We start from the raw sequence: 114437 nt of genomic DNA on the forward strand, positions 1-114437 counted from the left end.
AGGAAAAATGCCTTGGCCAGTTGGGTCCCCAACCCCAAGCAGGCAGATTGTCCATCCCAGGAGTTTCAGATACTTTAGAGTTGAAGGTGCCACACAGGGATTGTAGGGTCTCACAAAATATCCTACACGTTTGGGGCATTTGTGCCTCCCAGTATGCCAAGAAACCAGTTAGGGTTCTTTTACATGTGACCCTACAAGAGTGACCCCACACCGTAAAAGCCTGGGCTGTGGGAAGTCCATGTTCCCCTTGGAGTAAGTGAAAGCAGTATTCAATTATCATTAATGTTATTGCCGTGCAACCCGCCACTTAGAGTAGTATCATTTCAAAAGCATCTTCACATACTTCTCCCTAAGCAGGCCAAGGCCTTTTCAATATCTCAGCCTCCTTCAGTTTCCAATCCTGGCACCTGCTTGAACAACCCTGTGATTAAGGAATCCCAGAGAAAGAGACTCCCAGCCTCTGTTCCTCACTTGTTTGGGAATTTTTGCTCCTCCCTGATGAAAACTATTTCCTGAGACCTAATCTCACCCCTTTTGATGGTTCATTCTAACCTGTCCAAAGATGAGGACAGAACCAACTATGCTGCATTGTTCAAAGATGCAGAACAGTAAAACACACTTCCTTTCTCCTTTGCCCAAACTCTGTCTTTCCTCATCCCCTCCTCCAGTAGTATGGGTAAGCAGGTGACTCAGCATCAAGACTACATGAAATATGCAGAATCATCATTTCAGGTACCCAAGTCCCTGCATGCGTCCAGGCACTCATTCACCTTGTGCCTATCATGTGCAGGCACTGGGCTGCACTGGGGCTCCTGGCAGTGACCACGACCAGGTGTATGAGGGAGTGGCAGGAGAGCTGGGGAAGGGTTAAGGGAAGTAGGGAGGACATGGGTGTCCCCAGCCCTGCCCCAAAGCACACCCCAGTGCTAGGCAGCTAGTGTGTAATTTGACACAGAGTCGGGGCTGCCATGGCACTGTCTTGACTCTCAGGCAGATTTAGTGTGAATTATCTTCACATGCTGCTAGCCTGTTTCACAGACCCCAAAAGGGCCCAAAGAACTGGAAAAAGGGCTTCTGATGCCATAATTACAGATAATTCCATAGTCTGGCCCCACTGAAAGCTTGAAACCTAAGTCAGGATGTTAACAGACAAGGCTTCCCAATTAACAGGTATCAGGCATCAGGCTAGAATAAGCTTAGTCCCTCCTTTCTCTGATGGTGAGGTTGGGGGCTTTCAATTACATCTCTGCAATGAAAACACTGGATTACAGAGTCCAACAAAAAATTTTATTGGTGTGGTCTGTCCCATTCAGCAATTCTCTGTATTACCTTCTACCTTCACCCCAGGATAGAATCCCATCTGGATTTCACACGTCCCCAAGTCACTGAGTAAGCAAACAGAGACCCAGCTGGAAGGCCCATGTGCCCTATGGCCTAAGGGACCTAGCTGAATTCTTTAGAAGGAAGGAGAGCACTGAAATGACATTCAACTGAGATTTTCCTAAAGGGGCCAACCTACAATAACAGAGGGAGGCCAAGAGCCTGAGGGACAATAGAATGGAACAGATTGGATTTTGTACAGCTCCTGTCCTTGAGGACATAGTCGAGTTTCTTAATTTCTTCAAGCCTCAATTTCTGCTTATATAAAAAGGGTCTAATGAGGTAACAGAAGGAACACCCTCCATATACTCATAGTGCCACAGTCAATTCCCAATCGAGTTTCCCCTCTCTGTTCTGTGCCTAGGATACTTCTCTTAGGAGAGAACACTTCTCTAGGACACTTCTTTCAGTACTCTTCCTCGGGGAAGGAGGCCCCTAGCTAAAAGCCAGGGCCCTCCATTAAAGCCCTTTCAACACCTCACCAGCTCACTAGGTGGAGGTGGGGCTGGTGGGGTCAGATCAGAGGCTTCCCAGGAGCCCTGGGAGTTGGACCCTCCTGGGGAAGATTCAAGGAACTCAAGAAGTGACAGTAGACTGTCTCTGAGGGAAGGTCCAGACTATAGAGAAGCACCTACCTACTTCCTGTGTGGATGAAGCTGTCCCTGGAGGTCAGGCCCAGACCACAGTAGCAAAAGTTAGGTTTTCTGCTCTGATGAAAAGTAGGGCCTTTTTACAATGCTGCTCAGAGAAAGGGAATCCTTGGTACCTTACTCATAGAAGCTTCACACTATAGCAGAATGGCCATCAAAGTGTTTCCATGTAAGCAATTAGCAATTTTAGCCACCTCCCAGGTAAAGGTGACTGCAGTAATGTACCCACATGCAGGGCCACAATCACCATCTACTTCCAGCCCTGCTGATGAGCCTGGGTACAAGTTGATCTCCCGGAATAGTTAGAGATCTTTCCCCAGCACCCACCTTCCCAGAAAGGCTACTCTCAATGCTCACAAAAGGATTTCCAGACCCAGTCTATATTGGGAAATACCTGGGTTCTGGGGGTGAGGGGTTTCCCTCTTCACTTTTAGTAAAAAAAAAAAAAAAAAGAAAGAAAAAGAATAAAAGTAGCTCACACACAAAAAAACTTAACCGGTCAAGAACTGAATTATGTCATAGGCTTGTGGTGAAGTGTCTGTCATGTGAGATCCTGATCTCTAAGAAGAAGGACCATGCCTCATTCATTTCTATATCTCTGGCACATAAAATTCAATAAGTTAGCATTAGCCTGCCTTCCCTTCTAGCTTCCTTCTCTTTCTCCCTTCCTCATCTATGAAACCTTGACCACTCCCTATTCATCCAACCTTTATTAAGTGTGAGTTTCCTCAAATCCAATCCCATTATCATTAATCTAAAATGTTACCTGCAATTAAACCAGTGGTTGTGAACTTTGACTGCAGATTTTAATCACCTGGGAAGCTTTGAAAACACATCAATGCCCGGGACCATCCCAGACTAATTAAACCAGAAACTTCTGAGGTGTGACCCAGCTATTGGCATTTTTTTTAAGATACCTCAGTGATTTTAATGTGAGAACCACTGAATGAAACTTTCTGATTTCCTTCCTCCTTCTTGGGAAGAATAGACACTCTCCAGCTCCCTTGGCTGGGACTAGGCCCTGCAGGTGTGCGTTATATCCTGTCCTTTCCCACCTCCATCCATTATTCGCAATCTCTCCTGTAACTAACTTTGGCCTCTTCACTGATCTTTGCACAGCAGACATAATAAAATGAAATACCTTCCTCCACTCAGCAGCCTCCTCTTGCTTTAGCCTTCGCTTTTATTTCTTTCTCATCCAACCTTCTTAAAAGAGTAGATTCTTAGGCCGGGCCTGGTGGCTCACTCCTGTAATCCCAGCACTTTGGGAGGCTGAGGCGGGTGGATCACCTGAGGTCGAGAATTAGAGACCAGCCTGACCAACATGGAGAAACCCCGTCTCTACTGAAAATACAAAATTAACCGGTCATGGTGGCAGGTGCTTGTAATCCCAGCTACTCGGGAGGCTGAGGCAGGAGAATCACTTGAACCCAGGAGGAGGAGGTTGCGGTGAGCCGAGTTCGTGCCATTGCACTCCAGCCTGGGCAACAAGAGTGAAACTCCATCTCAAAAAAAAAAAAAAAAAGAACAGATTCTTTACTATCTCTCTTCCTCCCTTCACTCCTCAGCTCCTTGCACCCCAGCCATCCTTCCAATGTGTTTTCTACTCCTGACTTCAAATACTATTATTTCCCAGAATTCAGCCTTTGGCCCCCTTACTCCCCACTCCACATGCTTTTCCAAAGCAATGTCATTCACTCCTGTGGCTTCAGTCAGTGCTCACTTATGAGTGCTGCTAAATCCAGGTCTAACTTGTGAGCATAAGACTCAAATTTTCAACTTCCTACCATACATTTTAACTTGGATATTCCTTGGGTATCTTAAATGTAATAGGTTTAAAAGGAACAACATTATCTTCCTTCCACCTCTATCCCCTTGGCTTATTCAGACCTTTATCATTTCCAAACATGTCTCATTCCCTTCCAATCCGTCTTCCTACCATGTTGCCAATGTGATTTTTATGAAAGGGAAATCAGCCTGTCACTCTCTTACCTAAAACAATCCATGGCTTCCCACTGTCTACAAGATAAAGTCAAAACTTTTTGGCACCATACATAAGAAACTTCAGGCCCCAACTCATTCCCCTTCTCCAGGCTTATCTCCTAGTGCTCCCTGTGCATTTAAAGCCCAAACTTTCAACACACATACATCCAAACTATACCCATCTACTCATTGTTCTGCCAATTTGAGGCTCTATTACTTCTCTGCCTTCTCACAAAGTTTCCTTTGCCTAAAATGCCTTCCTCCTTCTTTCTGCCTGGAAAGTTTTGTTCATCCTTCAAGACTGAACTGTGGCCTCCTCTGCAACTCTTTACCGACTTTCCCAAGCAAAGCTAGATGACCCCACACCCAGAGAACCTCCTTTGTGCTCTCAAAGCTCTGCATACCTTTGTTTTAGCATTTATGACATTGTATGGTAATTTCTTAATAATAATTGTATGGTAATTTCTCAATAATAGCATTTTGAGGTTAGAAGAGACTTTCTGAATTTTACAGATGAGGAAACAGGTACAAAGCAAGTGCCTCATTGCCCAAAATCATACGGCTAATTAGTGGCAGCACCAGAACTAAAACCCAGGTCTCCTGACTTACTGTTCAGTAGTCTGTCAACTGCACCACATTAACTGAGCACGGTTTCATCTGAAATAAAGATCAGGGTAGTGACTCCTAGCCTTTTGTGGACTTTTGAGACTTTGATGAAAGCTACAAGCGCTCAGCAGAACAATGTACACATGTACACACACAGAATTCACATCCATTCTCAGGGCATGCAGGGGGGTATGTGTGGCATTGGTTTAAAGAGAGAAAAATCTAGAAGTAGCAAAACCAGTAAGAAGGCTAATTAAATAGTTTGGGGGCAGGGTGGGGGAGGTGAGTTGAGCCTGGCTCCAAGGCTGTGGGGATAGATAAGGATAGAAAAGAAAGCTCATTGCCGGGCACCGTGGCTCAGGCCTGTAATCCCAATACTTTGGGAGGCTGAGGCGGGTGATCACGAGGTCAGGTGTTCGAGACCACCTGGCCAACATGGTGAAACTCCGTCTTTACTAAAAATACGAAATTAGCTGGGCATGGTGGTACATGCCTATAATCCTAGCTACTTGGGAGGCTGAGGCAGGAGAATTGCTTGAACCTGGGAGGCAGAGGTTGCAGTGAGCCAAGATCATGCCATTGCACTCCAGCCTGGGCAACAAGAGCGAAACTCCATCTCAAAAAAAAAAAAAAAAGCTGAAATTTGGAAGAGATGACCTGCAGGTGGGATGAATAGGGTTGAGGAACAAAGAGGCATTTAAAATAACTCAGAGGCTTCTGGTATGTATATTAAAGAAGCTGGTCATGCCATACATAAAATTAGGGGCTATTGAGAGAGCAGGTTTAAAGGGTAGATCATATGTGGGATTTGACAGGTATCTCAGGTATCTGTGGACTATCACGGTAGGGACATCCGTAGGAAGCTGTTAATAACATAAGCACTTTCCACATCTCTCCTGCCACTCTTTCTCAGGCTATCTGAACAATCTATTATTCCCTAGCCCAAACACATGCTTTACCGCCTCCAATCCCATTGTTCATCCTATTGCCTCTATATGGAGCACCTTCCTTACACCATCACTCATATGCAAAATATTTCAAGGTTCAATTTGAATATTTTCTTGAGTAAGTCATTCCTGACATCATCAATTTGACTTAATATCTCTCTACTATAAAGTCCCAAATCTTTCTCTGAATCTCTCCCACCATATTCACTATTTTGTCTTTTTTTTTTTTTTTTGAGACAGGGTCTTGCTGTGTTGCCCAGGCTGGAGGGCAGTGGCATGATCTTGGCTCACTGCAGCCTCAACCTCCCCAGGCTCAGCTGATCATCCCACCTCAGTCTCCCAAGTAGTTGGGACCTGCCACCATGCCCAGCTAACTTTTGTATTTTTTGGAGAGACAGGGTTTTGCCATGTTGCCCAGGCTGGCCTCCAACTCCTGACCTCAACTGATCCACCTGCCTTGGCCTCCCCAAGTATTAGTATTACAGGTATGAACCACCATGCTCGGCCATATTCACTATTTTGAATTTCAGTTATTTATGTTCCTGAGAAAAAGAGGCAAGAAGAAACAAAGGATAGATGGTACAGATAGATAACAAATAACAAGACAAAAAGTTAAACCAGGCTATATCCGTAATCACATTAAATATAAATGGTCTAAATACTCCAATTAAAGGCCAGGCATAGTGGCTCATGCCTGTAATCCCAGCACTCTGGGAGGCCAAGGAGGGCAGATCAGTTGAGGTCAGGAGTTCGAGATCAGCCTGGCCAACACGGTGAAACCCTCTCTCTACTAAAAATACAAAAATTAGTCAGGCGTGGTGGGGTGCACCTGTAATCCCAGCTACTTGGGATGCTGAGGCAGGAGACTCACTTGAACCCAGGAGGCGGGGGTTGCAGTAAGCCAAGATCGTACCACTGCACTCCAGCCTGGGTGACGGAGTGAGACTCAGTCTCAAAATACATACATACATACATACATACATACATACATACTCCAATTAAAAAGCATAATTTGTCAGATTAGATTATAAAAGCAATATCTAACTGTATACTGCCTAAAAGAAATCCTTTTAAATATAGACAAAAATAGGTTAAAGCTAAAGGGATAGAAAAAATGTACCATGTTAATGCTAATCAAAATAAAGTTGGAATGGCTATACTAATACTAATAATGTAGATTTCAGAGCAAAGAATATTGCCCGGGATAAAAAAGAATCATTTCATAATGATAAAGAGGTCAATTCATCAAGAAGACATAATAACTCTAAACACTTATGTACCCAATAACAGAGATTCAAAGTACGTGAAGAAGCTTTGCACAATGGCAAGTATCATAGCCAATGAGGTTTATCTGAGGCATGACTATAGCTAATTGAAAAATTTTCCCAATACCCCACTGTGATGACTTGCAACATAGTCAGCACTGACAATTTTTGACAGTCTATACAAAGACTGAATTTGGGGAAAAAAAAAAAAAACAGCTGGGCTAGTCATAGTGGCTCACACCTATAATCTCAGCACTTTTGGGAGGCCAAGGTGGGTGGATCACTTGAGCCCAGCAGTGCAAGACCAGCCTGGGCAACATGGTGAAACCCTGTCTCTACTAAAAATACAAAAATTAGGCGTAGTGGCATGTACCTGCAGTTGCAACTACTCAGGAGGTGGAGGCTGAGGCATGAGAATCGCTTGAACCCAGGAGGTGGAAGTTGTGGTGAGCTGAGATCATGCCACTGCACTCCAGCTTGGGCAACAGAGTGAGACTCAGTTTCAGAAAAAAATAAAAATACAAATACAAAAAATTAGCTGGGCATGGTGGCTCACACCTGTAGTCCCAGCTACCTGGGAGGATCACCTGAGCCTGGGGAGGTGAAAGCTGCAGTAAGCCATGATTGCGCCACTGCACTCCAGCCTGGGTGACAGAGTAAGACTCTCTCTTTATCTCTCTCTCTCTGTGTATGTATATATGTTTGTGTGTATATATGTGTGTGTGTGTGTGTGTGTGTACATATATATATATATCATGAAGCAAAAACCAATAGAACTACAAGGATAAATTGACAAATCCACAATGATAATCAGTAATATCCATACCCATACCTTAATAATTGATAGAACAAATAGAAAATCAGTAAAGATATAAAAGATTTGACCGACAGTATCAACTAATTTGACTAATTGATTATAGAACATTCCATCCAACAGCAGAATTTTTTTCAAGAACATTGCACATGGAACATTTGCCAAGATAGCCATAAAATAAGTAGTGATCAATTTTAAAAGAATCAGATTATATAAAATATATTCCCTGGCTGCAATGGTATTAAAGTAAATATCAATAATAGAAAGATATCTAGAAAATCTCCAAATAAAATACCAGAGACTGGAAAGGGTGGAGGGGAAGGAAAGGATGAAGACAGGTTGATTATGTATACAAACATATAGTTAGATAGAAGAAATAAGTTCTAATGTTTGATAGCAGACTTGGGTGACTATACTTAGCAACAATATTATGTATATTTCAAAGTAACTAGAGGAGAGGACTTGAAATGATACCAGAACTTAAAAATGATAAACACTCATTACCAAGGTGATGGGGGATAGAAATCTGACATCAAGGTGTTGGCAGGGCCATGCTTTCTCTGAAGGATCTAGGAGAGAGTCCTTCCTTGCTTCTTCTAGCTCCTGGTGTTTTCTGACAGTCCAGGGCATTCCTTGGTTTGTAAATTAATCACTCCTTTCTCTGCCTCCATTGTCATTTGGCTGGATTCTCTCTCTGGATCTCTGCGTCATCTTCCCACCCTGTGTGTCTATGTCCAAATTTCCCTCTTCTTAAAAGACACCAACCATATTGGATTAAGGGCCCATCTCACTCCATTACCTCATCTTAATGAATTGCATCTGCAAAGACCTCTATTTCCAAACAAAGTCACAGTCACAGGTACCAGGGGTTAGGACTTCAATGTATCTCTTGGAAGGAGGGGTCAATTCAATCCATAACACTAGCAATGAACACTCAAAAGATTAAATTTAAAACACCATTTACAGTGACACCAAAAAGTGTAAAATACTGAGAGATAAATCCAGCCAAAGATGTGCAAGTCCTATGCACTGAAAACTATAAAATATTGCTCAAAAAAATTAAAGAAGGTTGGAGTCCATTCCAAGATGGCCAAATAGGAAGAGCTCCAGTCTGCAGCTCCCAGGGTGATCGATGAAGAAGATGGCTGATTTCTGCATTTCCAACTGAGGTACCTGGTTCATCTCATTGGGACTGGTTGTACAGTGGGTGCCACGCACGGAGGGCAAGCCAAAGCAGGGAGGGGCATCGCCTCACCTGGGAGTGCAAGGGGTTTGGGGATTTCCCTTTCCTTGCCAAGGGAAGCTGTGACAGACTGTACCTGGAAAAATGGGACACTCCTGCCCAAATACTGCACTTTTCCCAAGGTCTTAGCAACCGGCAGACCAGAAAATTCTCGGCTGTGCCTGGCTCAGCGAGTCCCATGCCCACAGAACCTTGCTCACTGCTAGCGCAGCAGTCTGAGATTGACCTGCAAGGCAGCAGCCTGGAGGAGGGAGGGGTGTCTGCCATTGCTGAGGCTTCAGTAGGTAAACAAAGTGGCCTGGAAGCTTGAAATGGGCAGAGCCCAACACAGCTCAGCAAGGCCTACTGCCTCTACAGACCTCACCTCTGTAGGCAGGGCATACCTGAACAAAAGGCAGCAGAAACTTCTGCAGACTTAGATGTCCCTGTCTGACAGCTCTGAAGAGAGTAGTGGTTCTCCCAGTACAGCATTTGAGCTCCAAGAACAGACAGACTGGCTCCTCAAGTGGGTCCCTGACCCCTGTGTAGCCTAACTGGGAGACACCTCCCAGTTGGGGCCAACAGACACCTTATACAGGCAGGTGCCCCTCTGGGATGAAGCTTCCAGAGGAAGGATCAGGCAGCAATATTTGCTGTTCTGCAATATTTGCTGTTCTGCAGCCTCCGCTGGTGATACCTAGGCAAACAGGGTCTAGAGTGGATCTCCAGCAAACTCCAACACACCTGCAGCTGAGGAACCTGAATGTTAGAAAGAAAACTAACAAACAGAAAGGAATGGCATCAACATCAACAAAAAGAACATCCACACCAAAACCCCATTTGTCGGTCACCAACATCAAAGACCAAAGGTAGATAAAACCACAAAGATGGGGAGAAATCAGAGCAGAAAAGCTGAAAATTCTAAAAACTAGAGTGCCTCTTCTCCTCCAAAGGATCACAGCTCCTCACCAGCAATGGAACAAAGCTGGATGGAAAATGACTTTGACGAGTTGACAGAAGTAGGCTTCAGAAGGTCAGTAATAACAAACTTCTCCGAGCTAAGGGAGCATGTTCTAACCCATTGCAAGGAAGCTAAAAACCTTGAAAAAAGGTTAGGCGAATGGCTAACTAGAATAAACTGTGTAGAGAAGACCTTAAATGACCTGATGGAGCTGAAAACAATGGCACGAGAACTTTGCGATGCATGCACAAGCTTCAGTAGCCAATTTGATCAAGTGGAAGAAAGGGTATCAGTGATTGAAGATCAAATTAATGAAATAAAGCGAGAAGACAAAGTTAGAGAAAAAAGAGTAAAAAGAAATGACCAAACCCTCCAAGAAATATGGGACTATGTGAAAAACCAAATCTAAGTTTGATTGCTATACCTGAAAGTGACGGGGAGAGTGGAACCAAGGTGCAAAACACTCTTCAGGATATTATCCAGGAGAACTTCCCCAACCTAGCAAGGCAGGCCAACATCCAAATTCAGGAAATACAGAGAACACCACAAAGATACTCCTCAAGAAGAGCAACACCAAGACACGTAATTGTCGTATTCACAAAGGTTGAAAATAAAGGAAAAAATGTTAAGGGCAGCCAGAGAGAAAGTTCGGGTTACCCACTAAGGGAAGCCCATCGGACTACAGCAGATCTTTTGGCAGAAACCATACAAACCAGAAGACAGTGCGGGCCAATATTCAACATCCTTAAAGAAAAGAATTTTCAACCCAGAATTTCATATCCAGCCAAACTAAGCTTCACAAGTGAAGGAGAAATAAAATCCTTTACAGGGCCAGGTGCGGTGGCTCACGCCTGTAATCCTAGCACTTTTGGAGGCTGAGGCGGGCGGATCACGAGGTCTGGAGATCAAGACTATCCCAGCTAACACGGTGAAACCCCGTCTCTACTAAAAATACAAAAAATTAACCAGGCATGGTGGTGGGCACCTGTAGTCCCAGCTACTCGGGAGGCTGAGGCAGGAGAATGGCGTGAACCCAGGAGGCAGAGCTTGCAGTGAGCCCAGATCATGCCACTGCATTCCAGCCTGGGCAACAGAGCGAGACTCCATCTCAAAAAAAAAAAAAAAATCCTCTACGGACAAGCAAATGCTGAGAGATTCTGTCACCACAAGGGCTCCTGAAGGAAGCACTAAACATGGAAAGGAACAACCAGTACCAGCCACTACAAAAACATGCCAAATTGTAAAGACCATCAACGCTATGAAGAAACTGCATCAATTAACAGGCAAAATAACCAGCTAACATCATAATGACAGGATCAAATTCACACATAACAATATTAACCTTAAATGTAAATGGGCTAAATACCCGAATTAAAAGACACAGACTGTCAAATTGGATAAAGAGTCAAGACCCATCAATGTGCTGTATTCAGGAAACCCATCTCACGTGCAGAGACACACATAGGCTCAAAATAAAGGGATGGAGTAAGATTCACCAAGCAAATGGAAAGAAAAAAAAAAACAGGGGTTGCAATCCTCGTCTTTGATAAAACAAACTTTAAACCAACAAAGATCAAAAGAGACAAAGAAGGCCATTATATAATGGTAAAGAATCAATTCAACAAGAAGAGCTAACTATCCTAAATATATATGCACCAATACAGGAGCACCCAGATTCATAAAGCAAGTCCTTAAAGACCTACAATGAGACTTAAACTCCAACACTATAATAGTGGGAGAATTTAACACCCCACTGTCAATATTAGACAGATCAACCAGACAGAAGGTTAACAAGGATATCCAGGACTTGAACTCAGCTCTGCACCAAGTGGACCTAATACACATCTACAGAACTCTCCACCCCAAATCAAAAGAATGTACATTTTTTTCAGCACCACATCACACTTATTCTAAAATTGACCACATAATTGGAAGTAAAGCACTCCTCAACAAATGTAAAAGAACAGAAATCACAACAACCTGTCTCTCAGACCACAGTGCAATCAAATTAGAACTCAGGATTAAGAAACTCACTCAAAACCACGCAATGACATGGAAACTGAACAACCTGCTCCTGAATGACTACTGGGTAAATAATGAAATGAAGGCAGAAATAAAGATGTTCTTTGAAACCAATGAGAACAAAGACACAATGTAACAGAATCTCTGGGACACATGTAAAGCAGTGTGTAGAGGGAAATTTATAGCACTAAATGCCCACAAGAGAAAGCAGGAAAGATCTAAAATCGACACCCTAACATCACAATTAAAAGAACTAGAGAAGCAAGAGCAAACAAATTCAAAAGCTAGCAGAAGGCAAGAAATAACTAAGATCAGAGCAGAACTGAAGGAGATAGAGACACAAAAAACCCTTCAAAAAATAAATGAATCCAGGAGCTGGTTTTTTTAATAGATCAACAAAATACATGGACCACTAGCAAGACTACTAAAGAAGAAAAGAGAGAAGAATCAAATAGATGCAATAAAAAATGTTAAAGGGGATATGACCACTGATCCCACAGAAATACAAACTACCATCAGAGAATACTATAAACACTTCCATGCAAATAAACTAGAAAATCTAGAAGAAATGGATACATTCCTGGACACATACACCCTCCCAAGACTAAACCAGGAAGAAGTTGAATATCTGAATAGGCCAATAACAGGCTCTGAAATTGAGGCAATAATTAATAGCCTACCAACAAAAAAGTCCAGGACCAGATGGATTCACAGCCAAATTCTACCAGAGATACAAAGAGGAACTGGTACCATTCCTTCTGAAACTATTCCAATCAATAGAAAAAGAGGGAATCCTCCCTAACTCATTTTATGAGGCCAACATTATCCTGATACCAAAGCCTGGCAGACACACAACCAAAAAAGATAATTTTAGACCAATATCCCTGATGAACATGGATGCAAAAATACTCAGTAAAATACTGGCAAACCGAATCCAGCAGCACATCAAAAAGCTTATCCACCACGATCAAGTCGGCTTCATCCCTGGGATGAAAGGCGGGTTCAACATATGCAAGTCAATAAATGTAATCCATCACATAAACAGAACCAATGACAAAAATCACATGATTATCTCAATAGATGCAGAAAAGGCCTTCAACAAAATTCAATAGCCCTTCATGCTAAAAGCTCTCAATAAACTAGGTATTGATGGAATATATCTCAAAATAATAAGAGCTATTTATGATAAACCCACAGCCAATATCATACTGAATGGGCAAAAACTTGAAGCATTCCCTTTGAAAACCCGCACAAGACAAGGATGCCCTCTCTCTCCACTCCTATTCAACATAGTGTTGGAAGTTCTGGCCCGGGCAATCAGGCAAGAGAAAGAAATAAAGATATTCAATTAGGGAAAGAGAAAGTCAAATTGCCTCTGTTTGCAGATGACATGATTGTATATTTAGAAAACCCCATCGTCTCAGCCCAAAATCTCCTTAAGCTGATAAGCAACTTCAGCAAAGTCTCAGGATACAAAATCAATGTGCAAAAATCACAAGCATTCCTATACACCAATAACAGACAAACAAGAGAGCCAAATCATGAGTGAACTTCCATTCACAATTGCTTCAAAGAGAATAAAATACCCAGGAATCCAACTTACAAGGGATGTGAGGGACCTCTTCAAAGAGAACTACAAAGCACTGCTTAATGAAATAAAAGAGGACACAAACAAATAGAAGAACATTCCATGCTCATGGATAGGAAGAATCAATATCGTGAAAATGGCCATACTGCCCAAGGTAATTTATAGAATCAATGCCATCCCCATCAAGCTACAGATTACTTTCTTCACAGAATTGGAAAAAACTACTTTAAAGTTCATATGGAACCAAAAAAGAGCCCGTATTGCCAAGGCAATCCTAAGCAAAAAGAACAAAGCTGGAGGCATCATACTACCTGACTTCAAACTATACTACAAGGCTATAGTAACCAAAACAGCATGGTACTGGCACCAAAACAGAGATCTAGACCAATGGAACAGAACAGAGGCCTCAGAAATAACACCACACATCTACAGCCATCTGATCTTTAACAAACCTGACAAAAACAAGAAATGGCGTAAGGATTCCCTATTTAGTAAATGGTGCTGGGAAAACTGGCTAGCCATATGTAGAATGCTGAAATTGGGTCCCTTCCTTACACCTTATACAAAAATTAATTCAAGGTGGATTAAAGACTTAAATGTTAGACCTAAAACCATAAAAACCCCGGAAGAAAACCTAGGCAATACCATTCAGGACATAGGCATGGGCAAAGACTTCATGACTAAAACATCAAAAGCAATGGCAACGAAAGCCAAAATAGACAAATGGGATCTAATTAAACTAAAGAGCTCCTGCACAGCAAAAGAAACTACCATCAGAGTGAACAGGAGTGAATGGGAGAAAATTTTTGCAATCTACGCATCTGACAAAAGGCTAATATCCAGAATCTACAATAAATTAAATTTATAAGAAAAAAAGAACCCCATCAAAAAGTGGGCAAAGGATATGAACAGACATTTCTCAAAAGACATTTATGCCGCCAACAGACACATGAAAAAATGCTCATCATTACTGGTCATCAGAGAAATGCAAATCAAAACCACAATGAGATACCATCAACAGATGATAGAGTGGATATGGAGAAATAGGAACACTTTTACACTGTTGGTGGAAGTGTAAATTAGTTCAATCATTGTGGAAGATAGTGTGGTGATTCCTCAAGGATCTAGAACTAGAAATACCATTTGACCCAGCCATCCCATTACTGGGTATATACCGAAAGGATTATAAATCGTGCTACTATAAAGACACATGCACATGTATGTTTATTGTGGCACTATTCACAATAGCAACGACTTGGAATCAACCCAAATGTCCATCAATGATAGACATAGAAAATGTGGCACATAAACACCATGGAATACTATGCAGCCATAAAAAAGGATGAGTTCATGTCCTTTGCAGGGACATGGATGAAGCTGGAAACCACCATTCTCAGAAAACTATCGCAAGGACAGAAAACCAAACACCACATGTTCTCACTTATAGGTGGGAATTGAACAATGAGAACACTTGGACACAGGGGCCTGTTGGGGGGTGAGGGCTGGGGGAGGGACAGCATTAGGAGAAATACCTAATGTAAACGACGAGTTGATGGGCGCAGCAAACCAATATGGCACATGTATACCTATGTAACAAACCTGCACGTTGTGCACATGTACCCTAGTATAATGCCCATGTACCCTAGTATAATAAAAAATAAAATAAAATAAGAAATTAAAGAAGGTCTAAATAAATGGGGCAATATACTATACATTGTTTATGGGTTAGAAGATTTCATATTGTTAAGATTTTACTTCTCTAAAAGTTGATCGGCCGGGCATGGTGGCTCACACCTATAATCCCAGCACTTTGGGAGGCTGAGGCGGGCGGATCAGGAGGTCAGGAGATCGAGACCATCCCGGCTAACATGGTGAAACCCCATATCTACTGAAAATACAAAAACATTAGCCAGGAGTGGTGGCGGGCGCCTGTAGTCCCAGCTACTCGGTAGGCTGAGGCAAGAGAATGGCGGGAACCTGGGAGGTGGAGCTTGCAGCAAGCCAAGATCGTGCCACTGCACTCCAGCCTGGGCGACAGAGCGAGACTTCTTCTCAAAAAAAAAAAGTTTGGTCTATAGATTCAATGCAACCCAAACAAAATCACAGCCACCTTTTCTATAAAAATTGACATCATATGAAAATGCAAAAGACCTAGAATAGCCAAAACAACTTTGAAAAAGAATACATTTGAAAAACATATTACATAAGTTCAAGATTTATGATAATGCTACAGTAATCAAGGCAGTATAGTAGTATAGTACAGGCATCAAGACAGAGAAATAGATCCATTGAACAGATTGAGGAGTTCATAAGTAGACCCACATATATATGATCAATTGATTTTTCATAAAGGTACAAAAGCAATGCAGTAGAGGAAGGATAGTCTTTTCAATAAAGAACAGTTGAATACCCACGTGCAAATTTTAAAAAAGAACTTCAATCCATACTTCCCATCATACACAAAAATTAACTCAAAATTGATCATAAAACTACATATAAAACCTAAAACTAGGCTGGGCGCGATGGCTCACGCCTGTAATCCCAGCACTTTGGGAGGCCGAGGCGGGCGGATCACGAGGTCAGGAGATCGAGACTATCCTGGTTAACACGGTGAAACCCCGTCTCTACTAAAAACACAAAAAAATTAGCCGGGTGTGATGGCGAGCGCCTGTAGTCCCAGCTACTCGGGAGGCTGAGGCAGGAGAATGGCGTGAACCCAGGAGGCGGTGCTTGCAGTGAGCCGAGATCGCGCCACTGCACTCCAGCCTGGGCGACAGAGGGAGACTCCGTCTCAAAAAAAAACAAAAACAAAAAACCCAAAACTATAAAACTTCCTGACAAAAACAGGGAGAAATCCTTGTGACCCTGGGTGAGGCAAAGATTTCTTACACCAAGAGCATGATCCATAAAAGAAATAAATTGATAAGTGGGACTTCACTAAAAATTAAGAACTTCCACTTTCAAAAGACACTTTTAAGAGGTGAAAAAGACAAGTCAAGGACTAGAGGAAAACATTGCAAATCACGTATTTGATTTTTTAAAAACTTGTATTCAGATTACGTAAATAACTCTCAAAACTAAAGAAAGAAAAAAGAAAATAATATATAAAAGTATTGCAAAGGGAGAATAAAACTATTCTTTTAATAAAGAAAAGATGGATTGTTCAATAAATGGTGTTGGAACAACTGGATAGCCATTTGGAAAAAGTAAAGCTGGATTCCTACCTCATTTCTTAATCTAATAACATGCAGATACATTAAAGTGTTAAAGGTAAAATACTACCCACAAAAAATTAATAATGTAAGTATGAAAAGAGAACAAAGGATTTTTTTTTTCTTTTATGATTTTGGAGCAGGGAAAGCCAAGGCCCAAAATACAGAAGTCATAGAAGACAAGATTATACATTTGACTAAATAAAAATTTTCTGCATGGCAAGTGTTACTGTCTATAAACCTATGGATCCTCAGTTTAATAATTCTAGAGATCCTAGAATCAATTAAAATTCCAAACAATCAAACAGAAAGTGGAAAAAGAATACCTCTCACTTTACATCACTTTACCTAAGCAGCAAGATTTACAGTTTGGATAATATCAAGTGCTAGTGGCTGGGTGCGGTGGCTCATGCCTGCAATCCCACCATTTTGGGAGGCTGAGGGAGGTGGATCACCTGAGGTCAGGAGTTCCAGACCAGCCTCACCAACATGGTGAAACCCCATCTCTACTAAAAATACAAAAATTAGCCGGGCATGGTGGTGGGCACCTGTAATCCCAGCTACTTGGGAGGCTGAGGCAGGAGAATTGCTTGAACCCAGGAGGTGGAGGTTGCAGTGAGCAGAGATCATGCCATTGCACTCCAGTCTGGGGAACAGAGCAAGACTCCATCTCAATTAAAAAAAAAAAAAAAGTCAACCACTAGTGAAGTGGTAGGAAATGAAGAGCATCATGAGCTGCTGGTGTGAATATAAATTGGTACCTTTTGTAGGGTGATTTAGAAGTGTCTAGTAAAATTGAATATGTGTGTAACCGGTGATCTAGTTCAATACCTAGGAGTATATTACAAAAATAATTCTGCAAAGGACATGTAAAATGACATACTCAAGGCTATTCATTGCAGCAAACAATTAGGAAAAATATCTTCTATGATAAATATATTGTGGAATGTACATATAGTAAATGTAGATACAAAGAATGAACTAAGTCACCATATATTGTTTTAAATTCCAACTCATATAAAAGCAGAATAGAATTTAATAACAAATGTTTGGTAAGAAGGAAAAGTAAAAGAAGCAGAGTGAGATGTACACTACAATACTGTTCTGAAATGTAAAATATGCAAAATAATCTAATGTATTGATCATGGATTCATAAAGAAAGAAAATAAAAGAATAAAAGGTAGATTCAAAGACACACACTAAATAAATGAGTCAACGCCTATGGGGGGTGATAAAGAGAATTAGGTGGCTAGGCACAGTGCCTCATACCTGTAATCCCAGCACTTTGGGAGGCCGAGGTAGGTGGATCACTTGAGGTCAGGGGTTTAAGACCAGCCTGGCCAACATGGTGAAACCACATCTCTACTAAAAATACAAAAATTACCCAGGTGTGGTGACACACACTTATAATCTCAGCTACTTGGTGGGCTGTGGTAGGAGAATCACTTGAATCTGGGAGGCAGAGCTTGCAGTGAGCTGAGATGGCACCACTGCACTCCAGCTTGGGTGACGGAGCAAGACTCCATCTAAAATAAAATAAATAAATAAAAATAAGGAGAATAAGGTTAGGGATGGGAAAAGAGGATGCAACAAAAAGGGATACATGAACCAATTATCTAGTGTGCCACCAAAAAAAAGAAAAAAAAAACCAATAAAACACTGAGGTTACTCAGGAGGCTGTAGCAGGAAGATCACTTGAACCCAGGAGTTTGAGGCTGCAGTGAGCTAGGATAGGACCACTGCACTCCAGCCTGGACAACAGAGTGAGATACCATCTCTGAAAAAAAAGGGGGAATAAAAACATTTTTATTTTACCTAAAATAAATTGCATTTAAATATATATATATATAGCTTTAATTTTAAAAAGAATTAAAATAAATTTTAAATAGGCCCAGGATATGAACAGGAAATTCACAGAAGAAAAACAAATATCTAATAAGTACATGAAATTATCATCAACTTCAAATAATAGGAAAAATTCTAATTAAAGAAAAATTTGATATTTCCTTTTGCCCATCATACTGGCAAAAAAAAATGATGATATTCATTGTTATAAAGGGTAGGAGAAATGTAGACTCCTACATGTGGTTGGAAATAGTGTGGATTGATAAAGCCTTACTGGAGGGGAACTGGAAGTATCTATCAAAATGTAAAATGTACATTCTCTTTAATCCAGCAGTTTTATTTCTAGAAATCTACCTTCACAAAATGTTCATATAGGCCGGGCGCGGTGGCTCACACCTGTAAACCCAGCACTTTGGGAGGCTGAGGCCAGCAGATCACTTGAGGTCAGGAGTTCGAGACCAGCCTAGCCAACATGGTGAAACCAACGCCTCTACTAAAAATACAAAAATTAGCTGGGTGTTGTGGCACACGCCTGTAATCCCAGCTACTCAGAAGACTGAGGCAGGAGAATGCCTTGAACCCAGGAAGCAGAGGTTGCACTGAGCCGAGATTGTGCCACTGCACTCCAGCCTGGGTTACAGAGTGAGACTCTGTCTCAAAAAAAAAAAAAATGCTCATATAAATGCACAAATATATGCATGAGATCATGTGCACTGCAGCATTGTTAATAATGAAAGATTGAAGCCATCAGCAGGAGGAAAGCTCAATGAATTACATACATATGTCCTATGCAGAAGTCTAAAAAGTGAAGCTAGGGCCGGGTGTGGTGGCTCATGCCTGTAATCCCAGCACTTTGGGAGGCCGAGGTGGGTGAATTACTTGAGGTCAGGCATTTGAGACCAGCCTGGCCAACATAGTGAAACCCCACCTCTACTAAAAATATGAAAATTAGCCAGGCGTGATGTCGCACGCCTGTAATCCCAGCTACTCGGGAGGCTGAGGCACGAGAATTGCTTGGACCTGGGAGGCAGAGGTTGCAGTAAGCTGAGATTGGGCCACTGCACTCCAGCCTGAGTGACAGAGGGAGACTCTGTCTCAAAACAACAAACAAAGAAACAAACAAACAAAAAAAAGAAAACATGTTCAGAGATTTGAAGTAACTCACCCCAGGTCACACTGAAATCCATGTGCTAGCAGATAGATGATTTCAGTAAACTTCAATGTGGTGAGTGCAATGATAGAGATATGCATAGAAAGACCAGGGAGCACACCAGGAGCCAAGCTGGGGCTATAGGAGAGACACACCAAGTTGGGGTACTTTTCTGAAGGCAAGGACATCTGCATTGTCTTGAAGGATGAATAGGACTCATATAGGTGAAGTACAGGAGGAGGAACCACGGGAGCAAAGGAACGGCAGTCAGGAGTAACACAGACTGTGCCAGAGAGCTTTGAGTGCCTTCGAATTGTTAGAGCAAAAAGTACAAAGGACAGAATGGCCGATGGGGCTGGACAAACTGGCAGGAGCTGCACTGTGAAGGGACTTTCATACCATGTTGAAGAACTTGGGTTTTATCCTGGGGAAATAATGGGGAATCATTAAAAGGATAGTGTAGAAGTGTCCTGGTTCAGTTTGCATTTTGGGTAGCTAAGTCTAAGGGCAGCCTGAAGGGTGGACCTACGGGGAGGAAGCCGAAAGGCAGGGAGACTAGCTAGGCCACCGCAATAGTCCAGGTGAAGAAAAGCATTGGTAGAACTGGTAGAAAAACAGAAGTCATGTTTAGGAGGTAAAATGAATAGCTACTGATGATGGATTGGAGGTGAGACTAGAGGGAAAAACATGTAGCAATAGTCAGGGCAACTGAATGTTGATGATACCATGTTTTGCCATGGGGATACCAGGAGAGGAGGAGGGTTGAAGAGGGGAGAAGATAAGGTGGCCAGTTTGCAACATGTGGAGTTGGACATTCCTGGGAGATATCCTAGTAAAGAGGTACAACTTTTCAGCTACAAACCCAGAAAGCCAACTTCCTTCTGGGCAGCTCCACGGGAAGGCTCCTGGGGGGCTTTCATTCAGTTTGTCCTTATTACACCACCTTACTGCCACCATCTCCACCACAATTCTCCACAACGTTCCTCTTCCTACGTGTGCTACTGTGGAAAGTAGCACCACTGTGCACCCAGGCTCCCAGGCCAGAAACCTGGGAGTTCTCCTCTAGCCTGCCACATTTAATGAATCACGACATCCTGTTGAATCTACCATTTAAATAGCTTCCTAAATCTGTCCTCCCTTCCCCATTCCTACTGCCACTACCTAAATACAGACCCTCAGCTTCTTGCAGCTGACTTTGCGATAGCCTCCTAAAACTGTTCCCTGCACAGAGCTTACCTTTAAGCAGCTATGTTCAGAAATGTCCTAAAAGTGGCCAGGCGTGGTGGCTGTCACCTCTAATCCCAGCACTTTGGGAGGCCGAGGCAGGCAGATCATTTGAGGTCAGGAGATCGAGACCAGCCTGGCCCAACAGGGTGAAACCCCGTCTCTACTAAAGTACAAAAAATTAGTCGGGCGTGGTGGTGCCCGCCTGTGCTCCCAGCTACTTGGGAGGCTGAGGCAGGGGAATTGCTTGAACCCAGGAGACGGTGATTGCAGTGAGCCAAGATCACCCCACTGTACTTCAGCCTGGCGACAGAGCAAGACTCCATCTCAAAAAATAAATAAATAAAAAATTAGCCGGGTGTGTTGGTGCACACCTATAATCCCAGCTACTTAGGAGGCTGAAGCAGGAGAATGACTTGAACCCAGAGGCAGAGGTTACAGTGAACCGAGATTGCACCACTGCACTCCAGCCTGGGTGACAGAGCAAGACTCTCTCTTAAAAAAAAAAGAAAGAAAGAAAGAAAGAAAGAAATGTTCTGAAAGTGATATTTCTAAAGTGTACATCTGATGATAGTGTTTATCTACCCCACTAGAGAATGTTCATTGGTTTCCCATCACTGTGTGGCCAAGCACACACTCCCTATTATGCTTCTCCTGACCTGGCCCCTGCTTACCTCTCCAGACCATTCTGTCACTTTCCTGTCCCACCAGCCCCTTGCACTTAATGTCCCAACAATACCACACTGCTTATAGTGTGCTCTTGCTCACCAGAGCTTCTCAGGGTTCCATGCCTTCATACCTACAGTGCCTTTCCTTTGTAGGTGGGGTTCCCTGGGAAGTGGATTCCTGAACTCTGAGATCGTATACAGGAGAGTGCCAGCAGGAGAGTTCTTGAGAACACCTGTCAGGTGTGAGGGAAGCTGCAATAAGCCGAGAGAGAAACTGAAAAGCAATGCAATGGCAACAGAGGCTTCTGTCCATCCCATGGGGGCTCTCAAGCTGGGATAACTTTGTAACCCCACATCAACCAGTCATTGCCCTAGGGAAAGAGCAACACCTCAGGCAAGGCGGCTTTCTTCCTCCAAAGGCAATTCCTGGAGAGGGACTCAGCTGTGAGTCAACACTTCCACAGCTGGAGAAGTGCGTGGAGCACACCACAGAATTCACTGTACGCATCTCATGGTCTTCAAAACCCAGCTCAGAGTTTACCGGCTGCCTTCCTCACCAACACCCTCTCTCAGGTAATCACTCGCTTCCTTGCAGATGCCTCTCACTGTTGGGAAATTGATATGTTTACATGCCTGTCTCCCATACTCCCTCCCAAGTAGATGGTGGGGAGGGCCTGATCCTGTATTTCAGAATCCAGAACAGTGCCTGGTATACATTGGCTATTCTATAAAGGCATGCTGCACTGAATAAATTGAAATCAACCAATGAAAGAGGTAGCTACAAGCTTATAAAAGAAGGAGGCTGGAGTTTAATGCTAGAAAGGATAAAAGGGACGTAGACAGTAGAGATTCTCACTTGGGAACCACACTGGAGGCCCTGCTTGGGAGGCCCAAGAGTCCCAGGTTAGAGCAAATCAAGGCTCTGAGCTTGGGATGTCCAAAGAGGGGCAGGAGCCAGAACAAAACCTGTAACCTATAAATAGCCATAGGTTATAGCTCATGGAGCTGGGAGACAAAGGTAAAACTTCAAGGGGAGAACGGGCTTCTAGGAAAGAGGAAATTCGACAGCTCCCTCTCCTTGCTCCATACCTGCCAGCTGTCACTCAGACTCCTACATTAAAAAGAGCACACACACAAAAAAGTACACAGATATACACGTGTTCAAAAACCACAGAATCAGGTAAGCATGCCCAGATACAGAACACACACATAACGCAGACACACAATACATGAAACAGGCACAGACCAGAAAAAAATCAATCTGAAAATTATAGGCCATAATATATGTAAATGAACCACCTATGAATTCTAAACTCTGTTTATCCCTAGTCAGCCTTCAAGCCTCCTTCACCTTCCAGAAATCTCTGACAAGTAGAGAATTCCAGATTGCAGAATTGCAATTCCTTCGTCCTTTGTCCCCAGTCAGGTCATTTCTTCTCTTTTTCAGGCTCTCAGCAGCTCCTAGCTAGGGATAGGGAAGAGGGAAAATGTTTCTGCTAGTAGCCAGCAGGGGACAGTGTTCAACAAGCAATAATCAAATCAGCCTTCAACTTGCTGAAGGGAGGGAATGGAGGACGAGGGAACCAGAAAAGGGTCCTCAGACCAACACATTGCTCTGATCACACCCTCGATCCATGTCTCCCTTTTTTTTTTCTGCTTCTTCAGCCCCCTTCTTCTCAGCTGCAGTTTCTCCATCCTTCGTTTAGTAGATCTCATGGATTGTCTATTTGCTCAGAGAAGACTAAGCTCAGGAATTTCCCCCTCAGGGAGAGGCATCCCCCTTAGCCTCTTGTCCCTTTCCATTCTGTCTTGGTTCCCAAGGTGGTCAGGACTTCGGAGTTTTCATCTGGACTCCTGACCAATGCTCAGGAACCCACATGAGGGGCTCAGTTCCAGGGCCACCTCTCAGGGGATGCTTGCATCCTGGTGCACAGCTGGTCTAGTAGAAGTGGGGTTGGGTGTCAGGCCCCTGCACTGCCCTTAGCCTGGTGCTTTGTAAAGTGCACAAACTGTATGACAGTACAGTTGACCCTGCTACTTACTGCCCCTGAGATAGCATCTGATGAGCGTTTCCGGTGTTGAACACTTTCACGATTATCTCATTTAATCCTCATCACACCCCGGTGGGTCTTGTTGTCTTTCCTGCTTTCCATATGAAAAAGCTGTCACTCAGGGAGGGCATGTGAACGGTTTGCTCACTGTGGCACAAAGGGGAAAGGTGGAGACAGAGCAGGGACACGGGACCTCTGGCTGCCGGGTGTGGGCTTTCTCCCCTCTAGCACAGTGTTGCTGCGCTGCCACCACTGCCTCCCTTCTTCCACTCCCTCTCAGCCTTTCAGGCTCATCTCTTCTTGCTCCCTTCTCCTCCCTGCGCTGACATCCCAGCACTGTGAGCCTCTTTCTTCTGCCCATAATCCTCATCCAATGAGAGGTCAAAATCTCAGGAAAGAACACAAGAAGAAAGCAGAAAGATAAAGGAACTGGGTGGTAGAAAGGGCTTTCCAGAAAGAGGAAGAAGTAAAGGCAAAGAAGACAGGGCCTGCACTGGGGGTGGAGAGGGAAGGGAGGTGGGTGGAATGAGGGAGCGGAGCACCCTCCACACTGTGCCCAGACTTGGGAAAGGGCACAGACAGGGCCTCCATTGTGTGGGCACAAAGAGGCCATATGCCTGGCAGCCTATGACAGTGTGTGTGTGTGTGCGTGTGTGTGTGTGTGTGCGTGTGTGAGAGAGAGAGAGAGAGATATTTTAGGCAACCCCCACCCAGCCCCTGGGGCCTTGCCTTCTGCTCTGTCACTGGTGATGGGTTTGCTGAGTTACAGGACAGGCCGTTGATGAAGACAGGACTGGAGGGTCAGGCACCTGTGGTCACTAGGACTGGAAGAGGGCATGGACAGCTGGGGGAGCTATGGCCATGCATGGGATACTTGGCAAGGGGAGTAAGAAAGCAGGGGTGAAGTGCAAGAGTCCCATTCTGGGGTCCTCCTAACTGCCCCTCCCCCACCCCACCACCCATGAGTTGGGTTTAGAGGGATGTGGAATGAGGGATGCAGAGCAGATCCTCTTCTAACAATCCCTTTTCCCCATCCTCCCTATCTGCTAGCCCCAAAGCTTTCACTTTCCCCTCAGCCCAGGGACTTCCATCTCCCTGCCCTCTCCCTCCTCCCCCAGTGCCTGGTCCCCTGCTCCCTCCTCCTCCCACTCTCCACCTCCTTCTCCTGTCCTTCCCAGAGTGAGAAGAGCAACAAGAGCGACAGCGGCAGCGAGGCCAATTGATTATCTGAAGAAATTCGGAGCTAGCAGTAGAACAGCTGCAGCTTCCCCCTCTCACCACCTCCAGGCCCTCAGGGATCCCTGAGGGGAGGGGCCCCCTAAGCCCTTCTGCTCTCCAGCCCAGGCAAAGAGACAAGAGAGGGAGGCAGGGAGCCCAGAGGACTGTGGCTGCTGAGCACAGAGAAGCACAAAGCTCTCAGGGCCAGGAATGGAAGATTTGGCTTCTAATCCCAGGCCATCATCATGGGTGAGTCACGTCACCTGTCTGGACAGTAGTTTACCTGCCTTTGAAATAAAGTTGTTGGATTCAGTGATTTCTGTGTTCCCGTCCAACTCTGGCCCTTTGGAGTCCTGAAGTTCTCCCTGATCTCAGTTCAGCCTTCCCTTTTGCCAGGCTCTGGGCAGAGCACATGTCATTTAACTCACATGGGAAGGGGAAGATGTCAAGTCCTCCTGTATGGAAGCTCCTCCCTAGGTCTAACTCAAGCCCTTCATGCTGCTTATGTCATTCTTTGTTCATCAAAGATGAAAACCCATAGCCGGGCACGGTGATTCATGCCTGTAATCCCAGTATTTTAGGAGGCCAAGGCAGCAGGATCACTTCAGGCCAGGAGTTAGAGACCAGTCTGACCAACATGGCGAAAACCCATCTCTACTAAAAACACAAAAATTAGCCGGGCATGACAGCGGGCACCTGTAGGCCCAGCTACTCAGGAGGCTGAACCACGAGAATGGCTTGAATGGGGAGGTGGAGGTTGCAGTGGGCCAAGATCCCGCCACTGCACTCCAGCCTGGGCAATAGAGCAAGACTCTGTCTCAAAAAGATAAAAAGAAAAAAGAAAATATTTCAGGGACTGAAAGTTGTCTCTGCATTTCCCTCCTGCTGTTTGCCTTCAGCCTTCTCGTATGACCTTAAGTTTGGAGAGGATCTTCTAATGAACCTAGCCAGTGTTCCATCTGAGGCAGCAATGTGCTCTATGATTTCTCTGCGTGTGGTTGATTCTCCAGCTTCTCTATTTGGAGTTCTCCTCTTGAGGCAGTCAGTGCCATTGCTGGACAGCTCCAGGTGTTGCAAAATTTTTCTTCAAATTAAAATCTGCTTTCTTCTAACTTCTACTCACGGGTTTTGTTCAGCCTACTGGGGCCCCACAGAATATCCATTTTTGATTCTTCTTTCAATATTTAAAGATGGATGTCATATTACCCCCAAGTCTACTCTTATCAAGACACATATCCTCAGTTTTTCAACTATTTCTTCTATAAAGTGGTCTCCAGACCTTTTGGTTTCTTCGCCACACAACTCTAAATCCTCTCTAGTTTATCAATGCACCTATGAAAATATGGGGTCCAAAAGAGGGCTAACTGTCAGCCTGGGTCATTTTAGGGAGGCAGAGGGGAGCTGGCAGCATATGGTAGAAAGAACCTGGATTTGGGCCTTAGTTGTGCCCCCAGTTAGCTGTGTGGCCTTGGGTAAGACCCTACCCTTCTCTGAGCTTTAGTGTCCCCATCTATAAATTCATTTGAGGGTCCCTTCAGCACTCTTTTTTTTTTTTTTTAATCCCTGTCCATATTCTTCTCTGAGTCCCAGGCCTGCCATCTGTTTTCCCCAGTATCCTAAGGCTGGGGAACACAAAATAGGCCAAGAACTGAGATTGCAGGGAATTTTGACCCAGCCTAGAGACAATAAAGGGGAAGGCAATGTCTCAGTTTCATACCATAGCTTTTCCCAGCAGCATGGACCCACAGACACATGTTTAACTTGGGTTCCACCGAAATATTCACCTCCTTCTCAGGCCATAGAGAGCAGGAGCGGAAGCACAACATCAGAGAAGTCAGATAGTGTCACTAAATTAGTGCCAAGAAGGGAGTATCTGGCACCCAGATTTTGGTGAGGAGATCTTGGACCTGTATGTTATACTCTCCCCTGCACCTCTTTTCCCTGTGGCCCCTTTTCTCTGTCTTCATTTGTTCCCCAAACTGAGCTCTCCTGACCCCATCAGAAGAGCCTACGAAGCCTAGGACCCTCAATGCCCACCCTACCATAACCTGCAGGCCAGCTTCCTAACCCAATTGAATGAGCCACAACCATACCTGGTGCTAGAACGAGGTCACTTTTATTTTTCTTTTTGTATGAAATTGGGGATGCAACCAGAAGGAATCACACAGAGATATGTGACACAGACCCCTGGGGCCTGCTCTTGGGAGTATCAGGAAGAGGCAAGGGTCACAGGGCAGGCTGGGGAGAGAAAAGAGGCAGATGGGACCAGGTGGGATTGTCTAGGGGTGGAGGGAGTTGAGGAAAGACATCCAGGAGCCCTGGAGCTGGGGGAGGAGCACTATCCTGGAGGACTAGAGTGTCAGGACAGGTGGATCTGGGGAAAGGATATGGTGTGGCAAGCAAAGGGCATGCTCACACACACCAGGAGTTGAAGAAGGAGCAAGAAAAGGAAAGGCGTAAGCAGGGAGGAAGCAAGAGAGACCCGGCTAGAGCTGCTGGGAGCCCCTCACTCTACCCCAAAGTGCACAACTCGGCAATAAATAGCAATATTTATAAATAAATAAGTAAATAAATAGATGAATGAATGAATAAATAAATAAATAAATAAATATACTTGTAGAGCTAGGAGTTTGGTGCGAGGGAGGAGGGAGCACAGAAATGCAGTGAGTTCATTTCTTCTATGCAGGTTCTAAGGCCCTTCATTCCACTGCTGACCCTGCGCTATAGTGCGCAGGTGGGGATCAGCAGCATGGAGTAGGGGCGCAGAGTTGGGGGTCTCTTCCCTTGCCAAAGGCAGCTCAAGGAAAGAGAAAAAAATGTAATAAGTAGGTCCTAGGGCCAGGAGAACTGTGCATTCCCAGAGGGCAACAATTGGGCATCCTCCTTGCGTTGGGGGGAGGAACCAGTGAGGGTGCTGCACATTTTCAGAGTGGGCTGAGATGAGGAAGCAGAAGTGAGATGTGGCCCACTCGTTGCCTGAGCCTTCTGCAAATACTCCGGGCTGTTTGGGATGTCATCCCCTAATCCGGAATCTAGGTTTTTGTTTTTTTTTTCTCTAGTGACACACAGGGAGGGAGAAAATTGGGACAGTAGGAGTCAGAGGGACAGGGAAGTAGCCAAATAGCTCAAAGAGGGCAAGGCACTCACTACCAAGTAAGATCTGAGGTCTGTATGTGCTAAGCCACAGGAACAAGATGGACAGAAACAGGAAGAGTTTTTCCATAATTCCCAGCTACTGAGATTCCCCTCACAGGAGTCAGGGCACCAACCCCTGCCTCCCCAGGGCCTTACCCCTCTGCCAAGCACTGAGAGACTGAGATCTTGGAGGAAGAAGCCCACTCCCCACTCTAACCCCAGCCTTCCTCCCTTGCAATTCTGACAGCCCATCCCCACCAGGGGCAGGAGAAGCTAGAACAGATAGGATACACAGCTGAGGTCTGTGGTGGCTGAAAATTTGGACATAGGGGTAGAAGAGGCAGCATTCAGTGAGAGAGCTTGGGGGCAGACTCCAAGTGTGGCTGGCTTAGTAAAGCCAGCAAGGATTCCATACTAACCACACTAGCAAACAATTCTGCACAGCTGGGCCTCAGCAATAAACCCCGGAAGGAACCCAGGAGAATAGCCCTCGAGGTGCCTGGGTCAGAGAAAGGAAGATGCCCTCATGACCAGCCGGTGGGCTCTCTGCCTGTGCCCAGGGCCTTTGGGACTCCATGCCAAGGTCTAAGGGCTCGGGGAGGATGCGGCCTTTCTAAGCAGTGAGCGGTGGAAAGGGGCCCCAGAGAGGCCCGGGAGGTGGGAGACAGGCTGAGTTCAGACGTCCAGCACGTGGTTCAGGTAGGAGATATAGCAGATGGCCAGGCGCAGGATCTCAATCTTGGAGAGCTTCTTGTCGGGGGGCAGCGTAGGCAGCAGCTTGCGCAGCTCGGCGAAGGCCAGGTTGAAGGCTTCCACGCGGATGCGTTCTCGCGTGGCGTGGGCCGTGCGGTACTTGGCTGTGGCGCGGCGCCGGCGCCGGCGCTCCTCGCGGCTCAGATGCTGCAGGTCTTTCCGGCCAGGCTCTCCCGGCTCTGGGCCTCGGGCCTGGCCCCCTCCCGGACCCCCAGGCCCGGCACCATCAGGGCCCGCCCCGCCCCCACAGTCACTGAAGCCCGACTCAGTCTCCGAGTGAGTGGGCGGCAGGTCCAGCTCCATGGTGTCTGAGTTGAGCATCATGATGGAAGCCCCCTGCCCTGTGAGATCAGGATCCCCTCCCCACCCCTCCCTCTGGGAGCTTGAAAGCTGGTGGTGGGAGGGGGAGGAAGGGGGAGGAAGGGTCGTGGGGTCTGCCACTGAGCTCTAGAAGTCACTGCCACTTCAGGGTTCCATGGTCAGGGTGCCAGTCTGAAGCCTGAAAAAGAGAAGAGAGAAGTGATAGCAGCGGAGGGAGGAGGGAATGCTCAGCTCAGAGGTGGGAAAGCAGGTTTGAGATGGGCTGGGATGGGTAAGGAACTGTGAATGTGAGGGAAGAACAGCAGAAACTGGTGGGGGTCGGGGTGGGGAGAGGCCGAGAGACAGAGAGGCAGGTGGACAGGGTGAAAGGAAGAGGAGGACGAAAGGTAGTAAGAAGGGAAGAGAAAACGAGTAACAGGAAAGGAACAGAAGTGATGAGAAGGATACACCAGGCAGGTTAAAACTGAGCAAGAGGATTAAAGACTTAAAACCATAAAACTCCTAGAAGAAAACATAGGGAGAGACCTTCATGATGTTGGACTCAGCAGTGATTTCTTGGAAATGACACCAAAAGCACAGGCAACAAAAAGCAAAAATAGAAAAAAACGGGACCACATCAGACTTTAATTTATTGACGAACATAATCAACAGAGTGAAAAGGCAATCTATGGAATGGGAGAAAATATTTGCAAATTATATATCTGATAAGGGGTTAATATCCAGAACATATAAATAAATCCTACAACTCAACAACAGCAAAAAATCAAATAACCCAATTTAAAAATGGGCAAAGGAGGGATTGGGAGGGGGGTGAAATGAGAAATTACAGAATGGGTACCGTGTATGTTATTCAGGTGATGGACATCCTAAGAGCCCTGACTTGACCATTATGCAATCTATGCATGTAACAAAATTGCACTTGTACCCCATAAATTTATATAAATAAACATTTTTTAAGAAAAAAATGGGTAAAGGACTAGAATACACATTTCTCCAAAGATTTTATACAAATGGCCAACAAGCATATGAAAAAATGTTCAACATCACTAATCATTAAAATGCAAATCAAACCCACTATGAAATATCACTTCATACCCATTAGGATGGCTACTATAAAAACAAAAACCAAACAAACAAAAAATAAGTCTTGGCAAGGATGTGGAGAAATTGGAACCCTTATGCCTTGTTGGGATTGCAAAATGATACAACCACTATGGAAAACAGTATAAATGTTCCTCAAAAAATAAAAAATAGAACTACCATATGCTCCAGGAATCCTACCTCTGGGTATATATACAAATAAAGTAGGGTGTCAAAGAGATATTTGCACACTCATGTTCATAGCAGCACTATTCACAATAGCCAAGAGGTAGAAGCAACCCAAATGTCCATCAATAGACAACAGATAAACAAAATGTAGTATATACATACAGTGGAATATTATTCAGCCCTAAAAAGGAAGTTCTGTCACATGCTACAGCATGAATGAACCTTGAGGATATGATGATAAGTGAAATAAACCAGTAACAACACAAATACTGTATAGCTCCACTTATATGAGGTATTTAAAGTAGTCTAATTCATAGAAACAGAAAGTAGAATGGCGGTTGCCAGGGGCTGGAGGGAGGGGGTAAAGGGGAGTTGTTGTTTAGTGGGTATAGAATTATACATTTGCAGGATGAAAAATTGCTAGAGATCTGTTTCACAACAATGTGAATATACTGAACACTACTGAATTGTACACTTAAAAATGGTTAAGATTATAAATTGTATGTTGTTTTTTATCTAAATGAATAAATAAAAGGAGGAAAAAATCTGAGCAAGACTGCAGCCACAGCCCCAAGAGAAGTTAGCTATGACTCTAGATGCTTCCCAGTTGTGAGGGGAGAATACAAGCCTTGGCCCTGTGGTCCCCTCCCTCTCAGGGCCCCTCTCCACCCTTGCTGCCTGAGGTGGAGGAGCAGATAAACACACAGATTGCCCATTGTAGAATAGACTAGGACATATGGAGCTCTGCACAGCTGCCCCAGCTCTGCACAGCTCCCCTCCCAGTTCCCCAAACCTTCCCAGCAGAACCATTGTAGATATGAGATCCTGTCCACTAAAACCAGGGGAAGATATCTCTTCTCACCACCACCCCCCTGTGCACAACCAGCCTCTTCCTCCACCTCTGTCTTCGAAATTTTCAGCCCTTGCCATTCCCTGGCCCTTTTGGAGGCTGGGCAAGGAAGATTGGGGAAAGGGAACATAATCAACCTTCTACCCCCATACTCTCCCATAGCCCAAGGAAGGTTCAGACACGGCCTGCAGAGGACACAGACAGATTTTTGGGGCTACCCTTATGGGACTCAGCTAAGGTTTGCTTGTCCTAGGACCAGAGGAGATCAGGGCAAGGCAGCACAAACATGGCCTGGGAAAAGCTGGGGAAAGGGTTTTGCTTGTGTGCAGTGTTAAAGGGGAACAGTGGGCCACTCACCATCAGCTCAACTAAGAATGATTAGAAACAGAAGCACCAAGGTGCCTGCACCATCACTATCTCCCCTTCCTCCCCAGCCCTGGCTTTCCTGTCTGATAGATACTCTCAAAGGGGTTAGGATCCTCCCAAGCCTTGCCCCACCCCACCACACAGAAGATAGGTTCAAGTCAAGCCAACAAACAGCTATGAAGCTCTGGAGGGATGCAAAGTCATCCACATCTGATGACAAGTACACACACAATCTTAACAGGAAACAGAAGGTGGTTAGTGCTGAAATTGAGAACACATTCCATATTCTGGGGTTCAAATGAACTATGGGGGGATGGCAATAGTGTGGGAGGCCCCAAAGTCAGCACCTCCCAGTACATGTTTAGTGCCCCCAACTCCCCACCCCCCATGCTGGGGCTGGGAGCAGGAGTTCAGCTGCGGAGTTCCCAACACATTTATCACATCTATCACAGGCTAATTCTCTCTGCCCGGTCCCTATGTTCCTTCATCCCTCATCACTTTGCCATGCCCTTCCTTCCCCTCTCCGTGCTCCCCATCTGGCCCCAGTCTCATCTCCACCTGGCCCCACTGTCCTCCCCAGTTCCAGTCCCGGCAGCAGCTTCTATTTACCCATCAAGTCCTCACCCCCAATTCCACTTCTGGTCTCAAAGTTCCAGGGTCCAAGGATCAGGGGAGCAGCAATTCCAAGCCTGCAGGACAGGACTTCCCACCCCACTTCTGCCAGCCCTAACCCAACTGAGGATAGATAGGCACAAAGAGTCGAAGGGGAGGAGTGGAGAAGAGGGACACGCGGAGACAGGGAGAGACACAGCGCACAAGGGAGAGAACTAGAGGGAGGCTCTAGGAAGGGGCTTGAGCCAGAGAATGGGAGGGACACGCCCATCCCTCCCCGCCCATGGTTTCCCCTTTACCTAGAAGGACCCTGTCAGGGGATCCAAGCCGGCAGGACAAGGGGCAGCGTTGACAGCCCCAGTCTCCTCTGGGTGCTCAAGGCTCATCCGTCTGCAAAGTTAGTGACCAGCTTTCTAGACTCTCAGGGGTAGCGTGGCATGGCTGTACAGGCTCCAGGGCAGATAAGAGGGGTACACATTGTGGGGGTGTAGGGCCCAGGTGGAAGTGGTGGGCTTGGCCAGGTACTGGGGCCAGCCACACTCACACACACACCCTCAGACACACACACCTGAGCTGGCCCAGCCCTATGTATATATATGGAGATACACACACACACACACCCAGCTCTCCATTGGCTGGCCCAGGCCCACCCCCCCCTCATCAATATTAAACAGCCAGGCCAGGCAGCCATTGGCAGAGGGATCTGGGAACCCCTCGGGAGCTGGGGGCGGGGGCTGGCCCTGGGGGGGGGCGGGGAGTGGGGGAGCAGGGACATCTGTTCTCCATGCATATTTCATAAGCAAGAAATGGAGAGCTGGGGAAGGGGTGGGGCTGGGGCGAGAGCCAGGGCAGGACCACAGATGAACCCCCTCAGTCTCCCACACCAGAGGCAGCAGGGCAGAGGCTCCCAGCAAGCTATGGTTAAGTGCCATGGCCCCATTCGGAGTCCCAGCGTGACTTGGACAGCCCCTTCCTGGTGTCTCTTTTTTCCTGAGAGGAAGACTCTTCAAGGTACTAACAGGGAAACTGAGAAAAGAGCAAGTGGGTAGCACTAAAATGCAGAAGAGGACCCTAGGGTCCTGGCCCTCAAGCTCTTATCCTTCATAAAGCTGGTACCCACTGCTTGCCAGCCTGCCTGTAGCAACTGTTCAGGCCCCTACCCTCATCACCCTGGGACTCAGTCACCCCCATACCCTCTTACCCCACCCGCTATCTTCCTACCTAACCCATCACCAAGGGGAGGAGCAGGATCAAATTTGGGACACAGACCCCACAGGGAGTTTTTCTAGGCTGGCCAGCCCAACCTGACCCACTGGGAATTAGAGGGCTCTTAGGAAGAAAGAGGTAAAGGCTAAAAGGAGAGGAGTGGAGGAGTGCCAAGACAGGAAGAACCAGGATTGGAAGGACACTGGGAGAGGAGGGCAGGGCAGCCTAGGCAGGCTCTGAGTGTGTTTTGAGGGCATCAAATCAGCAATAAGGAAACCAGACACAAAATTATATGCAAATGGGCACTGATTAAGTTCCCATCAATAGCTCAGCAGCCTCCAGCATGTATATGCAAGTGTGTGTGTATGTGAATGTAAGTGTGAGTGTGTGTGTGTATGTGTGTGTTGCCGAGTGGCAGGATTGAGGAGGGGCAGCACAGGGACCAGAGTGCATAGAGAGACAGCGCATAGAGGGTTTCAGTATCTGAAGTTCTCTCCCCACTCAGCTGTTGGATGTCTTCTCTGAACCTTTGAGAGTATTCAAAAAAACCATGGCTGGAGAGGACTCCAGAGGTAGTGTGGTACAGTGAAAAAGGCTCTGTCAGCTGTGTGACCTTGGACAAATAACAACCTTTTGAGCCTGGACCTCTTTTCCTGTAAAATGGGGTTGCTAATAGCTGCTTCTTAGGTTGCCATGGAAATTAAGGGAGATAATATGTGTAGTGGGCCTAGAGCTTAGTAGGAGCACATCCCACCTTCAGGCTGGAGGGACTTGCCATTTCCCTGTTGCTGGTCAACCTTTTCTGGGCTTTCTCCAGGGTGAAGCATTCCCTAAGGGGGTCCCATAATTCCTCCCCAAGCTCCCCCACCTGCCCCCACCCCTGAGTCTGGGAGGTGCCAACTCCCACCTGGGCAGGCCCAGACAGGTGCCCAGGCGCCAGCAGATGGGCTGAGCTGGAGGGGAAAGGAGGCTTGAGGAGGGGGGCTGGGGGGCAGGGGATCAGGTGGCATCTCAGTTCTTGCATCATCATTGCCATGGTGCTGATTAAAAACCAATCTCCACCTAATGAGCCCCCAGCAACAACAATTCTACCTCCTCCACTCTCCTGCCCTCCACCCCATCCAAGAAATTGGGAGACCAAGAGACTCAGGAGAGAGTGCCATGGGGGAGATGAGAGATACAGAAAGAAGGGGAGATGACCAGAGACAGGGGAAGTGGAGGGAAACGACGAGAAAGACACAGGAAGATACCGAGACTCAGGGAGAGAAAAAAATGAGAAACCAGAGTCATTGGGTAACAGACATGGGAAAGACATAGGGAAATGGGAAGACACAGTCTCATGGGGAGATTGAGACACAAAGGAGGTAAAAAGATTTAAAAAAAAAAAAAAAAAGAATGGAAACAGAATTGCCAGGTTGCCAAGGCTTTGTGGAAGACTTGGAGACCCAAGCTATGGGAGAGATAGAGACTTGGGGAGAGGCTTTAAAAGAGGATGCTGTGGCCGGGCACGGTGGCTCACGCCTGTAATCTCAAGCACTTTGGGAGGCCGAGGCGGGTGGATCACCTAAGGTCAGGAGTTCGAGACCAGCCTGACCGACATGGTGAAACCCTGTCTCTACTAAAAATACAAAAATTAGTTGGGCGTGGTGGTGGGCGCTTGTAATCCCAGCTACTCGAGAGGCTGAGACAGGAGAATCGCTTGAACCCGGGAGGCAGAGGTTGCAGTGAGCCAAAATTGTGCCATTGCACTCCAGCCTGGGTGACAAGAGCAAGACTCCGTCAAAAAAAAAAAAAAAAGGAGGCTGCTAGGGAGACACAGACTTGGATGAATACATATGTGGAGGAAACAGCTATTCAGCGACAGAGAAATACTGACACCATGAGACAGAGTCCTGAGGGAGGCCCCAAGGCAAGGTGGGGCCACATAGGCACGGGGTAAGCAGAGAGCAGACAGTTGGGAGGAAACAAAAAATACCAGAGACAAAGAGAACAAGGTGGGGAAAGGTGATAAACTGAACGATGGAGATGAGGGACTATTACTGAAACAGGGAGGCCAGATCCCAAAAAGTAAGACATTGAGGAAAACAGAAGCAGAATCTAGAGAGACCCCCGAAGCAGAAAGGAACCTTGAGGATGGCATAGAGCATGCAGGAAGAAGCCAAACCCCTTGCAGGGCTCCCTCCTTTCAGGCCATTTTGCTCAGATACTTAAGCTCTGCAACCTCCATCCCTGAAGCACCCCGCCTGAACCCGTCGCAGTTCAAGCTAAGGTTCCACGGGAGAGGAGGGTGAAAGAGTGCTCTGGGGGCTGCTCCTCCTCCTCTGCATCTGGCATCCCAGGATCCTGGACTCTGGGGCCTCCTGCCCCAGTTTTCACTTAGGATTTCAGCTTTTGCTCCTTAGGGGAGTAGCTAAAAAAGAACACAGTTGTGACAAAGAGGACATAAACGCATGAAATGGTGGGAAGAACTACATCTACTAAATTTGGGGGCAGCTACACGTGGGTCTAAGTCCTGGTGACCTTGGATAAGTCACTTAACCTTGACTGAGTTTTATTTTGTTATAGTAGTGACACCCAGGTGAAATAATGCATGGGAAAGTGCTAGGTGAACTGTATGAAGTGCTCATCCCAACCTCCTATGGTGATTTAAAAGTGGCAAGAAGTTTCATACACACATATATCTGAGGCATTATGATTGTGGAGGCTGGGGAGAGCTCTGAGGCCAACCCAGGTTGTCTGGCCTCTGGCCCCAGTGGAAGGGAGAACCCTTGGAGTTGTGTGTGGGTCTTTGCTGCAAGGAGGACAGGAAGACCAGGGCCTGGGGATAAGGAGGATGATTATGGCTTTATAGTTTGTTGTTATTTTACTTTCTTTTTGTTGTTTAAAAATCTCCACTGGCTTTTATTTGCTATAATCCGATAATCAAGCAAAACCTGATACAATAGAATGAGTGTTCCTGCTATTTTACATTTTATAGGCATTCACTTTTTCAGATCATGATTCACAAATCTTTCCCCATAGCCTGAGAGGTAGATCGTTGAGGGAGGGGAGGGAGGTTGGTGTGTAGGGAAGACACAGGGGCCTGGGCCTTGTCCTTGAGGGCGGGGGGAGGGCCTGGAGGAGCTGGGAAGCAGTGGGTTTGGCAGGAGAGGTGGTGACATATGTGGGGAGCCCTGGGGACCCAACCAGGCAAGCGGCTGGCAGGGACAGCAGACGACATTAACCCTCGCTGTGCCACACCGCCTGACCCTTCCCAGGAGTGGCCTATGGCTAGGGTGTTATTTTGTAACAGTGGCAGTGTTTTGGGTCACAGGAGCAAGACAGGCAGAGCTTGCTCCTCCTGGGCAGGAGCTGTTGTTTCTGGGAAGGGACAGCCTGTCTTGGATGTCTTCTGTCTTAGCTTCTTTCCTTGTTTTTCCACATGGTCTCTGTCAGTCTGTCTTTCTCTGTCTCCACCTCTCTGTGCCTCTGGAAGGTGACAGCGGGTCTCCACTCTGGCTCACTACACAATCTGTCACTCTCTCTGCTGCCAGCCCGGCTGGAAGCCCCCCTTCTCAGCACCCAACTGAGCCCTCTCCTCCCAGCCCTCTAGGCTGTATTGCCTTTGTCTCCTAAGGCGGCCTCCCCTCTCTTCTCTCCTCTTCACTCACCTCTCCTCAGCTCATAGTCCATCTCCAATCTCATTATGGCCTCCAACCACTGGGCTCCCCCCTAACCCCCCCAACCTCTTCTCTTCCCTCCCCCATCCATCTGTCTTCCCTGAAGCTCTCTTCTTTGTGTCCACCCATCTGTCACCACCAGCTCTGGGCTTACTCCCCTCCTGGCCACGCCCACCTGGCCTTTCTCCCCTCAGGTTGGGATCCCTCTCAGCACAGCTTTCAGCCTCCCTTTCCGCCTTCAGCCCTTTCAGGAACCCCCTACTTCCTTAGTTTCCTTTCACTAGCTTATCCTTTTCTAGATACCCTCTCATTTCACTTTTTTTCTTTCTTCCCTCAGTTTATCTAACTCCTTCTCAGTTGTGAGTTGGGGGAGATAGTGGGGACTCTAGGGGTCCTAGCCCCCAGCTTCTGAGCATCCAACTAGCCTGAGCCAGAGGCTGTAACATTTACTCACAATTGCATCATCTCCGACTAATGACTTCTCCTTAGGCCTCCTGAGATGACCCCTCCACTCCTGCTCCAAGTTTCCCCTGATTGGGGACAGGGGCAACAGCTGCCCTTTTCCACAGTAGGAGTGGGAGAGCTCCTCTAGCTTTGGAGTTTGAATTCAGGAAGGAATAAAAATCCAATCTGAGGCCCATTGGGACCCCAACCTTCCAGGGGTCCCTGCTTCCCCAGTTTAACTTCAATTCCTGCCAAACTTTTTTTGGGAATGGGATGCTGGGTGACAGGGTCTTTTCTATGGTGTTATGCCACAGTTTCCCCATATTCCTGCTGTCCCTGGGTTATAGGGCAATAGTGCCCCTCAGGCTTTCCTCCCTAGAGTTGATTCTCCGGCTACCTTTGAAAGTTCAGGAATTGATCAACCTCTCCAAACGTTCCCTGTTCCGAGTTTTCAGATGAAGGGAGAAGGAAGAGGCTTCAATTCCAGCTTTCTCTTCAAAGAACAAGACTGACAGAGCCAGGGAGGACCTGAGAGCAGTCCCTTGTCTAACTACACTTTACAGAGGGAGGAAATGCCCTTTCCAAGGTCACAAAGAGCATTAGTGGCAGAATCCTGGTCCTTAGCTTTTCCCACGACGTTCCTCCATACTGGCCTCGCCTGGGAAGGAAAGCTTTCATCCTCTGAACTTCTCTGTAGAACTTGTTTATAGCACTGATTTTGCATGGGGCCTATGCTGCCTTGCCTGTTATTTATCTTATGTCTTGTCCTGCCATCTAGACTCTAGGTCCCAAATCTCCAAGGGAAGTTGCTCTATCTCTTCCCCTTTGTCCATGCTGGGCAGAATGCCCTGCCCAGAGCTATGCTCAATAAATGCTTATTACTGCTGTGGCTGCCCGTGCAGATGTACAGAAGGTTCTAATCCTAGTTCTGTCTCTAATTTGCTGTGTGACCTTGGGCAAGCCACATCACTCCTCTGGGCTGTTTCTCTCTTCAGTCAAATGAGTTAGACTATGCAAATGATTTCTAAGGTCCCTTGAAGAAACAAAAGTCCTACTGAATAATGGTGACACAGAGTACTCTGGGTAAACAGTATCTCATCCCAGTATGTACCTTTGAGAGCAGTGGCCCAGAGATGAAAAAGAAAAAAATAGAAAATCCCTTTACTCAAATAAGCTGGGAAAGAAACACCAGTGGGTAGGAAAGCCTTCGTCTTGAGGGACGAGATATCACAATAGGCAGAGGCAGGCTGGGTCTTGGGGCAGGAGTGGTCAGTTATTCAATTATTGGCATGGGTTGGGAGGAAGAGAAGGTACAGTGTCAGCTAGCAACAAGCAGGAGTAGGTAGGGAGGAAAGCCCTCAGGGAAAGGAAAGGGGCTGGAAAATGAAATATTTCAGAAGGCATGGGTAGGCAAGGCCTAGATCAAGGGAGAGGTGGAGGCTAAGGAACTGAGAAGTACATGGCCCATTAGATGCTTCCAGCCAGTCACACATGGTCTTCAGGGCATAGGAGATACCTGGTAAGAAGCCAGAACCATGGTCTCAGAAAGGGAGGGTGAGAGCCCAGTGGGTCATCTGGATGGCTGTGCTCCTTCTATGGGGCCTGGCCTCTCCATGAGCCATGGAAAAAGCTAAGCTGGTTTTTTAGGAGGTGGAAGGTAAGGGAACATGGAAGGCAGCAGACAAGCTTGTGTTCAGGATGCTTCCCTAGGCAGAGGACATTGAAGTAGTGACAGTCCTACATCTTGTAACTTCTTACTTACCCCTTGATCACGATTCCGCCCAACCTTGTTTCCCTGTTCAGCCCCCTCATTGGTACCCAGCCACTTCTCTGCTTCCTGAAGCTGCCAGCAGGATGAGGGAGTTTACTGCTCTGTCCGCTGGGAGACCTGTTGGCCGAGGGAGGTGTGGAGCCCGGCCCAGTCGATGGTGGCAGCTGTGCTCGACTCCCGCCAGCATCACACAGCCTCTCCAGCTCAAACTGGGAGGGTTGGGGTGGGGGAGAAGTAGCAGGGTGTATTTCATCTCTTGAACTCCAAACATGTCTCCCTTCCCCCCAGGGGAACTTGGAGAGAAACCTGGAGAAAAATCACCTCTTCTCAGCAGGATTTGAAAAGGTAAGTAGTCCAATCAGGGAACTAAGAGGAGTGCTTGAGACCCTGTGAATACTGCCAGCCAGTCCCTTTCCATTGCTGCGAGTATTCAGGCACGTGTCAGAAGCAGCCTCCTGGCCAGCAGTGGAGTGAAGGCTGGGTTTAGGCTTCTGCTCCTGCAGGTTCTCTTTCCCCCTTGGCTGACTCAGCCGCTGCCCACGATTATTTAGCAGTGCTGCTATACTCCAGAATTTTGCCTCCGTGAAGACCCAGGGAATTTGAGGATCTCTACAGAGGTGATGTTCTTTTTCTAAAACAGTCCAAACTTGTTTTGGCCTACAAAAGGCCCACCATTAACAGAAACCCAAACTCCTTAGCAGCATGCCAGCCAAGAACTTCGGGATTTAGCCCAACCTCGCCTCCTGCTGATGCTTATGGCTCAGACACACTGAACTTACCATCTCCCAAACATGACTCACTCCTTTTCTTGACTCTGTGCTTCCACACCTGGTGAACGCTTTAAATCATCACTTGAATGTCACCCCTGACATGGTCCTGAGTTTCACTCTGTGCTACCAGAGCACTTGGGATATGCTGCGATTATGCCTTTTATTACACTGGATTACATGTAGTTGTGAGAATGTCTGTCTCTCTTCTCATCCCAACTGAGCTACTCGAGGGTTAGGGTTATATTCTCTTCATCTCTGGACCCCAGCCAGTGTCTCAGGGTGAATAAAGAAATGCCTGTTCATGGCCGGGCGCGGTGGCTCACGCCTGTAATCCCAGCACTTTGGGAGGCCGAGGTGGGTGGATCACAAGGTCAGGAGGTCGCGACCATCCTGGCTAACATGGTGAAACTCCGTCTCTACTAAAAATACAAAAAAAATTAGCTGGGCGTGGTGGTGGGTGCCTGTAGTCCCAGCTACTTGGGAAGCTGAGGCAGGAGAATGGCGTGAACCCGGGAGGTGGAGCTTGCAGTGAGCCGAGATCGCGCCACTGCACTCCAGCCTGGGTGACAGAGCAAGACTCCATCTCAAAAAAAAAAAAAAAAAAAAAAAAAAAAGAAATGCCCGTTCATTACAAAGTGAGAAGAAACTATGTTAACATTGTTCTTACAAGAGGAGAACCAGGGCTCTGCAATTTGAAAGGACTTCAACTGTTTTTGACAGAGCCTTACTCCTTGGGTCCTCTGGAGCTCAAGATGATAGCATAAAAGATAACTTCATGACTTCCAGTCTAGGCTCGCTGAACAAGGTGGCCTGGGAAGAATAACTAGCAGTACAAGTCGTGTGGGATAATCTATTTTAATGAAACTCATTATATATATATTTACAAAAAGAATAAAGGAAAAAGACAAAAACAAAAATAGATATTACAGCTTAATAAAAAGTACAACTGAGCACTGTGGGCTGGAGGTGGGATACCCACCCGCAGCACGCCCACCCTAATGTGCCATCTGAGGGCCTGGAGAAAGGACAGTGGGAAGGAGACAGTAGGCTCAGCCCAGAGATGCCCCTGTCCTCAGGGGCTCAATGTAGTTTGACCCTGACATTAAACCTTTTATGTCCTTCCCAGTCAGGAAGGTGGCTGGGTACAGGGGTGGGGGTGAGGAGCAGAGAGAGGTACAGGGCAGGAAGGAAAAAGTAGAAGGATCCTGAAGGGCAAATTAGGGTGGGTAACTAGGGAGTTAAACAGGAGCAAGAAGCTTCTATTTGTAATCCCAAAATCTGGCATGAGTAGAGAAGGAAGAGGAAATGGGGAAGGGGTGATAGGAAAGGGGAGCGGAGGAAGGGAGGCAATTTATTTATTTCTCCCTGTCTCTTTTGGATAGTTCCACTCTTTTATGTTAATCCCAGTCTGAGACAGGCCCAGGGAGGTTCCAGTGACAAATTAGTGGTTGTGTCCCAGTGGGACAGATGCTCTAGGAAGTGAACTGCTGAGCTGGCAGGAAAAGCTGGGGTCCTCCTCAGTATGACACAGCTCCTGGCTCCCGGGGAGCAATGAAAAGGACATCAGCTTTGGCATTGATGCAGTAGGTGACGATGAGGGAGAAGATGAGGATGCCGAAGCCCACTGTCAGGGTGATCAACTGCAGGGGGAGGGAGGGCAGGAAAGGACAAAGGCATTCTCAGAACTCAGTGCAGTTTTTTGGATAACTGTTTGGGGTTTGGAGCCATGGGAATTCGGATGCTGGCTCTAAGCACCAAGTATGGAATAATCATGGGCAACATCTCTCCAGCCTACAGACTTTGTCTCCCCATTTGAAAAGAGAAGTAAAGCATCTCTGTTCTTGCTTCCATCTTGTATTACTTAGATTTTAGGCATTTTGAAAGGAGGGCCCATGGCTTTGGTTCCCTTGCGGCACTTACATTACTGACTTGTGACAGGAGCTCAGTACATTAGACTGACTCATCCCAGCTGTGCCAGATGGGGAATGCCAGCCGGGAGTTGAAGCTGTGAAAGAGTTCTGGGATCCACAGGGGCTCTCCAGAATGAACATCTACTCAAACTATCTGTGAAGAAAGGCCTCCTGGCCGGGTGCAGTGGCTCACGCCTATAATCCCAGCACTTTGGGAGGCCAAGAAAGGTGGATCACCTGAGGTCAGGAGTTTAAGACCAGCCTGACCAACATGGTGAAACCCATCTCTACTAAAAATAAAAAAAAATTAGCTGGGTGTGGTGGCACATGCCTGTAATCCCAGCTACTCGAAAGGCTGAGGCAGGAGAACTGCTTAAACCCAGGGGACGGAGGTTGCAGTGAGCTGAGATCGTGCCATTGCACTCCAGCTTGAGCAACAAGAATGAAACTCCATCTCAAAAAAAAAAAAAAAAAAAAAAAAAAAAGGCCTCCTAAGGGAACATGCTGGCTGACCAGGGACAGATTTGCAGTAGGCTTTTGCTACAAATGTGGGGCAAATGGGAGATGGAAAGGGCTATATGACACAAGAAAGCAGAGAAAGAAGTCAAACAGATCCCTGCCACCTACCCCCCTGCCCCATCTCACCTCAAGCTCTTTGCTGGCAATGAGAAATATCCGGGCACGGATATCTTTCCAGCGGCTCTCAGTCCATGTAGAGTATTCAGTAGAGCTCCACTGACTCAGTTCAAAGGCAGGAGACAAGGCCCTGGCTAATCGTGCAGTAGAACGCACACACCGGGGGAGTCGGTCCGTCTCATTAGAATGCAAAGGGCCCTGGACCCATGAGTACTCATACAGCTGCACAGAAGATGCGCCACAACACACGGCTAGGGTGATCCTCTTCTCACTCGTTCCCTCTACCCTCTATCAGTGCCATGCTCTAACCAATTGAGCTAACTGGCTGCTGTCCCTTTACCCTTCAGATGGTCCATTTTCACCCAGGCTTTTCAACACCCAGTTGCTGAGGACTGCCTCTCTCCACCTCTCTATCCCAATCCCCTGGGTCTAACTAGGTCTAGAAGAACCTCCAACTTTCCCAAGGGAAAGGGGCCCCAGGGCACTTCCAACACCCACCACCACTCACATCCTTGTTTTCACTTGGGACTTTACTTGGATCCTGGCACTGCTCTCGGGTGAGGTTGACCACCGTGCCAGTCAAATTTGCCAAGGCATACTGTACAACATAAGTGGTGTTGGTGGGGCTGGAGACAGCGATGTAATGTTGAAGAGGCCCGTCACCTGAGTGCAGACCAAAAGGAAGGGAAGATTTGGTGGGTGGATGGTGGGTGAAATAGGAAAAGCCCAAGATTGGCAGCAGCCAGAAAGAAGGGCAATGGAAAAGGATCCATCAAATATGAGAAGAAAGAAAGGAAAACGGGGTAAGAAAAACAGAGAGGAAAAAGAAAAAAAATAATAAAGGTTAAACCAAAATGACTTTTTCTCTATCCCTTTCCTCAGCTAAGGGTCCCATTCCCACACCAGATGCTTACCCAAGTAGGACCTTAGGTCCTGCCTGAGGATAGACTGGAACCATGAGTTGTTGGCTTTAATCAGGAACCCATAGAGCAGGCGGGTAACCTAGGATTGGAACAGTAAAGAGAGAAAACCCTGTGACTTGAAGGGAGCCCAGGGAAAGAATTATCAATGGAGACCCAGTCATGGGGCAGGAACCAGACTGGCCAGATAGACTGGAGTTGGGAGACAGTGGCTGGCTCATAAGATGCAGATGAGGCCCACCCAAGAGCTCTCTGCGGCATGAGGCATTCTCACCGGCATCAACAGTCATGTGGAATTCCAAGGTTTGGGACACTAGGGCAAGGGAGGATAGGGACAGCTTGCTGTGTAAACAGAAAGAAGGAGCTAGGGCCCATCTGCTTACCGTTTGGGGATCAGCCTGAACTGTGTCGCTGAAGTTGGTTCCTCCTGCAAGCTCATACAGAGCACGTCCCAGCACCGTGGCCACATCTGCCAGGGCCTGTGGTAGGTGAGGAGGGGGCTGAATGGCCCACCTCTCCAATCCTCAAATGCTAGCATCTTCACTGTGTGTCCCAGGCTCCCACCCAGCCTGGCTCAGTGCTACCTTGGCAGTGTCTGTTACAAAGTTCAGGTCCTCTTCAGGGCTCAGCCATTCGGGATAGCTCACATTAATGTTCTCAGCAGTGTCGTAAATACTCTGGTAATATCTGCCAGGAAAGCCGGCATGAGCCTTGGCTACATTTAGCCAGGGCTCTGCCCCTTTCCTCCCTCAAATGCTCCTTATGCAGGGACTCAGTATCTCATTTTCAGCATCAGAAGAAAGGGGTGAGAGACAATCAGGATCCCATATTGCAGAAGGTGTGGAGAACAGGGAGGTAGGAGTAAGGGTGAGGTGGTTAGTGAAAATTAAAGACTTTCCTGACAGACAAGGTAGAAAAGCTGAATGAGCTCAGATCTTCAAACAAAGGAGAGACTCTTCTACATCATTTGGGCTGGAGATATGGGGGATGGCTAAGATGATTTTCAGAGAACTCTGCCATATATCATGAGATCAGTTGTATAACTGTTCCAATGAACATTTATATTTAGGGTGGCTGGGAGCAGGAGGTGATTAGCAGGTCTTAGGATCAGGTCTGCTCACTGATATATAAGAATACACTGATAAAATCACCATGATGATCCTTATGGAGCCCCAAGGAGATAGATCTTAAAAGAGAGGCTGAGCTCCACAGTCTTTACCATCAGTAAATCCCTGTCCCACACAAAGTCAAGTCAGCTACATAATCAAATCCAAAATGTGTTCAAATGATGAATCTTCACTTGCCCCAAAGTGGTACAAGGATAGCTTTAGAGAAGACAGCTGACCGTAAGTGCTAGGACGGTCACTCCCCTAAATGAATGAGAAGGTGCTAGGGTCAGAAATAGAGCTCAAGCATTTTCACTACGAAACTCATTTGGCCCTAGGGAAGCTTGGCAATCCAGCCTGAGTAAGAAGTCCCCTGTTATCCAAGGCCTCAAGTTAGGAGCAGTTAAAGGGTAACCCGGAGTTACCCTTTGTATCTCTGGAGCCCCATCAGCTATAGGAGGCACTTTTACGCTCGCACTGAACCATGGCCATCTACTACATGGCAAGAACATGGTACATTTCACAGAGTATGAATACTGTTTCTGGCACCTCTGGGTGAGTTCCAGAGAAGGACTGCTTTCTGTCTTCTAGCCAAAGGGCCCCCACCATCCTTCCCATGCTTGTGTTTGAGATGATGCCCTCTGCTGGCAGCCCTGAGGAACTCAGGACCCTGGAGAGCTAGGGAGCAGTGGAACCATAACCGAGGATTGTTGACAGTAAAGGGCTAAGGGTGAGGATGAGTTTCTAAGATGAATATCCAGTCAAACAAATAAGGGTTTCAGTTCAGATGTGAAAACGCCACTGAGCAAAGAATACAGATGGACCTGAAGTTCTGGAGGGGGTAGTGTGGGAAAGCGGAGGGCAGTGACCTTCCTCCCAGACTGCAGAATAGACTCTCTTCAAGAATGAAGAGGGTGCAGGGCCAAGTGATTCTTACTTGTTATGGAAGGCACCAGAGTGGTCAGCCAGAACAACGCCAGAGATGTTTCGAGCTCGAAGAAATCGCTGCAGGGAAGATGGTGGGAGAGGCTGGGACTGATTTGTCCTCCTGAGGATGACAGCAGGGACACCAGCACCACTCTTCTCCAATGTGGCCAGGAGATCCTCCACCTGGGGGGTACGAGGGAGATTAACTGATGGGAGGCTGGGGGATGGGAAGCAGGAGGTCTCTTTTAGGCCTGAAATGCTCTATACTTCAAGTCCCCTGCTTGGGGAGCTACCCTATCTCTAGTAGACCTTTATCCCTCAAGCCTTTTGGGACCAAGGCTCTCTGAATTTCCTGTAGCTTCCACCATTCTTTTTAGAGTTAGAAAATTGGGGCATAAAGAAGAGACCTTTTTTTTTCATATTTATAAGTAAATTCTACTGTCTTCAAGACTCTGCTTTATCCTCAGTGGATGCTTCACTTATTATTTATTGTGCAGAATTGAAGGGAGCAAATAATAATAGAAAACTGCGTGCTGAATGCCAAACAGATAACCAATTCTTTAAATGCTACAGGAGTCCAGAGCAGGGATGATGCTGAAGGCTGGAATTGCAGAAAGAGGACCACCTGGAAAAAAGCAGACCTAAAGGTGGACCTAGAGGGAGGGGAAGGTTTTGAACAAGCAATGAGGAAAGTGGAGGACAAGTTGGGCAGCGAGTGTGACACAGCCAGGACTTGGGCAGAGCAGCCTTGACAATTGGATCCATGGGGCAGCAAGGCAAGAAGGGAGCTAGTCACTCACCTATCCTTAATGGGCAGTGGTAGTCTGCTAGGCAACAAATGATCAGAGAACTACCCAGTCCAGGGAACCAATGGAATGTCACTGAGTTCCTGATTCTTCCCAGCAGCAACAACAGCTGTGGTGTTCATCCTTTGGCCAACACCCAATCCAATCCTGTCTCTTACCCTGTCTCACAGGCCCTGGGGGTTGGTGGAAACAGGGCAGGGGTTGGGGTCTGGATTCTGAGCTGTAGGAATAGGAAATGAGGGGAGATGCTCAGGTTACCTGGTTCCGTACAGACTCATTTTTCTGAGAAACAGGATCTGTGTGCATCCAAAGCTCTAATGAAGTTCTTAAGGCCACCTGGGGGGGAGGATGAAGAAACAACACTTAGAATCAGTCTCCTGTTCTGGGCCATGCCTAGGGGATAGAAGTCAAGGGAAGAGGCGGCGGTTCCTGCAGTTAAGACCGCAGAACAACAAAGGAGGAAGATTTAATTAAAAAGGAAGGGGCTGGGGGACATGCCACATACCTGTCCCAGCTCCACAAATGAGTCAACATTCTCTAACTGCACAGGAAACTTGCCCTTCTCCATATCGTAGACCATCCTCGAGCTGCCAATGTAGTCAAAAGTTTCCTGAGAGATGGAGGTAGGTGGGAGGGGGAACAGAGATTCCAAAGGGTTAGGAGAGCCTCGAAGGCGGCCAGATCATCAAAGCTGTAGGCAAGACGACTATCTCAGGTCACCTCAACTGCTAGTCAGCTTACAGTCATGTGACTTTCGGCTTCTCTTGGCCCCACCTCCCAGCTGTGACTATCCCTCATATGTATTACAAGACTTCTCAAGCCCAGAAATGGGGAAAGTAGCCTTAGTAAAGGCCTAAGATGAACATCAGCTATTATGTGTCTGCTTCTTAACGGTCCCCCACCTCCAGTGACTCAGCCACAGATGCTGTTCCCTTATTCTAGGGCTGTGGTCCTAGTGATGAGAGTCAGGAGCCTAAGGGCTCCTGGATGGAGATAGCAGTAAAGGAGTCCAGAGAATAAAAGTAAAAGGCCGCCTCCAATATATCTTATCAGTGGCAGAAAGAGGGGGCTGGTTACATACCAATTCAGCGTGTAAAAGCTTCCTAAAAAGAAGGAATCTAAGCTTCCTAAAATGGAGGAATCTAAAGGGGAGACACATGTAGACACATCCAGAAGCTCTGTGGTGGTTAACAACTTAGGTCAAGTGCTGAGGTCTTCTCCAACCAGTAGCCACTCTCATCTTTACTATCCTCTTTCTTCCCTGCCATTGCACCCCAGCCAAAGAGCCCTTACCCCTTGAAAGAAGACAAACATGACATTGCGGGGCAGGGTGGTCACATCAGGTGCCTTTTGCAAAGCTTCAGCAGCAGCCAGCTGGGTGACAAAGGAAGCCACTGCGCTTTCAGCCCCTGGGGCCACATTCCAGAAAAAGGAACGACTATCCAGCTAGGTACAACAGAAGAAAAGTCAGGGGATATATACTTTAAAACTGGCCCCAAACCTCCTTTCTTGCTCCAGTCAAGAGAATATACCTGTCCTGTGGCAATGGAGACAACCCAGGAGTCCCACAGCCCAGATTCCTCCCCATTTGAGGCTTCCCAATTTAGCAACTTTGAAATCTGATATGCTAGAGCGGGGCCTACCAGCTCTTTTTGTGCCAGCCCTGCCCATCCTGATCAGAAGCCAACACTCACCCGGGTGGCAGCAACCACAACCCTGTCGTCAGGCTTTAATGTCCCAGTTGTATTTATAGGCTTTAGCATGCTCCACACATTGTAATCAGACAGGGGGTCACAGACGATTTCTAAGCAGGACACAAACAATGAGAGATCAACAAGGCTAAAGGAGAGGGTAGCTATAAAGGCAACATTGGAAATCTCTGACCAGTGCCCCACGGACTCTAAGTCGTTTTCTCTACTTCCAACAGTCCGAGGTTGGCTTCTCTGCCACTATCCACTTTAGGAACAAGCTGCCTAAATTTTTCAGAATTGTTTCTAGTTCTCCCATGCAGAGCTCCTTCATGGTGTCTACTCCTTCCCTATTACAGTCTCTCTAACATTCCCTGGCCTGGTTCCACTCTCCCTCTGCCCCTTATTCCATTACCCTCATGGTTCGGATCTGCCCTACCTGGGTTGATGCTGAAGGTGCTTTGGATGGAGCTGCGCCGCATGCAGGTGGCAGTGCTGATGACAGCATGCATGTGTGAAAAGAGCTGCATGGCACACAGTGGGAAGGTTGGTGCTGAGCCATTCTGACTCAGGTTGTGATCTTGATAGCACTGAAAGGGGAGATGGACCCCACTGAGACAGCTAGTTTGTGGAGGCCCTCCCTTACATCCCAGAAGGAGGAGGGCCCAGTTCCATCCTTTTGGGATGGAGCCACACCCTTTTCGGAGACATTTATCCCTGAGCTATAGTTATCCTAGAACCACCATAGGATCTATAAGGTCAAAGAAAAAAACTCATCAAGAGTTACAAAGGGTTGCAGACTCAGTGGTTTAGCTGGAGATGAAATTATCCCATTCCAGATGGCCTGGCCCAATCTGAAGCTTCAGCCACTGAAAAGATTCAGTGTGGTCTGATACAAAGAGCACCAAACTAGAGATAGGAAATCAGATATGACACAGCTTGGAGATCAACTCACCTTGCAACTTTGGACAAATCTCTTAACTACTCTATGAGTCAAAATGGAAATACTAGACCAGAATTAAGGCATATTAGAGCTAAAAAGAAGCTCAGAAATTACCAAATTGAATTTCTCCATCTCTAATCCAATGCTTTTTTTTTTAACGATACTAGTGGTTCTTAACCTGGGCTGTGTACCTTGTTTCATATTACTCTTTCAGATATTATTTATATTTTCTTCTAGTCTAAAAGGCTTTAATGCTGTAATATCAGGTAGGAGCAAAATGTGGGGAAAGAATGTGAGAAAAATAAACGTCTTGGTTCTTTTTGGAGCAACCGTCTTTCAGCAGGTGTACCAGAAGAATGAGCCACCCTCCAAATAGGAGAGCCTATAAAATAATCCTTTTTTTTTTTTTTTTTTTTTTGTGACACAGGGCCTTGCTCTGTCACCCAGGCTGGAGTGCAATGGTGCCATCTCAGCTCACTGAAACCTCTGCCTCCCAGCCTCAAGTGATCCTCCTGTCTCAGCCTCCCGGGTGGCTGGGACTACGTGCACACACCACCACACCTGGCTAGAAAAATAATCTTCTTTCTAACTGGAATTGCTAGGAGCTGGCAGTGTCATTACCTGCTTGATGACTTTGGTTTCATTTTCATCTTCAAGAAGAAAGATGGGGAAACTAAAGTCTTCATAAGCCAAACCATTGCCCAGCGAGTTCCACTGTATTTCTCTGCAGTGAGCAAACTCTGGCCCATAGGAATTGGAGTAAACACCTGAAGGGAAGGATGGGGAATAGGGGGACTGGTTACTGGGACACCAAGTACTTAGGAACCAGGTGACGGCAGAAGAATCTTTCAGTTGAGACTAAGAGTTCAAAAGGAGGTGGTGACTCAAAGAAGTAGGCATGAAGTCTATTACCATCCACACTAAAATAGAAAGACAATGGTATCAGGGAGTCTTAGGCTGTAAGATTAGGGATGTGAACACGTGACAAAAAGAGATAATGCCAGGTAAAGCAAAGGAAGGGGAAGCAGGAGAGGGAAGGGATGAGCAGCAAAGACAAATAAACACTACCCCCTGTTTGGGAGTCAGTTACTGACACTACACACAGACACAAACACATATACATCCCTCACAAAGACGTAAGACCGAAGCAACAGTGAGCCTTAGGTGACAGTAGGCTCTCCTGATCCTTTGGGACACTTACCAAACCCATCATTTGGGCACTGCACACTAGGAGAGAAGCCTGAGGCAGGACTGGGCTTGGTCAAGGACACTGCAAGACCAGCAATTCGGCTGGTTCTCCCTTTCAGCTTCTCCATTAAATCCCTGGAATAGGAAAGGAATTCCATGAAGGAACACAGGAAGGTATCAGACAGCCTGACATCCTGCCTGCAGGATGGAAACAAATGGGGAACTAGGGGAATCAAACTGTTGACTTATTTCTTCCCTTTCAGTCTCTAAATTCTGAGTCTGGACAATGATCTGCTCTAAAAAGTAGAGCTTTAGTGAGTAAGGACCCCAGGGAGGGAGGGGAGGGATGCCCAGGGTTACTCAGGGACAGGTAGGTGAAATTTAGCCCTAAGCTCAAGATCAATTCTTTTGATGGTACACCTTTCCTTCTGAGGACTACCCTGCCCTCTCCCCTGACCAGACCAGGGCAGCCAAGGGAAGTTTTCACTAATAAGTGTGAGGACTGTTCACTGAAACTTTCCCTCTATGGATGTTTTCCCAGCAGATACATCTAGTTCTTACCTGGTAAAATGCTTGCTCTCCAGCAGAACCATGTAAGGGGGGTTGGGGCCATCAGTCAATACCCACTGTAGGTCCTCTTCTTTCTCTACTACGTGGATAACCCCTGTGTCTCCACTAATTGAAGCTGCCAGGACAGAATGAGTCAAATTAAAGCTCCCATAGTTAACAATTCTGACTTTGCCTCACTGATTCTGCGTATCTTTTATCCCCTAAAGATGTCACAACATATTTGGGTGAATACGGGCACCTCTAGATTTGAACTGAAAAGCTGTTGCCCCAGCTCCATCTGAAGGTTATCAGGAGGGAATGGAATATAAAAGAGCACAAGAGGACTCATTATATGCCAGAAAGGTTCTGTGAACTTCATTTTTTTGCCCTCTGCCCTCAACCTTATTTAGCCATATACATAAGATTCTACAACAATAGACACCAAAGTTTTCAAGCCTATATTTTCTCTAGGAAATGCCACTAAATCTCTAGCTCAGGGTTTTAGCTTTGAATCTTCCTTTGTAAAAACACATGCATACATGCCCTTGGCCTCAGGAGCTTTCCTGGATCGTCATTCCTTTTGCCCTTTTTGGGAATGACTTTACTTGCTTCTGGCCGGTTTTAGATGAGGTTAATCAAGAACTCTGAGGTTTCTAAAACAGAGCTTCCCAATTGGTAAGCCTCGAATGGATCAGAGATGTGCTCTCATTGGTTCTCCTCATTCCAGGAAACCTAGGGTTTCCAAAGTCACCTCCAGCCAGGAGCCTACTTATCATTTACCCCAGGATGCCCTGAAAATATCACCCATTTCTCTATGTGCCAGGATGCCATACAAATAACATTTTCTATGTGTCTCATGACATGATAAAGATTGGGAAGCACTGTATTAGAGGATGGATGACCCAGAGTCCAGAATACTTTGAATTCTACATAATTCAAGGCATTAGGTAATACTCCTTAAGTCCCCAGTGATCTGTGTGGAGATATCCTAGGGTCTCCCTGTGAGTCTTCTCCCTACAGAAAATTGGATATGTTATTCATCAATTATTTTAGACCAGTAGTTCTCAGCCCTGGCTGTATATCAGAATCACTTTAGAGTTTTAAATGCCCACTCAGCCTCCCAAAGTGCTAGGGTTACAGGAGTGAGCCACCATGCCCGGCCCTTGCCACAGCATTTAAAACATGGGAAAAGGAACAGGTAGTGTGGCAACTAAAACATATATAACTTCGGCCGGGCACAGTGGCTCATGCCTGTAATCCCAGTACTTTGGGAGGCCGAAGTGGGTGGGTGGATCACTTGAGGTCAGGAGTTCAAGACCAGCCTGGCCAACATGGCGAAACCCCATCTCTACTAAAAATACAAAAATTAGCCAGGTGTGATGGCGCACACCTGTAATGCTAGCTACTCAGAAGGCTGAGGCAGGAGAATTGCTTGAACCTGGGAGGCGGAGGCTGCAGTGAGCTGAGATTGTGCCACAGCACTCCAGCCTGGGTGACATAGTGAGACTCTGACACACACACACACACACACCCCCCAAAACTTCAACTCCAGGGAGGACAGGAAGAAGACAAACTATGATACTGGACTGAAAAAAACCTGGATTCTAATCTGGGTTCCAACTAGTAATGGTGTAGTCTTAAGTAACTTGCTTATTTTCTCTGTGCCTTCAATGAGGTTTTCTACCTCTATTCATCTCATACTGTGGGGACAGACGAAAGAAGGAAGAAAGGATAGAAGGAGGGAGGGAGGGAAAAGAAACCTATTTAAAGCCCCCTTTGAGAACTTTAAAGCATCTAAGAGAAGCAGAGTATTATAATCAGAAATCAAATCTGGGTATCACTTTTTTCTCCTTAGTTTTATCATGTTAGCTACACTAATTAAAAAGGGCGGAGCCTGCTCAGAAAAGACAGATATGATGAAGTAAGATTTGGAAATAAGTAGGTTGAAAAGGAACCAAGATCTTAATGAGGAAGTGGCCACAGTCCCGCTTACCCCCTCTTGTTTCTCTGTACTGGCACGTGGCTTTACCTCTAGAGGCTTTGCTTCCTACAGAGCTGTTTTAAGAACATAGAGTAGAATGACTTATTCCCAAAGGAGTTTTCTTAGAGCCTAGTTACAAGAGGTTGGGGTCCTGGCCTTCTGTACTTTATAGTGAGGTTCCAGCAAGACCAGCAGTCTGATCTCAGCCCACCCTGGACCTAGCTCTCTTCTACCTACAAACCAGTTCAGAAACTAAGTCCAGAGGGCTGGGCATGGTGGCTCATGCCTGTAATCCCAGCACTTTGGGAGGCCAAGGCAGGCAGATCACGAGGTCAGGGGTTCGAGACCAGCCTGGCCAACATGGTGAAGCCCCGCCTCTACTAAAGATACAAAAAATTAGCTGGGCACGGTGGCACGCGCCTGTAATCCCAGCTATTCAAGAAGCTGAGACAGGAGAATTGCTTTAACCTGGGAGGCGGAAGTTGCAGTGAGCTGAGATTGTGCCATTGCACTCCAGCCTGGGCGAGAGGGCGAGACTGCATCTCAAAAAAAAAAAAAAGAAACTAAGTACAACAAAAACTTTATTTGGGGCTGTTTGGAACCAGTCAACCTACTCCCAGTGCTTTGTATAGCAGGGACATGGGACAATTAAGATACTATAGCTCAGGGAAAGATGGCTAAAAAAGTAGTAACTGCTTCCACGAACAAGTCCTTCACTTCTCAGTGTCCCAGTTTTCTCTTATCAAATTGGAAGAAGGCTTCAGGAAATTATACAGCACTTTTGAGACCACCCTATTTACCTAGCATCATCAATAAACAACTATTAAGAGGTATTTGACTTTCAGCTTTATGCAAGTACTCCAACCATTATTCCAGGGGTAAACTGAAATTCAGAGGTGATCAATTTGATGATGAAGAAGCCAGTATCAGACCCCAAGTTTCCTGCTTATCTGCAAAACTACATTCTGACAGAGCTATTGTCCATGGGAAACAAAATCTGAAGACAGCAGGTTAGCCTTTAGATTACTACTTTTCCTGCCCTATGATTTTGATAGTTTTTAAAGCCACAGTGTCATGGCACCTTCTTTTGGAACACACAAAGTGTAAAAATAAACGGCCTGTCAGTTGAATTTAAGGAAAAAAAGTTTTAAAAAAGGATAAATAGAATGCTTCACTAATTCCTCTTGCAATTATTCAGCATTTTCTTTTCTTTTCTTTTTTTTTCAGACAGTGTCTCACTCTGTCACCTATACTGGAGTACGGTGTCACAATCTCAGCTCACTGCAACCTCCGCCTCCTGGGCTCAAGGGATTCTCCTGCTTCTGCCTCCCGAGAAGCTAGGACTACAGGCATGCCACAGCAGCCAGCCGGCTAATTTTTGTATTTTTAGTAGAGATGGGGGGGTTTCACCATGCTGGCAGATTGGTCTCAAACTCCTGACCTCAAGTGATCCACCCGCCTTGGCCTCCTGAAGTGCTGGGATTACAGGCATGTGCCACTGCGCCCAGCCTATTTGGCATTTTCAGTGCCTTCTCTTCAGATAGTTCATTGCCTTTAAGAAGCCCATTTTGGTTCCAAAAAGTTCAGAGTGCAAGTGATGACTGGACACCATAGAATATGAGACTTTTTTCTCCTTAAAAAACAGTATAATAGGGTGGTTAAGAGTGCTGGCTCAGCTGGGTGCGGTGGCTCACGCCTGTAATCCCAGCATTTTGGGAGGCCAAGGTGGGTGGATCACTTGAGGTCAAGAGTTCGAGACCAGCCTGGCCAACATGGTGAAACACCATCTCTACTAAAAATACAAAAATTAGCTGGGCATGGTGGCAGGTGCATGTAATCCCAGCTACTCAAGAGGCTGAGGCAGGAGAATCACTTGAACCTAGAAGGCAGAGGTCACAGTGAGCCGAGATCGTGCCATTGCACTCCAGCCTGGGGGACAAGAGTGAAACTCCGTGTCAAAAAAAAAAAAGGCCTCCTAGCTTAGTGCTCGGGCCACCAGATCCTGGCATCATCACTTATTACCAGTATGATCTTGGGGAAGTTACTCAACTTAAGTTTTAGTTTCATCATTTATAAAGTGACAATAACAGTAAGACCTATTTTGTGGGGTTGTGGTGGGGGTTGTATGAGATGCACATGTAAAAAGCTTGGTATGCAGCATTTACTAAATGTTAGTTCTTATTAATTATCTTGCCTAGCTTGACAGACGGTTATCTGTAACTGCCTACATACAGTCCAATATAAGTGTCAAAACTCCTAAGCAGGACATGGATGTTACTTAGTATCTAGGGCACAGACAAATATCAATGTCCACAAACATGAATCCATCTCAACTCACACTGGCAGCCAATCTGATGAGTGGCGTTGAGCAGGCGAACACAGGGAGCTGTTTTATTTAAGGGGATATATATCTTCCTCTCCACTGAGTTTCCCCTGCACAAACCTGATCGGAAGATAAAAAGTGTTAGAAAAATTTGAGAGACACAGGTACTAGCTTCTATCGTGTCATTAACCTGAAGTATGGCTTGGGTAAATCATTTAATATCATACTTTCTAAAATGAGATTAAAGTCCATTCTTCTTATTTCTTGGGCACACACTTATCGTAACAGATACATGTTCTACATGGCACCCAGCTATGTGCCTCAAAGGGTTATTACAAAGTCCATGTAGCGCCATTGACAGTGACACTAAAAGAGAGAAAACTTGGTCAAAGGAAAGGTGTTTGACCTTAGATTTGCCAGATTCTGGTTGCACAGGTGATCACACTTCTGCTTGTATATCCTGTATGTATATTACTAATCGGTTAATACACAGGTGCTGGGCTAAGAAAACTTTCTGAGGCATTTTTCCAAGAGTGTGAACAGAATTGAGAGAAACCTTATGACATACACGGGTCAGTTAATTTAACATCAGCAGGTCATTTGTGTGCCCACAGTGTGGGGCAGCTGTAGTTTCTCCTTTGAGGATCCTTAAAAACAATGTGAACTGGGGGAAGGCACAGTCATAGTTATACACAGGCATTTGCATTTTAGGGCTTGACCAACTAAAAAGCCATGTATCAGTAAATGAACGCGAATCAGCAAACACTTAAGTACATTATAAATGCCAAAAGTTGCTTGAATCGTTACTTCAGGGTCTTCACAGTTAAGAGTACCCATATCCTACCTTATTCTTGCTTTACTGATTAAAAAAAAAAAAAAAAACCTGAGGCAAGGCAGGGGGACACAGACTTAGGATGTAATCAACAGAGGAAGAAATAAGAAATCCACCTTTTAAGCGCCGCACAGCACCCACAGAACAAGATTGCTTTCGTCTCAAAAAGTCTAAACGCGAGGAAGAAAGCTAACTTTCACACCTGTTCCTTTCGACTGTGGGGTGGGTGGCTGGGGTTGTGGGAAAAACGAGACATCTGGACAAAGTGGGAGAGGGTCAGGCTCGAAGTCCAGGAAGAGGCCTAGAGAAGGGAGTGAAGCGACACGACGTGCTGCGGGGGAGAAGGGACCTTCAGGTCCAGGCAAAGGGGGAACTTCTGTCGTGGGAACGAAAAAGAAAGAGGATTTACAGGGTGGGGGGACAGAGGGGCAGCAGGAACCAGAAGGGAGACAGTGGCGGTCGCGGCGGGGCCGATCCGAGAGTTCCCCTTAGAGAACGGAGCTCACGGGCGGGGAGGCCTCACCTGCTAGTAGGACGCAGAAAGACAGAAGGCGAAGGAGACCCCGACTTCCCGGGTCAGCCACAGAGCCACCCCCTGCCGTAGCCATCTTGCCTCTCTGCTGAGCGGAAGCCCCCGTTCGGCTCCTGTCGGGTAGCGGCCTCTCTAGGCTACCACTGACACCGTCTCTGTGGCCCGGAGCCTAAGAGACCGGAAGTTCGTGTTTCCAGGCGCTTCCGGAAACCGCGGGAGAGGGTCGCTGACGTGGAGGCGTCCGAAGGGCAGCAGGGTGTGTCGGGGCTCGGATTAAGACATCGGAGTCGGAGACCTGAGAGATGCTAACCAAATTCGAGACCAAGAGCGCGCGGGTCAAAGGTAGTGGAGAATAAAAGGGGGAACATGGAGGTTGGATGTCAGGAGCGGCGCTGACACCGGGGAAGAGAAAATGGGTAGAGGTGCTGGTCGAAATGGGCCCACCAGACGGACCCGGAGGAAGACGGAGGGTGGGAGAGAGGTTGGGCCTGGCTAGCAGTTCTCCAGTCCCCTCTTCTTTGGTGTGTCCTTGGGCTTCGATTTACCTATAAAGTGGCTCCCACACTGCAGGGGATTCCTTAGACCCCCTCCCTATTCTTTCTTCTCCCTTTCTCTCTTGGCTGTGCTCCCGATTTGTATTGTTCTGCTCTAAAGGCCCTGTGATCTGTTGGCTTTTTGATGACTGTGTTATATGGAGTGGCCCTGGGAACTGAGTCTCGATCTCTGTTACTCGCACCCGAGTCAGTAGCCTTTTTGGAGACGAGTAGTGGCTACCTCACTTAAGGAGGCCTTGGCTGCAGCATCTCAACATCAGTGCCTCCATTCGGCTTTATTTACTACCCGGAAATAGTACTTGAGGCTTATAACCCCAATAAAGTCTCAACTTGATAGAGTTGCCAGATAAAATGCAGGATACCCAGTTAAATTTGAATTTCAGGTAAACAATGAATAGTTTTTTAGTCTGTCGTTGCTTACCAGAAGTTCAAATTTATCTGGACATCTCGTATTTTTATTTGCTAAGTACGGCAGCTCTAGAGCTCGAGTGTGGGTCGTTGGGGGTGGAGGGCAAATACTGGGATCGCAGTATTAGCCTCAGAATGTTAGAATGTGAAAGTCAGAGAAGTAAGGTCTCCGGAGACCTGGAAAAAATAGTATCTAGAATATTTAGTGAGATGCAGCGTAACAAAGTGGTTAGGAACTTGGTCTTTGAAGTCAGATGGGCTTGCCTTGGAATCCTGAGACATCCACTAACAAGCTGTATGACTTGGATGACTTACTTAATGTCTCTAAGTCTGTATTTCCTCATCTGTAAAATCGTCTTTTATAGAGAGAATTAAAATGAGAAAGTATATGGAGTGTATTTATTACAGCGCCTGGTGTAGACTCAGTAGCTCAAAAACTGGAGGTTGTTATCAATGTGTGAATATATTTTGAGCAGTTTCTAAGTCTCTTGGGAAACTTGACCTTGAAAGATGGGTACCATTAAGAATTTCTGAGACCTGTATAGGTGAAATGTGAAATGGGTCTTCATAATCTTTCAGTTTTCTTTTCTGCTCCTAATTTCTTGCTGGGCAGTACAGAAGGAAAAACAAAGATGTCATAATATTTGAGGGCAAACATCCATTGTTGAGTGTACTTATATATCATAATTAAAAAAAAGAACCTAATGGAAAAATAGACAATTTAGAAGAAAAATTGTAAATGTTCAATAAATAATTAAAATAGTTCCACCTCACTAGTGATGAAAGAAATGCAAGAAAAACAAAGTTAAGTTACTTTTTTGGGGGGAGGGTCTTAGATTTATAAAACAAAACAACAAATAGCTGATAGCAGCCTGTGTGCAAAATGGGCACCTCCATAAACTTCGTGAGACTGTATATTGATACAGTGTTTTTACATTTCAACTATATGTACTAAAATGTTAAGTGCACATATTCTATTCCTGAGCAATCTCACAGGTCTTTAGCCTAGGACAGTAATAATGCAAATAGGCTAGATTATGTGTAGAAGTATCTTCAGTAGGCTCTTCTGATAGCCAAAAATTGGGGGACAAAATGCCTGTTAGAATAATATAAGTGTAGTACATTTGTCCCTTGTAGTTAAAAAGAATGAGGTTATGTTTATATGTACTTTCATGAGATCCATATTATATAGTTAAGTGAGGAAGAAGTTTGCAGAACAACATCATAACGTGATCCCCACTTTCATAAAATACTAAAGCCTATGTCTATATGTAACTGCATTAAAAATCTGAAAGGATACACTTCAAACTGTTAGTAGTTGTTACCTCTGGGGACTTCCATTTCCAGTCATGATAGAATAACAAGGGCCAGATTTACCTTCCCACCTTAACTATACAACTGAACAAAATGTATGAAACAAAGGTTCATATATTGCTCACAGATGTTGGGCAACAGGCAGTGCAGGAAAATAATTCTCCAGAGAAGGCAAATAAACAAGGTGAGTCCTGTGATTGTCGTAGATTACTGCCTAGAGAGTTTTTAGGCTTCAGTGAAGAGGGGAATCCCTTGGTCTTTCTGAGGAGACGTAAATTTAGAGTGTGGGGAAGCAAAGATGGCTAGATTTTGTTGGGCAAAATACCGGAGAAGAGGGGGCTGCAGAGAGAGAGCACTAGAGATCTGCAGGATGTCCTCTCAGGTCTTTGTTTGAGTACTGATCTGCATGTGAGAAAACTATTCAAAACCTGAAAAAGGACCACTGGAAAGGAGAAGGCAGAGCAATCCCCAGAGTTCACACTAGTGAACTGGGACTAGTTTGTGTTCCTACTTGCCAGAAAGGAAAGACTTTCTAATATTACAGGGCTTCAAATAGAGACCTCAGATGGCTATTGCTTTAATAGTGGTTCCAGATTAAGCCTAGAATGAAGGCTGCTGTAGCCCCCCTGTAATAAAACCTAAAAGCAAGCCTTGAAAGGATCAACTGATTCCAAGTAACTTAATTGTATCCTAGAGCAAAGCCCAAGAATATGTAAAGGAATATGACAAAAATCTAGTACCAAACATAAAATTCACGATGTCTGGCATCCAGTAAAAAATCATCAAGCATGTCGAATGAATGAACCTAGGATTAACCTTGATGTTTCTTATCAGAATTGACAGAAGGTGACATCATGGGGCTTAGTTAGCTCATTGTATCATTTTCTATTTTTTTCAGGGCTCAGCTTTCACCCCAAAAGACCTTGGATCCTGACTAGTTTACATAATGGGGTCATCCAGTTATGGGACTATCGGATGTGCACTCTCATTGACAAGTTTGATGAACATGATGGTGAGATATTTCTAGGAGGAAGTTAAAGAGTATAAGTATTTATAATATCCTGGGGTATTTTAAGCCTTGTTTGACATGGATTCCTCTATGATTAAAGAATGTGGAAATGATAGAACTGAAAAATCCTGAATAGGAATCACCTTAGAGATTAGAAAGGATAGCTCTGTCTAACATACATTGCCTGCCTTCTCCACCAGGTCCAGTGCGAGGCATTGACTTCCATAAGCAGCAGCCACTGTTCGTCTCTGGAGGAGATGACTATAAGATTAAGGTACAGAGGGTCTGTCATAACTGAGAATAAAGGACAGAGGATGTGGGAAGGTTTGGGAATCATGAAAGGAACTGAAAGACAGGAAATTTCATTCATACAGAGCTCAGGCCTTTGACAACATTATCCGGAGAACTTACTCAGCAAACATTTATTGAATGCTTACTGTGTACCAGACACTGTTTTCTTTTTTGGGAATTCAAAAATAAATAAGAAATGGCTTCTATTTTCAAGGAGCTTTTATTCTAATAGAGAAGATAAACATATATCCAAGTAATAGCATGTACAGTTTGGTAAGCGATATAATAGAGAGATATTCACAGTGAAATAGGAAAGAGCAGTATAGGTGCAAAGACAAAAGGCATGACACAGCTAGATACAGGGCAGCTGTTATTGGTTTTGTATGGAGAAAACCTGGAGAAATGGTGAGAGAAGGGGCAGAAGATGAGAGGGGCCAGATCATGGAGTACCTGTTTGTGGCGCTCAGGAGTTTAGATGTTATCATGCAGATAACTAGGAGCCATTTGAGGAACTTAAATACAGGAGTGATACCAGATTTATATGTTTTTAAAATGATTACTTGGTGGTAATTAAAGAAAAGATTGGATGATTTGGGCAAGACTGGAGGCAAAAATACCAGTTAGGAAACCTGAGCTTAGGTAGTAGCATTTGAAATGGAGAGAAGGAGATGGATGTGAGAATTTAAGGAAATGAATCAGTGTGTCTGTTGGATGATGGCCAATAAGGAGAAATAAATGAGATGGCCAATAAGGAGAAATAAGGGCCAATAAGGAGAAATAAATGAGATGACTTTCAGGCTTCTAGTTTAGGTCACTGGGTAAAGGGGGTGTCATTAACTAGGAAAGGAAAATCAGGAGGAGATAGTTTTCTGGAGTGGAAGAGAATGGATAATGAATTCCATCTTGTCTGTGGTGATTTTGAGGGACCTAAGGGACAGTCTAGTTGAGGTGTCTGTGCTAGAAATATATTTGTGATTTGTCATCATGAAGGGAGGAGCCAAAGGAGAAGCAGTAGAAGATATTGCTCAAGGAGTACGTTGAATAAGAAGACAGACCATCATTTAAGGGAGAGAGAGGAAGTAGAGTTAGTATGGGAAACAGTGATTCGAGGGGTTCGAGATGAACCAAGAGGGAGAAGAAGCCTCTTGGATGCCAAGGAAGAAGAGAATTTTGGGAAGGAGAAAGCGTTTAGAATAAGATCAAGATTGAGAAATAACCTTTGAATTGCTTAATTTGGAAGGCCTTAGTGTGAAATGAGGAAGCAGACAGAATGTAGGCAATTCTTTAAAGACAACTGACTATCATAATAGCAAAAGTTAGAGCCAGAGACTAGCAACCTATAAAAATAAATCAAAATTTCCTCTGTTTACTTCCTTTAGTTGTTTTCATTAAGTCTATGTATCAAACCGAACCAGTGAAATTTAATTCATAAAAAGGTAAAGTCTTTTCATAAGCAACTTCAAGAAGTTATATATTGTGATTATACCGCAGAACTTAGGTGATGGGAGTAAAGAGTGACAGCTGCCTACAGAGAAAAGAGCTATTAGAATTATAGGAAGGACATTTCTTTCTGTTTTCTGGTTTTTAGGCACCACATCCTGGGGCAATCAAAACTCAAACCACCTGATAGATCTCAAAAGCCCATAAGGATATCACCTCATTATAGTATTTTTGTATTTGTTATTTATAGTGATGAACATTGAGTATCAAGAATGGTTAACTTGGGATTCTTATAATCTGTTTAAAAAGGAAAAACTGGGTGTTAATTAAGAAAAAGTTTTCCCAAAATGACTAATATTTTGGAAAAGAAATTATCTTCCACTTATGAAATGTCCAGAATAGGTAAATCTATAGAGACAGAAAGTAGGTTAGTGATTGTCTAGGGTTGGAGGGGTTGGGAGGAAATGAGAAGTGACAGCTAATGGGTATGAATTTCTTAGGGGAGTGAATAAAAATGTTCTAAAATGGATGGTTGCACAACTGTGAATATATTAAAAGCCATTGAATTTTATACTTTATATGAATAAATTGTATGGTATTTGAACTGTATCTCAATAAAGCTGTTATTAAAACAAAGGAATTCTTTATTAGCTGGTAGGTGTGTAGTGCTATCATTTGGTGGGTTTTTTTGATTCGTTTTTTGTTTGTTTGTTTGTTTGTTTGTTTGTTTTTTGCGATGGAGTCTTGTTCTGTTGCCCAGGCTGGAGTGCAGTGGCGTGATCTCGGCTCACTGCAGCCTCCACCTCCCGGGTTCAAATGGTTCTCCTGCCTCAGCCTCCCGAGTAGCTGGAATTACAGGCATGCGCCACCAAGCCCGGCTAATTTTGTATTTTTAGTAGAGATGGGGTTTCTCCATGTTGGTCAGGCTGGTCTTGAACTCCCGACCTCGGGTCGTCTTCCTGCCTCGGCCTCCCAAAGTGCTGGGATTACAGGCGTGAGCCACCGCACCCGGCCCATTCGGTGGTTTTAATTAATTTTTCTGATGACTAATAAACTTGAACATTTTTTCATAAAAAGGGGGATTATCTAGAAAAGTCATGTCTGTGGACCATCTTATTGCTTGCTATATCCAGATAAATGTAGCATTAGTATAATCCTCATTGACAAAGAGTAAGACAAGGAGCCCAGCAAATGGTCAGAGTATTCGTCTAAAACCCCTATAAGTTTTTAAGGATTTACAGTTTTGGAGCTTGACTTAGGCCATTAAAGGAGTCAAGACATTTTGAAGCTAGAAATATGAAAGTTTAAAACACTGAACTCTATAAGGGGAAAAAAGTCAGTTAAAGAATAGTGTTTATGGTATGGTCTAATTTTTATGTGAAACTCTACTGTGTACATGTGTATTTATATGTAGCTGATTGAATAGATAGAGGCAAAGGTATTGGAATACCTTAACTTTTCATGTTATTCTTATTTCCATACATAATGCTTACTGAGCACTTACCTAATGTCAGGCACTGTGTTAGGTGGTAAGGGTATAGTGTTGAGCATGATGGACAAGAACCCTGCCTTTAAGGAACTCAGCATTCTTGTTTGGAAGATCATACTTTTGGATTGTCTGAACTTGTTATAGGAAACGAAATTTTTATAATTTACTAAAGAAAAGTTAAAAATTAGAAATAGTAACAAGCTGGCCCAGATTGATTATAAACAAATATTAAAAAGAAATTTTAAAAAATTAGAAGAAAAATGCATCTGGTCTCTTATTTTTGTACATTTTAGGGGATTTTCTGAATGAGGAAGATAAGCTATTTTATATTTATGATCCTGGTTTTCATGTCTTCAGTTGTGTTCATTGATGCCTAGTACTTTGGTAGTTGACTCAACTTCACATCTGAATATGATATTGTTTCTCTGCTTAGCTCAGGCTTACTGAGCAATGTAGTATTTTCCATGTAATAAGTTAAAGTCTGTTTGCTTGACAGGTGAGTACAGACCACATATGTATGGGTGTTGTTTGCCATCAAGTTAGGAGTCTAAGAAGCTGATGCCCTATATTATTGTTTCCCTTGGAGTCATGGTATTTATCTGTCCTACTTTTTTTTTTTTTTTTTTTTTTGAGACCGAGCCTCTCTCTGTCGCCCAGGCTGGAGTGCAGTGGAGCGATCTCAACTCACTGCAAACGCCGCCTCCCAGGTTCAAGTGATCCTGCTGCCGCAGCCTCCCAAGTAGCTGGGATCACATCCGGCCAATTTTTTTTTGTATTTTTGTAGAGACAGGGTTTCCCCATGTTGGCCAGGCCGGTCCCAAACTCCTGACCTCAGGTGATCCCCCTGCCTTGACCTCCCAAAGTGCTGGGATTACAGGTATGAGCCATCGTGCCCAGCCTGTCATACTTTTTAAAAGTGATGGGTAAAGCACTTAAGGGGTCTATATTCAAGCCAAGAGCACAATTTTGCAGTAGAAAAAAAAGTTTCAAATCAAGCCCTGGATAAATATCTCCTGCTATTAAATGCAGATGGCTTCTTCCCAAAGAAAGAAAAACTTTTTTTTTTTTTTTTTTTTGAGACTGAGTCTCGCTCTGTTACCCAGGCTGGAGTACAATGGCATGATTTCGGCTCACTGCAACCTCTTGTATCCTGAGTTCAAGCGATTCTCCTGCCTCAGCCTCCCGAGTAGCTGGGACTACAGGCACATGCCACCACGCCCGGCTAATTTTTTGTATTTTTAGTAGAGACAGGGTTTCACTGTGTTAGCCAGGATGGTCTTGATCTCCTGACCTTGTGATCCACCCGCCTCGACCTCCCAAAGTGCTGGGATTACAGGCATGAGTGACCGCGCCCAGCCTGAAAAACTTCAATAATTTTATCTTTAGCTTTTCCCTAATCCTACCCCAACCCCATGTTGTTTATCTGACCTATATTTTCATTCTTGTTCTTTTCCCCTCAAATCTTAAGGCTTTCTACCAAGGTTCCTACCTATTTAGAAATGCCAAAATACAAATAATGTATATAAATCTATATTTATATACATATTTCTATCTCTGTAAAGATATCAATTTCTCTGAGCCTTTTAGAGGCTCAATAACTATTGCTGTTTCTTAGTTTGATTTGTCTTTGCAGGTTTGGAATTACAAGCTTCGGCGCTGTCTTTTCACATTGCTTGGGCACTTAGATTATATTCGCACCACGTTTTTTCATCATGTAAGTAGTCATGGTGGTGCTAGTTTTGGAGCATTCTTAGTTTCCCCATAGTAATCTTTATTTGATCCTTGAGAACCCATGTTTTAATAATAGAGTTGTTTTTGGAGTGGCTCTTCTACAATCTGTGTGGTATTGACCTTTCTGCTTTGTTTCTTTCTGCAAAAGGAAGCACTTGGGATTATACTGAATTTAATTTTATTGGATTCAGTGGATTCTATGGGAAGTCATTGTTTCTCTGTAGGGAAAAGTAGGGATTTGATTTCAGATTTGCTGAACCAAAAAACAAAAGTTTGCCAGCTAATCCCATGTAGGGTATTATTAGTAAGTAGTAGGTGTGGCTGGAAGAAGGTCAGACTAAGATGCCATTTTGATCAGCTAACAAACGTTTTGAAGTATTAACAATCATACCCCTCTATCCTAGGATTTTTGGGTCTGGTGGAGGCTGTTCCCTTAGCCAGGCTTACTACTTTCTTTGATCTGCCAGGTAACATAGTAGATTTAGATAGTGAGGTGCAGATTACAGACTCCCAACCTCAGAATCCAGTTGCAACCTGACAGGATCTCCTTATAGTCCTGTGTATTAGCATTAACTTACACTATTCTTTGATTGCCAGTAAATTAAGTCTCTTTAATTAAGTTAGAAAGAATATGATGAAATAAACAACTTACTGGTTGAGTATATATTATTTCTTTTTTTAATTAAAAAATTCTAGGATGGGAGAGAATGAGAAAATTACAGCTTAAACATTTGAGAATGATAACCACTCAATAAGATAACTTATTAAGTAGGAATTATTTGTCATTGCCATAAAGGACTTCCTGAAGACCCTTGCCTAGAACAAGTTGCCATCTACCTGGAAAGTTACGAAAGACCTTATTTTCTTTCATTTTACCAGCTCACTAAATATGTGTGTGCCTTATACTTGCTAAGCTTTGTGCTAAATACTGAAGGTAGAGATACTATCGCTATTGAAAATAGAAATACCATCTATTTTCAGTGTTTAACACAAAGCTTAGCAAGTGTAGTAAGAAGGAAGTGTAAATAAGAAATACTTCCTTTTCTCAACAATCTTATAGGCTCTAAAAAGGCTAAATTGTCTTTACATGTTACTTTCTGCTTTGGTTGCTGAGACCTGGGAATTTTTTGAAACTGGACAGAAAGAAGTCAGACAATAAAATAATATTCCCATCCTAGAGTTAAAGGTAGAAGAGTGTTTCACAGGATCTTAATTTACATGATTAACTGTATATAAACACACACACACACATATAGAAGTAAATGTAAATGTATGTTTCACTATCTGCCTCTGAGAATGTATTGTGCCTCTAACTGGCTTCCATTCTTAAGTCTTATAGGTGAAAGTGCCGAAGTTGAGAAAAGCTGTTAGAGTGGTAGAGAAAAGGAGACAGCTAACCTGATAGCAAAAGCAGCAGCCCCTTTGCTAATGTAGCTGAGCCGTTAAGCAATGCAGTTCTTTAGAGAAAAATGATTACAAGAACCTGATAGAACAGATTTGTTTAATGTTTAAAGCCTTTGTCTGGAATATCTTTCAGGAATATCCCTGGATTCTGAGTGCCTCCGATGATCAGACCATCCGAGTGTGGAATTGGCAATCTAGAACCTGTGTTTGGTAAAGCAGGAGGCAGAGGGCTCGAAAAGAGTCTTCATTTTTCCTAGTTTTTCATAATGAGCTTCTCTTAGAACAATCTTCTCCCTTCTCAAATGGACTATGTCGGCTGATTAATTACTGATTGTATTTGTAGGATGCTTTTAAGTGCAAAATAATAAATGTAGAGGCAATCCCATATATGAATCTGGATCTTCCAATAATTTCTTACCAGGAAGAGAAGTCATATAGCCTTTTAGAACAAGAACTTTTAGCTGGTTTTCAATTATTTTCCCATAAAACCTGAGTCAAGGTCTAGACCTTTGTCTTATTTTGTGTTTGGAGCTGGAGCTTTACACAGAACTTTCCATGAAGAGTTAGGGACCATTTAAAGTGATGGCCTTGGCCCGGCACCATGGCTCATGGCTGTAATCCCAGCACTTTGGGAGGCCAAGGCAGGCAAATCACCTGAGGTTAGAAGTTCGAGACCAGCCTGGCCAAGATGGTGAAACCCCGTCTCTACTAAAAATACAAAAATAAGCTGGACGCGGTGGCATGTGCCTATAGTCCCAGCTACTCGGGAGGCTGAGGCGGAGAATCGCTTGAACTGGGGAGGCAGAGGTTGCAGTGAGCCAAGATTGCGCCACTGCACTCCAGCCTGGGCAACAGAGTGAAATTCCATCTCAAAAAAATAATAATAATAAAAAATAAAGTGATGGCCTTTAAAAGGGATACTCTACTAAAATCTCACAGATAATTTACAGTATGGATTACTGAGATTACATTTATTTTGATATTTTAAAATATTTTTGAGAGAAAAGCTATGTAATCTTAGTCCTCCTGAAATTAGTAATATTTAAATACTAAAGCATTAGAGGCAAGAAGAGAACTATTGTTAAAATAGCTGACTGGGCTTATTATTATTAGTTCAGAATTGGTAGGATGACCTGCCTTTGTCTCCATAAAAGTAAAATTGGATAAGCATTTATTGAATATGGAGAAAGGTATTTAGTTTAGGAGTCTGTTGACTTCCACCTCTAATTTGGTATTGTCTTTTTTTTTTCTTGCAGTGTGTTAACAGGGCACAACCATTATGTGATGTGTGCTCAGTTCCACCCCGCAGAAGACTTGGTAGTATCAGCCAGCCTGGACCAGACTGTGCGCGTTTGGGATATTTCTGGTGAGCTGCCCAAGTTCAGGGGACAACCTGGTCATGTCTGGTGCAAAACTGCAATTGCTTAAAATAGTGAGGAGAGTTGACTTAGAACTGGAAAATTTAGAATATTCTGTTTTATAATAGCATCTTTGTTTCTGAGGTTGTTGAATTTGCTTTGATGGTTCTTCATATTGGAAGTCTTCTCTAAGAAAAGAGGTAACTCTAGAAAATTCATTTGATTTGAAGAAATTTTAACTTTCTAGTTACATCAGCTTTTGTTAAAATCTATTTACTGTTGCAACATTTGATTAAGAATCATGCTTTCCACTCAAATAAGAAAAAATACATCTATGACAAAAAGAAATTTTGAGAATAGATTAATACAGGGAAACAAGACTCTTGGACCCTATCGCTTTATTTAAAAATAGTAAAATCTCTCTATTACGTTTCTTCTAGTGCAGGGAGCATGGCTGGGTTCTAGGAGTTGGTGACTTTTATGTCCAGAATACCTTTTTTTTTTTTCTGAGAGGGAGTCTTGCTTTGTTGCCCAGGCTGGAGCGCAGTGGTGTGATGATCTTGGCTCACTGCAACCTCCACCTCCCGGGTTCAAGCAATTCTCCCTCAGCCTCCTGAGTAGCTGGGACTACAGATGCATGTGACCACACCTGGCTAATTTTTGTATCTTAATTAGAGATGGGGTTTCACCATATTGGCCAGGCTGGTCTCAAACTCCTGACCTTGTGATCTGCCTGCCTCGGCCTCCCAAAGTACTGGGACTACAGGTGTGAGCCACCGTGGCTGGCCTGTTTTTTTTTTTTTTTTTTTTGAGATGGAGTCTCACTCTGTCTCACCCATGCTGAAATGCAGTGGCGCAATCTCGGCTCGCTACAACCTCTGCCTCCCGGATTCAAGCGTTTCTTGTGCCTCATAAGTAACTGAGATTACAGGTGCACGCCACCACGCACAGCTAATTTTTGTATTTTTAGTAGAGACAGGGTTTCACCACGTTGGCCAGGCTGGTCTCGAACTCCTGACCTCAGGTGATTCGCCTGCCTCAGCCTCCCAAAGTGCTGGAATTACAGACATGAGCCCCTGTGCCTGGCCCAGAATACCTTTTAATGGACAGATTTAGGACTAGAAATTAAATAATTTATAGATTATGGATAGTTGGGATAATTCCTCCTTTTACAGTTTACATATCTTTATTTTGAGACAAGGATTTAAATGTTTAGTCTTATATAGAGGAGATCTAAGAAAGTGCTACCTAGAGAATTTAAATGTAGAGAATGGACTGTACCTGTGAGACCTATGGAAGCGCTTCATGTTGGAATAGGGAAATCAAACACTAAATGCTGTAGTTCTCTGACCAGTTAGTATTTGTTGTTTCTTTCTTTCTTTTTTTTTTAACTTTTATTTATTTTTTTTTGCCATGTGCCACCATGCCCAGCTAATTTTTGTATTTTTAGTAGAGACAGGGTTTCACCATGTTGGCCAGGCTGGTCTCGAGCTCCTGATCTCAGGTGATCCACCCACCTTTGCCTCCCAGAGTGCTGAGATTATAGGCGCCAGCCACCATGCCCAGCCTGTTGTTTCTTTCTATTCATTTCCTTAGAAATTCTTGGAGATTTGAGTTCTTTGAAATGTCAGTGACTGGACTACAAAACATGTTTCATTCTATGAAAGGAAGGCCCCCCTCATAGATCTTTGTTTGGTTCTTTGTAATAAAGGAGTCATCCTCTGCATTGTACAGCTGAGGTGATAACTATTCCCAACTCCATTGTGGCATGGGGGACTGGGGCAATAATGGCACTTGTTCTTATAGACCATTAATGAACAGCAAGCTGAAAATTTGGATTCTGAGATACAGCATTTGGAATACTGCAATAGCAGTTGTTTAGGTTAATGTAGCATAGAAACAAGACAAGAGGAGATGGGGACAATTGTAGAGTAGAACCTCTAGATCATGCTGTCTGTAGTTTTCAAAGGCATAGAATGAAAGGGAGGAGTATAAACAAGAGGTATTGGAGATAGGGCAGTTGTATTCTCTTTCCCTAGGGCTTTGCCATTGCAGTTTTTCATCAGACTGACAAGGTTTTTTGAAGTACACCCAGATGTGACCAGCCATGCCAACAGGAGGAGCTAGACACAGGCACTGTGAACCTGTGTCCTCTCCTCACTGCCAGTACCAGGGAGCTTAGCATGTACTCTCCCAGTAACCTTGCTATGGCTTTCCATGGTTTTTCACTGTGCACACATTCAAAGCACTCTCTCTGTCTCAGGATATAGGAGCCTGATGGGCTTGGATCCCAATTCATGCTATTCCAGCTGATCAGGGGCAATTTTTTTTTGGGGGGGGCGGTGGGGACAGAGTCTCACTGTTACCCAGGCTGGAGTGCAGTGGCATGATCTCAGCTCACTACAACCTCCACCTCCTGGGTTCAAGCAATTATCCTGCCTCAGTCTTCCAAGTAGCTGGGACTACAAGCACATGCCACCATGCCCAGCTAATTTTTGTGTGTTTTTAGTAGAGACAGGGTTTCACTATTTTGGCCAGGCTAGTCTCGAACTCCTGACCTCAAGTGATCCGGCTGCCTCAGCCTCCCAAAGTACTGGGATTACAAGCACGAGCCACTGCCCCTGGCCGGCAATTATTCAGAATAGCCTTTGTCAACCTGGATTCTGTGAGAGAATTAAGTGCTATAGAAAGTACTTTCAGTGGCTGTTTTCGTAGTTCTTCTAAGAATGGTATATAGCTAATGCTATTCTAGGTCATAGAGAATTTGTTACATACCTAAACTGATGCCTTTCGGGCATTAAAACTTAATTCTTTTCCAGAACGCCGGGTTGAGAAGGGCTCCACTGTAAGAGTAATGTTTGTGCCACCTGATGCCAGCCCTGCATGTTCCCTGCAGTCTAGCCAATGCAGTTTGGGGGCAGTCAGGTGGTTGGATTCTTGGTGGTCATGAAATGCTCAAGGCATGAAATACTTTTCTTTACCTTTTGCAGACAGAGAACATTTTTACATCAAAATTAAGGGCCCTAGATCAGAGAAGAGAGGGAGTGTGACCCCATGGGGTTTATACTTGCTCTTGAATGTGTGAAGTGCATGGATTACTATATAATAACCTTGCAATTGCTATACTTTATTTATGTGGTAGTAAGAATTTTGTGCTAGCTTGCTGTACTAATGTTAATGCTCTTTTTACCATTTCTAAGTGTTGTTCTTTACCCACAACTCTTGACTTCCAGTAACCCCTTAACCAGAGTGGAAGGAGATGCTTTGGTATTTAACAAAGTGCAAGAAGCTTTTGGGTTAGACTTTTATACTTTCCTTCTCTAGAAATCAGCATATTCTTTTTCAGCAGGGTTCTTTTTTGCTGTTGGGTTCAAATAAGTCTGAAAACAGGAAGAGGAATTAGCTTTCCGGTCTGTTAAAGACCAGTGCTTATATTTCCGAAAGGGAGAAGTTAGTTCTGAATGAGAGTATGAATACTCCCAAATTTAGAGGACTAGTTCTAATTTTTTTGACTATTTTTTTTTGAAAGGGACACTCTCTGAGTTAGTTAAGCAGTAAGAGAATATAGAGATCTTTAAAGGAAAACCTATCTCTTGGTACCTCTCCCATAGGGATTGAACCCCACAGGGCTTAGCTTAACCTGAATCTTTTGTGTTACCCTGGCAAAAACTATTTGTTTAAAAGGGAATGTATTTACAAACCTACATATAAAAGGTTACTTTCTTAACTTGAGCTTCCAAGTAAACTGACAGTTAAATTATTTTAATATGCTTATACCTTTGCATGTCAAGCCCATGTAATTCAGGCTCAGTCTTTGAAAAGGCTACTAAAAAAGTATTAATTTGCTGCCAAATCCTGTTATCATCCCTCTCTTTTTCCTGCTTTCCCTGGTCCGTATTGGGAGGTGTGCATCAAACTGGTCCATTCTGAGAGTGTCCTCTCCTCCCTCTGGATTTGGGTAGCTGCTGTAGAAATTTTCCATCTGTCGTTCAGTCCTAGCGAGCGGCTTGTTGAAGGCTCAAATATTTCTTCTCTAAGTATCTTTTCACTGCCTGTCACCATTCATCTGTCTGTTTTTGCCCTTCCCCTTTTCCCGGATCATTACACGCAAATGCAACAAAGCCTTCCATTCTGTCATACGGCTTTCCTTTTAATGTGTTTGTTGAAGCTTATTGGAGGTGAAGTTTCTCACAGCTGTCTATCTTTGTATTTTCCTTTGAATCTGTTTCATATACCAGACTCGTTAGAAAAAGTTGACAGATCTTATTAAAGGGACAAGTGAAATAAGTGAAAGGAGGCATCCCAGCGATAAAGTATTTATGAACCTTTGGGAGAGTATATTGTAAAACATCAGCTTTATTTCTCTCTACCTACTGGCTAAATGCTCATCTTGGACACAGGACAAGATAATTAAAATTGTTGTGGCCTTCTAAGCTCTTGCTTCTCCAGTGTTAACATGTAGGTGCCACCATAACAGAAGAGATATATTATAATTTTAAAACAATAAATATAAATGCAGTTATTAAACTTAAGTTCTTATATTTTCCTACAGATGGCAAAGTTTAGGCTTAAAATGACTTAGGTTTTCTTTCCTTTTTTTGAGACGGAGTTTCACTCTGTTGCCCAGGCTGGAGTGCAGTGGCGGGATCTCAGCTCATCGCAGCCTCTGTCTCCCGGGTTCAAGTGATTCTCCTGCCTCAGCCTCCCAGGTAGCTGGGATTACAGGCATGCACCACCACACTCAGCTAATTTTTGTATTTTTAGTAGAGACAGGGTTTCACCATTTGAGCCAGGCTGGTCTCAAACTCCTGACCTCAGTTGTTCCACCTGCCTTGGCCTCCCAAAGTGCTGGGATTACAGGTGTGAGCCACCGTGCCCAGCCTCCTTTTTTTTCAATTTGAGACGGAGTTTCGTTCTTTCGCCCAGGCTGGAGTAAAGTGGTGCAATCTTGGCTCACTGCAACCTCCGCCCTGCGCCCCCCCAGCCCCGCCCCCCGGGTTCAAGCAATTCCCCTGCCTCAGCCTCCCTAGCAGCTGGGATTACAGGCATGCGCCGTCATGCCCGACTAATTTTTGTATGTTTAGTAGAGACGGGGTTTTGCCATGTTGGCCAGGCAGACCTCAAACTCCTGACCTGAGGTGGTTCACCCGTCTCGGCCTCCCAAAGTGCTAGGATTACAGGCGTGAGCCACTGCGCCCAGCCTTTAGGTTTTATTTTCAATGAGAGTTTTTATTTTCCATTACACATAACTGTCTTTTTAAAAAATATTTACAAGTGCTAGGTAATTTCATCTTCCACTATTCCCCCAAAATACTTCAAAATATAGGATTTTAGTCTCAATTCTTTTTTCTCATCTACAAACTGTTATAATTTTACCTGCTTGTTCATTCCAAAGGTTTGTTATCAGAGTCCAGTTACATAACATACTCTCTGAAAACCACAAAGTACTTTCCGAATGTGAGATAGTAGCAGTGCTATCATAATTTTGGTTCTGACTATAGCACAAATAGCTTTTAAAGATAGATTTACTTGAGCCATATATGTGGGTCCTCTACAAATAAGACTATTATTATTCTGGTGTCTTTTTCCATCGTTTTTAAGTTACAGGATAATTCCTCCCAGTAAAACTAGCCTCCAAAGGTTTTAATGGCAAAATCCAAGTATTCAAATCTATAATCAGCCTTTTAAGCAGGAACTTAAAATGACATGACAGTTTTAATTATCTTGTTCTTCGTCCAAGAGTCAAGTAGTAGGCATGAGTACACTTTTTACATGGCTTATGGCTTTACATTATCTTCTACCAAATAGCTGTTTTGTACTTAATAGGCCTAGTTTCTGTAACCCATTTGGAACTTCCCCCATCAGCTGTCGAAAGGCTTCAAGTTGAGAAACACTGCACTGTGGCTTCTTCAAATGGCTTTTCTTTTTTGAGATAGGGTCTCAATGTCACCCAGGCTGGAGTGCAGTGGCGCCATCATGGCTCACTGCAGCCTCGACTTCCTGGGCTCAAGCCATCCCCCTATCTCTCAGTCTCCCAAGTAGCTGGGACTACAGGCTCGCGCCACTGCACCTAGCTAATTTTTATATTTTTTGGAGAGACGGGGTTTTGCCATGTTGCTCAGGCTGATCTTTAACTCTTGGGCTCAAGCGATCCACCTGCCTTAGCCTCCCAAAATGCTAGGATTATAGGCGTGAACCACCACGCCAACCTCAAATGGCTTTCCTTTAAAATTTCTTGAGCCTAGTCCGAAGATAGTGAGTTATCTCAGTTGATTGTTCACAGTCAGTTACAGATTGAACTCCTTGTTCCACTCTTTTCCCCATTCTCACTACTGCACTTGACTATTCTTTAAAAAAAAGAAAAAAATTTCTGAAATGATCGGGGAAAAGCTGCTATAAATTTTATGAAGTTGAGAGTAGAAATTGAATGTTTACCATTTGGGGCCACATTTCAAGAACACTGAAGAATGGAAAGTGGGCATTAACTGAAGCAGACACCTCTTGAGGTAAGATTTGTGGAAGAAGAGGTTAAAGTGTGCCAGAAATTTGGGTTACCCTCCTCTAGAAAGAAATTCCAGTAATGGATCTGTTTAAGTGTTAAGGGAGCAGAAGAGAAGACGGTGAATGTACTTTAATATTTTGAATATTTTTAGAAATAGGAATTCTTGAGTCTCTTTTCTTTCTTCAGTCTTTTCCATTTCTTTTTCTTTTCTTTTTCACTGTAATTTCTGTGTTTCTGATACTGTGCTGTTTTAGATAACATTATGTTTACATCTTTCATCCCACTCCTTATCCCTTCAAAGGTCTGAGGAAAAAAAACCTGTCCCCTGGTGCGGTGGAATCGGATGTGAGAGGAATAACTGGGGTTGATCTATTTGGAACTACAGATGCAGTGGTGAAGCATGTACTAGAGGTACTTATCTTTATAGCCAGGGGCTGAATATGGGCTGTCATCTTGGGAAAGTCACAATATGTTGTTCATTTATTCATTCCTTCAACAAATATTTACAGAGTGCTTATTAAGTGCCAGGCACTGTTTGAGGTACTAGAAATCAAATTGTGCGTGAACCAACAGAGAAATGAAGCTTATGTGCCACCTGAGGGAGAGTCTTATTACCTTATAAACCCAGTGGGAAAGGGAGAAAGCCAGGCGTAGACCTCATCACCATCCCAAAGCAGAGCCCATTCTCAAGCTTTCTGTAAGGCAGGGCAGCAGGAAATTTAATCAGAGTTATCAAGAACCAGCCATGTGTAACTTTTGTGCAGGTCGGAAAACAAAAGCATAAGGGAAAGAAACTAGTTTTTCTTTTAAAAAATTATCTAATCTTCATAGCTACCCACTGAAGTAGATATTATTATCCCTGTTTAGCAGACAAAAAAAAAAAAGAGATTTAGAGAAATTAAGTGGTCTACCAAAATCTACATATATCTAGTAAATAAATGTAAGAAATAAGATTTGAATTTGGATCTGACTCCAAAACCCAGGTGCTTTTTGCTGCATCATGATACATCTCAATAATACTGCTAATTCAAAACTGCCTTATCCAGGATTCTGTCACAATATACCATATAACTGTATAAATAGGGTATACAGTATCTTAAAATCAGCAGTTCTTAAACTTTTTGGTCTGAAGATCTCTTTATACTCTTAAAATTTATTGAGGACCCCAAAGAGTTTTTGTTTATGTGGGTTATATCTGTCCATTTTTTACCACATTTTAGATTAAAACAACTTTTAAAAACATGAAATATATCAGCACACATTCTATTAGCTGTCAGAGCGATGATATCACATATCATGTGCTGGGAAACTCTATTGTATACTTATGAAAGAATAACAATGAAGAAGATAAATAAGCTGGGTGCAGTGGCTCACACCTGTAATCTCAGCACTTTGGGAGACCGAGGCCAGAGGATTACTTGAGGCCAGGAGTTTGAAACCAGCCTAGGCAACATAGCAAGACCTTGTCTCTACCAAAAAAAAAAAAAAAATTAGCTGGGCGTGGTGGTGCTCACTTGTAGTCCTTTGGGAGGCCGAGGTAGGAGAATCACTTGATCCTGGAAGTTTGAGACTTCAGGGAGCAATTAATATGATTGCACCACTACACTCCAGCCTGGGTGACACAGCAAGACCTCATCTTAAAAAAAAAAAAAAAAAAAGAATGAAGAAGACAAAGTCTTAGTAATATTATGAAAATAGTTTTTACCTTGCAAACTTCTTAAAATAATCTTGGAGCTCCTTCAAGACCAGACTGAGATTTCTGCATTAAGTTATAAAATTTTTCGGGCGGGTGCAGTGGCTCACGCCTGTAATCCCAGCACTTTGGGAGGCCGAGGCAAGTGGATCATGAGGCCGGGAGTTCAAGACCAGCCTGGCCAAGATGGTGAAACCCCATCTCTACTAAAAATACAAAAAAATTAGCCGGGTGTGGTGGTGGGTGCCTGTAATCCCAGCTACTTGGGAGGCTGAGGCAGAGAATTACTTGAACCCGGGAGGCAGAGGTTGCAGTGAGCTGAGATCGTGCCACTGCACTCCAGCCTGGGTGACAGAGCGAGACTCCATCTAAAAACAATAAAAAATAAAAAATAAAATTTGTCTGGAGATATTAATAATTATTTGTAGAAATAAGATAAAAATAGGCAAGTAAAAAACAAAGCAGAATATCCTAAATGCAAATGAGGCTGAGTTTAGGGGTTAGAAATATGTATTTGGAAATTCACATGAGAATTTGGGGTAATATTGGAGGACAGACATGGTAATTCTGATGCTCAAAATTTTAGAGCAGCGTAGTCTCTTGAATCTGTTCACATGAAGAATAAATCAGAGACATTTTTTACAACGAGTAGCTTGATTCATTGGTTTGCTTTGAGTAATGACTATAAAGATGTTTTAGAAGAACCACTCTTTTTCTACAGGGTCACGATCGTGGAGTAAACTGGGCTGCCTTCCACCCCACTATGCCCCTTATTGTATCTGGGGCAGATGATCGTCAAGTGAAGATCTGGCGTATGAATGGTGAGTGAACCGGTTACATTATCGCCATATCTGAGAAACTGCCAGCCAGCAAGGTAAAGTAGCTAGGTCTTCTGGACTCTGACCTATTTTTCTACCTTAGGTGATTAATTAATGCTAATCCCAGGAGCATAGAAATTATTTTACAAATAAAATATATCATCTTTACAATTTTTATGTGTACAGTTAAGTGGTAATAAATATATTTATATTCTGTTTTCCTCCATTTCCTCCTTCACCCTCCTTCCCATTCTGCTCTCGATCTTAATAATATCCACTTTTTAGCTTCCACATATGAGTGAGAACATGCCATATTCGTCTCTTTGTTCTTGCCTTAACATAATGGCCTCCAGTTCCATCCATTTTGCTGCAAATAACAGGATTTCATTCTTTTTAATAGCTGAATAATATTCCATTGTGTGTGTGTGTGTGTGTGTGTGCACGTGCGCATATGTAATTTTCTTTATTCATCCCTTGATGAGCACTTAAGTTGATTCCATATTTTGGCTATTGTAAATAGTGCTCCAATAAACAAACATGGGGATGCAGATACCGCTTTGATATATTTATTTCCTTTATTTGGATATATACCCAGTAGTGGAATTGCTGGATAATATGTTAGTTCTATTTTTAGTTTTTTGAGGAAAAAAACTATTCTCCATTGTGACTATACTAATTTACATTCCCACCAACAGTGCAGGAGGGTTCCCCTTTCTCCGTACCCTTGCCAGCATCTGTTATTGCCTGTCTTTTTGATACAAGCCATTTTACCTGTGGTGAAATGATATCTCATTGTGGATTTGATTCGCATGTCTTTTTTTCTATATATATGTATATATATTTCAGCCTCTGTGTTAAGGACACATTGATTTGCATTTCTCTGATAATTAGTGATGAGCATTTTGCCCAGACAATGTCCTGGGACATTTCCCCAATGTTTTCTTCTAGTAGTTTCATAGTTTCTGGTCTTAGATTGAAGTCTTTAATCCTTTTTTGATTTGATTTTTGTGTGTGGTGAGAGATAGGAGTTTCATTCTTCTGCATATAGTTACCCAGTTTTCCCAACACTTTATTGTATGTTCTTGGCACCTTTGTTAAACATGAGTTAGCTATAGATTTGTGGATTTATATCTGGGTCCTCTATTCTGTTCCATTGGTTTATGTGTCTGTTTCTGTGCCAGTACCACAGTGTTTTGGTTACTCTAGCTTTGTAGCAAATTTTGAAGTCAGGTAATGTGATGCCTCCATCTTTGTTCTTTTTGCTCAGAATTGCTTTGGCTATTTGGGGTCTTTTGTGCTGCCATATAAATTTTAGGATTTTTTTTCTGTTTCTGTGAAGAATGTCTTTGATATTTTGATGGGGAATACAATAAATCTGTAAATTACTTTAGGTAGTAATTTACCCTATCATTTTTACAATACTTTCAACCCACAAGCATGGACTATCTTTCCATTTTTGGGGGTCCTCTTCAACTTTTTTCATCAGAGTTTTATAGTTTTCCTTGTATGGCCCTTTCACTTCTTTGGTTAGAGTGATTCCTGGGCATTTTATATTTTTTGTAGTTACTATAAATGGGATTTCTTGATATTTTTTTCAGATTATTCACTATTGGCATATATAAATGCTACTGATATTTTGAGACAGGATCTCGCTCTGTTGCCCAGGCTGGAGTACAGTGGCTCAATCTTGGCTTACTGAAACCTCCCCCTCCCAGGTTCAAGTGATTCTCATACTTCAGCCTCTTGAGTAGCTGGGACTACAGATGCACACCACCACACCTGGCTAATTTTTGTACTTTTTTTAGAGACGAGGTTTCACCATGTTGGCCAAGCTGGTCTCGAACTCTTGACCTCAAGTGATCCGCCCACCTTGGCCTCCCAAAGTGCTGGGTTGATAGGCATGAGCCACTGCACCTGGTCATGCTACTGATTTTTGTATGTTGATTTTGTATCCCGCAGCTGGACTGAATTTATCATTTTGGTTGAGTCTTAGGTTTTTCTAGGTATATGATAATGTCATCTGTGAACAAGGGTAATTTTTCCAATTTGGTTGTCCTTTATTTGTTTCTCATACCTACTTGACCTGGCCAGGACTTCTAGTGTTTTGTCGAATAAAAGTGGTAAAAGTGGGCATCCTTGCCTTCTGGTCCGTAGAGAAAAGGTCTTCAATTTTTTACCATTAAGTATAATATTAGTTGTAAGTTTATCATATATGGCCTTTATTATTTTGAGGTATGCTCTTTCTCTACCCATGTTGATAATAACTTTTGTTATAAAGGGATGTTGAATTTTATCTAGTGTTTTTTCAGCATCTGTTTAACTATCATATGGTTTTTGTTTTTGATTTTGTTAATGTGATATATCATGTTTATTGATGTATATTGAACCATTCTTGCATCCCTGAAATGAATCCCACTTGATCTTAGTAAATGATCTTATCAGTATACCATTGAATTTGGTTTACTAATATTTTGTTGAGAATTTTTGCATCTGTGTTCATCAGTGATATCGGCCTGTAGTTTTCTCTTTTTGTGGTGTCCTTGTCTGGTTTTGTTATCAGAGTAATGCTGGCCTCATAGAATGAGTTTGAAAATATTCCCTCCTCTTCCTTTTTTTTTTTTTTTTTTTTAAGAGTTTGAATAGGATTGGCATTAATTCTTTAAATGTTTGGTAGAATTCAGCAGTAAAGCAGTCAGGTCCTGGGCTTTTCTTTGATGGGAGAATTTTTATTAAGGCTTTGATCTAGGCACTGGTTTTTAGAAGTTTTTCTATTTTATCGTGGTTCAATCTTTTTTTTTTTTTTTTGAGTTGGAGTCTCGCTGTGTTGCCTAGGCTGGAGTGCAGCAGGGCAATCTTAGCTCACTGCAGCCTCCACCTCCTGGGTTCAAACAATTCTCCTGCCTCAGCCTCCCAAGTAGCTGGGACTACAGGCTGTGCCACCATACCCAGCTAATTTTTATGTTTTTAGTAGAGACAGGGTTTTGCCATGTTGTCCAGGCTGGTCTTGAACACCTGACCTCAAGTGATCCACCTGTCTCCACCTCCCAAAGTGCTGGGATTACAGGCGTGGGCCACCATCCCTGGCCTCATGGTTCAATCTTTGTAGGTTGTATGTGTCTAGGAATATATCCATTTCTTGTAAGTTTTCTAGTGTGTTGGCATGTCATTCTCGTAATAGTTTCTAATGATTCTTTGTAATTCTGAGGTCTCAGTTGTTATGTTTCCTTTCTTATTTCTGATTTTATTTATTTGAATCTTCTCTCCTTTTTCCTTAGTTGGTCTAGCTAACGGTTTGTTGATACTATCTTTTCAAAAAGCAAGTGTTTCGTTTCATTGATAGTCTGTATTTTTTTTAGTATCAATTTTATTTCTGCTCTGATCTTTATTGTTTCTTTTCTTCTACTAATTTAGGGTTTGGCTTGTTTTTTATTTTCTAGGTCCTTGAGGTGCATCATTAGATTGTTCATTTGGAGTCTTTCCTTTTTTTTTTTTTTTTTGACATAGGTGTTTATGTTATAAACTTCATTCTTAGTACGGCTTTTGTCATATCCCATAAATTTTGTTACATTGTATTGCCATTTTCATTCGTTTCAAGCAATTTTTAAATTTCCTTCTTAATTTCTTCATTGATCCATTAGTCTTTCAGGAACATGTTGTTTAACTTATATGTGTTTGTATTTTCTGAGGTTCCTCTTGTTATGGATTTCTAGTTCTATTGTGTTCAGAAAAGATACTTAATATAATTTCTATTTTTTACAATTTTTTCAAGCTTGTTTTGTGGCCTAAAGTATAGTTTATTATGGAGAGTGTTCCATGTGCTGATGAAAAGAATATTCTGTAGCCGTTGGGTGAAATGTTCTGTAAATTGCAGTTAGGCCTATTAGATCTAGTATGTAGTTTAACTCCACTGTTTCTTTGTTGATTTACTGTATGGATGATCTGTCTGTTTTTGAGAGTGGGGTATTAGCTCTCCTGCTATTATCATATTGTAGTCTACCTCTCCTTTTGGATCTATTAGTGTTTGCTTTATATACTTGGGAGCTTTGGTGTTGGGTGCACAGATACTTATAATTGTTATTTCCTCTTGCTGAATTGACCCCTTTATCATTATATAGTGACCTTCTTTGTCTCTTTTTACAATCTTAGGTTTGGTAGTCTGTTTTATCTGATGTAAGTATAGCTACGCCTGCTCTTTTCTGGTTTCCAGTTTCATGGAATATCTCCCACTCCTTCGTTTTCAGTCTATGTGTGTCTGTATAGGTAAATGGGTTTCTTGAGGGCAGCATATAGTTAGGTCTTCTCTCTTTATCCGTTTAGCCACTCTATGCCTTTTAATTGAAGAATTGAGAGCATTTACATTCAGTGATATTATTGATAAGCAAGGACTTATTACTGCTGTTTTTTGCTTGTTTTCTGGTTTTGTTTTGTTTTTGTTTTTGTTTTTGAGGCTTCTCTCTTCCTTTTCTTACTGTCTTCTTTTGTGGTTAAGTGATTTTCTTTGGTAATATGTCTTAATTTGATGCTTTTTATTTTTAGTGAGTATATATTAATAGTTTTTGTGTTGTAATTACCATGAGATTCACAAAAAAAAATCTTATAGATAGAATAAGGTATTTTAAAGAGATGACAGCTTATCTTATATCACAAACACAAGAACAAAAACAAAGGCTAAAACACACTCAGAAATTATACATTTAAATCCATTTCCGTTCCTGCCTTTTTGACTATCTCTTTAACATGTTGCTATAGCTATTATTGCTTTTGATAGATTTGTCTTTTGGGCTTCATAGTAAAGTTATAAGTGGATTGCATACCACCATTATAGTAATATAGTCTTCTGGGTTTGTTTATGAACTTAATTTTACGTCTTGGGTTTTATATCTTGAAAAGTTTTCTTTTTGCACATTAGTGTTTTTTTTGTTTTTTGTTTTTTGGTTTTTTTTTTACAAATATTGTTTATTTTAATGAAGCTGGTACAGACAATGTCCATTTAAAACCCATATCCCAGGCCAAAAAGTACAAATAAAATCAAAAAGAGCAGTGTTCTGTTGTATTCATTTCTGCATGTATAGCTTTATTAATTGCTAATGAAAATTAGAACTTTTCTGGGATCTTCTGACAAGATTTTTAAAAAATCTTAAAATGCCTTTTCTTCAATGAAGCCATCTTTGGAGTTAGTCATTACTCTCACCTTATCTGTCGTCTTGACTTCAACCCGATATTCCTCTTCTTTTGGTCCAGACCCTCAAATTTTAAAAGTAGCTTGAAGTTAAGGAAAGGTCATTTTTCCACAGTTTCAGTTCTCTGAAAAACTTCCATCTCCCACTGAAAGTCACAGTCCAGGAGTGAGGTAATCACATGCTAGAACATCAGGGCCAATTGGCAAGTTATTATGAACGCTTGCATTGGTCAATCTTATTTATCACCACAAGCCTGAAAATGCAGTGTCCTGAAAAAGGTGGGCTCTCTGTGCACACATAATTTTTAAAAAGGAGAGGGTAATATGAAGGGGACTGAGGCTTGATCACCAAAAATCAGCACAATGAAAATAAACAATAATGAATAATGAGCACTAGAATTCAGATTACCAGATGTTTCAAAGAGATGGGGTGCCAGTTTTCAATTCCGTTTTTAACACCACATTACAAAATAACTATTTTTAAAAATGAGAAAGGACTGAGGGAAAAGAAAAAAAATAAAAAGAATATCTAAACTGTTGAATGACCCCCCATTTGTTCCTGATAAACTTCAATCACATCTTCTTCCTCCATTCCCAGTTCTTTTGGAGTATGATTATCAGCAATTCTCTGACCCTCAAAGAGAAACCTGAGTGAATTCATTGGAACGCCCTGTCTTTGACAGTATGATTCTTTGAGTTTCTTGAGATGTGTTGTCATTTTCACTTTGAAGTGAATCTCACTGCTATCCTGTCCAATGACTTTGAGTTTAATATATTCACCTTCCTTCTTATCCCCCAAGTCCTCAGTTGAAGGTTTTGCCTCCTGGTCAGACATGATGACAGTGGCTTCACCCGGGGGTCTCCGCACAGCAGCGGCCTCGGGTAAGCAGAACCTCACTCCGGGGTTTACAAATCCTTCTCCCTTCCCCACAGCACAACACCGCAGCTGCAGTAACTTCCGCTACCACATTAGTGTTTTTTTCTTTCAGATCGAAGAACTACTTTTAACACTTACTGTAAGATGGATCTGGTGGTGGTAAATTCTCACCTTTTGTTTGTATGGGAAAGACTATCCTTCATATTTGGAAAATAAAATAATCTTGCTGGGTACAGTATTCTTAGATGTCAGGTTTTTTTCTTTGAGCACTTGGAAAATGTCATTCCTCTCTCTCGGCCTGTATGGTTTGCATTGAAACATCTATTGCCAGACAAATTGGAGCTCCTTTATGTGTTCTTTGCTTCTTTTCTGTTGTGTATTTTAGGATCCTTTCTTTGTCCTTGACTTTTGAGAGTTTGACTTTTATATGCCTTAGGGTAGTCTTACTTGGGTTGGACCTGTTTGGTGTTCTCAGGCCTTCCTGTACCTGGATATTTCTTCCTCAAGTTTTGGAAAATTTTCTGTAATTATTTCTTTGAATAAGCTTTCTACCCTTGCTCTTGCTTAGCTCCCTCTTGAAAACCAATCATTCTTTTTTTTTTTGAGACAGAATTTCGCTGTTGTTGGCCAGGCTGGAGTGCAATGGTGCGATCTCAGCTCACCATGACCTCCGCCTCCCGAGTTCAAGTGATTCTCCTGCCTCAGCCTCCCGAGTAGCTGGGATTATAGGCATGCACCACCACACCCGGCTAATTTTGTATTTTTAGTAGAGACAGGGTTTCTCCATGTTGGTTAGGGTGGTTGCAAACTCCTGACCTTAGATGATCCGCCCACCTCAGCCTCCCAAAGTGCTGTGATTACAGGCATGAGCCACCACGCCAGCCAATCGTTCTTAAATTTGGTCTTTTGAGGCAATTTTCTGTATCTTGTAGTCTTGTAGGTAGTCTTTGTTCCTTTTCATTCTTTTTATTTTTTCCTCTGACTTCTTTTTTTTTCAAGACAGGGTCTTGCTCTGTCACCCAGGCTGGAGTGCAATGGTACAATCTCAGCTCACTGCAAGCTCCACCTCCCGGGTTCAAGTGATTCTCCTGCCTCAGCCTCCCAAGTAGCTGGTATTATAGGCATCCACCACCATGTCTGGCTAATTTTGGTATTTTTAGTAGAAACAGGGTTTCACCATGTCGGCCAGGCTGGTCTCAAACTCCTGACCTTGTGATCCACCCACCTCGGCCTCCCAAAGTGCTGGGATTACAGGTGTGAGCCACCATGCCAAGCCTGACTGTGTATTTTTCAAACAGCCAGTCTTTGAGCTCACTGATTTTTTTCCTCCACTTGGTCCAGTCTGCTATTCAGAGTCTCTAATGAGCTCTTCATTTCAGCAAATGTGTTTCTGTTTCAAGATTTCTGTTTGATTTATTTTCATTGTTTCAATCTCTTTGTTAAACTTCTCTGGTAAATTTCTTAATTGTTTTTCAGCCATCTCTTGGCGATAACAGGGTTTCCTTTAAACTACCAGTTTTAATTCTTGGTCAGAGATCACAAATTGCTGTCATTTTAGGGTCAGTCATTGTATTTTTGCTTTGTCCTTGTGGGGAGGTTATGGTTCCCTGTTTGCTATTGTTTATTTTGGGTATACACCTATGTCTTTGTATTGAAAGATTAGTTACTTATTCCAGTTTTCTCTGTTTGGCTTGCTTTGGTTTTTATTGGATATATTTGCTTAGCAAATCTGTACTGCGAGGTGACTTCCTCCTCTTTGGCTTTAGGTGACACCTTAAGTCCGGGTTCACCTTGGCTTTAGTAAATGACCAGAGCATTGTCCTGAATGGGGAGGTCCCAAAGGGATTATCCCAGCTGTGTGTCAAGGCTGGCTAGAGGTTCGTGTATGGGCAGACCTGTGGAATATACTTCCTGCAACGCAGTGCTGCTGAGCAGCCACTCTGATTTGGCATCTCCTTTGGCCAAGTAACAGAGCAGAGTTTCTGGGGCTGGGTGTGATAGTCTTGCCTCCCCCCTTTTTCTCTGCCTGTCCTCAGGGATATTTCCCCTTTCAGGCAGTCGTGATGCTTCCCATGGGTTAAGTCAAGGTTAGGTCTCCTGCCAGGGCACCCAGGAAGATGGGGAAGGTAGTTGACCACCTCAGTCTCACTTTTTCCAGTGTAGAAACCATGAGTTGGGGGAGGGCCATTGCAGATGTGGAAATCAGATGCTCTTACCATCTGCTCAGAGTTTTTTCATCTCTCTGTGGCCCCAGGAACTGTCCCATTGTCATATTTGAGTTCTGGGTTGTTGCTGATGAAAATCTCAGCACTGTATATTTGTTTTGGGTTTTCTGTGGAGGGGAGTGAAGCCAGCTTGCTTCTATACCACTGTTTTGAAACTGAAAGTATTCCTTCTTTCCCTTTTTTCCTGTGGTGGTACCCTTATTTTGAGGAGTATGAACATAGAATTCATCCATTCATTTGACAAATATTTATTGAGTACCTCCTTTGTACTAGACTTTGTTTAAGGCTCTGGAGATACAGCGGTGACTAAAACAGATAAGGCCCCTGTCTGAAGGAGCTCATATTTGTTCTAAAATGGCAACTCCTAAAGTGGCAGGTCCCTGAAAAAAAGAAAAAATAACAAAAATTGAAAGGCCAGCTAGGACAGTTGTTATCAGGACAGATAAAACAGGATAAAGGGATGGAGAATGATGAAAAAGAGGTGTTTGTTTTTTTGAGACAGGGTCTTGCTCTGTTTCCCAGCCTGGAGTTCGGTGGTGCATTCACGGCTCACTGCCGTCTTGACCTTCTGGGCTTGGGCGATCCTCCCCCTCAGCCTCCTGAGTAGCTGGGACTACAAACGTGCGCCACAACACCCAGTTAATTTTTGTATTTTTTGTAGAGATGGGGTTTTTTACCATGTTGCCCAGGCTGATCTCGAACTCCTAGGCTCAAGTGATCCCCCTATCTTAGCCTCCCAAAGTTCTGGGATTACAGGTGTGAGCCACCATGTCTGGCCAAGAGAAGAGGTTTTATAATCAATAAGAGGGTCAGAATGAAAGAACCAAGACATGTAAAGATTAAGAGACTTAAATGAAGAAGATTGCCATATTAGAAAGAAGTTGGCAATTTAGCATTCTGTAATAGTACTTAGTTCTTGATGAAGAGGATGTCATATCTCCAAATCCTAAAGTTATAGTAGTAGGGAATTGTGATGACCTAATTCTTTTTGTCCTTCAGAATCAAAGGCATGGGAGGTTGATACCTGCCGGGGCCATTACAACAATGTATCTTGTGCTGTCTTCCACCCTCGCCAAGAGTTGATCCTCAGCAATTCTGAGGACAAGAGTATTCGAGTCTGGGATATGTCTAAGCGGTAAGGTAGTCATCAGTGTTGTGCGAACTTTCTCTTACTCTTTCTTTTAAAATTAGATTGGAATACTTCTTTATGTCTGTCATCATCTTCAGCATGTAGACAAATCAAATCATATATTATGAAAATTTGAAGAGACCTAGAGATCAGTCAACATTTACAAATTTTCCATCAAATAGAAATCTCCATGTATATTATTTTTTGCCTCTAAATTTAAACATGTTTTCTTCTTTCCCCTTTCCCCAGTTCTGTAGCTAGAGAAGTAAGAAATGCGGAATGAGGCCGGGCACGGTGGCTCATGCCTGTAATCCCAGCACTTGGGAGGCTGAGGCGGGTGGATCACGAGGTCAGGAGATTGAGACCATCCTGGCTAACACAATGAAACCCCATCTCTACTAAAAATACAAAAAATTAGCTGGGCGTGGTGGCAGGCGCCTGTAGTCCCAGCTACTCAGGAGGCTGAGGCAGGAGAATGGCATGAACCTGGGAGGCGGAGCTTGCAGTTAGCCGAGATCGCGCCACTGCACTCCAGCCTGGGCAATAGAGCGAGACTCCGTCTCGAAAAAAAAAAAAAAAATGCAGAATGAAAGCCATAAAATTATGCTGAAAAGGGGAAATCTATATATCATAATAATATGGTCAGTTTTGAAGTCTCCTCTTTTTGTTCCTTGGTAGAATTTATCACGACTACTGTTACTTAGGATATGCAGTTTACTCTCCCTGATTTACATTTTAATCAGCTTGCTGGCTTACCATTTAATATTCTTGTGTAGGATGGGCTAAGATTCCTAGGAAATTAATGTTTTTCTTTTTGTGTACCTTTTCTAGGACTGGGGTTCAGACTTTCCGCAGAGACCATGATCGTTTCTGGGTCCTAGCTGCTCACCCTAACCTTAACCTCTTTGCAGCAGGTAAGGGCCATTTTCTCTCTTTTCTTTGCTTAATTCAAAGTTTATAAGTCTTGAAAGTGATTATTAGCTTTGTCTCTAGTAAATGTATAGTAGGATGACAAGAAGAAGAAGGACTCTCAGAGCCACTTAGTTGAAGCTTTTCTCCTTTTTTTTCCTCCACTTTATATGTACATAAAATGATGTGTGGTGAAAAATGCTTTGAAGAAAAATTAAAGGTAAGGCAGATAGAGACGGATGAGTATGGGGACTGCTGCTTTATATTGGGTGGTTCAGAAAAGTGAAAGGGTATGAGGCAATGGGAACAGCAAATGCAGAGACTGTGTTGTGAGAAGTGCTTAGCATGTCACCATCACATGCTAAGGAACACCAAAGAGGCCAGTTGGAGCACAGTGAGTAAGGGACTGAGTAACAGGTGAGGTCTGGCCAGATCGTGTATTGCCTTCTATGCCATGGTTAGAACTTAAGATTTTATTCTGAATACATGGAAAGCCATTGGAAGGTTTTGGGCAGGAAAGTGACATGATCTGGTTTATATTTGGAGAGCAGACAGTAGGAGAACAAGAGTGGAAGGGTTTTATAAGGGATGATGGTGCTAGTAGGGAAAGAGCAAAACATTTTAAAAAACAGAATCACAAAGAGTTTTTAACATTCATTTTTTCAGTAAATACTTTTTATACTCTTTTTATATGCTAGAGACTGGGAAAGGATGGAAATTATAATTTCTGCCTTCAGGGAATTCATGTTACAATGTGGGTGATAGACCTAAATGATTACAGTGCAGGATGATAAGTACTGTAATGGAGGTTTGTACAAAGCATTAGGGGAACACAGAAAAGGGCAGTGTGGATAGTGGCACTAAGTGTGGCAGTGTGAATAGTATTAGGAAAGGATTCACAGAGAATTATTTAAATAAAGATTCCAAGAATTGTGAGAATTTAGGCAAATAAGGGATGCATTCAGGTGTCTTGTCTTACAGATATAATCTTCATCCTTATGTATCTCCAATTTCCAGGTTTTTTTCTTGCCTACAGCTTAATTTTTTCTCCTCCTCTCCCTGTCCCCCAGGCCATGATGGTGGTATGATTGTGTTTAAGCTGGAACGGGAACGGCCAGCCTATGCTGTTCATGGCAATATGCTACACTATGTCAAGGACCGATTCTTACGACAGCTGGATTTCAACAGCTCCAAAGATGTAGCTGTGATGCAGTTGCGGAGGTAAATCGGACTTGTTTCTTTCCTCCAAACCCTCTCATCTGTCACCTGATACAACTCCCACAAACAAGACTCTTCTTTTCTTTCTTTCATTTATTTATTTTATTTATTTATTTTTTTTTTTGAGACGGAGTCTCGCTCTGTCGCCCAGGCTGGAGTGCAGTGGCGCGATCTCGGCTCACTGCATGCTCCGCCTCCCGGGTTCACACCATTCTCCTGCCTCAGCCTCCCAAGTACTGGGACTACAGGTGCCCGCCACCACGCCTGGCTAATTTTTTGTATTTTTTAGTAGAGACGGTTTCACCATGTTAGCCAGGATGGTCTCAATCTCCTGACCTCATGATCTGCCTGGCTTGGCCTCCCAAAGTGCTGGGATTACAGGCGTGAGCCACCGCGCCCAGCCTATTTATTTATTTTTAAATTTTTTTTTTTTGAGACGGAGTCTCACTCTGTCACCCAGGCTGGAGCGCAGTGATGCAACCTCAGCTCACTGCAACCTCCACCTCCTGGGTTCAAGCAATTCTCCTGCCTCAGTCTCCCAAGTAGCTGGGATTACAGGTGTGCACCACCACACCTGGCTAATTTTGTATTTTGAGTAGAGACAGGGTTTCGCCGTGTTGGTCAGGCTGGCCTTGAACTCCTGACCTTGTGATCCGCCCACCTCGGCCTCCCAAAGTTCTGGGATTGCAGGCGTGAGCCACCGCACCCAACCAAGACTCTTCTTTTAAATGACATTTTGGATCTCGTATTCTGTCACAGATGGAATCCCCATTAGATGAGCCCGCTCAGTTTAAACCCAATGAGTGAGGGAGGCAAGGAAGTGGTCATGAGTAGAATGATAGTTCCCTTCTTGAGAATGCTAGTGACCTTGTGGATGGAAAATCATTCTGCCACAATTTGCTGGGTCTCTTGCAAGCCAGAGGAAGTTTCTTGATAGAGAATGGCCCAAACTGGTAACAGAACTTTTCGCCTTTGTTTGGCATTTCTTTTCTTTAACTCTCCCTTGCCTTCCAGCAAAAAGCGCACAACTCTGAACCAGAATATATGTCCCTGGAAACTCTTAATTCTGAAGATACAATAACCTCTGGGATGCCTGGCAAAAGGAACTGTCCTTTTGAAAAGCCAGCTGCCTCAGCATGCTGAAACATTCATGGTGGCAAAATTTGGCATGAGGTTTTGATAACCACCCTTTAGCATCATTACAATAAAAAAATGGGTTTATGTGAACACTCCAAGGGACAGGAGAAACCAGCCAGAGACAAATCACATTATGTTACTGTGTGGTGTCCACTGCAATTACGTGTAGGAATTTGTATCCAAGCAGAACCAGTCCCACTCACTACAGTGAGTGTTAACCCTACCTACCTTCTGTTGAATAATTTGACTTCTACTATGGCTTACTTTTTAAAACTGTTTGTTCAAAGCTGAGCTAGGGAAGTTGCCAAGCCTTAAAGGAAGAGAATACAATATTTATTCATTTTATTCCTGATTATAAAAGTGATGAGTATATAGTGTAAAGATTGGATAAGTAGGAGGTGTGGGGGTGATTCCTTTCTTCCTTCTATTCTTATGCCTCTTCCCTGTTTTCTCCTTTTTCTATATATATCTCTAGTGGTTCCAAGTTTCCAGTATTCAATATGTCATACAATCCAGCAGAAAATGCAGTCCTGCTTTGTACAGTAAGTAACCTGTGGAGCCCTCCTAGGTTCTCCTCATTTTCCATAGGTCTCTTTCTTATGCCCTTAGGGAATCTTTAATGGCTTCTTAGAAACTATTTAATGGTCATTTTGTGAGAGCTGACACAGTGATCACTCAGAGACTCAAATCAGGTAGGTTTCAGTTGTCGTAAACATATTAAGCATTTGTGAACTGCCTATCTTTCATAAAGCTGAACTTAATGGAGCATCAGAATGAATGACCCAGATCACTAGAAATAATTTGGGAGAATGTTTAGACTATATATATATATCTCCTATGGAAAGAAAATGTTTACCTTGATCCCTTCCTTTGGGTGAAAATAGAAGAACTATTATTTTGAGAGGGAGTTCGTATCAGTGGGTTTGGCTTCAGAGTCATCAAAGACTCCTCTCTGTTTCTTGCAACAGAATTTGCAAAAAAAAAAAAAAAAAAGAAATGACATTCTAATTTTAGTGCCCTCGTGGCCAAGTTAAAAGGAATGAAGTTATATGTCTTTCCTCATATAACTATATTGTCTAATCTGTTCTTCAATATCTAGTAGTCCCATACTCTGACAGTTTTCTTGAGTGTTTTTTCTTTTCTTCTTTTTCCAATAAACATTTGCATTCCTATAGTGTCTTTTCTTTGATGTCTTTTTTTTTCCTTTCCAGCGGTTGAGTACTCAGTTGATGAGTCCTCAGGGTGGGGTACCAGAATATCAGGGTCCTAGTCTGTTAATTTGTGGAGTAGAGAGCATTTCTTACTTTCATTCAGATAATATCTGCATCTTTGGAGGATAAAGAAAATAAAGTGACATCAGTGCTGATGTGTTTGGCAAAGAGCCCTATAACTCATAGATGTAGAAACAGTCAAATGCCCTCTGGGTGAAGGGTAAGAAAAGTATGGTTTCAGATTGGTGTCTGTGCAATGGAACTGTTTTCTCTGTCAGAGTAAACTGGAAAACTGGTATCTTGGGTGCTTCTCACTAACATTTTAATTTCCCCTTTTCTTCTACAGAGAGCTAGCAATTTAGAGAATAGTACCTATGACCTGTACACCATCCCTAAAGATGCCGACTCCCAGAATCCTGATGGTAAGTGTTCTTTTTGTCTACCCCACTCTGCTTCCAGCTCTCCTCACCCACATCATAACTCCTCTTCAAGTTTTTCACATTCCATCCCCAAGCCATGGCCACATCACTCATGTCTGTTGGCAGGTGCTGCTGACAATTGCATCAGAGGCGACCATGGTGTGAAATATTCATGTTCCTCCTCCATTTTATTACCCCAGCTAGATATATATATTTTATAATTTGGTTATTAGAAACTCTCCATTTTCTCTTTCAGCACAGCATGTTATCCTAGTTTATTGTCAGTTGATATGACTTTCACCCTGGTAGTTTCATTTATTTAAAAATGTGGTTCCAATCTTATAATGCCTCATCCTGGGACTAGGGATTTATACTGTCCTATCCACATCCAGATCCGATTTGCTTCCTTTTGCATGTCAAAAAGATGAGGCTGCTAACAGCCCCACACCCCACCTGGGATCCCAGGATCCAGCTGAGACTCCTGCCTACCTCTTCCATCACCACCATCCCTTGTTGATGTCCTTGTGATTAGAACTTGCTGACAAAACATTCTCAGAATGGATTTGACTATTGCCTATGGTTCTTTCAGTGCACTTCCTCCAGCGGGTTTATGGCTAGTACCAGCTCAGAGATTTATTCTGCAGATCCCCACTCTTACTGGCATATTTTAATGATATTTTAGACCCCATCAACAGATTCCTAAGAAATAATTTGCTAGCTCTGTTTCTTTTGTGGGTGCCACTGGGTTATTATTGTTGCTAATCGATCTCCTCTCTTTTAAATGTGTTCATAGTGAGAGAAAGAAAAGATATTTGTATTTGGTATCCATAAGTCAAAGTCTCCCTTATAAATTAGTCAGTTAAGCCATTTCTGACTAAATCTTATGGTTTGGTACCTCCCAACTCAGCTCTTTGCTTTTTTTTTTTCCCCATCTGTGTTTACAATTAATAGAATTTAAAATATTTTCTTTTGTTTTATTACCACTTTTATTTTCTGTACTTCATTTTTTGAGGGAGATAATAATAAAGGAGCAGCCCAATGGTGGGCAACAGAGATGGGCTTGAATAATGCAGATTCCTGGTCCCTGGAAAACGGGAGTGTTGGTTTTGATAATAATTAGTTTCATAAATTGCCTGCCACTCCAGATGCCAGGGGCAAGACTGGCCAGCATGTTCTCTCCAGTTTTCTGCTGGTCTAATAGGTAAAAGAGTATTTTGATGCACCCTTCTGTTTATCCTTCTACAAGTTTCCCAGAGAATGGAGTGTCCATTTCAAAATTCTAATAAGCCACTGAACTGAGGAACATTTTGTAACTCTCTTCAGGGTGATAAGAATGGTCAGTTGACATTTACAGAGCAACAACTTGGTTCTAAATACCGCCCAGCACCAAGCTCTCCTGTCAAGATTTAGTTGGGAGTGCTCTGCCTCACCCTGCCCTACTAGGAAGTCTGCATTTGCATGTTAAAAGCAGCAGAGCAGCTGCATCCTGTGGAGGGGGTCCTATGACACAGGCTTGCTTTGCCGCAGCTTGGCCAGGGAGGCCCTGCTCGTTAGCTTGATGGAGTGTGCTGTCTCCCAAGATGGGCGGCCCTTCTGCCAGTACATGATGTTGGCTGAAATGCAACCACTTGGCCTAGAGAAAAGAGCCTTGGCAGGGGTGGTGGTTGGTGTTTGGAGGGGACTGGTGGGGAAAAGTCACTCAATAATAGCCCCAGGTTATGGCTGAATTAGTTAGGAAGCAGCTCAACTGGCAAAGCCAAGATGGCATCCAGCAAGACTGGCAGCTCCATGGCACCCGACTATGTCACCTGCCAGTGACTCACCACATGCTCCCACCCTTTGGTTTTGTTCTTCTCAGCGCCTGAAGGGAAACGATCCTCAGGCCTGACAGCCGTTTGGGTCGCTCGAAATCGGTTTGCTGTCCTAGATCGGATGCATTCGGTGAGTTAAGACTAAAAGCAGAAACTAATTTGGGGAGTGTGGTGGCAGTGGCCTGTGTATTGCAAAATAAAGACCATTGTTTTTTCTGTTCTCCCCCGGGTAGCCGTGATTCTCATGTATTGGCTGTACCTCTGTCTCTAGCCCTACACTAAGCCCTCTTGGGGGAATGGCATTAAAACTGATTTGATTGGGTTGATGATCGCTGTGGCTCTGGGTTTAAGAACCAAGCTAAAGTCACTCTTGACTACAGGAGCCCAAAACGCATCAAATCTGAAGTGAGTGGGCTGGATGAGGAAATTTCCCTCCTTCTGCTGCCTCCATTGTTACTTGAAATGTAGTAGGTCCAGCACAAGATAAAGCACTCTGAAGAAAACATTTAACAAAATTTAAGCCCCAGAAACAGTGTTTTCTCTCTCTCATTCATTGAGAAATTCAGACGTTAGTTGAGACTTCTCAGGATGTTTTAGTTGGAGGAGAAAAAATATGTATTAAGGCCCTTAGAGAAGATCTTGGTTGGCGTGGTCTGTCTGCAGTGGTAATTGACATGGACAGGACAAAAAATACTTAGTTAATTGAAGCTAAGGAACAATTGCTGAGGAACATCATCAGTTGTCATCATCATCTATACACATTTCTTCTCTTAACCCCATCTTTAATACTTATTGCAGCTTCTGATCAAGAATCTGAAGAATGAGATCACCAAAAAGGTACAGGTGCCCAACTGTGATGAGATCTTCTATGCTGGCACAGGCAATCTCCTGCTTCGAGATGCGGACTCTATCACACTCTTTGATGTACAGCAGAAGCGGTAACATATCAGGTGCCCCTAAGCAGACAGCCATGTAGTTGGGGAGAGTGGACATCTTTAGTGGGAACCTTTTTTCCCCAAGTGAGTTTGTCTTGTGGCTTGGCCACTTCTTGTGCTCCAAGACTCTTTGTAGTAACTTTTCCCTTCTGTGATCACTCTCCATTCTTCACGTCCACACTAGCATTACAGTGAGATTCTTGGTTATTTATCTGTTTTTACAGTACTTACCTGAACAAAGCGTGTTCTCGGAGCTTAGAATGAGAGAGAGACAGAGATTAATAACATAGTTCCTACATTTAAGGGAGCTTACAGTCCAGTGGTGAAAACAGACATACACAGATTCCCTAATAATACAAGGAAATGAGGGAGAGGGGGTTGAGGAAGGGTTAAGTGCACAATGTGAGCCAAAATGTTTAAGTCACTGAGCTACTATGTAGGAATTACATTAAGTATTTTATGTAATTAGAATTACATTAAGAAATTGGGGTTTACATTAATTAGAGGGTGCAATTGATGTAGATCAAAGCCTGAGACAAGGGAAATAGATCCATTCATGTTTGCACATCTCTATCTATCTCAGGACTCTGGCATCTGTGAAGATTTCTAAAGTGAAATACGTTATCTGGTCAGCAGACATGTCACATGTAGCACTACTAGCCAAACACGGTGAGTCTTCATTATATCCACCCTGATTTAGAGACCATTCCCTCCCACCCCCATCCCTGCCAGTCTACGGCACTTACCCTATCCAACAGAACACTCATGCCCTTTGCCTCTTACAGCCATTGTGATCTGTAACCGCAAACTGGATGCTTTATGTAACATTCATGAGAACATTCGTGTCAAGAGTGGGGCCTGGGATGAGAGTGGGGTATTTATCTATACCACAAGCAACCACATCAAATATGCTGTCACCACTGGGTAAGTTAATTATCTGGGATACAGAATGGGAGAAGGCAGCTTCCTGAAATCACTGTCCTGTCTTGAGATGTAACTGAAGTCCTCCATGAATTTTCTTCATGGAAAAGCCTTACCTGGCATATATGTGCAAGGGGCATCAGAACATTCTTTTTTCAACTTTTTTAAAATTGAGAAATCTAAAACAAATATAGACAATTACATAAAAAAAATAGAATAACAAATAAGTTATGTAGTGAACATCAGCATAACTACCACCCAAGTCAAAAAATAGAACAGTTCCGGCACCCCAGAAGCCCTTTGCCACGTGGTCACAACCCTCCCTGTTTCCACCAAAAGTAACATTATAGTTTTTACAGTAATTTCTTCCTTGCTTTTCTTTGTAATTTTACTGCCCTGTGTTTCTTAATATGATTTAGTTTTGCCTGGTTTTGCCTTCATATAAATGAAATCATACTGAATATATTATTTCATATTTTGCCCAATATTTTATTTGTAAGATTCATCCATCTTGTAGCTCCAATGTATTTATTTTCATTTTTGTATAATTATATGATTATGCCACAGTTTGTCAGTTCTACTCTTTTAAGGAATATTTGAGTGAATTCTAGTTTTTGGCTTGTATGAACAATGCTCTTAAACATTCTTTTTTACCTGTTTTCTGGGGTACATGTACATACATTTCTCTAGAGTGTATCCCCAGAATAGAATTGCTAGGCCATGGATTATGCATATCTTCACATTTATTAGGCAATGTGAAACTGCTTTTCTTTTTTTTCTGAAACGGAGTCTCGCCCAGGCTGGAGTGCAGTGGTGTGACCTTGGCTCACTGCAACCTCCGCCTCCTGGGTTCAAGTGATTCTCCTGCCTCAGCCTCCCGAGTAGCTGGGATTACAGGCACACACCACCACACCCAGCTAATTTTTGTATTTTTAGTAGAGACAGGGTTTCACCATGTTGGCCAGGCTGGTTTTGAGCTCTTGACCTTGTGATCTGCCCACCTTGGCCCCCCAGAGTGCTGGGATTACAGGCGTGAGCCACCGCGCCCAGCTGTGAAACTGCTTTTCAAAGTGATTGTACCAATTTGCATGCCCACCAGCTTGGTATAAAAATTTCCTTTTGGGTTGGGCGTGGTGGCTCACGTCTGTAATCCCAGCACTTTGGGAGGCTGAGGCAGGCAGATCACTGGAGGTCAGGAGTTCAAGACCAGCCTGAGCAACATGGAGAAACCCTGTCTCTCCTAAAAATAAAAAAAAAATTAGCTGGGTGTGGTGGTGGTGCCTGTAATCCCAGCTACTCCGGAGGCTGAGGCAGGAGAATCACTTGAACCCAGGAGGCAAAGGCTGCAGTGATCCATGGTCGTACCATTGCACTCCAGCCTGGGCAACGAGCGAAACTCCGTCTCAAAAAAAAAAGAACAAAAAATTTCCTTTCTTGTCTTCTTGACAAGTTTGGTGAGACTTATTTTTGTCCATCTGATGGATGCGTAATGGTATCTCCTTGTAATTTTGTTTTGCTGTTCTCTGTTTCCTAATGAGATTGAGCACCTTTTCATCTGGCCATCCAGTAGGATTTCCTCTTATGTGAATTCTGTTCAAATCTTTAATCTATCTTATATTATCTTTCTTTTTTGCATGTCAGTCCTTTGTCAGAGCTACATGTTGCAAATATCAGTATCTCTTTTGTAGCATGTCTTCTGATTTTCTTTATGGTATCCTTTAATGAACAGTCTTAATTTCAATGTAGTTGAGTTTATGAATCTTTATCTTTTATGGATATTAGGTTTCATCCTATTTTTAAAATATTTATTGACTCCCAAATCATAAAGCCATTCTTCTGTATTCTTTTGTAAAAACATTGTAACTTTGCTTTTTATATCTAGGTCTATAATCTACCTGACATTGATAGTTATGTATGGTGTGAGGTATAGAAAGCTCAATCCCACTTTTTCCATAAGGACACTCAATTGCCCAGCAGCATTATTGAAAAGACCGTTCTTTCTCCATTGTTCTGCAGTCTCGTCTTTGTTATACATAAATCATGTTTTCAAATGTGGTCTGTCTATCTCTGCTCTAATTCCACACTGTCTTAAATAATGTAGCTTTATGATAAATCTTCACATCTGGTACAACTTTTCCTTTGATCCTATTTTGTTTGTTTTTTAAAAGTCGTTAGGGTATTTTCAAGTAAATTTTGCCTTCTCACGTAAGTTTTGTTGTTGTTGTTGTTGTTGCTGTTTTGAGATGGAGTCTCACTCTGTTGCCCAGGCTGGAGTACAGTGGCGTAATCTTGGCTCACTGCAACCTCTGCTTCCCAGGTTCAAGTGATTCTCCTGTCTCCCAGGTTCAAGTGATTCTCCTGCCTCAGCCTCCTGAGTAGCTGGTATTACAGGCGCATGCCACCACACCCAGCTAATACTTGTATTTTGAGTAGAGATGGGGTTTCACCATATTGGCCAGGCTGGTCTCGAACTCCTGACCTCAAGCCATCCTCCCGCATCAGCTTCCCAAAGTGCTGGGATTGCAGGCGTTAGCTACCATGCCCGGCCCTTCATATAAGTTTTTAAAGTAACTTGTGAAATTCCGGGCCCAGCACGGTCGCTCACGCCTGTAATCCCAGCACTTTGGGAGGCTGAGGCGGGTGGATCACGAGGTCAGGAGATCGAGACCATCCTGGCTAACACGGTGAAACCCCATCTCCACTAAAAATACAAAAAGCTAGCTGGGCGTGGTGGTGGGCGCCTGTAGTCCCAGCTGCTCAGGAGGCTGATGCAGGAGAATGGCATGAACCTGGGAGGCGGAGGTTGCAGTGAGCTGAGATCACGCCACTGCACTCCAGCCTGGGCGACAGAGTGAGACTCCATCTCAAAAAAAAAAAAAAAAAAGTAACTTGTGAAATTCCACACAAAAAAGTTTGTGGTTTCGTTTGGAATTGCATTAATTCTCTACATCAGTTGGGGGATAACTGTCATCTTTACAGTCCTTACAGTGTTCAGTTTCCTAATCTGTGAACTTGGTATAGCAGCTCTTCATTCATTTAGGTCTTCTGAAACATCCTTCAATAAAGTTTTATAGTTTTCTCTATAGAGAGCTTGCATTTCTTTGGTTAGATTTATTAGACACTTGATGGTTTTAAAATTCTGTTTGTGAATGGATAATATCTATTTAAAATTTTAATTTTCTAATTTTGTTGATATTTAGAAATACAGTTAATTCAATTTAAATACAATAAAATCAATTTAAAATTGATTTTAGGAATCTTGCTAGACTCTTATCAATTCCAGGATTTATTTGTATTTCCTTTACAAATAATCATAGTATCTGTGGGTAATGACAATTTAATTTCTCTTTCAAGTACTTATATATTACTATATTTTTCTTGCTTACTGCACTGACTAGGATCTCCAGCAATGTAGAATTAACATGATGACAGCAAACATTCTTGTCTTATTCCTAACTTAAAGGGTGAATTTTCAGTGTGTTAGAATTATGTGAGCTTACAGTAGATTTTTAAAATGTATATCCCTTTTCTATGAAGGAATTTTGCTATTTCTTTTTGCTAAGAGTTTTTTTTTTTTTTAACCTTGGTAAAATTCAGCATTTACCAACCTAAATGTTGAATTTATTTATTTATATCTATTTATTAAATTAATGTAATTTAACTATTTATTTTTGGTAGAGAGTCTCACTCTGTTGCCCATTGTGTAGTGGCACAATCTTGGCTCACTGCAACCTCTGCCTCCTGGGCTCAAGTTATCCTCCCAGCTCAGCCTCCCAAGTAGCTGAGACTACAGGCATATGCCACCATGCCCAGCTCATTTTTGTTTTTTTTGTAGTGATGGGGTTTCACCGTGTTGCTCAGGCTGGTCTTGAACTCCTGGGCTCAAGCAGTCGGCCTGCCGTGGCCTCCCAGAGTGCTGAGATTACAGGCATGAGCCACCATGCCCGGCCTAAATATTGAATTTTATTAAATAACTTTTCTGCATATACAGGTTGAGTGTCCCTTACTTGACATGCTTGAAACCAGAATTATTTTATATTTCTGATTTTTTTCTGATTTTGGAATATTTGTGTTACTGATTGAACATCCCACATCCAAAAATCTGAAATCCAAACTGCTCCAATGAACATTTCCTTTGAGTGTCACTTCAGTGCTCAGTTTTGGATTTTGGAGCATTTCAGATTTCCTGTTTGGGATGCTCAGCCAGCATTGGGGTAGTCATACAATTTTTCTCCTTTCATTGATTAATGTAGTGAATTAAATTGATTTTTTATTTTTTATTTTTTATTTTTTATTTTTTTTGAGACAGAGTCTCACCCCGGGCTGGAGTACAGTGGCATGACCTCAGCTCACTGCAACCTCCACCTCCCGGGTTCAAGCAATTCTTGTGCATCAGTCTCCCAAGTAGCTGGGATTATAGGCGTGAGCCATTACGCCTGGCTAATTTTGAATTTTTAATAGAGATGAGGTTTTGCCATGTTGTTCAGGTTGGTCTTGAACTCCTGACCTCAGGTGATCCGCCTGCCTCAGCCTCCCAAAGTGCTGGGATTACAGGCATGAGCCACTGTGCCCAGCTGATTTTTTATAAATGTTAAATCAACACTATATTCCTGATGTAAACCTAGCTTGGTCTTGATATTTTTACCCTTTTCAAATATTGCTAGCTTTAGGTTGCTAATATTTTACTTATGTTTTCACATATTTATAAGTGAGATTACCTGTAATTTTCCCTTTTCTTACTGTCCTTGTTAGGTTTTAGTATCAAGGTTGTGTGAATTTCATAAAGCAAAGTAATGTATTTTTTCTGTTCCCTCAATGAGTTTGCATACAACTGGAATTAATTCTTCCTTGAATATTGGTTAGAATTTGCCCTTGAAGTCATATGGACATAGGACTTTCTCTATGGGAGGATTTTAAAAATCTGATTCAGTTTATTTAGCCATTATAGGACTATAGGTGTTTTCTATTTATTTTTGATTCAACTTTGGCAAATTTTATTTTTTAGGAGTTTGATCCTTCTATTTATTTATTTATTTATTTATTTATTTATTTATTTTGAGTCGGAGTCTCACTCTGTTACCCAGGCTGGAGTGCAATGGTACGACCTCGGCTCACTGCAACCTCCGTCTCCTGGGTTCAAGTGACTCTCCTGCCTCAGCCTTCCGAGTAGTTGGGATTACAGACATGCACCACCACTCCTGGCTAATTTTTGTATTTTTAGTAGAGACGGGGTTTCACCATGTTGGCCAGGCTGGTCTTGAACTCCTGGCCTCATGTGATCTACCTGCCTTGGCCTCCCAAAGTGCTGGGATTACAGATGTGAGCCACTGTACCTGGCCAGTTTGATTCTCTTAAAAAGTTACATCTTTATTCTGCAAGATCTGTAGTGATATCCCCTTTTTCATTCCTATTGTTTTCTTTTCTCTGAATTACCCTCATGAGAGGCTTATCAATTTTATTCAAGTTTTGCTTTCATTGAACTTCTCTACTGTATTTTTTGTTTTTTATTTAATTTCTACTATTGGCTTCATTATTTTCTTCTAAGTACTTTCTTTGGCTTAAAAAGAACAGTAAATTTTTTGAGATGACTGCTTGTTAATTTTCAGTTTCTCCTAATATATGCATGTAGAACCCAATAATTTTTAGTATTTCTTCTAATGCAGTCTGTAAATTATCTGTTAAATGTTGCATTAGCTATATTGACAAACTTCAATTTGCAATCTATTTATTATTATTCAGTTCAAAATACTTTGTTTTTTATTATTTCTTTGTCAGAACTCTTCACATCTACCTCTCTTCTACTTTCAGTTATAGATTATAAAGGAGTTACCTGTCCATAATCACCTACTGATTATATATCAGAACTTAAGATTTAACTTTTAGGTCTGATTCCTATAGCCACATCTGTTACTCATCTTCTAGGATAATAGCATATAAAGATCGTGCCATCTACCCCATCGTAGAAAGAATATGATAAATTTGGCATTTAGTTCTGCTCTTTTTTGAATCACTTCCCATCTATATCATTGTTCAAATGGCACTTGACAAAAGACTGTTTCCTAGGTTTGTTCCGTTTCTTCACAGGATGGATTTTCCCTCTCACTTACTGAAAGCTGTGCCCTCTGTTCTTAGGGACCACGGGATCATTCGAACTCTGGATTTACCCATCTATGTCACACGGGTGAAGGGCAACAATGTATACTGCCTAGACAGGGAGTGTCGTCCCCGGGTACTCACCATTGATCCCACTGAGTTCAAATTCAAGCTGGCCCTGATCAACAGAAAATATGATGAGGTATGAAGTGAGGATGCAAACTAGAGTATTAAGAGAGGCAGCACTCTTTTTTTTTTCTTTTCCTGTAAGTGATGTCTACTTCTTGCCCGACTCCACCCCAAATGTCTAGGTACTGCACATGGTGAGGAATGCCAAACTAGTTGGCCAGTCTATTATTGCTTATCTCCAGAAGAAGGGCTATCCTGAAGTGGCACTGCATTTTGTCAAGGATGAGAAAACTCGCTTTAGTCTGGCACTGGAGTGTGGAAACATTGAGGTGAGAGGAATATGGTCATCAGCCCCATATTGTCTTAGAGGTGAGAGAGTTAGAGTGCCATTGGGAGGGCATTATTCTGGGCTTGCTTCTTTAGCCAGAATAATGAAATTTGGGATTTTTTTTAGTTGTTACATTGAGCCATCTTCCTGTTGCTATTTGCCCATCTCTACTTTTACCTGCCTCTGCTTCTGCCACCGCATTTCTATTTTTGTCAACCTCAATTAGTGTGAATTCAGTAACTTCTAGGATAAAAGCAAGATGGCATGGAATTTGAAAATCTTATTATTTCCTTGACACTTGATCTTGCTGACTGGCTACTTAGATGAAAGAGTACCTACTAAGCGTTGGGGCCTAGAATGTATAGGCATTGTTTTCTAAGGCGAAAAGGGCTTACGAAAATGTTTTCCAGTTCTGAACTTCTTCCTAGTAGTATTTCTTCTGTCTTTGCTAAAGCCCCTGTGGATCTTCAAACCTGGCAGGTGGGAAGTAAGGTAGCTAAGCAAGAACTGGCTCTATGGAATCAGCAACTGCTAGGTGGTTTTGTTGTAAAAGTAAATTTCTGAGGAGGAGGAGGATAATGCAATGTAATTATTTCCATCTCTGTATCCAAAGGGGTCCTATGTGTTCACTGGATTTTCTTTTTTTTTTTTTTCTTTTTTTTGAGGCGGAGTCTCGCTCTTGTTGCCCAGGCTGGAGTGCAATGGCATGATCTCGGCTCACTGCAACCTCCGCCTCCTGGGTCCAAGCGATTCTCCTGCCTCAGCTTCCCGAGTAGGTGGGACTACAGGCGTGCACCATGATTCCCAGCTAATTTTTTTTGTATTTTTAGTAGAGACAGGGTTTCACCATGTTGGCCAGGATGGTCTCGAGCTCTTGACCTCGGGATCCGCCTGCCTTGGCCTCCCAAAGTGCTGGGATTACAGATGTGAGCCACCGCACCCAGCCGATTTTCAATGGAATTAGACTAAAAGCTAGGAGTAATTGAAAGTGTAGGAAGTTCTTCAGGAAATCTATATAGATGCAGATGCTTTGCAGAGTCCTTGGTTTTGAGTCACATTGTCCTTCAACCTGTTAACACGACCCTGGGGATTCTTTAGATTGCTCTGGAAGCAGCCAAAGCACTGGATGACAAGAACTGCTGGGAAAAGCTGGGAGAAGTGGCCCTGCTGCAGGGGAACCACCAGATTGTGGAAATGTGCTATCAGCGTACCAAAAACTTTGACAAACTTTCCTTCCTGTATCTTATCACTGGCAACTTAGAAAAACTTCGCAAGATGATGAAGATTGGTGAGGCCCTCAAACTAAGGATGGGAAGAGGGGTTCTTGGGGGAAGGAGGAAGGTGAATAAAGGAGAAAGAGAACTTAAGAGAAAAGACCTAACTTGGTGTCTCTTACTTGGTGCAGCTGAGATCAGAAAGGACATGAGTGGCCACTATCAGAATGCCCTATACCTGGGTGATGTGTCAGAGCGTGTGCGGATCCTGAAGAACTGTGGACAGAGTAAGTATCCGAGACTTGCCAGCTTTTTCAGGGTCTGAGGAAGTATTTTTCTGTTTTTGTTGAGTTAATCTGTGTATAGTGGTCAGGGATTTCTCTTTATTGTGCATTTTTTTAGGAGAGACAACATGCTCCTACTGTGCTTAGAAGATTTTCTTCAAAGCCAAAGGGAGGTGCAGCCAGAATATTCAGTCCAGCCAAACACCCTTAGGAGAATAGTTATTCATGGGGGAGATAGGAGGTTTTAAAAGGTCTTGAGTGGATGCCCTAGTAAATGCACTTGGTTGGATGCCATTAGAATTTTATTCTTTATTTTCAGTTTGGAGGTTTCACTCATTTATTCATGTATATAGTCAAGGGATATTTTTTGAGAACCCACTATATACCAAGCATTATATTAGCATTTGAGATACATTAGGAAACAAGCAAGGTGAAAGATGAGGTTTGGACCAAGGCGCTATTAGTGGAGGGGTGAGCAGTGGTCAGATTCAGGATATATTTTAAGGTAGAAACAACATGATTTATTGCGGTAACTAGATTTGAGATGTAACAGAGAGGAGTCAGGGATATCCAAGGTTCTCAGCACGGATGGATACGTCTCAAAGATAAGCAGCTATATTAGTTCTCTATTTCTGTGTAACAAATTATCCCCAAATTTAGTAGTTTAAAACCACAAACATTTATTATTTCACAATTTGTGGCATGGCTTAGCTAGGTGCCTCCGGCTTAGGATCTCTCATGAGGCTACAGTCAAAGTGTTGGCCAGAACTGCAGATATCTGAAGACTCACTGGGGAGAGAATCTACTTCTGCACTCACTCAATGGCCATTGGCAGCCCCCATGTCCTTGCTCCCTGTTGTCTAAGAAACATCACTTTCTTTTCGTGTTGACCTCTCCATAGGAGTTTGTAACGTGGTAGCTAATTTCCCTTACAGCAAGTGAGCAAAAGAGGGCACCCTAAGATAGAAGCCACAATCTTTGTAACCAGATCTAGGAAGTAACATCCCATCACATCTGCCATGTTCCATCCATTAGAAGCTATTTAATAAATCCATCCCACACTTAAGAGGTGGGTATTTTGCAACAACTTGAATACCAGGAGTCAGGGATTACTGGGGGGCCATTTCAGAGGTTGCTTACCACAGCAGCATGCATTTGGAAATGTACCTATACCACAAAGTCTGTTTTCTCTACAGAGTCCCTGGCCTATCTCACAGCTGCTACCCATGGCTTAGATGAAGAAGCTGAGAGCCTAAAGGAGACATTTGACCCAGAGAAGGAGACAGTGAGTCTTTATTTACATAATTGTCTCTTATTACAGGATTAACTCTAGGATCTTAGAACAATTTAAAATTATGAATGTCACTCTCCCACCTGGTTACCAGGAGAGGCAGAGAAACAAATGAGATCAAAGGAGGCTCCATAATTTCCTTACGTGACTTCCAAGTGCTATTTGTTTTTAGCCTCTTTTCTTCTACTATTCAGATCCCAGACATTGACCCTAATGCCAAGCTGCTCCAGCCACCTGCACCTATCATGCCATTGGATACCAATTGGCCTTTATTGACTGTATCCAAAGGATTTTTTGAAGGCACCATTGCCAGCAAAGGTAAGTACCTATTTCTCCCATAGCACTTTTGTTGTTTGTTTTGTGAAGAACTGTCCTAGAGAATACCATTAGCATTTAGTTTAACTTGTCCTTTTTTTCTGCATGGAGCCTAATGGAATATTGAAATGCCAGTCATTTATGGTGCAGTCTTAAAAACTTAAAATAGCATTTTCAGGTCATTAAAGAAAATTTGGAAAATAGGGAGAAAAAAAGGGATCCCTCTACTACCATCAATAACTTCGGTTAATATTTTGGTGTATTTTCTTAGGTTTTACTATATATGTAGTCATGTTCTTTGTTCAGTATTTTATCATTCATGACATACAATCTTAAAGGTACTAATTCAACTACCTGTAATTCCGGTATGTGGGTATAGGCAGATGTGTGCTATCACCCTCCACCACTTCCATCCTTAACCTCCTCCTGTTTTCTGGGTCTCCTAGTTCATTTCCCGTGAGTAAGAGCCTAAACAGACTCTTGAGCATTTTGTGCCAAACCCCACTCTTTCCTCCACCTCCTCTATCTACCCTATGCCTGATGCCCTGTACACATTGTAGTGGTGGTAGCTTAGCAAAGCGCTCAGGAAGAAATTCAAGAGTTGGTAGCCAAAGGCTGGTAAGTACAAATTATTTAAGAGCCAGTTTTTGGTAGCAGGAAGGCCAGTTCCTTCCATCTGTCTTCTATTCCCTCCCTCTGTGAAAGCTACTGCAAGTTAGCATAACATATATACCACAAAAATAAATAATACACAAAAATAAATAGTAAGTAGGCAGAAGCTTGGCACCCGTTTTTGAAAGGATTTAACCTGCCTACAGAAAAGGCCGTATCTCAGACTTGCTGGACTATAACCAGTTCCATTCTGTTCCTTCCCTCTGTAGGGAAGGGAGGAGCACTGGCTGCGGACATTGACATTGACACTGTTGGTACAGAGGGCTGGGGAGAGGATGCAGAGCTGCAGTTGGATGAAGGTAAAAGTGCTGTTTTAAGACTGTTCTGGGGTGATGGACACCTTGGATTGGGACTGGGTTGTGGGTATCTCTGCAGACTTCCAGGCCATGAAACGAACTAGGATTGATTTTACTTCCTTTGGCTAAGATTATGCCACTGCCCAAATCTGTTTTGAGCTTGAATTTTCCTTACAGATGGGTTTGTGGAGGCTACAGAAGGTTTGGGGGATGATGCTCTTGGCAAGGGACAGGAAGAAGGAGGTGGCTGGGATGTAGAAGAAGATCTGGAGCTCCCTCCTGAGCTGGTATGTGGAATTTGTACCCTTAGAAGGTTCTCTCCATATCTCCCTGTGGAAGCCAGAGGCCTTATTGTCCCCTACCACTATCCTAAGGTCTCCTATCCTATCCCCTACCACTATCCTAAGGTCAGCCCTTCTGGGAAGGGGACTAGACCCTCCTAGTCTGATGCTTATCTCCCATTTGAAAGAAGGAAGATGGCTGGGCACGGTGACTCATGCCTGTAATCCCAGCACTTTGGGAGGCTAAGGCAGGACAATTGCTTGAGCCCAGGAGTTCAAGACCAGCCTGGGCAACATAGCAAGACCCTGTCTCTATTTTAAAAAGTAAAAGAAGCAGGAAGAACGAGAGAGTCAAAGTTAGTGGCCTTGTCACTTCCATCTATCCTGATATGCTCCAAGAGGAGAGGATGTAGGACTTATCTCTAATCTGATGCTTAACTCCCATTTGAAAGAAAGAAGAATGAGGTAATCAGCGTTCTGCCAGCAGCAGCTTATCAGAAGGTAGCAAGCTGTTTCATCTGAATTGGAGTTTTTGATATGTCATTTTGTCACTGGTGAGGTGGCTCCTATTTTGGCAGCCTTCTCCCACAACTATCACCCCTCTTCCTCAGTGGGGGCAGGGAACAATGTAAATGGTTGTGTTCTAGATTCAACAGAACAAAGTGCTTGAATGGCTTAAAAAATTACTCAATTTGGCTGGGCACAGTGGCTCACGCCTGTAATGCTAGCACTTTGGGAGGCTGAGCCAGGCAGATCACTTGAACTCAGGAGTTGGAGACCAGCCTGGGCAACATGGCAAAACCCCATCTCTACAAAAAAATACAAAAATTAGCCAGGTGTGGTGACTCATGCCTGCAGTCCCAGCTACTCGGGAGGCTGAGGTTGAAGGATTGCTTGAGCATGGGAGGCAGAGGTTGCAGTGTGCCGAGATCATGCCTCTGTACTCTAGTCTAGGTGACAGAGTGTGACCCTGTCTCAAAAAAAAAAAAAAAAAAATTACTCAATACTCAATTTTTGTTTTTCCCCTAGGATATATCCCCTGGGGCAGCTGGTGGGGCTGAAGATGGTTTCTTTGTGCCCCCAACCAAGGGAACAAGTCCAACTCAGGTAAGCGGGAAGAAACCCAGCACAGCAGGGATGAGTGGCTAATACTTGATTAGTATATAACAGGTGTTGGCTACTTTTCTACTATAGTTACAGAGGAGAATAGAGAAGGGACAAAGTTTCACTTGGCTTGGGTTTTTTTGTTTTTTGTTAGATCTGGTGTAATAACTCTCAGCTTCCAGTTGATCACATCCTGGCAGGCTCTTTCGAAACAGCCATGCGGGTAAGTAACATTGGCTTTTCCTCTTGAGTGTGCCTAGCCCAGGGTCCCCGGGAGATGGTTGACTCATTTTAATCAAGGGAAATTATCCTACCCATAAGGGCAAAGGTGTATATTTTTCATGAAAACTCTTTATCTTTGTTAAGTACACTTGCCTTCCTGTTATCTGCTTTCCACTTGGCCTAGTAATCTCTTAGGGCAGATCCTTCAGTCATCTTCCACCCATTTATAGCTTGCTTTCTGGCTCACATCAGTGAGATAAGTACCCCTTTCCAAGCAGGGGTCTGTTTTGAACACTAAGCCAGTATTGTTATAATAACAACAATAATGATAACACTGCAATAACTGCTAACATTTATTTAATGTTCACTGTGTGCCAGGCACTATCCTAAATACTTTAATAGGTATCATTAAATGAGGTAGGTCTTACAATTAAGTGTATTTTACTGATGAGGAAACGTGAATAGAGAAATTAATTACCTTGCCCAAGGAAAAGTAGCTTTTTATGCAGCAGGGCCAAAATCCTTGTTTCTTTCCTTCTATTCCAGCTCCTTCATGACCAAGTAGGGGTAATCCAGTTTGGCCCCTACAAGCAACTGTTCCTACAGACATACGCCCGAGGCCGCACAACCTATCAGGCTCTGCCCTGCCTACCCTCCATGTATGGCTATCCTAATCGCAACTGGTAAGGCCCTTTGCTCTTTGCTTTCATCTGTTCCAAGTTGTGGTCGATATTTCAGATGGTAGCCTCAGTGACATAGTCAGAATTCTCTCAGAGCTAGGGTTTCCCAGTAGAAAAAGATCTTTGGTTTGTTACTCTGTGGGGTTGGTTTACACCTGCTGTCATCCTCTTCCCCAGCTACTTTGACAGGAGACAGGAGGGTAGCTATGAGGATGTTTGCCAGGAAAGGAAATTGGGTCCTAGTTGGCTACTGACTATCCTGTCTTCTTCCTACTTTTCCCTTTCCAGGAAGGATGCAGGGCTGAAGAATGGTGTACCAGCTGTGGGCCTGAAGCTTAATGACCTCATCCAACGGTTGCAGCTGTGCTACCAGCTCACCACAGCTGGCAAATTTGAGGAGGCTGTGGAAAAATTCCGTTCCATCCTTCTCAGTGTGCCACTTCTTGTTGTGGACAATAAACAAGAGATTGCAGAGGTCGGAGGGTCTAGCCGCTGTCCCAGTTCTGGGCACTTCCACATTCTTGTCTCTGTATCCTGACCTTCTGCCCCCTCTACAGGCCCAGCAGCTCATCACCATTTGCCGTGAGTACATTGTGGGTTTGTCCATGGAGACAGAAAGGAAGAAGCTGCCCAAAGAGACTCTAGAACAGCAGAAGCGCATCTGTGAGGTAAGATCTATAGGACCCTGAGCACAACAGAGACGTCCTTCCCTTCACCCTTCACTAGGTTTGAATTCTTTAATTTCAAACCCAGATCTGAGTGGGGACGAAGAGAAATTTAGGCCCTTCATTTCTATGAGGGGAGGATACATTTCTTCATCCTACTTCCTCATCTCACCAGTCCTCCATACCTAGGAGGTAGAAGACCTCTCAGCTTTGTAGCCCATCATCCTGTTTTGTGTTGTGTTTTTTATGCATGTGTAGCAGCTTAGAAATGACTTCTACCAGGTGTAGCATCAACCTGGCATGTGTTCCTTTTTCTGTCCACCAGATGGCAGCCTATTTCACCCACTCAAACCTGCAGCCTGTGCACATGATCCTGGTGCTGCGTACAGCCCTCAATCTGTTCTTCAAGCTCAAGAACTTCAAGACAGCTGCCACCTTTGCTCGGCGCCTACTAGAACTCGGGCCCAAGCCTGAGGTGGCCCAACAGGTAGATGGAACTCCTTCAGTGACCATAGGGAAGCCAGATCAGCTCTTACATGGAGGGAGCAGACCAAGGTCCTTGCCTCTGAAACAAAGCAATAAATAACAACATTCAACAAAAAGCCAACAGAATGCTACCCTCTGTTTACTTCCTGACTTGGTGTTTCCTTTGTTCCTGGAAAATTAATAGTTTATTGAGACATGGCACTCGTCTAAGAGTGCCGTGCAACCTAGAATAGCTCCACTGCAGCTGAAAGTAACCCCAGTCCTGTCCTTAAGCTCCAGATATCCCATCACAACCACCACAAAGCTTCACATACACATCTCATTACTTGTGTCCTCCAAATGCATTCTTTTTGGGTGATGGAAGTCTGTTTTAACCCTTTCTAGGACCTGACCCTGATAATCTCTAGAGTTGGTGGAGGAATGTGGGTCTAGATTATGGAGCCACTTTTGTATTGAGAAGGGGAAAGTTTGATACAATAGGAATGGTGATTGTTAACCCTTCACATACATCCAGTACAGAGGTTGGGACCTCTTTTCACGCAGTACAGTTGTGTCTCACATCAACGGAACTACCAAACCATGGTGTTGGGATCCTTTGAGGTGTTGTCTGCAGCCTTCTGTCCTCCTAAATACTCCTTCCTTCCCCTAGACCCGAAAAATCCTGTCTGCCTGTGAGAAGAATCCCACAGATGCCTACCAGCTCAATTATGACATGCACAACCCCTTTGACATTTGTGCTGCATCATATCGGCCCATCTACCGTGGAAAGCCAGTAGAAAAGTGTCCACTCAGTGGGGCCTGCTATTCCCCTGAGTTCAAAGGTCAAATCTGCAGGGTCACCACAGTAAGTACTGTCCTCAATAAATATATCTAGGATATTGAGCGAAGGGGAAAAAGAAAGAAACATGGTGGTCCTTTTTTTCTTCTTGTGCTTGTCTCCTGCTCCCTGAGGCAGTGACACTGGAGAAAGCTAGAGCATCTCCCCACTGCTCTTGGCCAGTCAGTGATGAACACCCCAATACCTGTCTACTGTGCCCATTGAGGGGTATAGGGAATACATTTTCTAGGGTTCTCAACCTTACAAATCTCTAACTTGTTCCTTTGTTTGTTTTTCCACAGGTGACAGAGATTGGCAAAGATGTGATTGGTTTAAGGATCAGTCCTCTGCAGTTTCGCTAAGGCCCCCTTTGTGTGCATGGGTCAGTCACCATATGTTCCCCCCAGAGAATGTGTCTATATCCTCCTTCTAACAGCACCTTCCCCCTGCAGCTACTCTTCGGATCTGGCTCTCTGTACCCTAAAACCTAGTATCTTTTTCTCTTCTATGGAAAATCCGAAGGTCTAAACTTGACTTTTTTGAGGTCTTCTCAACTTGACTATAGTTGTGCTCATAATTGTCCTTGCCTTTCCAGCTTAATTATTTTAAGGAACAAATGAAAACTCTGGGCTGGGTGGAGTGGCTCATACCTGTAATCCCAGCACTTTGGGAGGCTGCGGTGGGCAGATCATCTGAGGCCAGGAGTTCGAGACCTGCCTGGCCAACATGGCAACACCCCGTCTCTAATAAAAATACAAAAATTAGCCTGACATGGTAGCATGCGCCTATAGTCCCAGCTGCTCAGGAGGCTGAGGCATGAGAATCGCTTGAACCTAGGAGGTGGAGGTTGCAGTCAACTGAGATCATACCACTTCATTCCAGCCTGGGTGACAGAGCAAGACTCTGTCTCAAAAAAAAAAAAGGAAAACTCTGTGATGGACATTTGTTTAGTAAATCCCTTCAGTATTTATCCCTCCTCTCCCCACAGCAGCTTTCTTTCCTGTCAACTAGAAAGGAGCAGGATGTAATAAATACATTTTGGTGTGACTAGGCCACACCAACTCTTAATCATCTCCCATTTTCCTTAGACATTTAAATTTCAAGGCAGGTACTCAGAAATTTGAAGAAGTTATTTGGTTTTCCAAAATGCACACTGCGGGTTATTGATTTGTTCTTTACAACTATTGTTCTCATATTTCTCACACTAAATAAATCTCTATGAGAGCTTCTTGACTTGGCCATTTATTTCTTGGACACTCTCATGTTCTTGTTCACCCATGCAGGCACCCCACCAAAGTACATATCTTCCTTCCAGTAATAATTTTTAATTACAAAATAAACATCCACTATTGGAAAAAAAAAAAAAAAGCTAGCCAGGCATGGTGGTGGGTGCCTGTAATCCCAGCTACTCTGGAGGCTGAGGCAGAGGATTTCTTGAACCTGGGAGGCGGAGGTTGCAGTAAGCTGAGATCGCGCCACCGCACTCCAGCCTGGGCGACAGAGTGAGACTCCATCTCAAAAAAAAGAAAGAAAAAAAGAAGCACATATTTTTCATAGGATATATATGAGGACCTAAACTGCTGTGAAAATGATAGAAAGCAAGTAGCTCCCTTATTCTGTTTTTGATTGCAGCCTTTTATCTTTTGCTAATTATAGCAATATTTATTGAGCACCTGCCATGTGACTGTCACTGTTCTAGATATTTTACATGTAATATACAGATAAAAGAATAGTACTTTATATATATCACAATGATACAATGATTACATTAACAATACAATATTTTGCTTGTCATATGCTAAGAATAATTGGGTAGAGTGATGTTACTGTGCCTTTGATTAAAATAAGTACTTTTTTGCGTGTTAAATTCATGTTTTCAATAAATAATAAATGCATATAGTTGAAAAATCAGTAAATATAAAAAGCTATTCTGTGACAAATCTTTCCACCCTTTCATCAGCCACCCAGTTCCTATCACCTTCCCCTAAACAGGTAACCACTGTTACCAGCTTTCTTACATCCTTCCAGAAATTTTATATATATATATATACACATACACACACATATACATGCACATGCTGATATCACTATGCCATTCTCTATCTCCTTTTATACACAAATGAAACCACACTATTTAACAATTTTGTACCTTTGTTTTTTCATTTAGCATTTTTGGTATTTTCTCGTATCAATATATTAGGGAGCTTCACTTTGTTTTTTACTTCTCTTCATACTATACGTTGTATTTTTTAGCTTTATCTTAAGAGTTGCTTTTTTAAACAGCATCCCTAAACTAAGGCTGCCTTCTCAACAGTGTACATACTACTAATGAGATTGCGCCATTGCACTCCACCCTGGGGTACAAGAGCGAGACTTCGTCTCAAAAAAAAAAAATGTACATATTAGCCGGGAGTGGTGGCTCACGCCTGTAATCCCACCACTTTGGGAGGCCAAGGCAGGCAGATCACCTGAGGTCAGGAGTTCGAGAACAGCCTGGCCAACACGGTGAAACGCTGTTTCTACGAAAAATACAAAAATTAGCTGGGTAGGGTGGCAGGCACCTGTAATCCCAGCTACTCAGGAGGCTGAGGCAGGAGAATTGCTTGAACCTGGGAGGCGGAGGTTGCAGTGAACTGAGATAACACCATTGCACTCCAGCCTGGGGGACAAGAGCAAGACTTTGTCTTAAAAAAAAAAAAAAAAAAAAAAAAAAAAAAAAAAAAAAGCCGGGCGTGGTGGCTCACGCCTGTAATCCCAGCACTTGGGGAGGCCAAGGCAGGCGGAACACGAGGTCAGGAGATCGAGACCATCCTGGCTAACATGGTGAAACCCTGTCTCTACTAAAAATACAAAAAATTAGCCAGGCGTGGTGGCGGGGACCTGTAGTACCAGCTACTCAGGAGGCTGAGGTAGGAGAATGGCATGAACCTGGGAGGCGGAGGTTGCAGTGAGCCGAGATCATGCCACTGAACTCCAGCCTGGGCGACAGAGCAAGACTCTGTCTCAAAAAAAAAAAAAAAAAAAGTACATACTACTTTGATGACACTTTCCCAAGTTACAAACATTATCCCTATAAACATAGACAAGTTGGTGGTAAATTTTGGCAAATTTTTTAAATTTATAATTTGCAAATTAAATTACAAAATTAATTTTGCACACAAAAACATTATTACTGAGGGATATGGAAAAACTTTACAATTCCTGCCTCTTGAATCTTACATAATTGGGGAAACAAGATGTGAAATAATTGTGATTCCCAGGCAAGAATTAGAATTTGTTTGATAAACTGTGGAGAACCATTAAATCCTTAAGGAACAGAGTGATGTGAAAGCGCTATAAAATACTGTTATTCAACAGTATTCGCTATACATTAGAAGGGCAGAAGGAGCAGTCAGTAGGTCAGTAAATACTGAGATGAGATGTTAGGAATATTAGTAGTAAAAAGAGAAAAGCAGAAAGAAGTTTAAGAAATAATGCAAAGAAAGAATCATGCTTGTTTTTGACTCCATTTTAATTATCATCTATTATCTTTTAATTAACATGCTTATATTACATTAGTTTAAAGCCAATTGACCAGGTGTAGTGGCTCACATCTATAATCCCAGTACTTTGGGAGGCCAAGGTGGGCATATCACTTGAGGTCAGGAGTTAAAGACCAGCCTGGCCAATATGGTGAAACACTGTCTCTACTAAAAATACAAAAATTAGTTGGGCATGGTGGCGCGAGCCTGCAGACCCAGCTACTCAGGTGGCTGAGACAGGAGAATCACTTGAACCCGGGAGGTGGAGGCTGCAGTGAGCCAAAATTGCACCACTGCACTCCAGCCTGGGCGACAGTGAAACTCTGTCTCAAAAAATAAAACCAATAGAGATGCCTGTTGATAGACAAGTTTTCTTTTTTTAACGTGCTTGTTACAACTATAGCCATATTGGAGATACACGTGTAAGCAGTTTGAATGAGAAAGTCTGGAATAAATTATGTTGCAGGTGTTGGGGAAACAGGTTTATCAGGAAAGGATTTGATTACAGAAGTTTAGAATTGTAAAGGACTTCAAAAGTGATTAGTGGCAGAATTGGGGCTGGAATTTAGGCTTTCTAACTCACAGTTCATAATATTTTGATCCCAAAACACACTACTTGTGGTTGGAAGAAAACAGGTTTTGCAGATATGATTTTACAAGTCTGTGCCCTATCTGTGAAGGACATAGTAAGTGCTTGATCTGGTGCTTGATGCAGTACTCAAATGTGTGTTTAGGAAGCTAAGAATGAAAGTGATGAGGTGACTTAACACAGGATTTTTTTTCATTTAAAATTCTTACCTTGTATCATACTTACTGTGTGTATATCTCATCATACCTCCGGCTCACCCCCACTTAGCTACCTTACAGCAGGGGGTGGTCCTGATTTATCTCTCTGTCCTCACTGTGCCCAGAACAAGACCTTAATAATAGGTGCTAAGTGCGAAAACAGATTTGTATGTGAAACAGTTGCTACATTCTGACATCTGAATAGAACAATTCCAAAGGAGGAAAGGGACGTCTAGAGTTACCTCTATCTGAGCATTCCCCGTGTTCACTCAGTTGGAGGTTGGGTTCTGTGTGGAGAAAAGGAGATGGTTCAGGGAAAGTAAGTCTATTACTACTGCATTCGAATTGCCCTGCTCAGTCCAAGGTCCCAGAGGCTCTCTTAATAACATTGAGTTCTAAGTTCCTGGCCGGCCCTGTGTCCTTTAATCAAACAGTTCTAATAGATAATAGGAAATGAGAGATGCCACTAGATTGGGCAGACAGATGTGCCTGATTAGGGACTGCGAGAGCAAAGAGTGGCCAATGAATGCCTACTAAGTTTTAAACCCTAGCCTGGGAGTTGGGCTTTACAGCAGTGAAGACAACAGACGAAAATCTTTGCCTTCATGGTGTTTAAATTCTGCAGGGTGGGGAGCGGAGAATAAACAAGTACGGTAGATAGTATGTCAGATACTGTTCAGTGTTAGGAAGAAAAGGAACGGGAATGGCCAAGGAAAGCGTTTCAGAAAAGATAATATTTGAGTGAAACAATGAAGTGAAGCCGGGCGCAGTGGCTCACGCCTGTAATCCCAGCACTTCGGGAGGCCGAGGTGGGCGGATCACCTGAGGTCCGGAGTTCGAGACCAGCCTGGCCAACCAGCCCGGCCAACATGTTAAAACCCCGTCTCTACAAAAATTAGTCGGACGTGGTGTCGCGCGCCTGTAATCCTAGCTACACGGGAGGCTGAGGCAGGAAGAATCGCTTGAAC

At 43.5% G+C, this 114437-nt stretch overlaps 4 protein-coding genes and 1 non-coding gene across 9 annotated transcripts; 2 read left to right on the top strand and 3 right to left on the bottom strand.

Annotated features, from left to right (window-relative positions):
• Positions 1–6876: 6876 nt before the first annotated feature.
• Positions 6877–7018, top strand: LOC112438235 (U4 spliceosomal RNA). The gene has a single exon (XR_003026694.1). It is a non-coding gene; the product is annotated as a U4 spliceosomal RNA (small nuclear RNA).
• Positions 7019–25249: 18231 nt separating this feature from the next.
• On the bottom strand, positions 25250–32730 carry NHLH1 (nescient helix-loop-helix 1). The gene is made up of 2 exons (XM_003811889.7): positions 32412–32730; positions 25250–29193 (listed from the first exon to the last, which is right to left on the bottom strand). Exon 2 carries the CDS (start codon positions 29016–29018, stop codon positions 28617–28619), a length of 402 nt encoding a protein of 133 aa, XP_003811937.1. The 5' UTR covers positions 29019–29193; positions 32412–32730; the 3' UTR covers positions 25250–28616.
• Positions 32731–40798: 8068 nt separating this feature from the next.
• NCSTN (nicastrin) lies at positions 40799–56445 on the bottom strand. Of its 3 annotated transcripts, XM_003811882.5 has the most exons (17): positions 56295–56445; positions 54955–55059; positions 50648–50771; positions 50100–50221; positions 49520–49665; positions 48395–48545; positions 47962–48071; positions 47561–47713; positions 46773–46877; positions 46526–46603; positions 45472–45644; positions 44013–44115; positions 43812–43907; positions 43423–43510; positions 43017–43171; positions 42518–42730; positions 40799–41602 (listed from the first exon to the last, which is right to left on the bottom strand). In XM_003811882.5, the coding sequence occupies exons 1-17, from the start codon at positions 56377–56379 to the stop codon at positions 41480–41482; spliced, it is 2130 nt and encodes a 709-aa protein (XP_003811930.1). In that variant the 5' UTR covers positions 56380–56445; the 3' UTR covers positions 40799–41479. The 3 variants fall into 3 exon arrangements, with proteins under 3 accessions (XP_003811930.1, XP_008962521.1, XP_034794246.1); XM_008964273.5 differs by lacking the exon at positions 42518–42730 and having other exon boundaries at positions 56295–56425; XM_034938355.3 differs by lacking the exons at positions 47561–47713; positions 47962–48071; positions 48395–48545 and having other exon boundaries at positions 56295–56425.
• A 51-nt stretch (positions 56446–56496) lies between these two features.
• COPA (COPI coat complex subunit alpha) lies at positions 56497–110395 on the top strand. Of its 3 annotated transcripts, none has more exons than XM_003811879.5 (33): positions 56497–56645; positions 59478–59591; positions 59789–59862; positions 64442–64522; positions 66077–66153; positions 67200–67309; positions 74105–74214; positions 76218–76317; positions 85595–85730; positions 86556–86638; positions 87704–87854; positions 89464–89530; positions 90546–90621; positions 92477–92559; positions 93228–93367; positions 93948–94033; positions 94150–94288; positions 100418–100580; positions 100690–100836; positions 101934–102123; positions 102241–102336; positions 103530–103618; positions 103819–103942; positions 104821–104910; positions 105085–105194; positions 106218–106295; positions 106447–106515; positions 107061–107197; positions 107483–107669; positions 107752–107862; positions 108185–108346; positions 108995–109189; positions 109465–110395. In XM_003811879.5, the coding sequence occupies exons 1-33, from the start codon at positions 56606–56608 to the stop codon at positions 109522–109524; spliced, it is 3675 nt and encodes a 1224-aa protein (XP_003811927.4). In that variant the 5' UTR covers positions 56497–56605; the 3' UTR covers positions 109525–110395. The 3 variants fall into 3 exon arrangements, with proteins under 3 accessions (XP_003811927.4, XP_034794227.3, XP_054968584.2); XM_034938336.3 differs by having other exon boundaries at positions 56507–56645; positions 94123–94288; XM_055112609.2 differs by lacking the exons at positions 56497–56645; positions 64442–64522; positions 66077–66153 and having other exon boundaries at positions 59571–59591; positions 94123–94288.
• LOC103785019 (small ubiquitin-related modifier 1-like) lies at positions 79576–82453 on the bottom strand. The gene has a single exon (XM_055112617.2). It carries the CDS (start codon positions 82326–82328, stop codon positions 82023–82025), a length of 306 nt encoding a protein of 101 aa, XP_054968592.2. The 5' UTR covers positions 82329–82453; the 3' UTR covers positions 79576–82022.
• Positions 110396–114437: the final 4042 nt, after the last annotated feature.

The sequence above is a fragment of the Pan paniscus genome, chromosome 1 (assembly GCF_029289425.2).
Source record: "Pan paniscus chromosome 1, NHGRI_mPanPan1-v2.0_pri, whole genome shotgun sequence".
Lineage (NCBI taxonomy): Eukaryota > Metazoa > Chordata > Mammalia > Primates > Hominidae > Pan > Pan paniscus.

Excerpts from the sequence above, each read along its gene's own strand:
- NHLH1 (XM_003811889.7), bottom strand. The coding sequence starts at position 29,018 with ATGATGCTCAACTCAGACACCATGGAGCTGGACCTGCCGCCCACTCAC.
- NCSTN (XM_003811882.5), bottom strand. The coding sequence starts at position 56,379 with ATGGCTACGGCAGGGGGTGGCTCTGTGGCTGACCCGGGAAGTCGGGGT. Across the intron at positions 46,878-47,560 it reads TGTTTGTCTTCTTTCAAGGG|GAAACTTTTGACTACATTGG; the intron begins GTAAGGGCTCTT and ends TCCATCTCTCAG. Across the intron at positions 46,604-46,772 it reads CATTTGTGGAGCTGGGACAG|GTGGCCTTAAGAACTTCATT; the intron begins GTATGTGGCATG and ends CCTCCCCCCCAG.
- COPA (XM_034938336.3), top strand. The coding sequence starts at position 56,606 with ATGCTAACCAAATTCGAGACCAAGAGCGCGCGGGTCAAAG. Across the intron at positions 102,337-103,529 it reads CCTGAAGAACTGTGGACAGA|AGTCCCTGGCCTATCTCACA; the intron begins GTAAGTATCCGA and ends TTTTCTCTACAG. Across the intron at positions 108,347-108,994 it reads AGCCTGAGGTGGCCCAACAG|ACCCGAAAAATCCTGTCTGC; the intron begins GTAGATGGAACT and ends TCCTTCCCCTAG.
- LOC103785019 (XM_055112617.2), bottom strand. The coding sequence starts at position 82,328 with ATGTCTGACCAGGAGGCAAAACCTTCAACTGAGGACTTGGGGGATAAG.